Raw genomic sequence first — 133,169 nt, 5'->3', positions numbered from 1 at the left:
CACGGATCATCGTAAGGCATTCGTCATTAAGCCAAATTTCCATACCCTTTTCGATTTCTTTATATCTTTTATATTTAAAGGAGTTGTCATATGCTTCCTTAAAGGGACTCTAAAGCGGAACAATAAATCACTTTAGACTAATGAAGCATTGTTTGAGAACCCTGCAGGCAGTCATTAAAAACAAATAGTTTAATTAGATGAGAAAATCAAGGTCCAAGTATCAGTATTTGAACGTCGCGCAGAAACCCCAGCGCCGCTACGTCAGCGTGACGTTAGGGATTCCAAAGTATGTTGTCGAAGTTGGGCCTCGTTGGCTAAATAAAGGTTTCCGAAACTTGCCATGTTTAATATTTGGTTCCTTTAGAACACAATGTAGTCAATCTGTACCGCTATATATAATTAGTAGGCCCTAGAAGATGCCATCAAAATCCAAGACGTCACAGCCCCCAGGCGCGGAAACTTAAAGGGAAGCTGAAACACTTTTCGAAAAAAAAAAAAAGAGTTCTCTGCGGCAATCTACAGTTTTGAGTCCCCTGAATACGAATATCTGGTTCAAAAAGGGCGGAAACAAACGCAAGCGGCTGTTTTTCCAAGAAAACGCGCACCAGCGCCACAGGGCATCGCGCGAACGCCACTGTTGCCCGTGATTGGTCGGGGCCGCTGTGACGTCATTCGCGGCAGTCGCCGGTCGGCGTCGCCGTGGCCGCCGTTTCAGAGCCTAGCACGCTGTTCTGTTCTGCCTTCATAGCTGAGTCAAAGTTGTTCTTTATTCAATGGCTGAGTTGTAAACATTATGGAACGTTCTCGCTGTCTCGGACAGCTTGTTTTCGCCGTACATGTTCGAAACGACAGCCGATACGGAAAAGGATGGCGGCAACGACGATGTTGAGTGTGCCAACAGCGAGAGCGATGTGTGCACTTTCTCGCGCGTTGGGAATCTTAGCTGGTACGTATGTTTTTTTTTTTTCATGTAGCTGCACGTTCCAATGACGGGAGAAAAAATGCACTAAAGTGTCACTGGGAATTTGCTGCTGGAAGAATGCCGAAGCACTAACTTCTCATTAGATTGTAAACACGGGTGCATTTACGCGATGTCAAGCACCTTGCCGCTGCTTGTCTAAAGTTCCGTGGTTTTTTGCGTGTTGATACACGGTCGCGAACATAAGTGCCGCGTTTGGCTACTTCAAGCTCTTCAACATTATCTGCCCGTGTCACACTGGCTGCTTCAAACTCTTCGATTGGTGATGGTAGTGGAACAGGTTCATCAGGGGCTCGGTTCTCTAGGTGCTCTGCTAGAACCTGAAAAAGTGCAAGGCATGGATGTCATGAATTTCAGCATATCATGCATATCGGCAAACATGACAACAGTTGGATTACTTCCAGTAATTGAAATACTTTTTTCAGTTTTTTATGGGATGGATTAGTTGTCTAGTGATTTAGCAATGTGGATTATTTGGTGTCTGTAATTTCATGGCTGAAGCAATTTATTAATTGCGTTAAATATGCACCAGTAAGTTGTGTACGGTGCCAGAACGTTGGTAGTGTCGGAGGTGTCGTGGATGAACATTGGGGGGAGGGCATGAAATGTTGGCAAGTGTATGTTACCTTTGTAGCGTTCCTACTCAAAGGACACAGTAGACGTAAAGCATTGCTGTGGAACTGGCGTCCATCTTGTGTACATTTTATTCCCACTTCATTCTTCTCTTCTCCTGTTTTCCGGTTCTCGCGCTTCTTCATCTTCTATTCGAAGGCTCATACCGCTTCACCCTTCCAGGTTTCTTTTGCTAACCCCTCCTGGGGTAATACTTGAAGACGTTTCCAATCGAAGCACATTCAACTGCGCCCCGTTCACGAATGTACCACACAGTCTTCAATATTCCTTTCTGAGTGGCTGTCTTTCTCACAGAGTAAGGACCATAAAATTTGGCACTGGATTCTCTTACTCCTTTCCTAACTAGAATGAGGTCGGTGACTTGAATGTCTGGGATATCTAAGCAATGTCTCTTGTCAAAATTTTTTTTCATTCGTTTACGGTACCTCTCCTCCTGCGATTTTTGTTTCCTCTCCTCGACGATCTTGAGATTTTCTAACAGCCCCAATTCACGGTCCGCCTGAAGAATAGGGGTCTCTCCTGAAGAAGCGAAGTGCGGGCTACATCCCAAGCCACTGGTGTAGGAGCGATTGTGATGTCGTACAGCTGCTTCTAAAGAGCATTTCCAACCACCAGGGAAACTATCGTACATCCTGATGTATTGTTTTACATCTGGCATAGCACGCTCTGCAAGCCCATTCGCTGCGGGATGGTATGGCGCACAGAATTTGATTGATATATTGTGGTCTCGAGCCCATCTTGCTAGCTTTTCACTCTTGAACGCTGGACCGTTGTCACATACAATCGTCCTGGTTGTCCTAAACATTTCCCGTTCGAGAAGGGCGATGACACTATTCGCATCTTCTTTTCCTGCCCGTGCCGCGACCATCCTGGTGCATTCATCTATGGCCAGATGAAAAGCTTGCGTTTTTCGGACTCCTTCTCGTTTCTTATTTAGCTCGGCAAAATCAAGGTGTATAACTTCAAAAGGCATGTTTGAGTGGCAAGGTATTATCATGGCGTCCGTAGGCTGCTTATATTTCACTTTGTTGACTTGACAAAGGTGGCATGAACGAACGTATTGCTTGACGTCTTCTTTCATGTGAGGCCACGTAAATCTTTTGACTACCTTGTTGTAGGTGCGCCAAAATCCGTCGTGTCCTCCAGATTCTGGGTTATCGTGGTACAAATAAAGAACCCTTGAAATCAGCGTTGGCGGGACTTGATAGCGACCTTCCAGAAACATCAATTGTTCAGTGCCTTCCCACAATTTTACTTCATTGATTTCTTCAGATTGTTCTTTGTCGGCCTGTATCATCAGTCTAGACAATGCATCTGCATCAGTCAAAAGGAGTCCAGGTCTGTGGGAGATGGTGAAATCAAACTGCTGCAAATAGTTCACCCATCTGGCGATACGTCCCTTAGGTTAGGTCATATTCAAGAGATGAGTGAGGGCCTGGTGATCGGTGAACAAAGTAAACTTCGCACCTTCTAGGTACGTACGGAAGTACTGAATTGCTTTAAGGACTGCAAGAGCTTCCTTTTCAGTAGTGGTGCAGTTGACTTCAGGTGGCTTGAGGGTGTAGCTGTAGTAGCCTACTACGTGTCGCTTTTCTCGGCCGGATGCTTCTGGACATTTCTGGTACAAGACTGCACCTGTTCCATAATGTGAGGCGTCGGTATTCAGTTCAAAGGGTAAAGTGAAATCTGGTATGCGTAGAATAGGGTCAGCAGAGATTCTGTGCACCAGATCACGGTAGACTCTCACATTCCTCATCCCACTCAAATGGAAGTGCTTTCTGCGTTAGGCGCGTGAGGCATCTTGTTTTTATGGCAAAGTCTTTTATGAAAGGTCTGAAATGTCCTGCTAATCCCAAAAACACACGCAATGAGTGGACGTCATATAGTTTTACCAGTTGGGATATCCTCTCAACGGACTCTTGTTTCGTGCTTTTGGTAGTCCCATCAAAGACTCTTCCAAGAAACACAACTTTTCTTTGAAAGAACGCACTTTTCTTAAAATTAACCTTGAGGTGTGCCAAGCTCAAGGCATTTAATACCTGGGACAGGTGTTCCTGATGCTCTGCCTCTGTTTTGGAGAAGACGATAATATCGTCGATGTACACGTTACAAAAGACACCTAGGAAAGGCTTCAGGACTTCGTTCATAATCTTCTGGAACCATGCTGGTGAGTTTTTCCAGCCGAAAGAAAGCCGGTTATACTGGTACAGGTCGAAGGGCGTGATAAAAGCAGTGTACATTTTTGTTTCTTCGGTTAGCGGGATCTGCCAGAAACCTTTGCACAAGTCAATACGTGAAAAACATCGGCAACCACCTGTATCATCTATAATCGTGTCTATCTTCGGCATGGGAAATGGTATAAGCTCTGTCTGTCGGTTGAGAACCCTGTAATCTGTGCACAGTCTGAAAGTTCCATCTTCTTTCGGCGCAACAGTTATGGGAGAGGCGAAGGGTGACACCGAAGGCCGGATTATATTCGCGTCTAGCATCTCCTGCAATTCCTTCTTCAACCATATCTTGCGCTCTCTTGACATGTTATAAGGCGATTTTCGGATGACAGTCTTGTCGGTTAGTTCGAAAGGCACCTTGTGTGACGTCATCGCTGGTGGGTAGCTTCCTATGCATACCAGTTCAGGATAGGTTGTTGCAATATCCCCCGCGCACTTGACAACTCGCAGGTTATCTTTTCTATCAGGCTGTGTCTCTTGCCTTGATAGTCCTTCCACTAAAACAGCATCGTCCCAGTAAACGTTGATTTTTAGTTTCTTTATATCTGGTCTGGATAGCAGAAAGTCATACGTCACCCCCTCAATCACCAGTACTTCACTCTGTATTTGATGACCTTGGAACTCGATGTTTACTGAGGCCCATTGATTATGCATTGTCACTTTTCCGTCGTAGCCTTGCACCCGTAGTACTCTTCCACTATGCAGGTGACTTGCATCTACCAGCTTGGCATTTATTATAGACACAGAAGCACCGCTGTTAACCAAAGCCATCATATGTCTGTTTCCCACTTTGACAGGGATGTGAAGTAGGCTAGAGCAAGTTAAATAAACAGTCTCAGTTGTGGTCATCGGGTTGGACTGATCACCCTTGTTTATCAGTTTTTTTGTCGTCGGAGCCTCTTCAGCGTCCGAAAGCAGGGGAACAGGGTCGCTGTCGACGTTATGCACCCGACCTCTGGGAGCGCGCCAACCCAAGTTCTCTGTGCCGCCTGCAAGGCGGCGTGGTTCTCGCTGATTACGGCTTGACCAATCCGCGCCGGACCGTGTGAAGTGACCGATTGCGCTAGCGTTTATATTTTCTTCTGAAGTAAATGATATGTCGTGAAGGCACTCCAGGAGCCCGTCCATAGTTTTAGGTGACCGTATTTGCACTTGCTTCAGGAGTTGCGCGTGCAGTCCGTGCATTATTAGTGCTACTACGGCAGACGGAGGAAGCATAGGCTCGGCCAGCTTTAAAAGGCGGCATTTGTCAAACAAATACTCGATGAGGGAGCCTTGCTTGAATTTGAAATTAAGCGCGGCGTCCCACCTTTGCACTGGGTTGCTTCGGAATGTCGTCAAGAATTTTTCTTTCCACTGATTCCAAGAGTTGCCAGCCTCTTCAATAATGTGCAAATCGTACCACTTCCGTGCAACACCGCTTAAGTAACTACGCATGTTAGTAATCTTGTCCTCATTAGAGTGCCAGTTGTTCTTCCCAGCGGCATAGTCATAGAATTCAAGCCAACCTTCTTGACTTGATGACATGCCGTCGAATGCATCGGGTTCTACAAATTTAGTCACTGGCTTCTCAGCGTTTAAAGAGCTTATAAGCGATGTCACCAGCTGGTTTTGTTGCGAAATCTGTTCTTGTTGTAGCCGAAGTGCTTTCAAAACGAGGCTCACCTCTTCCGTCGACGACTGTGATCCAGAGTCCTGTCGACGCATCGGTTGAAGAACTAATTCGTCGAAGATCACCAGAGGCAAGTTCACGTTCACAGCACCCTTCCGACGTAGTTCATCAGGGTCCATGGAAGCCTTCTCTAAAACCAGGTTCATGAGTTCTGCCGAGTTGAGTTCGCGAGGTAGTTCCACCGCTGGTTCATCTTCAGCTTGGTATCTCGAAAAGATGATCTTGTCCGCGGAGGTCTCCTCAAGGAAAAATCTCACCCACATGTTGGAGATCCTGTCGGCTGCGCCAAAATAATGTAGCGTTCCTACTTAAAGGACACAGTAGACGTAAAGCATTGCTGTGGAACTGGCGTCCATCTTGTCTACATTTTATTCCCACTTCATTCTTCTCTTCTCCAGTTTCCCGGTTCTCGCGCTTCTTCATCTTCTATTCGAAGGCTCATACCGCTTCAACCTTGAAGAAAGGTTGGCGTCCCTTTAAACTTTCTTTTTGCTTCTTGTATGCATGAAAACTTTTGGAAGCAATAGTAAAGTAATAGCATTTTTGAAAGCGGTAATCGGTATTGTAATTCAAATCGATGATTGTAATAAGAAAGTAATTAGTAATGTAATATAATTACTTTCAAATAATAATTTTGTCATGCCTGATACACAGCTAGTTCTCTAGGTAGAAAGGTAAGAAAACATTTTTTGTGCAGCAGCGATGCCTGTATTCGGCTAGACGACGTCGAATGCTGGCAAGTTCAATACCTCGCAACGTTACTTCATTATTTGGGCCCGTTTGCCTTGCCACGGGCGCGGCTGTGCAGACGCTTGTTTTTGCGGCATTTCGCTGCTGGTAGCAAGCTGTGAGTGCGCAATCTACGGAATTAGGTTTTTACACGCCGAGTTCAACTACTGTATAGCGAGCATGAAAATATTACCGTAACGCCTCATGTCGTGCGATTTGAACACGAATGCTGAACAGCTAAACCTGCGGGCACCGCGTGGTAGGACGAATAGCAAATATCACGTAATACACAAGCGTACCCCCGGTCAGTTATTTCACCGCATCAAAACAGCACCGAACAAACAGCCGTAGTACAGTGTTCCGTGACACAGCGGAGGGGAAAAACAGGATGAAAACGGCAAGCTGTTTGCACGCATGTGCATATTCCCGGCTGTGCCTCCACCTCGCTTCGTCAAAGGTCGCTGTAAGGCCGTTTGTTCGACACTCAGGTGATCGTCTGTTTAAAACATTGCCCGTGTGCACATTAAAACCCTTACCTCACCCTTTCTCCTCTTGGCTAAGGCCGCTCTTGAAGGTGTCTTGTGGGAGAATATAGATGGAACAACACCGGGCTTCAGTCGCGCCGACTTAATTGGAATACCGATTGCCCGCATCGTTGTCAAGCTCCGATGATAACCACTGCCGCGGAAATGCTCCGAGCACAGCACAGTTGATTTCGTCGGCACGAAATGATCTCTCCTCATCGCACGGACCCACTGCGCTGCAAGTTTCCTGTCCTTCGGGAACATGTGAAATACCACATCGTCTCGGCCGCCTGCGTTCGCACAGCCGAATGTGCACAGAACTAGGGCAGGTTAGGTGCCCTTGGCTGTAGGCACTCACGCAGCACAGAAAGGAAGCACAGTTCACGAAATTCGCAAAAGAAAACAAACATCAGCGGCGGCATATCTTTCGTAGCGTCGTTTAGTAAAGCGCAGGACGGGAAGAAACATGCCAGCACGCCTGTCCGGCAGCACGGTCCCCGCGAGTGACATCACTCTCGCCGGTTCTCTCCTCTGGCAACCACCTCACCCGGCGCTCCGGGAAGCGATGGGGGCGTGTCCGCGGGGGGATTTAGAAAGCTATTTCTGCCCCTTATATTAACAAAACAACGAAAAAATTTCAGAACCGTAAATTAATAGGTCTGTTCTTCCTAACCCCAGCAATTCATGGAAATTGAAAACCGCTTCAGCTTCCCTTTAAGTAGGCGTCGCCACCCGTATTTAGTTCTTGCGCTTTTCTGGCTTACCAAACGTCTTATCGTTGTCAGAGTGGTGTCTTTGGTGTTGTAGAATGGTAATTTACTGATGCAGAAGAAATCATTTTTATGCGAAGCATATTACGAGGGCTCAACCCAGCTCCTCAGGCGCGGCGGTGACCATGAAATCACGTGACACCGTGACGTCACGACAGAGGAGAAGTGGCTTTGGCTCAACTCTTGCAAGACGGGCTGGGTGGGAATCGAACCAGGGTCTCCGGAGTGTGGGACGGAGACGCTACCACTGAGCCACGAGTACGATGCTTCAAAGCGGTACAAAAGCGCCTCTAGTGAATGCGGTGTTGCCTTAGAAACGAGCTGTTTCTAAGGCTCAGGCGTGCGACGCTTGCTCAGGCGCACATTTCGTTGCCGCGCCGAACGCTGCGTTGCTCGACGCTCACCGCGTCCAATGCGGGGCGCGTAGTCGCTGGCGGGTCGACGGGAACGCTGTCGCGTTCCACTCTTGAAGGCGAAGCAGGGTAACGCATGAGTTGTTTCTTCGTCTAGCCGAACCAAATATAGCCAAGGAACAGCAGTTCACCAGGCTAAACAGTGGTTCAACAACTAAAATAAAGGCTAGTATGCTTCGCATCCTGGGCTTAACCTTAGCTAAGCCACAGCCATTTTTTTTTCACTTTAGTGTCCCTTTAAGGGCGAGCATGACTATACTATATGCTTTTTCAGCGTACTTGAATAGAAGCTGATAAAGAATGATGGCGGCAAATGAGAAAACTTCACGCATATATTTATAGATCAGTTCTCGGCAACTCCGCAAAGTGGAAAAAGTTCCATGAAAGAGAAAATTTTAATCCGTTCGAGAATACCACGAAGCCTGCGAAAACACACACGGCTGCCTTATCTGAAAATGGGAACTAAAGAAAGCAAGAAAAGAAAACGATAATTATTCTCAAAGACAGTGTTAGCACCTTCGGTGTTAGGGAAAACGTCATTATTTACAGGAATGACCTAGAGGTCTACAGGAATTTGAAATGCTCTGGAATTCAGCTGAGCGTCATTTTACACAAACCTAATAACGGACACAGCAAGGACATGCATGCCACACATATGAGAAGCCGTGATGTGCAGGGACCCCACCACGTGACCCAATAACGTGACCCACCCAACCGCGGATTGCAAAGTATCCGGCGGGATCGGCCCGCTTAGCGAAAGAACGACCGATAATCATCATCATCATCATCATCATCATCATCATCATCATCGGCCTGATAAAGCCCACTGCAGGGCAAAGGCCTCTCCCATACTTCTGCAACTACCCCGGTCATGTACAAATTGTTGCCATGTTGTCCCTGCAAACTTCTTAATCTCATCCGCCCACCTAACTTTCTGCCGCCCTCCGCTACGCTTCCCTTCCCTTGGAATCCAGTCCGTAACCCTTCATGACCATCGGTTATCTTTCCTCCTCATTACATGTCCAGCCCATGCCCATTTCTTTTTCTTGATTTTAACTAAGATATCAGTAACTCGCCTTTGCTCCCTCACCCAATCTGCTCTTTTCTTACCTCTTAACGTTACACCCATCATTCTTCTTTCCATAGCTCGTTGCGTCGTCCTCAATTTAAGTAGAACCTTTTTCGTAAGCCTCCATGTTTCTGCCCCGTACGTGAGTACTGGTAAGACACAGCTGTTGTATACTTTTCTCTTGAGGGATAATGGCAACCTGCTGTTCATGATCTGAGAATGCCTGCCAAACGCACCCCAGCCCATTCTTATTCTTCTGATTATTTCAATCTCATGATCCGGATCCGCACGCACTACCTGTTCTAAGTAGATGTATTCCCTTACCACTTACAGTGCCTCACTACCTATCGTAAACTGCTGTTCTCTTCCGAGACTTAAACATTACTTGAGTTTTCTGCAGATTTAGACCCATTTCGACCCACCCTTCGGCTTTGCCTTTCCAGGTCAGTGAGCATGCATTGCAGTTGGTCTCCTGAGTTACTAAGCAAGGCAATATCATCAGCGAATCGCAAGTTACTAAGGTATTCTCCATTAACTCTTATCCTCAATTCTTCCCACTCCAGGTCTCTGAATACCTCCTGTAAACACGCTGTGAATAGCATTGGAGAGATCGTATCTCCCTGCCTGACGCCTTTCTTTATTGGGATTTTGTTGCTTTCCTTATAGAGGACTACGGTGGCTGTGGAGCCGCTATAGATATCGTTCAGTATTTTTCCATACGGCTCGTCTATACCTCGATTCCGCAATGCTTCCATGACTGCTGAGGTTTCGACTAAATCAAACGCTTTCTCGTAATCAATGGAAGCTATATATAAGGGTTGGTTATATTCCGCACATTTCTCTATCACCTGATTGATAGTGTGAATGTGGTCTATTGTTGAGTAGCCTTTACGGAATTCTGCCTGGTCCTTTGGCTGACGGAAGCCTAAGGTGTTCCTGATTCTATTTGCAATTACCTTCGTAAATACTTTGTAAGCAAAGGACAGTAAGCTGATCGGTATATTGTTTTTCAAGCCTTTGGCGTCCCCTTTTTTATGGATTAGGATTGTGTCAGCGTTTTTCCAAGATTCCGGTACGCTCGAAGTCATGAGGCATGGCGTATACAGGGTGGCCAGTTTCTCTAGAACATTCTGCCCACCAACCTCCTATATGAACACAACAATCAAACTACCGATCAGACGTGCCAAAATCCACGATAGAAGGTCAAGGAATCATAACTTTGGTAAATAAACTGTGCGCTTGAAGGTGCATATTTCTTTCTGCTGGTGATCCTTACGTACATTCTGTTGTTCCTTTGCGAACTTCCATAAAGAACAGAGCCAGCCACCGGCACATACTAGTACACATGAATATATAAGCCGTATCGTTATATGTGAACGGCATGACGTCTCCTAGCGTTCGTGACCAGATACCAACCAAGCACCCAGTGACATAAGGTTTGGATAGTCTCGAAGAACTTAACGCTTTAAAAAGAAGAAATGGTCGACAACGTGTGGACCAGAAGACAAAAGGTTAAAGAATACAAGGTTGACGTACATGGTTGTTGAATTTATTCGATGATTACATCTTTTGTTATAGGTCTTTACTCTGTTTTTCATACTTGTCACTCAATTATTTCGTATCTTAATCGTACCATATTTCATGCGCAATTACGCCGACACCCATCGGGTGCCCTTGGCCGCCCTGCAGTATAGGAGGCGCTCGACTGACTGACACTGACTGACTGGACTGGACTGGACTGGACCGACCGACCGACCGACCGACCGACCGACCGACCGACCGACCGACCGACCGACCGACCGACCGACCGACCGACCGACCACCTGACTGACAAGTCTATCACTTCTCGCTATAGCAATCAATCACACTAAAGGATTGAGGGTTGAACGAAATATTTTTATCTTCAGTTAACTTTTGCGACATACAATCTCGAATGTCTTCAGCCAGGTCCGGTGTCGAGTTGTAACCCTCTTTGAGCACGACCCCTTGCAACCAGAGACAGTGACCGCTGCGTCAGCTGTGGCGGTGCGCAGGAGCAGGCAATCCTCGATCTCGGCAGTGTCGGCATTGTGTCCGCAGCAAGTCAAGAACGTTGTGGTGGGCTTCTTGAGGAACAACCGGCTTGAAGCATTATAGTAGTTTACGTCATCTGCGTTATCAGTTCTTTAGCGTGATTCCAACGCCCTAATTCACTTCGATACGTAAACCCTCTCCGAATGCAATACACAGACCCAACCAAGCTCATACTTCTGGTGTGATCCTGTGGAGTCAATATGTTGCGTTGTTGGAAAGTGGGCTACTTGCTATTGTAGGTGACCGGAAAGGATATACGCATGGAATGCATTTCCATTTCCGGTGGGGCGTTCCTCGAGGTCGGTACCTGCTTTCTACAGTGCGCGATGATCACTTTGTAACCCGTACACAACGTGCTTTCTTACAGCGGAGCTGTATATGGCTAGTTTCCAGCGGATCGATGTCCGTAGACCAAACGCGTGGGCCCACCCAAAAGATAGTGCAATACCGGGCCAACTCGCGGTGGAGATGAAACAGGCTTGAAGCACTCTGCCAACTTGCAAAGATAAGTTTAATATCTCGGGTCCAAATACAACCCGTATCAGATATCAAACTGATAAGAACCGATACTACACTTTGACCCTCGTCGGCAGTGCCTACGTTTGCACCGCCCTCTCTTTGTCGGCGTTCCAAGCGCTTGCGTATCTTCTTTCTTCCCCTTCCGCTGTGCCGTGGTGGCGGTCCCGTCGAAATGTGACGCGTGTTTAGTTTCCCTCAGCTACTTGGAGCGGCGGTCCCATTGTCCACGCGAATGTATGTATAAATATAACCAAATGTATGCCTAAATATAACCAAATGTATATATAATTATAACCAAAGGCGGTAGTTTGGGGGGAACCAGTTTGATGTGGCCTGTCTCCTGTATGACCTTTTCTGGTTTTCGAGCGACCTTACAACCATTGCTGAACTGCGGGACGTTGACCAACGCACAATCGCCTTGGCTTCGGTGAAGCAGTGTGTGCCGTCGGAGTGCGGTGAGGTGCGCGTCTGTTCTACGTGCCAGGACTCGTTAGTAAAAGGCGTCGTGCCGCGTTATGCAACATTACATGGATATGTATACCTCCCCCCCCCCCCCCCCCATTGTGCCTCATCATCTTCCGAGGTTTATGTTTTCCTTCCGATTTCCTGACGTCAAATTTGCGCAACCGCGGACGCAAGCAGCGGGCGGTGACCCGCATGGTTGTCTCAACAGGCCAACCAAACGCTCTCCTCATTTATAGGCGGTCACTTTTGTTTGCTTTAAAAACGAAGAACATTGCCTACGGTGAGCGGCTTGCCTTATCTAATTGGTTGACAAGAGGCGAGGAGCACGCTCAAGTGGAGAGGGATTCGATAGGGTCGAGCCAGTACACTGAAATTCGATAACCGGATGGGGTGGGACCGCTTTCTCTTGCTTAGCTTGAGGTGGCTGGTCGAAAATCGCGGCGGCACGCGACGGAAGGTTAAGAATGCCGCTAAAACGGATCCTCAGCAAAGAAGAGTTGGCAGAACGAGGTCGTAAACGTGCCCCAAGTGCTCGAAAACTTTACACAGCCACGCACAACGTTTTATTGTATGCAAATAAACCCATGCTCTCCGGCATGTGCGAGTAGCCAGTGCCTGAGCAATCGGTGGCAGCCATTTTTATTCCTTTCGGAACCAGGCAGCCTGCGGCTGTCCAGAAAAAAATTCAGTTTTGTTCGGCATTTAATGCATCTTTAATGCGTACACGTCAGTTTGACGCGGGAGTTCTCGCGGTTTTGTGACGTCGCGTGACAAGCAGGTGAAGTGTGGGTAGCCCAAAAACTTTTGACCGATAGCCCAGGGCTAATGGCGAAAAGGCGTCGAATCAAAAATAAGAATTGTTCTTTTGTTCGGTGCAATGATGCATAATCAATGTGTACGGGTCATATCATATGGAGAGCCATCCCGGTTTTTGTGACGGCGCATAATAGACAGGCGAATTGGAGGTGCTCCAAAAAAGTTTTTGACCAATCCCGGAGGGCTGATTGCAGAATTAGGATAGAAAAATGGGAATAGCTTTACGTTATAGCGCCCCTGAATGAGTTAAAGGCAGTAGCTGCTGAGAAAACTAGCCAAAAATAGGCCTCTAATTACATGGGAGGTATAGGGCTTACCCTGTGTCTTTATTAAAAGAAACGTTTACACACCACAGCTGCCCGGCATCAAATTCATGCTTCTCCGGCAGTGTACAGAAAAGAACTGGGAGCCGCAATCTTTAATGTAGCATTAGTGCTTTTAAACTTGCAAGCAGTTTAATACCTTGCGCAAAGGTTGAGAATGGTGCATGGCGTCTCTCCTTGTACATTATTTGCTACAGTCAGCAATACTGCAACAGACGAAGACGACGTTGTGCGCACCACCACGAAGAATTTGTGTTTGAGAAGACCGCACCGCTATTTAAGCAGGAACCAAGATAGCGGTTCCCGTGGCGAGAGCCTGCTCGTAATCTAGTAATTTGAAAATAACTACTTTTACAACAAAGGAAAAAAATTGTGCTTAGAAAGTATTTGCAAATACTATAAAACTTAAATGAGTCTTTTCGAAGTTGACTTTTTTTTCCGGGAAGCGTTCATGCAATAATTCGTGCAAAACAAAAACAGAATGAAGGTGCTGGCTAGTGAACGGCTTGCAAAATTTCAAATTTCAAATTTGCCTCAGTTCAGTGCTAGGACGATTGCACGATCAGATGTATCAAAGAAGGTATTGAAAGTAACTAACCTATGGGGGCTAGAAGTATCGCCACATCCGTGACAACACGCGGGTTGAAACCGCGAAATAGTACGGAGTGGAGGAACATTCTAGAAGGCTCATCATGGCTCATCTTGCCGCTTTATTGAGTGCGGTGCAGTACGTGCCGATTGACAGCAGTGTGTGCCACCATTTCCGTGACCCAGACGATGGTTCAGCCCTCAAGTAAACTATTATTGGATTAATGCATGTACATATGGAATTGGAGAAATCCCCACAGTCACGGACCTGTCGCCACTTAGCCTGTGGACGCTTTCGGCAACTATAGAGCATGTATGGCATTTTTTCCTTGCAATAGCACCTTTTCTATCACCATTTTATGTTAATGTAAGAGTAAGCGTTACCTATGCAGCTTTTATCTAGATACATTAGAGAGGAGAAATTATTTTTTCATCATCGGCTGCACCGATTTCGTCGAGATTCGTCACATAAGAAAAGTAATATCTACCGCTCGTTAAAGATATTTTCGAAAATCACAAATGAAAGAAATACACCTGTAGGATGGATTTCACAACTAGACAATAAAAACTTCACAATTGAGTAATTTACACTTGTTGACCCGCCGCAAGCAAACAAATTTGATGTATTATACACCACTCTGAAACTCCATAGGAAATTTGGAAAACCCTCGAATAGATTTCAAGGACCTCACGTACAGTTTAAGCGGCTACAGATGATTTGTATGCTTCAAGAGTTCGGTTAGAAGCGGTTAACAAGACTGTGATATACGTTTTGATGCATATTTATGAATTTTGAAACATAGTGCTTAAAAATTTTCAACCACCAATATCTGGCAAACTTCTGTAAAACGTTTATCGTCAGAAATAAAAATTCGGCTTCCTACAGTCGGTAGCATTCAGGTTTGTTTCTTCAATGCAAGAAAATTCAAGTCCATTCCAAAGAAAGTCGGAGTTTGCCTTAACATAAAGATTTCGTACGATCCATTTCAAGAAAACAATGCCCGAGTGAAACATGCATGCAAGGCTGCATCATTTTGCAGCATAAAGGATCAGAACATAGGCACCAGTCAGGTTTTGGAAGTGCCCTCATGAAGATAGCTTATATTGATGACTCATTATTGCTGTCCATGTTGCAGCTGGGATAGTACAGATAGCGGGGTTACTGTGGAGTTTAAACTGGATGTCATGACTGCACCAAGATGTCCTATGTCGTGGTATGATTTAGCATCGTGGTTGGCAGAGAGATTGGCGCTTCGTGCGTGTACTCTTGTACAAATAATAATAATAATAATAATAATAATAATAATAATAATAATAATAATAATAATAATAATAATCCTGCCATCCGGTCATGTACAAATTGCGGCCACGTCGTCCCTGCAAACTTCTTAATCTCATCTGCTCACCTAACTTTCTGCCGCCCCCTGCTACGCTTCCGTTCCCTTGGAATCCAGTCCGTAACATTTAATGACTGTCGGTTATGTTCCCTCCTCATTACATGTCCTGCCCATGCCTATTCCTTTTCTTGATTTCAACTAAGATGTCATTTACTCGCGTTTTTTCCCTCACTCAATCTGCTCTTTTCTTATCCCTTAACGTTACACCCATCATTCTTCTTTCCATAGCTCGTTGCGTCGTCCTCAATTTAAGTAGAACCCTTTTCGTAAGCCTCCAGGTTTCTGCCCCGTACGTGAGTACTGGTAAGACACAGCTGTTATATACTTTTCTCTTGAGGGATAATGGCAACCTGCTGTTCATGATCTGAGAATGCCTGCCAAACGCACCCCTCCCCATTCTTACTCTTCTGATTATTTCAGTCTCATGATCCCGATCCGCACTCGCTACCTGTCCTAAGTAGATGTATTCCCTTACCACTTCCAGTGCCTCACTACCTATCGTAAACTGCTGTTCTCTTCCGAGACTTATACATTACTTGAGTTTTCTGCAGATTTAGACCCATTTAGACCCACCCTTCGGCTTTGCCTTTCCAGGTCAGTGAGCATGCATTGCAGTTTGTCCCCAGAGTTACTAAGCAGGGCAATATCATCAGCGAATCGCAAGTTACTAAGGTATTCTCCATTAACTCTTATCCCAAATTCTTCCCAATCCAGGTCTCTGAATACCTCCTGTAAACACGCTGTGAATAGCATCGGAGAGATCGTATCTCCCTGCCTGACGCCTTTCTTTATTGGGATTTTGTTGCTTTCTTTATGGAGGACTATGGTGGCTGTAGAGCCGCTATAGATATCATTCAGTATTTTTACATACGGCTCGTCTACACCCTGATTCCGTAATGCCTCCAGGACTGCTGAGGTTTCGACTGAATTAAACGCTTTCTCGTAATGAATGAAGGCTACATATAAGGGTCGGTTATATTCCGCACAAATATCTATTCGTAATTCGCCAATGGCATGGGAATATGCAGCAAGTTGCACAAGAAAGCAATCGTGAACTTTTACGACTACTGTTGATGATTAATGCCACTATTCTAGTGCACTAGCGTTGATTGGGTACCTCACAGATCTTTTCGGGGCTATCTATCTATCTATCTATCTATCTATCTATCTATCTATCTATCTATCTATCTATCTATCTATCTATCTATCTATCTATCTATCTATCTATCTATCTATCTATCTATCTATCTATCTATCTATCTATCTATCGTTTTTTCACCTACGCGGGTCACTGGCTAGTTAATGGTGCTGAGGTAAAAGGGTTTGGTGTCTACCAACGGATCACTCTGGGTCACTGAATGTGTGGCAATGTGTACATGCGCACCGCTCTTCAATGAACCTGTTACATGGTGCCATGGGTCACTGTGGACACAGGACTGGGTAGGTGCTTCTGTTCCAAGAATATCTTTGACACCAACTTGGAGCACTGAGTATGCGCCACTCGGTTTGTGCTGGTGTCGAACGAACCTCTTTGATGCCACCTGGTGTCACTAGGTATGTGCGAGGAGGACAATGCCGCTCTTCAGTGAACGTTTTGGTGCCAAGTTGGGAAACTAGGTATGTGCGACTGGGAATGTGTCGCCCTACAGTGACGAAACAGGTTCTTTAAATTTCTTAAATGATGAGCGGAATCGAACCCACGTCACAAGGGTTCGTCAACGACAGCAACCCGATGCATTAGCAGGCCGCGCCACAAGTTCACAGGGTACGTGCCTCTTTTCAATGAACGCCTTTCACGCCAACGCTTGATCGAGCAGCGCCCTGAATGCACTGGTTATATGTCTCTGCGATGAACGTGTCGCCAACATGCGGCACTCACTATGTGCCACTGAGTGCGTGACAATTGCCAGCGTTCGCAAGCACCGACGTGCCAGGCTTATGGTCTCAGAGACGACGCGCGGACGTCCCGCAGTGCCGCTTCATGGCGCAGTGTGAGGAGAAAGAAGCGCGCGAAAGCCCAATAGTCGCATGACGTGTTTCTTGGCGTTCGCGCGCACCGGCGCGCCATACTTCTTGGAGGTCACGCGCAAGCTTGGCGGCGGCGGCGCTAGGTGGCGCCGAGTATACTTAGGGAAGCGCGAAAGAAGAATTCCGCTGTAGTACATGCCTCGCACTTTTTCAAATAGCAAGCAGGCACATTTAACCTAACTCTAAACATTTCATAGACGCATGCGGTCTTGCACATAGACGAGGTCCCTTCGTACACCACACTTGTGGGGTGCAGATGTCAGATGAAGATGTCAGCAAAGTTAACAACTTTAAACTTAATCTTGGAGGCTTAAGTGGCCGGAATTTCTGAACGTACAAACTGCTTAAGCGGCGACATTTTCCACACGCCGCCATAGCATCGGGGCTATGGTGTAGCGATGCAAAACACGAGGTTGCCGGTTCGATCCAGGAGAGAGCGGCTGCATTTCGACGGGGCAAGAAAGGAAATATGTTCGCGTATTCAGATTTAAGCGCACCCTAAAGGACCCCTGGTGGTAAATGTTAGTCTGAAGTCCTCATCTACGGTGTGCGTCATAATCAAATTGTGCTTTTAGGACGCAAAATCCCAGAATGTAATTACTTTAATTATGTCTTGTAGCGAAAAATTGTGAGATTGAAAGAAGCAGAGAACGTTTGGTGGGCAAAAGTGTTGTCAGTGGCATAAAAAAATAACTGTGTCATTGTTCATAAAACACTTTAATTAGGAGCGTCAGGAAATAATAAACAATTCAGTTCATTGTGCGTTTAGAAATCGTGAATTAAAAAAAAGATATGTGCACTCAGTTAGAACTCTGAATCCTAGCACAAGTACTAAAGTCACCACCTTGAAAGTTCAGTGAGCGGAAGTATCATTCCGTGCATTTTTCTACAAGGCATCCCTTAAAGGACAAAGTATAACCCCTGTGAGCTTCGTTGCTCACTGTAGGAACAAACTCATGAGAATGCGAAACGAGCCGATGGCTTCTCTAAGTGCACCTGCCTTCAGCACTTCCCTTAAATGCAGACGCAATATGTGAAGTCAATAAACAAATCGCTTTTTTCCAGGAAATAATCGGATACTTGGAAATTATCGCATTGTCCTTGTGTCAACAGAAACCATTTCGCGTGGTGGAAGGTAAATGTCTTTTTGTTCATTAAATTCCCTAAATTAAACAAAAGAACTGAGTTGTTTTAGCATAAGCTGACGAGGACGTAGGCGAAAGCCTGCGTCCTCAATCAGTTTGGAACTCATTGAATTCATTCAGTTCCTGTAGATCTGCTTCAGTAGATGTCCAGGCAGCTTATACTAACGTTATTTATGCCAGGGAAGGTTGTAATGTTACAGGTCACTTAGATCTATTGCAGGTCACGCAGTAGCTCGATTTAGTTGAGGCACCCAGTGAAACAAAGGTTCGAATGCTATTACCAGCCAACTCTAAGTTTTCCTTTGAAAAAAGACGCAGCGCAAAAAAAGACAACGACACGAGAGAGCGAGGCGCGCACAGCGCTGTGTGCGGGTCGCTCTCTCATGGCCCTGTCTTTTTTTTTTTTGCGCTGTGTCCTTTTTCCAGTGAGTCACCAACAAGCCCAAGCTCCCACACTAAGCCTATGATTACCGCCGAGAACGTGACAGTTCGCGCGGCCGAAGCGCCAGCTGAGAGGCCCCACAACGGTTATGTCAAATGATATTCTACAGCACATGAACCTCTTTCACGTGATACTGAACCAACTGCGCCGCCATCAAACTTCCGGACCGAAATTCACTTGCCATTTCGTTAAGCGCTATCGAAATTACATGCAACGTTCCAGCTTAGGCAGCCTGAATAGCGGTGCCGTTATGTCAGGTGTTCCTGTTTACTCCTGTGCCGCAATGGGCTCTGATTGACGCGGTGTGTATCCGGCCATGGTAGACGTTGCTGCTCTATAACGGCTGGAGTTGTGACGCATGAAACTGTAGTAAAGCGAAGGATACTGCATTCATAAAATTAACGCCCCAGCATGTACGCGATACGATCCACCGTTGTTGTCGAGATCCCGGCCAGACGAAATCCTGCGCCACTAAATAGGCGTGCATTTGCTCACGTTCTGCGTCTCTGCACTTTCGCTTTGCGGGTGCTGGATGGCGCCTTGCCAAGTATGCTCCTACTTGAACCACTTAGAGTGCGCAACTGCATATGTACCAATAAGTGTATTTCAAAACAGAAAACTTGGACCACTGAGTATATACGAGAATAGAAAACTTGGGACACTGTATTTAGGCAACCGGGCACTTGCCACTGGGTATCTGAAAATTTTTCGTCAATCCCCCTTTGGGCATGTGCCACTGAGTAGCAGAGTCCGCAATATAAAATTATGTTTACAGTGGAGAAGCGAAGAAGTTGGTCACGTAAGCAGCCGAGAGCAAAGAAAGAAGATAACGAAATGGGACTAGAGCGGGCATTTAGAGAGGAGCCCTGAACTACATAATAGTCAATGGAAACGAGAATTGAAGTCAGACAGAGAAAGATATATTTCATAGCGACTCTTACTCCGACTCATCGCTGTTGGATTGCATCGGAATCCCTGCTTTCGATGATCCATTCATTTGTCTGGATCTGCAGGAGCGCTGAGCGCGTCCTGTAGGACCACAATAAAGTTTTTCAGTCCAGTTGATATGCGCGGCCAGCAGTGGCCATAGTGTAGGCCGCCGCTTTTGCGGTGGAGCGGTCCGCTTTCCCAGGTGCAGAGAAGGGAGAGAGCGATGCTCGAGCGAATGAATGGGTGTGAAAAAAAAAGTACTCGGGAGTATTTCCGCACTTTAGTAAACATCAGAAAACGCTTCTCTTATCATTTACTCACACATACAGGTGTGATCCGCCGACTTTTCTGTATTTATTTCACGCCATACAGAAATGTTTCCTAGTGGTGAGAATGAAAAAAAAAAAACTGCGTTCTGCAACTCGTAATCTTCCTCGCTCAAGCGAAGGCCCAGCTACATGTTAAATACATAAATACAATGCATACAATACATGTGAAACGCAGAAATGCTTTTCTAAGGTAACCCGTTGGCAGATACAAAGACGACTAGTGTATTTTAAAGGGAACGCTAAATTCTAGTGATTGTTGGAAATGAAATCTTCATTTAGGATCTCAAATTTTTTCAATTAAAGAAAGTGCGAGTTAAAAAAGACGGAAGCCCGAAGTTTACAAATTTTACTTCGTGCACTAAAATAAGTATCGCCGTTCTGTGAACTGCAACCGTGAGAAGACCCAAATTAGGTAAATTTGCTATATCAATTTATATCTTACGGGAATATGTTACAATGCTTAGAGGGCCAGGGAAAACACGGGGAAGGCGGGGGATGGAAATTCAAGATGATGAGCAAAAACACAATAAGGTGAGAGTAGAAGCCAACGTTCTGACAAGTGGACTTGTCTTTTTCAAGGCCTTTCTTATTACACTTGTCGGAACGTTGGCTTCTGCTTTCACCTTGTTCTCGTTACACTCAATACTTAGAAGGGTTTTGCAAAGTTCTACTTTCATACTTATGGTGCACGAAAGAGCCATGTCTAAATACCAATTTTGTCCGCTTTAGATGTGCTATGATATACAATAGACGCAACTGTCATATCTGTTTTCAATGTTTAGTTACAGAGTTTTAAACGTGACACTTTCTTTTTCAGAATATTTGCGATTTTCAACAATTTCTGATAAAAGATAGACCACCCCAGTAAAAAGATGCGCTGCCAATTGTCACGAGATTTTTAACAACAAACCTCATTAAATTCGGTGCAGTGGTTGCCGAGAGAAAGAAATTGTGTTTTCCGATGTATATTGACACATGTACAGTCGCGATCAATTTGAAGGTGATCGCTCGAGCGGCGACCGAAACTAGGAGCAGCGCCACGTTGCGTCATCATCGTCAGTCAATGGGAAAACATCAGATAGCTTCCCTCTCTCTCTTTTGCTGTTCGCTTAGCAGCTGTCAGTCCGTCTGGCAATTCGCAGCTTTTCGTCACCCTTCACGAGATAACCTGCGAATTCATTTCGACTGCCTTATCAGCTATTGCACAGAGGCGTCATTGTTAGCCAATGTATGCATGAGGCAGCCACGCACACACGTCATTGCCATGAAAGGGTAACAAGCACAAAAATGCGTTTTGGGGGTGACGGTTGCAGCCTGGACGAGCGTAAAAGGGGAAGAAGGCAGCGCAATTTTTATCTTCGCAGTTCAGAAATCGGCCGTTATGCTGCTTGGCAGGCCTTCTGGTTGCAGCTCGAGCGATCACCTTCAAATTGATCGAGAGTGTACTTATATTTATCGGGCGCCCATGTTTCGCCGCCTAACAAATCTTATCGCACAGCGCGGGACGCGCCTGCATGTATCCGAAGATTCTGGAAAGTTATCGATGCGTCTATCCGCTGTCTGTTGTCGCCGAACCTTGCGTTATCTGATTTCATCGCGTGACGCGAATGGTGTAGACTTTGTGGAAGGCATGCGGGTCCCAAAGATTAGTCTGGAGAATTCGATGACTTCTGTATAAAAGCCGACGCGCTGGACCCGCTGATAAGATTTTCGACGATCGCCGACCGTGTTCACCGCCATCGTTGTGCTATAAGTGTAGCCTGTTTCTGTGGGCACAGGTTCGCCCAATAAAGGTTAGTTTTGTCTTTCACAGTATTGCTACTGTGTTCTTCAACGTCACCATCGCGTGACATTATAGATAGGGGATATAGAGCTAAAGCTTCCTCTTAAGCTGAAAAATAAGAGGTAGTCGCGCCGAAACTGCAGGCACCGAGTTGAAGTGCACTATGCATTGTACTCACCGATCGCCTATCTGTGTGTGCGGTGTGCTCCGCCTTTGGGAACCGCATACAGCAGCCCTAAGCTGGCGCGACGAAGAGCGCCACTACTGGTATCACCCTCCGGCACCCGAAAGAGGTGTCACACCTCACCGATGCGATATATGAGACCGAAGGAAAGACCACCAGCGCTTGCGACTTGAAGTGCGCCGACCGTACCGCACTCTTGGTGTGGCGTGCGCGCACAAGTTCAGCAGAAACATTTCGGCGCACAATTCTCGTGCCAGCAGCTGGAAGCAGAACGCTGCCCTGGCTCTACTGCAGGGTCGGTTGAGCGTAGCAGGAAGGTGAGTCCACTTGGCGTCCTTTGTTTAATTCCCAGCCGAACACACGACGCGTCTCTCACATCATCGAAGACCTAGTTCTGCGTGTAAGGGCTGCACATGCGCGTCGATGTCGTTTTATTCCCTACCCCCTGTGCAGCGCGGTTGAGGTGTCCTCTGCTGAGAGACAGTTACTGCGCTGCACTTTACCCCAACCTTTCCTTCCCATCATCAAGAATCTCCTTCTCTCTCTCTCTCTCGTCGATGCCGCGTCGATGTCAACTGCGATGGCGTGAGTGCGCCTCGAACGTCCGTAGATTTCCTATAGCAATAAACGCAGCGTTTCCTGAGCCCTCCGCACGTGGTGGCGCTGGCATGTCAGCTGCGGAAGCAACGAGCTTACCGGAAAATAAAATAAATTCCAAGCGAAGTCTCTTGTCGATTACAAGAGACTTGCAGTCATGGTGTTTAGTCGACTAAACGTTTACTAGCCGCCAAGATATACCTCTACTGCTTAAAACGAAATTGTTATGTGCTGTCGCATTAAATGGTAGCTTTAAATGCTAATGCGTGTATAAATTCAGTAGCCAATGTCATAAACTGTATTGCAGAAAAAGGATAGCTGTTGCCCTCTCACAGCATGCGGTGCTGCTTTCGGAGATATTCGCAATACTAAACTGTATTTTTTTCGTCTTTCTTGCAGCCCTCTTGAATTATATGAGCACCTCCGGAGCGCTAACTATATTTTCAGTTCATCTGCATATTCGGTATAGCCCTGATGGAATCACAATAGTTCCCAGTGGCTAAAGGTTTTACGTATACTGCAAAAAACTGTATTACTACAAGTAAGCCTTCATCAGAGGTATTTTGATAAAGTTAGCTATATCTCTAAATTATATTCAAGTATGGCTGCTCCAAACCATATCCACTATGGCTAAATGTTGAAACTAGCCATCATAGCTTCCGTTAGAACCTTCTTCGGGAATTTGTAAATAAAAAAAATCATGATCATCATATATACCCTTTTGGAAAACAGTTATTACATTTCTTGTTTCTCAATGGCGAAACTCATTCGCACCGTCAGTTCCCATAGCTGGTGCGAACTTACGGGTGATCGCAACGAGGGTTGCAAAGCTCTAGCGCTGCGCCAATTCCACCTGAACGCGCGATGGTTTCGCTCGATGATCACCGAATATATGGAAATTAAACGACAACAGCGTGACTTGGTCGATCTGAGGTACTTAGAGTCCTTTTCCTAGTTACTAGAGCGCCAAGTTTATTTTCATAGCTGCTGGACAGAGGTTAGAGGTTAGAGGCACAGCCCCTATTTAGGACAAAACTCCGGCATGTGCTGTGCTTTACTCTCTAGCTGCGGAAGCCGCAGGTGCTCAAGATTGATGCAAACAACTGCCATGATTTTACCGCAGCAGAATGGCAATGTTGCTGCTGAAGTTGCGCTTACGTTGGACAGTGCATGGATTAATTACTGCGCTGCCCTCGACAAAGAAACGACGGCGCAGTTTCATAGTGCGCACGTACTTCCGCCATCACAGGAGACAGCCGCAGGTGGACATCAAATCGTGTGCGACTCTAAACTTTATTACAGTGCCAGCATCGGTTTAAAGATGGGACAAGCGCAGTGATTGCCACTTCGGCTGCGGCAGCCGCTGCTGGATCGCTCAGAACGAACAGGGTAGGTAAAATATTCCGTTGTCTTTCATTGATGTACTTACAGGTGCCGCGGTTGCCACTGATTTTGACAAGCGCGAACAGATGACGCTGAACTTATCCATGAATGTCGGCAGGAGTTTCGAGAGAGGCGCGCAACTATCGAACTGGAACACAAGGATAAGCACAAGGAAACGAAAGCCAGTGTAAAATTCTTCTAAAAGCCTTTTTTAAAGCTCGAGGTGGAAACTACGAACCCTCGTCGACTAACTGCGTGCTGCGGAAACTCTGCGACGTGTCACTGCGCTAGAAAATAATGAAAACAATAAAATTTCAATTAGGAATGTCCAAGTTGCTCCAAATGAAAGTTTTTCAGGATTCTGGAGAAACTGGAAGAAGCAATTCATGAGACAATCATTGAAAAGTATACGGTGGCATTTGCTATTTAATGTTTTCCGCCGAAAAAAGAAATGCACCCCCATAGTCGTGAAGTTTAGTGAGCGGTGAAAGCGTGAAGCTGTAATTAAAGAGGTACCTTATGTGCTTGATAACTTGACATATTGATTATTTTAAGACACCTTCTATCTACTTGATCGAGTATCTTCGCCCTTCGTGCAAGAAATCGCTCGGCATAGCAGTTGGAAAGGAGGTGGAGTAAAACTGTTCATTTGCATGGTGAAATTCTGGGATATTAATCCGAGCAAAAGTTAAATCTTTGAATTCACTCCTTGAATGTGACAAATTATTTAAATGAATAAGCTCGTATTACACCAAGCACTCTCAATTAATTAGAACTAGGAGAAAAAAAAATGGCTGTGGCTTAGCTAAGGTTAAGCCCAGGATGCGAAGCATACTAGCCTTTATTTTAGTTGTTGAACCACTGTTTAGCCTGGTGAACTGCTGTTGCTTGGCTATATTTGGTTCGGCTAGACGAAGAAACAACTCATGCAGGCGAGCGCGCGAGCTGAGACCCGGCTATGTAGCTACACGGCCGCAAGCGAGCGCACGAGTGGAGCCTCCGCTTTTGCAGCTGTTATGACGTCATATGGTAGCTACGCGGCCGCGCGAAGACGACGACGATCGTTCGAGCAGACGTGCGTTCGATGGGCTCCGTCGACTACGGCCGCTCGAGCACAAGTTGGATTCGACGGTCTTGGTTTCTCGCTGGATTCAAGGAGAAGAGAGGTCCGAACGCGGATTCACCGGAATTAACAAGATGGGACCGAATTCTCCAGCTTGCTGAGCTCACGAAGCCGCACCGTGCCGCGAAGGCCGCTAGGCCTAACGAGGCCTAGACGCGCTAGGGAGCAGAGGTAGAGGCTAGGCCTAACGGCCGTGCCCAGACGACCTCGTGCAACATGGAGGTTGTAGAAGGTACGGAAATTGATCCCGACGAGCTGAAGATTCCGGGACAGTGGTTTAAAACGAAGAGGAGCGGAAAAATAGCACCAGCGGAGTTGGAAGAAGGCGGCCACGTCGCCGGGAACCGAGGCATACGGGAGCGTGCTGCGGAGCGACGCGAGGGAAGAAGAAAGGCAGAGAAGTCGGTGGAAAGGCAACATACGAGAATTCCGCCCGACTACGAGAAGATAATTATGAGACCTCAAGGGGGACTAGAGAAATTACTCCAACTCGGAGGAGCTTTCGTGGCTGACGCAATCAGCGGGGCGGCCGAGACAAGTGACAGAGGTGTGGACGACATCATCACGTTCAACACGAAGCAACAATCGATCCTCATTGCTACAAAGGACAAAACGACGAGAAATAAGTATGCAGCGATCAGAGAACTGACGATAGGCAAAGAAAAGGTGAACGTCAACGCATACGTGGCGGCGCCAGAGAACAGCGGGAAAGGCGTCATATACGACGTACCTCTATTCTGGACTGAAGACGAAATCAAAGAAAGAATGGAGTACTTCAGTGCGAAGAACCCCCCAATCCTAGGAGTGCGAAGGCTGGGCAAGGGAACGAAGGCCGTACTTATCCTCTTCGAAGAAAGCACAGTTCCGAGGCAAGTGTACCTGTCGCTCACGCCAACGAGATGCGTCCTGTACAAGAAAAAGTACGAGGTATGCTATGCGTGCGGTCGATTGGGACACAGATCGGACGTGTGCCAAAACCCGGACAACAAAAAATGCCGAAGATGTGGGGAAGAAAACCCGCAGGAGGACCACCAATGCGAAGCCAAATGCCAGCTCTGCGGGAAAGAGCACCCACTCGGCGACAAGAGATGCAAAGAGCTGTACAGAACACCGTACGAAATCAAGAAAAAAAATCTGGAAGAAGAAGAAAGACAAGCAGGAGGAGCTGAAGACCCAACAACGGAAACCCCCTGCGGACGGAGCTGAGAAACTGCTCAAGGAGGACTTCCCCAAGCTGGAAGGAAACAACCAAGGAAACTTGCTGACCCCCGGTTGCCAGGAGACCAGGGGACGCAGGAGATCGAGATCCAGGGACCCAAAGGACCCATGGGGCAAGGGACGAAGCAGAAGCAGGGATCCAAGCAGAGAGCCCAAACAAGTAAGCTTTGTAGAAGGGTCCTCCCAGGCCAAAGATGATAAGGACAGAGAAATAGAACACTTAAAGAAAAAAGTAGAGGAGCTACAAGGGCTCATGAATAACCTTATGAAAGCGCAAAAAGAAAAAGAGAAGGCAACATCCCCCCCTCCCCGCACACAACCCGCACAACCCAAGCAGGTAGCCCAACAAACCACTCCCCCAACACCCAAGCAGCGGGAAATGGAAGGAGAGAAAATGGATGAATCAGAAACAGTCAGGAGACCCCCACTTAAACGGAAAGGAGATAACGAAACAGACATGTGAGCAGAACTAAAGAAGGAATGCGAGGCGAATAGGAACGCAATGAAAACGATACAGACAGAACAAAGAGACTTAATGGCACACGTCATGACTGCACTCAGCCAGATACAAAAAATATAAACCAAAGATTTGAAGGTATAACAGCAGAACTACAGGCACAGAGAACTGAACTACAAACACAAAGAACCGAGCTAGTTGCCCTTGTGGAGCGACAGAAAAACTTAGAGGACTCTATACCCAAATCCAATATGGCCAGAAACGCACGAATTAAGTCTATCATTTGGCAATGGAACTGCCGAGGGTTCCAACGCAAGCGAGCGCTACTGCAAAACTACGTAGATACACTAGGAGAAAAGCCGCTAGCAATAGCGCTGCAAGAAACCGGTAAATTAGCATCCCTCCCAGGATATCAGGCGTTTCACAGTGATAAGGGGGAAAAATCGAGGGTAACAACCCTGGTGAAAAGAAATGTAGCAACAATCGAACACGATATTCAATCCAGGGACACAGAAGGAGTCTTAGTGGAGATGCTTACGGGTAGAAAAGAAGAGCTCAGCCTATTTCTACTAAACATCAACTCAAGTCCTAGACAGAAAAAAGTCAGGTTTAGGGCCATCTTCCGCAAAGCCCTGAAGGCAGCAGGAAAGAACCCCCTATTCATAGTAGGAGACCTAAACGCGTTGCATGAGGAATGGGGATACAACAGAAGGGATGGCAAGGGAAGACAGCTGTGGGAGGACATACAGGAACTGAACCTCTCACTACACACCGACCCAGGAAACCCAACTAGAAAAGGAAACAGCGTCACCGCAGATACCACACCCGACCTAACACTCTCCAAAAACACCAGAACAGTAACGTGGGACAATACAGGACAAGACTTAGGCAGCGATCACTATATAATTGCTACCACATTAATGAAGGGAGTAAAGGAAAAACGACTAAAACAGCTAAAAGTTACAGAATGGGATAGATTTAGAAAGCGGCGAGAGGAATCTCCAACCACAATCATCACAGATCTAAGAGAATGGACAGACACACTTAAAAAACACGTCACCGAAGCAACGGTTACTTTAGAAGGCCAAGACGCTCCACTTATAGCAGACAACAAGCTATTGCACATGTGGGAAGCAAAGGGTAGTCTAGAAAGCCGGCTCAAAAAACAGAGATGGAACCGGAATCTAAAAAGAAGAATAGCCAGACTAAATCGAGAGATTGAAAAATACGCACTGCAGCTATGCGAGCAAAACTGGTGTAGCACATGTGATGACATGGAAGAAGGTATGAGTTTAGCTAAAACATAGAACATCCTAAGACACCTGCTAGACCCAACCCAATCAAAGTCGCAGACAAACATAAGGCTAGCCAAAACACGACATAAATACGACGGAACAGACGAGAGCTTCATGGAAGAGATCAAACAAACATACATATGAAACGTGACTTGCACCAACCTACCAGAGTATGGGGGACCCCTAAATGAGGAGCTAGATGCACCCATAATAGAGGCAGAAGTGAGAGCGGAAATAATCAGACTTAAAACGAAATCGGCCCCAGGCCCAGATGGGATAACAAACAAAATGCTGCGGAACCTAGACGATGAGCCAATCACCGCTATAACCAAATACATTCTACAGGTATGGGAGAAAGGCGAACTCCCGAAACAATGGAAAGTGGCTAGCATCATACCAATCCCCAAACCGGGCAAGCCCCCTAAGCTAGAGAATCTCAGGCCGATTTCCCTCACATCATGCGTAGGGAAATTAAAGGAACATGTAATCCAGACAAGGTTAACCCGATTCATGGAGGGAAATGAACTATGGCCGAATGAGATGGTTGGATTCCGACCGGGCTTAAGTACCCAGGACGTGATGCTGCGGCTTCAGCACGACATCATAAACTCAAGATCGAGAGATATAAAAGCAATCCTAGCTCTAGACCTCAAGAAAGCCTTTGACAATGTCAAACACGAGGCAATCCTGACAGAAATGCAAGAAATAGGTGTAGGATGCAGAACCTACAACTATATAAAGAACTTCCTGACAAACAGGACGGCAAAGATTAGATACCAGGATTTGGAATCGGAAGAAATAGAACTGGGAAACAGAGGTACCCCGCAAGGATCTGTACTCTCCCCACTCCTCTTCAATCTGGCTATGAGGGGCCTCCCGAATAAACTCAGGAAAATGGAAAATTTAAACTTCAGCATGTACGCAGACGATATAAATGTTTGGATACACAAAGGTAACGACGCGGAAATAGAAAACAAACTGCAAACAGCCGCGGACACAGTAATTGAGTATACAGCAACTAGGGGGCTTACTTGCTGACCAGAAAAGTCGGAACTGTTAATGTACAACCCCAAATCATTAAGGCTGAAAAGACACAGCGATCTCAACATCACGGTTGGGGGCAAACCAGTACCCAAAGTAGATAAGATAAGAATATTAGGACTTTTCATCCAAAGCAATGGATATAACGACGAAACCATAAGGAAACTGGAAGGTTATGCAGCACAAGTCACCGGGATATTCAGAAGAATAGCTCTCAAGGGGAGAGGGCTAAGAGAAAGAGGCCTAGTTAAGCTAGTACAAGCGTACGTCATCAGCAGACTTAGCTACGCCACACCATACCTTAACATCCGGGCTTCAGAAAGAGACAAATTAGACTCGATAATCAGAAGATGCTATAAACGAGCACTCAGACTACCCATAAGCACCTCTACTGAGAGACTCCTAACAATGGGAATTCACAATACTTGGCAAGAACCAGCCGAAGCAGTTAAAACCGCCCAACAGGAAAGACTCAGCCAAACATATACAGGCAGAGATATCCTTAACATGGTGGGGCCGCAGACAGACAGAGGCTTGCAAAAGAAACGTGACATCCCAAGAGAAATCAGAGAACAGCTAAGGATAGACCCACTTCCCAAAAACATGAACCCCACCTTCTACAAAGAAAGGAGAGAAAAGAGAGCCGAAGCACTGGTCAGACGCTTCAGCGAAATAGATAGGGAGATAGTGGCGTACATGGATGCGGCCAGCGGCAAACTGGGTGCGGCAGTAGCCTCAGTGGTAGATGGCCAAGGCGAAGCAGTCTCAGCAGCAACAATACGCAGCCGCAATCTGGAAGCAGCGGAAGAAGTAGCAATCGCGCTTGCTTGTGTCGGGACCAAAGCGAGCTACATAATAAGCGACAGCAAAACAGCCATCCACAATTACGGAAAAGGCAGAATCGCACCAGAAGCGATACGAATACTAACAGGAAAGAAAATTGACAGAAAAATCAGCCTCGTACGGGCACCAGCTCACACGTCGGTCCCAGGCAACGAGGCGGCACACTTCCTAACCCGAGATCTCTACTTCCGGGCAGGAACAGAGCCGCCCGCTTGCAAGAAACTAGACGAGAGACTATAGACCTACACAGAAATAATTGAAAACTATAAGCTTCAGCGTAGAACTGTCCCGCCTCCGGACAAGGAGCTCGGAAATAGAGAGGCGAGAGCCTGGCGCAGACTGCAAGCAGGAAACTACATAAATCCAGTATGGGCGTCACACGTACTGAAAGACGAAGATATAGACGATATAGACGATATATCGATATAGACGATATAGACGATGCGGGGAGAGGGGGACCCTCGACCATATAATCTGGCAATGCGTAGACTCCCCAGGTGTCAAGGAAGGAATAAATAGTAGAGAAGCCTGGGACACCCTTCTGCAAAGCGCGGACTCCGCCATGCAGAGGAGAGCCATCCATCTGGCGGCAGAGGCCGCGAAGAGTCAACAACTCTTTGACTGCATCTAGTCGCGGAGACCCCCGCCCCTGTATCTAGTCGCGGAGACCCCCGCCCCTGTCCCTAGGCCTGCGCGCCAGGGGCAGGGAGTAGGGGGTCTCCTTCTCTGATGGAAATAAATGTTTTTGGAACGGAACGGAACGCGGCCGCGCGCGGCGCAGCAAGGAAGAGCGTGGTTGTGCGGCTAGTATGCTTCGCATAAAAATATTTCCGCTGTTATTCCAAATCATCAGTCAGCCCTCAACAAAGGCATTGAAATGACAAGCCAGCTTCATAATATTTTGTGTGGTTTTCATGGGCCCTGTAACGTAAAACTATTCCAATCTCTTTTTATTCCAATCTACTGACATCAAATTTACATAACCACCGACGCAAGCATCGGGCAGTAACGCGCAGCGTTGTTTGAAAAGCCCAATTAAACACGCTCCTCGTTTATAGGAGGTAATTTTTTTTTGCTTTCAAAGCAAATAGCATTGCCGACATTCAGCAGATTTTCTGATCGAATAGGTTGACAGGAGGTGAGGAGTACGTTGAAGTGGAGAGCGATTCGATGGAGCCGAGCCAGCACAGTGAAATTAGATCCACGGGCTGAAGAGGGGGGTGCCGGCGTCTGTGATTGATCCGCTTCCTCTTGCTTAGCTTGCGGTGGCTGGTCGAAAATCACGGCAGCGTGCAACTGAACGTTTAAAATGCCGCCAGAAAGGATCCTCAGCAAAGAAAAGTTGGTAAAGTGGTGTCGCATACGTGCCGAAAGGGCTGGATAACGTTATAGTGCCACGGAATAATGCTTATTATACGTTCTCCCGTGTCCGCGAGTTCTGTAAGCACTGCCATGGGTATCGGCGAGTCTTCCTGAAATGTGGCAAGCTTTAAGCCTTGAGGCAGCACTGCCGCTTCAGTAGAACAATTTATCACCCACAGCCCTGTGCATCCATTCAGGACCGATACCATGTAATGCGGAACCAACACATTTTTCTTTAGGGTCCCAGTTCACATGTACAGGATCCATTTCAGCATCAAACGGCTTGCCAGTTGAGCATACAACAGAAACGCGGATCGCGGATAAAGTGGGCACAACTGTATCCTCGAAAACACAAAACACACCTTCTTGGCTTGGCGAGTCTTCCAAGATCACGGATGTAACACGCCCCCACTGAGTTAGCTCGTTCGGTAGTCAACATTGCAGTTGGCAGCACACAACTGGATCCCTAAAATGGATCCCTAAAATGGCGTCGTGAGTGGAACCAGGAAGGACAGTACACTCAGTGTTAAAAACTCGGCCGCTCAAGGACACATCCACATAGCAAACACCAACCGGGTATAATGAGTCACCACTACACTTATTCGGCGAAATCTAGTGCTCTGGTCCCAACGAAACATAACCGTGCGTCTCAGAAGGCGTTTAACAGCAGACTCATGACGGAAATAATTGCGCCCGTGTCGACTAAAACCATGGTGGAGACACCGTCAATGAGAGCACGAACCTTATTCATCAGCATAAAAATAGTTGCAGGTATATGAGTAGGCAGCGATGGTTTTCCACATACCTCAACTCCATCGGCCGCACTGGCTGGTGTTCCGGCGGGGGTGACGTGAAGCGGCGCCGAGGAGATGATGATGCGATGCGCCGTCGGGGAGATGATGGATGATCGGTACGCTCGGAAAGCTGGTGGGGGTGTCAGAGTGCGATCGGAAGCAGGCGAACGGTTGCGGGTTCTTTCTTCTTCAGAGTAGATTCCTAGGGTTGAATAACATGGCCTGCCTTCTCGAAAGTGGCCTCCTAGAGCGGAGGTCTCTGGCAGCTGTGTGTCCCAGATACGACTACTGTGCCACGTAGACGGCATCGATTTCCCATAGCCAGACGGTCGGTGTTGGTTACAATATCTGGGCATGTGACCTGGTGTGGCACAGCTGTTGCACACTGGCATAAGGCGAACTTTGGAATGCTGATGACAATGTTCTGCCGCGGCCATTCTGCCGTGGAGAGTAAGTCATAGGCAGTGGCCTGCTTATAAGTCATAGGCAGTGGCTGGTCGTCGAGAACGAACGAAACGTGGGCGCTGTTCAAGGCTGCGGTCAAAAGAATCGTTATAGAATTGTTCGCTCGGGTCATAATGAATTGTTCGCTCGGGTCTCTGTAGCTACCACCGTCCGCAGCGAAACGAACGGGCGTAACCTGGCTTGAGGACTAATTTTTCGAGACGCCGACACCGTGGCCGCGGACGCAGCAACCTGGCAGGAACCCCTCACACCTACGCTGTCACGAGATATCCTCGAAACGCAAAGACGCCCCAGACAGACAATGACGCCTCCCCACTGTAAACTCACAGGCATCCCAATAACACCCGTCCAAATACGACGACTACTGTCCTTGGTGCGGCGACAGCTAGATCAACCCTCGAACACATCCCCTGGCATTGCAAACAAAGACCAGCAGAGGGCAACCCGCCCCTCGTCGCGCGCAACGAATGTGAAACGTCGTGGGAGGCGCGACTCGCTCGGCAGGACCTAGGAAGCCAGCAGGCAACCTTGGACCTGGCCGAACGAGCCGCTAGAGCCAGTGGGGCCCTGGAATAGGGGCTCCACCCTCAAGAACCTCAGTCCGCTGTTTAAATAAAAATGTTGGTTCCTCCTCCTTATCCAGTGCTGCGAAGGAGTCGAGGGGGTTGCATAAACGGCGTCTCGGAAAGCGCAGGAGCTGTAATGGGGCGCCACACAACGTGCTTGTTCTTCGGGTCGAAGGATCTGCTCACGGAAAATCTGATGAATGGTGGACGATAAGTCTGTTGGAGAACTGGTGTCCACACTGGCCACACTCATCACGCTAGCTAGCCGTCCAAATTTCGGTGTAATTCGATGAGTCTTCAGTATATCGAAGGTACAACAGTACCGTATCACGTCTGATACGGTTTCGAAGATGTCTTTTCCAATTAGGGAGTTATATACGTCTTCAGTTATGTCCTTTAAAAGGTATCCCATCTTATCTTTTTCTAACATTCGAGGGTTTACAATCTTGCTCAATTTTAGAAATTCCTCGATGAAAGTGGTGCGTGTCTCTCCGGGGACCTGAGACCACTGAGCTAACGTTAGTTCCGCTCGTTTCTTCTTAGCATCCGAATCACAAAAACACTTCTTGATCTCCTCAACGAAACAGGCCTACTTAGGTAGTGCATCCGCATGGCTGGTATACTATATCATCGCCATGTCGGTCAAAAAAAAAAAGAATAACGTTCCTCAGTTGGGAGGCGTGTTCCAGTGATTGTGCTGGCTTACCCTCTCAATGTGTGAGCCACTCGTCGTTGTGTAATAAACGAGAAGAAAGGGTCTCGAATCCGGCAACCGTGATGCCTTCAGATAGCATGTGTGGGTTTGCTGACCGGTTGTCTTCACCCAAATAGATCACGTTCTTGTGACGTCTGCTGCAGAAAGGATGCTCCACATCCGCCGCCAAGGTTTGCGAGTGGTCACGCTGGCTAACACTCATAAATACCCAAGAAAGTAGATAAAAATGGTGCCGCGATTCCGCCACGATCGCTACATTCGTCTTATTGTGTCGAACCATTGACGAGTTGCGTAAGGAGCGCATGATTGCTCGCAAAGCCTTCACGACGCCCAACACACTATCGAGCTTGCCGCTATAGCCACCCGCCGTGCCGTTCAACATCCGCTGCTGACCAGAATGAAGGACTTTATCCGTGAAGCTAGCTTTCAGTACTACCTCTGACGCACGAACCTGCGCAGACTTTGGCTCCGAACCTTCAACACGTCATTCGGACCCAGTTGCTGCCACCTATGCCCCCACAACTACCCGTCACTGCGCCGCTTACCTATGCTTCCAATGCCAACCCAGGCCTCGCCAACTGCCGTGCATGCTGCGGCGCTCCCCTTTGCGAGGCCTTGGGCTCCGTTTTTAGGCCGCCCAGACGCGTGACGAACGCCGGACGATAGGCCCGTCTGCTTCGCCAGTGATGTCGCTGGACACGTCGCCCACCACTGTCGCCGTTGTCCACCTTCTCCAATTGACGTCGGGGGCAGGTCTGTTCCTTAATCGTCACGGACGGCACCGAAGTACACCCCTGATCATCAACCACCCTATGCCAACCACCGGTCACCATCCCAGCGACTACGCTCACTGTCATCCATGCACCACTTGCCTACTACAGAAGAGGGAAACTGATTGCTGCAGTTACGAAGGCCACAGCTGCATGCAAGTAGAACTACCCAAGGCCTGCATCTGTTTTGCCGCAAAAGTTTACCCACGTCGCTGTTGAAAGAACCACTGCACTAGCGTTTATCGACACAGGGGCGGTCGTTTCCGTTATCTGCGAGAACCTACGCTGCAAGATTAAAGAAGTGGCCATGTTGCTCCAGAAACTAATGTTTTGCACTGCTAGCTCACAGTATATTGCTTCTTCAGCTATGTGCACCGCACGTGTCGTTACTCAAAGTGAACTTTATGACAAACAGTTTTTCGTGCTGCCGTTATGGGCCCACGACATTATTCTCGGATGGGACTTCCTTTCGCGTCATCGCGTCATTATAGACCTTACTACACTGCAAACCTCTCTTTCAGTGGATCCTCTTCTCAATGCTCCTAAACTTATCGTTGCTACAGACACAGATATAGCCCAGAAAACGTCCAACCTCCTATCCCTGCCCTAATAGGCCACCTCAGATGGAAGTGTCCTGTTTGCCCCGTCAAAAGTACTTCGCCGCCGCGGCCTACGACTGCCATTTGCGGTACTTACCCGATGAATTGGGTGCTACAACCATATTCGTTTCCAACATGCTTACATTCTCGGTTACTTCACTTCATGGGGGATTTTTGGGGCACATACAAGATGTTGACCTCCTGCGCTCCTTAGCGTTTGCTGAGGGCCAACCCCATCTTTTAATGAATACAATGATATCACCTGTTCACAAACTTTCAGCTCCAGACAATTTCCATTCGTGTATTACCGCCGATCTATCTTCAACACATCGCAGCGAACTTCTGCTCCTTCTTTGAGACTCCCCCTCCTCCTTCGATTGCGCTCAACCATCTTTTGGTCATACAACGAACGTCGCACACCACAGCGACACTGGTTGGCATGCGCCCTTACTCCAACGACCATATGGAGTTTCAGTGGAAGAACAGCGTATTATCAATGGACAAGTGGACGGTATGCTTAAGCGTGGTGTCATTGAGCCGTACCACAGCACCTGGCCGTCTCCTGTTGTACTTGTGCGAAAAAGGATAGGTCTATCAGATTCTGTGCCGACTACAGCCTCAACAAGAGAACTCGGAGGAACATATACCCGTTGCCGCTCATGGATGATGCTCTCGATTGTTTACAAGGGGCAGAATATTTCTTGTCTTTGGATTTGCGCTCGGGTTATTGGCAAGTTCCAATTGCCAGACCTGACCAACAGTAGACGGCTTTCGTCACCCCTGACGAACTGCATGACTTTAACATCATGCCGTTCGGATTGTGCAATGCCCCAGCTACTTTCGAACGGATGATGGATGGCATCCTTCGTGGCTACAAATCTCTGTACCTGTCTCTCCTACCTTGACGACATCGTCGTTCTTTCTCGAGATTTTCCAACTCGTATGTCTTCGTGCCTTTCTCACGTGCCTCGCCTCTGCTGGCCTTCAACTTAGCATGAAGTGCCATTTTGCTGCGCGCCAGCTCACGATACTAGGTCACGTCATCTGCAAGGAGAGCGTTCTACCGGAACCTGCGAAGCTCCGTGCCGTCGCCGAATTTCCTAAGCCCAATTCCATGAAAACGCTTCGGAATTTCATTCGGCTTTGCTCATACCATCGTCGATTTGTGCGCGACTTTGCTTCCGTCATAGCGACTCTTACCCACCTTCTGACAGCATCCAACGGCCTTTATACTTGGTAACGAGCGTGCGACGAACCTTTTCTGACACTACAGTGCTTATAACGTGGTCACAAATCCTTCGTCACTTTGAACCTATTGTGCCTACGGAGGTACATACTGACACCAGTGGTGTTGGCCTTAGTGCAGTATTGGCTCAAAGAAAGCCAGGATACTAAGAATACGTCGTTGTTTACGCGAGTCGAACCTTCATGAAAGCCGAGTGTAATTATTCCATCACTGAGAAAGAGTGTCTAGCCATAATTTGGGCTTTGGCTAAATTTCGTCCGTACCTTTATGGCCGCCCTTTCGAAGTCGTCACACATCGTCAAGCTCTGAGCTGGCTCTCGTCGCTGAAAGATCCCTCGGGAAACCTCTGTCGTTGGGCGCTTCGCCTACAAGAATACGACATTCGTGTTGTGTACTGATCCGGTTGCAAGCACTCGGACGCCGACGCGGTATCCCGCTCACCGCTAGCGTATGGCACGGTTACTCCGTCAACTTCTTCGGCTTCCTTGTCGTTCATTGAGTTCACAGACATGTCGTCGGAGCAATTACAGGATGCGCGGATTTGTCAACTCCTTTACTTTTTAACTGATGCATGAGCTTATCCTGCCTCAGGAACCCTCCCTCACCAAGCCGCCCATTTCGCTTTTCGAAAAGATCTACTCTATCGGCGGAATTACGCGTCTGATGGCCCGCCACACGCGCACGGAAATCTTCGCTGCTTTTCACACCGATCAACAAAGTGTTCACGCCGAGGTTCTCAAGACCTATGGCCGCCTGCGTAAGCAATACTACTGGCGCTGGACATTTACTACTGGACATTTGTGTGCAAGTACACACGTGTTCCACTGACAGCCTGTAAGCGGCGCAAGGCTCCATCTCAACGCCCGGCCGGTACACTTCAGCCTCTTCCTTGCCCGACCCGTCGATTTGACCTCGTCGGTATCGACTTATATGACCCGCTTTCCTCGACCACCTCTGGGAATAGGCGGGTAAGTGCAGGCATGAACCACCTCAAGCGTTACGCCGAGACTGCAGCTTTGCCCACAGCCACAACGAGAGACGCTGCGTTTTAAAGCGAAAGCTTTACTGTCCCCGAACTTGCGGTTTCGCCGTGGCAGTACTCCGAGGAGGCACATGACTTCACAACGCGCGCCTCGCCGAGGATATATTTCTCTCTCTCTCGCTCGCCAGTCACTACTGCGCATGCATCATTAGTAGCACCGAGCCACAGGTGTTCCGCCGCTACGCAGCACTGCGCCTTTCCACGGCCGCCGTTTGGTATGACGTCACGGCGCGTTCCTCGTCGTTGCACTCGCCTGCTCTCGCTTCGCCAGCTGCGCCGCATGCCTGATAACATGTAGGAAGATTGAAAAGGAGAGCTCGCGTCCACCGCAACCACAGTTGAGGCGGCAGTATGCACGGCGACAATTCTGACAAGCAAGACGCCTAGATTCGACATCGGAACGAGATGACGAGGAAACGAATTGTCCAGGAAACAGACGAACAGCGCACGAACGACTGGCTAAACGCGGCAACATAGCTAGACAACCAGACTAACCTGGACTTGCTATCCGGATTAACCAAGGCTAACCATAGCCTTAGCTTTCACTACGTATATCCTGGCATGGCCGAGCTAAGCCACAGCCATTTTTTTTCATCTTACGCAACTTCGTCCTGCACCACGGTGCTCCCCGTGAACTTTTGAGCAACAGAGGGCGTGCTTTCCTCTTTGATGCTGCTCAAGTCTTTCTCGTTCAGTGCATAATCGCTCATCGCATGACTACTGCATAACATCCGCAAATGAGTGGTGCTAACTGAGCGATTTAATCACACTATCGGTGATGTGCTACACTGTAAACAAAAGTTAGCCGACATTGGGGTTTTTGCGGCTCATGAGCTTTGAAGACTACCTTGCACCAGAAAATTACTCTGGCATACGGCAGTAAAATGCGTTACATTACATCGTTTTACTACCATCTCTGAGAAACGTAGTAAAAGGATGTCATGAGCCCGCTTTACGACGTACGGAGTTTTAGATCACGTGACCAAAAACCATCTATTGAGAGTTTAAAACCACGTGATCTGGAACCAACCTGAAGATCACGTGATCAAATACTACCACTTTACTCCCCAAGGTTGCAAGCTCCGCCCAATCCAGTTAAGCCTACGCTCGGCGACAGGCACGGCCGCGGCAGGAATGGCAAAGATCGATGCCGTGGCGGTGCATCCACCAGCGGAACGGCAGAACGTTGGAAACTTGGAACGTATGTACTACATACGTCGCGTGAGAGGTGTCTCAAGTGGACGCGGCTTCCCGCCGGCGCGCCGTCCGTTGCACGACCGACGAGCCAATCGACTGCATTGCGTCAGTGCGAACTCATCGAAAAATAATGTTCCGATTCCGCTCTGCACGGCGAGCCGGCGTGGCCATGCTCGTATTCAGCGACAAAAATCGCCTCAAGAATCGTTCCTGGACCGATCCTCTCTACGGCAGGTAAATATCTTGCCGTTCGCGAGGGATACCGCCATCGGCCGGCAGCCTACAAACGGCGAGTTGTCGCGTCTGCTGCTCCGGCCGGAAGCAAGCGTGTCGGTCAAAGTTCATTGCCAAGCACAAGCCCACTTTTTCATGCTTCTACGAGCGAGAAAACGACTGTCTCTTGTCCACTTTGAAGCTGTGAACGGAATCGTCATGACCCACTGTAGCACAAAATAAACAAAACGTTGGTTAGTTGTAGTGACAGTCAATGGAAAGCCTCACGCACTAGAAATAGATGCGATCATGTCGAGCGGTCTCGCCAATTCAAGGTGAGGGCACATAATCTCGTAAACACCACAGCTAGCGCTGTAGGAAGCGTGTATACGAGCGGTGATCATGAATTTGTGCTCAGTAGGCGTCAAAGAAGCCCGTAGGCCATCCACCATTGCAAGCACACGGAGCTGCACAGACGGCGCGCTGATGGGCTCGTGTTCGCCAACTAAAGCGGGAGACACACGGTCCGATTCGGTGTCCGATCCGGCGGCCGACGCGCCTGAACGGCAGCCGGAATCGAGGTGTTTTGCCGTGCGCATGCCGAAGCGCCGGATCGGACGTCCGGCGTGCGACAAACCGGGCAAATTTTCATCGTCCGATGTGTCCGACAACCGCACTCTCCGCACCGTCGTTTGGCCGCAGCTAATGTGACGTTCTCTGACGTTCCCTCCACGGAGGCGGCGCTGGCAGGCCGGTTTCTCGCCGTCTTTTTTTCCCCCCTTGCCTGCTGCAGTTTATTGCCGACACGAAATAGTTACCAGTTCAATAAAGTTATCTCAAATATGTGTTTATATTGCAAAACAGCGCCTAGTACACTAGCACTAAGCTACCGTCGAAATAGGGAGCCGCGACGCGAGGGCCTTTCCTCGGACAAACAGCACACACCGATCTCTATGCACCGACCGTCCGAGCGAGGCTGCTCGCTTCGCTTGCACGTTTGCCCTTCGCAACGACTGCGTCGAGTAAACCAATTGTATTTGATTACGGGCTACCTAAGTGCACAGCGTTAACTGTTTTGGCAAAGTAAGCCCTCTTCATCGAGCTCGGGCTGAATCAAGCGCCGTCGGCCGCAGCGTCCGCCTAGCTATGCCTGCCGGCCGTATCGCTGACTGTTACCGGAGCCGTCAGTGGACAACGCGCCGTCGTGAAGTGTTCTGTCACTTGCAGGGGCATAATTTTATTGACAGTGTTCACGTAAAGCGAAGCAGTGTTGTGCCGAGTTTTTATATTGCGTTTCTCGACGTGAATCTGAACTCAAGCTGGGGGGGGGGGGGCGGCTGGATCTGGGCGGAGCTTACGCGCCGCTCGACCGTTCCGATACACGCACGTTGGATCGGACGCCGAATCGTACCGTGTGTCCCCTGCTTAAAGCTCGCTCATGGTTCGGCGTTAGTCCCTGTATATTCTTTATAAATAAGGAAGCCTACCTGGGCACTGTAAACCCAACAATTGGGGCCTAAATGCCTGCCCTCCTCCCAGCTACAGTTTCGTTTGAGCGACAAAGTCTGATTTCGAAGGCCGTGCTTTTGCAAACTGCATGCGACTGAAGCGGTTGCGAATCTTGAAGGCGACATCCGCTTCGTTTTTTTTATATATATAGTACATTTTCCTAAACTTCGTACAAAAAAGTGCATATTTATACAAAGTTAACACTTTTGGACTCAAGAAATTTGTTAAAGTGTCCCTACCGATTGTTGTTAGGAAAAAACACGTAATTTTCTCATTTACGACACATTTTTCTAAAAACCGCAGAGTGGCGCCACTGCAGTATTTGTTTGGTCGACATACCACGTTGGTTGTCGTAAAGTGCGGTATTTGAGTTATATTTTAGGAGAGCCTAGACAAAATGTGCTCCTTGTCATGTGCAGTAACCATCGCAAACCCTCCGGACTCGTGTAACGCCGTTAGTTCGCCGTGTGTTTCGTGCGATCTACCAGTGTCGACAGTGAGTGTCTTACTACAGCGCCCGTCCGAGCTGCCTTTGTTCTGGCGAGCTGCCTGCCCGCGCTCCCGTGAAAAGTCTGGTACTGGAGCTTCGAATCGTAGTGTATGGAAGGCTGTTGAAGGTTGTGCTTTTGTGGAGCTGGAGTTCATCGGAAGTTCTACAGTGCTTGCGCCGGAAAGACGTCGGTGCCTCGGTACCTTTGAGACGAAGGAGCGTTGGCCAAGTCTTTTTGAAAGGTAAGCAAGTTTGGCCCTTGCGCGCATTCTTGAACTTATGATTTACGTAATGAACGTTGTGTAACAAGCTAGAGCAAAGCGCTTTCTGATCGTAGGTTGGCCGTCTTGCTGTGCACATTTAGCAAGCAATTTCACGAAGGCTTCTTCTGATGTTACAGTAAGCGTGCTTGCATTCTGCTGTAAAATATATGCTACCCGCCTTGATTGCTATGCCTGAATGGGCACACAATTATGAAAACACTGAAAGTTGCTGTTCGTTCGGTAGTTTTCTGGCAAGAAGTTATTCGTTATATATGCATTCCCGCAAGTACAGTACATGTGTAATGTATCCGTCGATGTATCATGGGCTTCGCGCGTTGGCACACGATTCCTATGTTTGACGCTTAAGCGGATAGAAGCTTGTATGAAGATTTTTGTATGTATACAGTTTGGTTTGGAGGACCACGTCGCGAGAACCTGTGTATTGTTTATGTTCTTGAGTGTCTTCGCGTATTTGTCTTCTATGTTGCAAACCCGACATAGGCCGATAGTACAGTAACGAAGTTTATTTTTAATCGAGACATTTCAGACACCGGCCTTTAAGAAAGACATAGACCAACCAATTCTTACGAACGGGATGCCAGCTCTTGCAATCGTAGGTTATACGGCAGTGCGTAATAAAGTAAGGACTGCGATTTTGTAGCGATACTTACCCCTCGATTCTATACCACTCTTGTCGCCCACCGCAAACGGCCGGCTGTTCCAGTACGTAGCACGGGCCGGGGCGGCGGTCAGACCACTTACGAATAACGAAAAGGAATAGCATCGCTACAAAATCGTGATCTAGCTTTCAGAATGCTTTTCATGTGCTCAATATTTTTGTTTAATCCAATGCGCCACGTTTTACTGCTTATATGAGTTTTGTTTTTGATTGTCCTGGTAGCCTGTTGTTGCTGATTTCGTTCCTCCCTGAAACTTCTCTTGTTACAAAATATCAGTGTAACCTCCTTAGATATAACAAAGAGACATTTGTGCAACCAGGCGCAAATTCATGCAGCTGGCTGTGTGAGGTTCTCCTTGCAATTCCACATGGCACTGGTAAATCACAAATTCCCAGGTTCACAGCACAATAAATTAAACATTTCTTACTTTTGAAGGCTATGCGGATTCTGGAGGCATCCCTACATCGAGCAGGAACCTGCTGCACTGCTGGAAGCTGGACAGCACGACAATAAAGCACGTGATCTGCGTGCTTTCTCAAAGGTGCGTACAAAACTGGCGCTGCCTTTCGAGTTGTAGGATACATTTGTGTTATATGCAATCATTTTACTGTATTGCCATTTTCAGGATTTCTAGTGGCTGATCACGAATTTTATGTTTTGGTGGAGTGCCCTCAGTTTAATGAATTTACCTAAAGTAGCCTCCTCTGAGTTAAATATAATTGGGCGCTTGAGTAATTATGCCTTATATACTCCATATAGACTATATTAATCTAGCCAAAATGCCTTTTTAAGAACCATGAATTCAGGTTTCGTGCCTTGAATAATGTGCTCTAGAGTGTCTAGAAAAATGCGTTGTACCACCTAAAGACATAGTTTATGCAAAAGTGCCTTAAGCAATGCTTTCGCACAAAAGTTGTATCATCAAGAGTTTCAGAGAAGCCTGTGTGGTCGGTATGAAACATGACAAAGACAGACATAGACCAACCAAATACAACATTAAAAGCAATACATTTTGGCTTCCATATGGAAGCCTTGTTCACAATAAGGCTAAAAAAGTGGAAGTGCATATTTAATTAAGTAAGTTTTAGCATAAGATGGGCGTGGGCTCCTTGGTTTCAGATAAACGTGTGTCCTGTTGATTGCATCTCCAGGGAATCCGGGTACAGGCATGGCTTCCAATTTCTTTCCTGGCCGATTATGCTAGACACTATCCAGTCACTATTGTGTTTAGTCATTGCGGCATGCTCTGCCAAAGCATTTGATGCCACTCTTTTCTCATTCACATCGTTCTGATGTTGGCGTAGCCATTGCTTAAAGTTGCCCATTGCTCTAATGTAGATAGTATTCATATACACATGTTATGTTTCAAAGGTCAGAATTCATGTCAGTAAAATTTTTGATACGGTTTGTTACTGGGATGGCTACCTCGTTGGTTTAACATGGCTTGTCACTGGGATTGCTCTCTTGTTTGTTTAGCTTCTTGTCGGGTTCATATGGATTTAATTTTGTGCACAATGAGATGTTACACACACACACCTTGCATATACATGAAAAAAAGGTTTACAACAGAGATAACATATATGCATGGGCATATATATGTGTCAATAAAATACTCGAGCCTCATTTCTGCCTACAGAAAAAGAAGTTATTTCTCCTCGAGGGCATGACTGCTTGCAATAATGAACCTCCAAGAAAAGGTTCTCTCTAATCCGTATTTTTGATATCTAAATGCTTATGTGGCATGTACAAACTGCTTGCATCAATTTCTCATTGGGATGAGTGGTCTAAATTTTAAATTTGAGTAATAATTGCAATAAATAACTCATTTCACCTGTCTTCTAATGACTCTAAAATTCTATGCTACTACCTTGCCAAACCTTTTATGAAATTAGTTTGATGAGGCCCAATATACAGGGCTTTCTAAATTGAAGGTATCAGTACGTATTAAAGACTGTGCTAACTAAGAAAATGCTGCTTGTGTATGTGGTTTATTCATTTCTTAGACAAAAGCTTTACACCCAAGTGCAGTCAGTAAATCGAAAACAATTGCGTCTTGTTCAATAGTTCTCGAGCACTTGTGCGTCACTATAGTCGGATACAAATTTAGAAAAAAGGGGAGGCCCCGCCCAGATGAATGAAGCGCGACGTCCGATTGCCTCCGCGACTAAAATAATCCCGCTCAAAAAATCGTGCTTAGGAAACGCACAATTCTCAGTATAAATAAAGACTTTGATGACTGGTTTAGTAGAGCTCTCATGTGCTACAGCACATGCCGGATTGCGACAGAAAAATAACCCCGTGCCTTCCACAACGCTGCCCGTCGTCTGCTCTTTAGCTTCATTGCAAGCGGCAAAAGTAGAAAGAGCAACTCTGCATGGCATTTGTGCTTGTTTACATGTACACGGCACATTTACTACTCTTGTTCCGAGCTTCAAATGAATCAGTTGCTACTGAACAAGTACTTATATAAAACAATGCATTTATCGCAACCATTACAAACCCAAGATGCTCAGTGTCAGCGAAAGCACCGTGTTAAAGGTGAGGAGGGAGGTCAAAGCTTCGCATATTTCGGGTGGCAAACTATCGACGCCCTCGCGAAAACGCCCACAAAATGTGGAGAAAAGAAGCAGCAGCACGAAGTAGGACACGTGTGCGCTGAGCTCGTGTGCACGATTTCTTTCACCACAACGAGATACCGACGATCGAGAAGATCACTAACGAGTTCTCGAAGCATATATTGTGTTATGTTTGTGCCCTGGGATTTGCCTGACGGAAGGCCAGTGCTATGGTTTGTCGACTGTGGAGGCAGCATTGATCCCCGCATGGTGCCTGCCTGCTTCGGACACGACTACATGCACGGCTCGAGTTTCCTCGCGGCTGCACGGCGTCCACGACGGAAGCAGCCACCGGATCACGGACTGCTATTCGGCCCCTCCCCGTCCCGGCAGCAACGCACACCCCCCCCCATCGTTTGTCCGGCGGCGCCCGCACCACAAACGACTCCCGCTGTGTTTGGGACAGTTTCCAAAGGAGGGCTGTGTTTCGACCCAGTGCCTTGCAGTTGGTTCCCTTTGTCCTATGCGGGCCATAAAACTTGCCCGGCGCACCATTCTGACCGACCGCCAAATCGTCCTGACGCCGCAGCACGGTTCAAGGAAGCGCCGGCCACCGAGAGCGGCGTTAGGACCCCGGAGGCTGCCCAGACCCTCTCTCTCGCGACCTTGTTTCGTCTTTGGGGACTGTCTGGAAGATCTTTGGGCTGAGGGGTGTTATTTAAGCAGCTTGCAGCTGCTCTGTTGGTCTCTGTCCTGATAACGACGACAACATGTAAACATTGTATAAAGAATTATTCGCAGAGAAAACTCTCCTCGTCTCTGACTCTGCGTGAAGCGAGGTCCAGACCTCCTGCCAGCCACACATACCTCGGCAAACGCAACAATGGATATCCCATCACTGAAGCGGTGTACTGTGTGTCAAGCACAGCAGCCAAGCATTCTCCCGTGACCTCTCAAATAAATAAGCGGTTCACTTGATGACATATTCCTTCTAATGGAAGCCCAATTCTGAAAAAGCAACGTCCTGCACAGATGATGCTCAATATAAGCGTTGGCATGGAAACGTGCTGAAATGCCGGAAAATCTGAATGCAAATGCAGTTATTAACTCTGAATAACTATGTGGGGCCCGAAATGCTCATTCGGGCAGCCACTGTCCAGCTTCACGCGAAAAAGCAGTAGTCAACGTGAATGAAATTGACAGCCACTCTTAGCAGCTTGCACGCCAAAGCACATTGTGCTTTGCGTGCAGTTGTGCTGCCCCTACTGTTTTTTCCAGCCCGTTGAGATGAATAATGGCAATGTCAGATAGGCCCAAAATACTCTATTGGGCAGCCACCTATGAGCATGACGGGCCCTGTGATGAAATAACAGTCATCAGGGCACGCTTCAAAGGCACCTTTAGCAGCCTGCACGTCAAATCACAGTCATACCGCAGCCATTGTTGTATTTGTTTATCTGACCGGGCTAGTAACACCAATGTAAGCACAATTATTCACCCTGAATAGCTCTGCTAGCATTGTGCTAAAAAATGCTGAGTGAAGTTGAATGTGTTTTATTGAGGCAATTATTTAATTTACAAGCCATTGGCATGTCAATCAACGGCCAGGTTCAGACAATGTCATTTGTGAAGTAATAAATGGTGAAAGTTGCAAAAGCTCTCAGTGCACTGCTTTGCTGGGCTCCATTCACAGAAGAATGTCTTTGCAACGGCGAAAGCGTCAGACAGAAATCACACCCCACTGCACATTGTTATTCGTGCTGAAAATTTTCGCCATCATATGGGATAGGCAGCGAAACTGTTTGTTTACTAAGACTGAATGCATGAAAAATGCAACAGCATAGCAACGTGTTTCGCAATATGCAGCCTTTCATGTGCACTTCTGGCTAGCTGCCACATGCACTGGCACATAAACATGAACAGAGGTAAGAGGCAAAGTTACTGTGCAACCCACATGACGCTTTTAAGAAAATGTATCTCTCAACCTTTCTGTTTTGATAGGCGATCAAAATTTGTTTTGAGCAAGTTGGTTAATCACATTGCAGCAACAACACAAGAAACAAGGACAGAAAACGCAAGTAGGCAGATTGGAAGACGAGGTAGACCAGTGAGAAAGGTTTTAATGAGATGAAAGAGGCCAGCCCTGCAGTGTACAGGAGTTAGTGCTTTGAATGAGATTGGCTAATGAAAATGTGTAAGGACTTTGCTGAAAGAAAACTATCAAAAACAAGTGCTAATATAAAATAAAAGGACAAATATGAGTAAGTGCAAACACGCATGGAAGCAGGAACGCTGGCAACACAACTTATGCGTGACTGGACCACAGCACACATTCTACAGCTTGCGTGCGCGGTGAGCACTGGTGGAAAGAAATCAATCGACAGTGCTATACACAACGCTCGAACACCGCCGTTAGACGCTCGGCTATCTCACTGTTGACAACGATCACTCACGCTAAGTTGACGGCGACAAATCTTTGCATTGGAGGCTTCTTTGTCAAATATTTTCTGTTGAGACGCTCGTAGGTTTGTTTCACGCGCGCACGCTTTTCTAATTTCTCCTCAGAATGGTTTTGCTCCATCACTTTACCCCGTCCGACGAAAAATGCAGCGACACGGTACACGAACTCACCCGCCGCTGACAGCAGGCACCAGGCTTTGGCAAACTTTTCTTGTCCTAACTTCACTCAGGAGCGAAATAAAAAAGACATGAAACAAAGAGGCAGGATGTGTGTTTGCAGCAGTCACCGAGGCATCCTGTTTTCAGGCAAAGCGTAGCGCAGCATCAGCGATGCTCGCTGCAATGTTTATTCGCCGAATCACGGCTTAGAATAAACGCACGCGGCACAGATGCCGCATTGTAAGCTCGCAGTAATATTTCCGGCATGATAGACAATGACAAACCGTTTGGGAATTCGCTGTGACGAGGCATTGACACGCACAGCTGACGCGACTTGGCCCAGTTCGAAGCCCGGGCGGCCATCTTCTCCGACGGTGAGCCACCGGCCGTCCGGCGCATGACGTCAGTCCAGAGTGCGCACCCATTAGTGGATGCTCGTGTGCATCTGCCTCGGAGGAGTAAACGCCCCTGTTTTTCTAAAGTTGTATCTGACTATAATCGAGCACAGCTTGACCCTTGGCCTAATACTAAATCAGGCTTGAAGCTTTCAATGTGTGCTAATCGCTAGAACAGCACCAGATTTCATTCTGTGCCAAGGGGTGGAACGCATTTGCTTAGAGTTAGGCAGATGAATGTCTTTTTTTCGCATTGAAGTTCCCAATACTTTCTAGTCTTAGGTGAAAGTACACAGCTCAGCACAACGCATGTATGGTATACGTAATAGTACTTTGTTCTTTAAACCGTATCAACAAGAAGCAGCTACTTCCGTTTTCAAACCTTACCTTATTTCCTAACCTTTCCTTGATCAAAAGTGTAGAAAATTAATCTGTGCTTGTTCTGTTGTTTCACAGGTAGACATCGGCGACGGTGTATATGTTGAAAAGGGCCTGCTGAAGAGGCTGCGCCTGGATGCTAACAACTCGTGCTTTCAGTTCGCGGGGGGCCTCCTTAAGGCTCCTTTTACAAAAGTAGAGGTTGAAGGGAGGCGCTACACATGGATGCGCAGCAATTGTTTGTGACAGCGTCACTGCTGGCAGGCCTGGCCTGCCTTTTCGCTTCGTTCTGGGTCTTCCACGTTATTGGGTCTTCCACGTTATCTACTCGAAAAAGGCCCACAGGATTTTGACATTTATTGAGCACTGCTTTCTTGATTTTTACTACACAAAGCCGCAGGTGAAAGCATTGGATTTACTCAATTTTTACAAGACAAAACTATTGCTAGGCAAAAAAAATTTTAGATGCATATCCTCAAGAAAGTTTTTGTAAAAATTATTTTGCCTGACGAAAGCACTCGTGGGTTCTGTGGCTGGCAGGTTGCCCAAGGCATGTAGCACAGTGCTTGCTTTAAAGGGACACGAAAGAGAAAATTTATTTGAGCTTTATTAAATCATTCTTCTACCGCACTGAAAAAACAACTCCCACCATGAGAATTGGCTTGATAAGCCAGATAACTTGCAAAAATGAAAACTGGTGTCGCCACCACCACCTTATAGTTCCTGCACCAGCTCGCTGTGATATGGAATTTGACGGTGTCTGGTCGGGTCTAGCTAATGTTCTACTGGCCAATATTGATGAATTCTGTTGTAAAGGTGTCAAAGAATATACTTAGTTGAAGTATGACTCCACACTGATGTGCGAGCACTGCATAAAACTTGAAAAATGAAAGTTATATCTTCATTTTCTCATGTATTAATCCGCTTATTGCCACAATGTTCATGAATACAGTTCTGAAAGATTGTTTTATCAGTCTAAAATGATTTACTGTTTCTCTTTAGTATCTCTGTAATGGACCTTCAGCAACAAAATGTGTGTTAGTATGCCACAGGTATTCTCAGCAGAGGCAAAAGCACCAGCAGCATGCTGAATGATTCTGTACCAACTGATAACTTGAAGGATGTCCTGTGCCACTAGGGTTAGGCCAACGTGGCTCTGTGTTAATCACCACAAGTGTATTATGTAAAACTTAATGGCCCAGAAATTGGTAATTCAGGGGGGAGTTGAATTAGCTATTTTTATTTCTTTTTTTTTCTTTATGATGGACTTCTCACATTCACTTTAAAGTAACTGTGGAGAATAAGGTGGTTTGGTATTCAGACATGCCTTCTGTGTGTAAACAGTGTTAGATGAGCAATACAAAGATACACTTCAGATGCTGACTAGCAAAATGAATGGGTTTGAGGGCAGCTACAAGTATACATCCTTGTAGTCGTACCTGTAGCACTATGTTCAATTTGTCACACAAGCATATGGCATCCGTCACAACTGCATGCCTAGAAACAGACAAGGGCAACACACTCAATTCCCTTTTGGTCTATCTAAGAAGCACTACAATTTTTAGGCAACGAAATTGAAATCTGGCTTGTACCCATAAGTACTGCAATACAGTTGTGCAACATGTTCCTCTTGTGTGGAAAAAGGGCTGCATATGTTTTCTTTGAGCACAAGGGGGAGTGGTATCAGTTAGAGCCCCTCCATCCACGCGCCACTGCCGCTTTCTTAAGTAGCGACAACCTTTGTTGTGCGCCGCCTTTTCTCCTCACACCAAATCCTGTTCCAGCATTTCTGTTTTAAAAGTTTCCGGTTCCGGCGTTACCGCTTCCTGGAGTTGTGCTGCGGAAATTTCCGCTTTGACTGCCGATGGTCAGACGCCCACGCGTGCTTAGCAGAGCTGTGGGAGTCGCCATGAGAAGAATGCAAAGGCGACAAGCTGTTATATTCCGCTGAAGTAGTAATTCGTGGTCGCTGTTTTCTAAATGCACGAAAAACGGCAGTGGTCTCCAAGCGCCAGGCACTACATTCGACTGTACGTTGTCTCTCGTGGCACAACCCGTCACAGGTTGACGTGAAACAGCGAACACGATCAGATCACTGATTACAATAGGCGGTGGTACTTGGATGGAATCGCATTCACAGTTTAAACCGCAGCTGGTGCAATTAAAGCCTCTCCATCGACGCGAAAGTAAACAACGTTAAGAAAAACATAGCGTTACTTCCACTCGGAACAGGAAGCTGCAGCTACTGAAGTTCCGCTTGACACCGGAAGCTAAGGGGGTGAGTGGCAGAGGAGCGTGGAGGAAGAGGGTAGGTTGGCGGTACTTAACCTGGTCGGCGGAAACGTGTATGGAGGGGCTTTAGTATCAGTTAATGGCTGTTTTCCATATATGTTTTGTCGTGTGTATTAGCAATCACCACTTGCCTTATCTGAGTGAGGTCATTTTTTAGAAAGTTTGAAAGTTTATAGAACATGTTGCTCATGGTTGTTGCAGTTTTCTTCCTAACTATCCATTAATTGCACTGTGCACCCATGTCTTGGGCAACTAGCTGTTTGAAGGTCAGTATGCTATCGATGGGTCTAATGATAATCTCTAGTGCCCCTCATTTGCTTGTTGCAATACTGAAGAGTTAGATTTTGTATATTGTGTCACTTGTTTATTTTCACTGTACTTTAGTTTCATTACATCTTGAATGTGTTGTGATAGTTTTTCTTTTGCAATGAAAGATATGGTGGACAGTTGCCGACACTAATGTGATAGTATGAATGCTTGCTGTATTTATCACGATTGTTTCATTTCGCTGGGGCACTAATGGTCATTAGCAGCAGATGCTAGCTGCCCTTAAGTGCAATGTTTTTATGTTGCATAGTATTGTTCATGATCCATTTAATGCACTGCACGCGCATCTTGTGGACAACTTCCTGTTTGAAGAAATTGTCTGCATATTCAGTGGGTCTAATGTGAACATCTCTACTACTGACTTAGCTTCACTACATCTTGAATGTGTTGTGATAGTTTTTATTTTGCCGTGACAGATGTGGTGGGCAGTTGCCGGCACTAATGTGATAGTACGAATGCTTGCTGTATTTACCACATGGTTGTTTCATTTCGTCTGAGGCACTAGTGGCCGTTAGCAGCAGATGTCATTTGGCCTTATGTGCAATATTTTTATGTTGCATAGTTTCGTCCATAATCATCCATTGAATGCACTGCAGACCCATGTTCTGGACAACTGCCTGTTTGAAGGAATGATCTGCATATTCAGTGTGTCTAATGTGAACATCTCTAGTACTGCCTGTGTATTTGTGAGTTAGATTTTGTATTGTGTGTCATTTTGTTTTCACAGTGCTTTAGTTTCACTACATCGTGAATGCGTTGATAGTTTTCCTTTTGCAGTGAGAGATATGGTGGTCAGTGGCCGGCACTAATGTGATAGTACGAATGCTTGCTGTATTTACCACATGGTTGTTTCATTTTGTCTGGTGCAGTAATGGCCATTAGCAGCAGATGCCATTTGGCCTTAAGTGCAATATTTTTATGTTGCATAGTTATGTTCATACTAATCCATTGAATGCACTGCACACCCATGTTCTGGACAACTGCCTGTTCGAAGGAATGACCTGCATATTCAGTGGGTTTAATGTGAACGACTCTAGTACTGACTGTATATTTATCAGTTAGATTTTATATTGTATGTTGCTTGTTTTCACTGTACTTTAGTGGGATTGCACATTGAATGTGTTGTGATGTTTTTATTTTGCTATGAGAGATCTAATGGGCAGTTACCAGCCCCCAGTCTGTGTGTTAGTACAAATATTAATTATGCTTATCACAGCATTTTATAAGGCTATAGTTTTGTGATGATTAACTCATGCCTGACTTTTTTATGAGAAACATGTCAGAACTAATAAACAATCACTCATGCTTGGGATCCATGAAATCATCTTTGTAATCTTTCAATTGTCTTCGAAATATTTCCACATCAGGCCCAAGAAACTCCAGAACGGGCTTGAAAAATTACTCTCGGAAAGAACCGAGAAAGCCTGATAAACGAGGTAAAAAAAATACTCCGAGATCAGCTCCAACAAACCACAGAATGGGCTTGAAAAATTACTCTCAGGTAGAGCTACGAAACCTTGATAACGAGGTAAGAAAATACCCCGACATCAGTACCAACAAACTCGAGAATAGGCCTAAAAGTTACTCCCAGGAATAGCCTAGAAAACTGGATGAATGAGGTAAAAAAATACTCCCACATCAGACCCAAGAAACTCGCGAATGGGCTTGAAAAATAACTCTCAGGAATAGCCGCTAGAACTTCGTGATGGCAGTAAAAAATATAGTACCACTATCGTCCCTAAAAACCTTCCCACAGATTAAAAAATTACTCTCGTTTCTACATACAAAAACCTTGGTCAGCATGGTAGTAAATTTTTACCTCGACTGGTACGTAGTAAAAAAAACCCAGAAAGGGGAATGCGATACAGGACGAGCGGTTTACTCCCGTTTCGCGTTATTTTTGTTTAGTGTGTAGCAATGTATACCCTATTGGACTAGACCAATTGGGACACCGTCCTTCCATTTGTCACATTTGCGTACAACAATGCTATGCACGTGACCACAGGATTTTCGTCGTTCTTTTTCCTGTACGGACGCAAGCCATTATGCACGCTGGTCACTATGCTTCCCTACAAACCTGACTCATCTGAATACACTACAATTTCTCATTTTGCCAGGTTCGCCGAAGATTGTCAGCAATTGGCCTTTTTATTGACGATTGAGGACCAAGGTCACCAGCTGCTAATGCACGACACCGACCGACCTCTCGTGACTTTCACGACCGGAGCCCTGGTTTGACTTTGGATTCCACTGAGTACTCATGGGCTCTCGTATCAATTACAGTCCCGATATCAAGGGCCCTACCGCATCCTCCCTCGGACATCTCCAGTAAATGATGAGGTTGAGCTTTTGACACCGTTCCAAGACATATGTCGTCATGATATATATATATATATATATATATATATATATATATATATATATATATAGACGAAGTGCCTTCGTAGATAAAGGATGCTAAACGCAGGCGCCTGTTGAGTATGCCGCGTGCCAGTGCCTAGCGTTCTTGGTTGGTTTGTAAGATATTAATGACGGCAGTGGTACAGTGTACTAGAATGGGGGAGCAGGTCCAACGGACGCCTTGGCAATTAAGCCGCGGGTGATGCAAAAAAACGCTGAAGTTGCGGCGTTTGCCGTTGCCTTATACTGAAGCTCCAACTGTTCCGGCGGCAGCGCCCATTGCCTTAGGCGAGCTCATGGGCTGAGTAACTGTCATCTGCTCGACGTTGGCTGGACCCACCGTCGTTGTTGGTTTGTTTGCATAGTTTTCATCGCTCTTTCGCCATTTTATTGACTACAAGTGGGTGGTGAATGTAATCAGTTTCCACCACCAAGTGTCAGAACTAGATGCAGCAGAGACAAACGCATGTAAAGCTCCATGCAGATGCGGTATGGTGTCCGACGTGACAAGCGTCCGGCCGGCGCGTCGGGCCTCTCATTCAGGTGAAGGCGACAGTGTCACCACCAAATTTTCAATAAAAAAGCTATAGCGGGGAACCCGCGCTGGATCCACTTATCTGTTAGATCGATATTTTGTTATCGATATATCTGTTATATCTCTGTATATTCAGAGAGATGGTGCCTGTGCAGTGTCATGCTTGGCGCAGGCTTTGAGCGACTTGGCTTGAAAGGACAGAAAACTTCTGGAAGTCTTGCGAGACACGAGTATCGTTAGAAGTTTCCGTTTCGTGGATGATTTCCTTGTGATTTTCAACAAAGCAGGCTGCGTTGACCAAGAGGTGGATTGCCTTTATGAGTTGATCGTATCGGTCACCTCTGACCTTTTCATCAGGAGAGAGGCCCCCGAAAATAAAAAAATAAGATTTCTCAATTTAGAGACTTCACCTAGCTAGCGATAACGTGTGCTGGGCTTATGCCCTCCCCACCGTTCTCAGAAGGGTCTTCTATTTTTTTCATCTGCACATTCAAAGACAGTGAAGCAAAGAGTGGTAACGGCTCTTCTTAGGAACGCATTAAAAAGGTCATGTGCGCATGAAAAGGAAAGAAAGTTTCGTCACAAATTGGCCGGCTACGATCAGCGGGCTTCTCTGAATTTTCGCTGCGCAGCATTGCAGAGAAGCTTGTTCAAGAAATGCAAACTGGAAGAACAGGGAACTCTATCATCAATGATAAGCGGAAGACCATGATCATGCCGTACATTCATAAGATTTCAGATCACACCAAGAAAATTGCTGGAAGGGCCCGGGTGTGGGTTGTTTTCTCGGTGCCCAACAAACTAGAACGTGTATGCAGGCTGGTCAATCGAGACGTTGAGTCTACCGAAGAGTGTAAGAAGAAGCACGTGAAATTTGCGGATTGCCGCAGCGATGTTGTTTACAACGTTTCTCTGTCATGTGGTCACTCGTATATTGGACAGACGGGGCGTTGTCTTAATGACCACCTCAGAGAGCACTGATGCTTGCTCAGAACTGGCCAAGGAAGCAATCTGGCTTTGCACGTGTCGATGTGTAGCGATTGCAAAGCAGAGCTTGCGTGCAGCACTATATCGAAAACCTACAAGAATCACATCACGCGCGAAATATTTGAGGCGAACGCAATCCACAGAATTGACAAATGCGTCAGCGCACCATCAATTGATCTAACAGATAAGGAGCTTGACTACTTTGTATAGCAGGTAGACTCATACCCCGTATAACCACGTGGGCATTCGCGTCAGTATATATACCCTGTGCATTTTGAAATAAATTATATGTTGAGTGCGCTAGTGTTTGTTTCCTTTCTATTCCCGTCCTCGCGCCGTTCACCCAAAATGTAATATACACCAACAAGTCCAGCTGAAAACCCTTCTTCTAATTGTTGATTGAAGAGGGAAAGCATTGAATTAAAACACGTATTCTTTTTCTCGTTGCAGCTAGAGCTTCGAAACGCTGCGTTAAATTACACCGTATTCTGGATTGGCCCACATCCCGCAGTCTTTTTCTCGTAGCAACTACCGTTATGTATAAACCGTTATGTATAAACTTGAGGCAAACATCGCTGAAAACAGGACGTTGACGAGAGAAAACAAAGATGGCGCTGTAAGTTGTGTACGAACCAGACAAAGTCAACATGCTACTGCCAGATCGAACAGCTTTTACATTTCTTCACCGGACTACCCGTTCCCATCGTTGTATATCATAGACAATCCATATAAAATGAACATAGCTACACACGATTATGTACCACTAAGACGCAGATTACGCCATCATTCGTGTTTCTCCGGCTTACCTTCGTCCAGTGCCTATGTAGAACCCAAGAATCAGCATGTCGCAAGGTCCCTTCGAACGGTCTGATTGAAATCATGTCGTCGGTGTCATATGAGCGCAATCACCATCGTTGTCGTCTTGCTATTTTCCTCACGCACATGCTTGCGTAACATAGGGCCGTATAACATAAAACTATTCCAGTATGTTTTTATTCCAATCCCCTGACGTCAAATTTGTGTAACCGCCGACGCAAGCATCGGGCGGTCACCCGCAGGGTTGTCTGAACAAACCAATCAAATGCTCCCCTTGTTCATAGGAGGTCTCTTTTGTTTGCTTGAAAAACGAATAACATTGTCTGCAATGAGCGGCTTGTCTTATCGAATTGGCTCACAAGAGGCGAGGAGCATGCTCAAGTGGAGAGGTATTCGATGGGGCCGAGTCACTGCACTGAGTATCGATAACCAGATGAAGAGGGTGGTGCCGGCGTCTGCGATTGGTCCGATTTCTCTTGCTTAGCTTGGGGTGGCTCGTCGACAATCGCGGCGGCATGCAACGGAAGCTTAAGAATGATGCTAAAACGGATCCTCAGCAAAGAAGGGTTGGCAGAACGAGGTCGTAAACGTGCCGAAAGTTCTGGAAAACGTTACAGGGCCACGCAAAATTTTTTATTACACGCAAATAAACCCATTCTCTCCGGCAGGGGCGAGTAGCCAGTGCCGGAGCGATCGGCGGTAGCCATCTTTTATTCCTCTCGGAACAGGGCAGCCTGCACCTATTCAGTATAAAATTCAGTTTTGTTCGGCATATTAATGCATCTTTAACGCGTACGCGTCACTTTGATGCGGTAAGCTTTTGCGGTTTTGTGACGTCGTGTGAGAGGCAGGTGAAGTGGGCTCAGCCCGAAAACTTTTGTCCAATAGCCGAGGGCTAATGGCAAAAAGGTGTCGAATCAGAAATAAATATTTTCTTTTGTTAGGTCAAATTATGCATAATTAGTGTATACACGTCATATAAGATGGGCAGCTATCGCGGCTTTCGTGACGTCGCGTGACAGACAGGTGAAGTGGGGGTGGTCCAAAAAAGTTTTTGACCAATCGCGGTGGGCTGATTGCAGAATTGGAATAGAAAAGTTTGGAATAGTTTTACGTTATAGCGCCCATAGCAACATACACGAGTGTTTGGCCTACATAAATACGTTGGTTCACTATGGTGACTCTTCGACAAACCTCCAACGTTGCTATAGCCAGCTACCTCTAAAACGTTTCGCTAACATTGGTTCCTTACAGTGCATGGAGTATGCATTATTTTACTGTTAGTGCGATAGCAATTATATAAGCACTTCAGGTGTTTTTGCCGTCGGCGTCGCCATGAGGCTCCGTTTAAAGTCCAAGGGCTGTCGCGCTTCCTCACGGTAGCGTTTTGACAGCGAGTTTCCGCGGTCACCCAGCGAGATGTGTTCACGTTTTCTTGTGCGCGCGTAACGCTATACTTGTTAATTTAGTTAGTATGCCTATGTTTAGAAGTTTACACAGGCCGATAAAACTACTATCCTCATACACCGTGAAACTGCAGCGTGCGCGACAGTGTGCGCCCTGCAGTTTCATAATGCAAATAGCTACTAATGCGCACACCTTTCAGTATTTTTATTATGCTTACTTCGTATGGCTGTCCACCAATTTGCTATCGCAGTAGATGCTTCGCATTTCGGGTGGAACTGGGAGCTTTTATTGCGACAGCAATTATATTGACACTGCAGGCGCATGCTGCCGTCGACGTCATCGTCGTCGTGAGTTTCCATCTAAAGTCTACGGTAGATAAAATCGCCGCTGCGCGCCGCATGCTGTGTTTGCGAGTAAAAGCGGGCGAGGGTGAGTCGGCGATCACGGCTCAATCTCGTTCACGCAGCGGACGAAAGCGGAGAGGAAGCGCGCCGCCTTCCGTCGCGTGCAAGACATAGGGGGTGGGGGAGCAGACACGTGGGGGGGGGGGAGGCGTTTTGTTCCGGGCGGCTCGGGCGGCCGGGCCGCTTTATCTTGAAAGCCATCTGCGACGAGTACACAGTCCGCGCTGCGCTGTGCTTTCAAGGCGTAGTTCGCGTTGATACGAGCAGCTGCACGAAGGTCAATTCGCTCGCTGCTGCTACCGCGTTTCCTCACTGCAGCGTTTTGACGGCGAGTTCCCGCGGTCATCGGCTGAGGTTTCTTCATGTACGCTTGCTTACGCATGACACAATGCTTGTTAATTTAGTTATACTCGCGGACAAGTTTCTGTGGCTATGAAGGGAAAGCTGCGGAAGCAAAGCGTACATAGGTGAGAGCGCTTCGGAAAAGAGTACCGCCTTTTGACCCACGTGAGTTTAGGCTGGGGAAGAGAAAACATTAACGCCTTATTAGCAACAGTTCAATAAGACAGAACACACCACTGAGTGTAAAGGTTTACTTATTTAGCGGCTTTCCCCTTCCGCGTCGGGGGAAACGCGAAACCGTCGCACGTGGAAGCAGGGAGAGGGTATTTGGAAGAGTCCACCTAGTGGACTGTCCATTTCGACCACTGCTGAATGGATACAGCTGTACGAGAGAGGAGGAGACGAGCGGCCGTAGCCAATCAGCAGCGGTCGAAATGCACAGTCTGCTAGGTGGACTCTTACAGAATACCCCCTGCATAGAGTTTCTAAATAAATACCCTAGAAGGAAGTGTGGCGCTAGTGTCTACGGGGGTTCTCCTGAGCGTTGCCTCAACTTATATGGGAATGATGGGAAGTACAGGCTTCGCATTGACTCCGATCTTTAGACTAACGGCGTTTGCCTACGGCACAGTAAACGAAGCTACACTCAAATATTATTGCGTAAAATCTAACTTTATTTCTGCGGTGTCTTATACAATGCACAACACATTACAGAAACTTTGTATAACTTTGAAATTGAAGCACGGTTTACTATGGTTTACACCAGGACACACCAGGGTATGCATTCTTGTGCAATTCTGTTTCCGATTTAACGCCAGAGAATAATTATTTGTTTATTTTTACAACAGCAATAACAGCCGTGCATGCACTTATATAAAGATACTCTTCAAGTATTTATGGAAATAAAAAGTTTGTATTGTGAGAAAATGATGCGCACTTCAGAGGAAGGCTACAAGTGTCGTCTACTACGACGCCTGCTCGCTGCGAACGCGAGACTTTTCCCGCAGACGACATGCGAGTATGCTTCCTTTTATCTTATCTTGACGTACTGCTTCCGAAGCGTTACGGCGTGGCCTTGCACTCATCCAATCTGCGACACTAGACTAGAGACAGGAAACAGCAACCTTTCCTACCACAAGTAAGTTTGTGTTTCCAACTCCTAAAGCACGCATTCAATGAGCACCTAAATGAGCAATGCGTTATGAATCCCTCAATAATATTTGATTGTCAAGCCACTAGAAGTACAACTGTCTATGTCTTGTATCAGCAGTGCCTTCTTTTTCCTATTCTCAAGTTTCATAAAGCACGTAACGCTAAAGCACCTACCTAACACACTTAACAAACCAATGTCCAAACGGTTAAAACATGTTCTCTCGGCGTTTACGATGCCGTGGCTTTCTGCTCAGGACTTGGGCACCACACCGCGACACAAACATCGTCCCAGCCGTTGGCCCAGTGCGCTATCGCCACTTCGAGCAACAGAACAAAGGCATAGAGCTTTGCGCTGCTCTGTCCCACTGCAGGTTATAGCAATTGCGCTTGGAGCGAAGCCAAAACTGCCAAAAAATCCTTGTAGACTAGTTTGCCAGTCAACAGAATGCCAATCCGTAGCCTGTACTTCCCATCATTATTCCCATGACGGTTCAACGATCGCAGCGCCAGATTTCCCTCTAGTTATACTAATATGAAACTCTATGCCCCCCCCCCCCCCCCCTTGATTCAGCGTCTGTTCGGGGCAATCAAAAGCACTGTCAAACGTGGCTGGACTAAGAGCGGTAATACATGTGCGGCAGCGACGCGCCCGTAGTTTTCCCTTCATAACAACAGAAAGCTGTCCGCGAGTATAGCCCGCCTATGGTTTGCAAGTTTACACGGCTGATAAATCTACTACTCTTACTTTGTACAGCTGTCCACCAGTTTGCATGTAATTGATATTGACTTTTGTCGCGATATCAATTATATTGACACGCCAGGCGCATTTCTGCCATCGGCGCCGCCGTGTGGTTCCGAATAAAGTGTAAGGGCAATAAAGTTGTCGCCGCGCGCTGTACGCTGAATGTGTGAGTGAAAGCTTGCGAGGGTGAGCCGGTGATCGATCACTCTGACGTGGCCAAAGGACGAAATCGCTCCGCTTTCCGTCGGGCGCAACGCTTCAGGGGGGAGGGGGGAGGGGAAAGGGGGCCCGTTCTACTCCGGGCGGCCCGTGCTGCCGCCCGCGTCTGGACAGGCTCATCATCATCATCATCATCATCAGCCTGGTTACGCCCACTGCAGGGCAAAGGCCTCTCCCATATTTCTCCAACAACCCCGGTCATGTACTAATTGTGGCCATGCCGTCCCTGCAAACTTCTGAATCTCATCCGCCCACCTAACTTTCTGCCGCCCCCTGCTACGCTTCCCTTCCCTTGGAATCCAGTCCGTAACCCTTAATGAGCATCGGTTATCTTCCCTCCTCATTACATGTCCTGCCCATGCCCATTTCTTTTTCTTGATTTCAACTAAGATGTCATTAACTCGCGTTTGTTCCCTCACCCAATCTGCTCTTTTCTTATCCCTTAACGTTACACCTATCATTCTTCTTTCCATAGCTCGTTGCGTCGTCCTCAATTTGAGTAGAACCTATTTCGTAAGCCTCCAGGTTTCTGCCCCGTAGGTGAGTACTGGTAAGACAAAGCTATTATACACTTTTCTCTTGAGGGATAATGGCAACCTGCTCTTCATGATCTGAGAATGCCTGCCAAACGCACCCCAGCCCATTCTTATTCTTCTGATTATTTCCGTCTCATGATCCGGATCCGCAGTCACTATCTGCCCTAAGTAGATGTATTCCCTTACGACTTCCAGTGCCTCGCTGCCTATTGTAAACTGCTGTTTTCTTCCGAGACTGTTAAACATTACTTTAGTTTTCTGCAGATTAATTTTTAGAGCCACTCTTCTGCTTTGCCTCTCGAGGTCAGTGAGCATGCATTGCAGTTGGTCCCCTGAGTTACTAAGCAAGGCAATATCATCAGCGAATCGCAAGTTACTAAGGTATTCTCCATTACCTTTGTAACTTGCGATTCGCTGATGATTCGATTCGCTGAGCAGCCTGGACAGGCTGCTGTATCTTGAAAGCCACTTCCGACGGGTAGAGAGTCCGCGCTGCGCTGTGTTTTCGCGACTTGGTTGGCGTTGATGCGAGCGGCCGCAGGAAAGTCAATTCGCTCGCTGCTGCTACCGCGTTTCCTCACTGCAGCGTTTTGACAGCGAGTTCCCGCGGTCATCGAGAGAGATCTGTGTTTATGTTTGCTTGGGCGTGTTTGACGCCGTGCTTGTCATTTTAGTTAGTATGCCTATGTTTACACGTTTATATGGCTGATAAATCTACTATTGGTACTTCCTATAGCTAGCTGTCCGCTGTTTCCTATCGCAATCGATGCTTCACCTTTCGGTCAGAACTGCGATTTTTTTTTCTTATCGGCCTGTTGTGTTTGTCTGTCATTCTTTCTTGTGTGTTCGTGTCGGGCCGCTGCACAACACTTCCTCGTAGTTAAGTAGGAAGGCAGACAAGAAACATGTCTAGAGGTAAAATAGTTAAGTTTGAGGCGCGAAGGCTACATGCTCGCTGTAATGTGACTTCATCGCACGAGCCTGAAAAGCGGATTTTGAGGCCTTTGTAGAAACACAAGCGAATCGTAGCCTAATGTTTTTTTCTGCGCATAGAAACAGGTATTACAGTGACTGATTAGGAGAGACGAATACACAAAGGACAGAAATTATCGGTCATCGGTGTGATTGTGGTGCAGATACAGTTAACGCACTTAGTGACAAAGTACTTAGTACATGTCAGGGATTTTGGGTTCTTCCTTCATATTTTTGCTCATTTGTTTAAAAACACTGCCTATATTCAAAAGACATAATCTAAACTCGCCTAAGGTTTATAAGTATATGACGGCGCATTATTAGTTAATACGTTTTATTTATTAAAAACAAAGGTTAGCCTGCAAGGCAAGGAAGCAAAGCTATATCAGGTTTCAAAATGTTTTTCTTTTGATGTTTTATTGTTACACATCCTTAAATAAATAAACGCAGAAGTTTGACTTAGGAAAAAGAAAGCTTCTATTGAGGGAATGGCAGAACTTTCGAGGCATTCGATATATTGTGAGTTCCAAATTTAGCGCATATAACGGAATAATCTTTCCTCGTATTAAAGGTTAGTGTAATATGAAAAATAAAATGCCGGGTAGCCCTTTGGATGGTGTCTTTATATTATTTCTAAAGTTTTCAACAAGGACGCAATTTCGAAGTTGTTGCATGCAAATGTGAAATGTCAATAACGAAATACATGACGCATCACCAAAGGCTTAGGAAATCGGAGTAATATTGGTAAGTAATATGGAAATAGAATGAGCGCTTATTTGCTCGAACATACACCTAGAAAAATCAAAAGGAAACAATAACTAACTCCAAGATGAATAAAATTTATTGTCACAACACTTCAGCGGAGAAAAAAGGAAGGCACAGACAACGGCAATCTTTATGTAAATTGAAAATGTGACACATAGTTTCCCAATATCAAGGCTGAAAGCGAACACTCATTATCGAACGCCTTAAAAAAAGGATTTATACCTAGTGTTTTATGCATATTATTTCAGACTGTTCATTAAACAGAGCTACATTGGCCTCAACACTTGCGGTAATCGAAGAGCAGTGCGATGTGTCAATTTCTCCATGGTACATTTATGGAGCAGAACTTAGCATTGAGAATGCATCTTTTGTTGGTAATCAGTAAGCACAGAGTAGGCCTCGTAACAGATAAGCTAATAACAATGCTGGTGTCAATATTTACCTCGAATGGATCACTGGAGGTAGGTCGGGATTACGCATGTAAGTTCACCGCATTATGTTTTAGAATGAGTAGGTATTTGCAAACTGAGAGCAGTGGAGCTAGAACACTTCTTTTGTTTTAACATGCTGTTTCGCTATTAGGTGCGCTCAACTTCGATGTTTTAGAGGACCCTGCTCCTTCGTTTCAAGAAGGTTTTGTGAAGGTGCTTTCTCCAGGGCGATGACTTGATTGCCAGGGAAACGCTGTCTCTGCCTTTTTACTGCGTTCGGTGACTATGTGCTCCAGCAAATAAGAACCAAGAATTGTCGACACCGATAGATAAATCGACCTCTTCTCTTCGGGGCCATTTGATGTAGGCACAGCTTTTCGCTTTAAGATACAGGCTCTCCGGCATGTTTGCGTAGATAGCTGTATTTGCAGGACGGCCGGCCAGCAGCGACGGTTCCAGAGACACTGTCCTTCGTCGTGCAGCACTCTCCAACGCCGGTATCTGGAGTTGAGCGAGCTGCAGGTAAGCTTGGGAGGTAGTGCACTATGATACTGGCTAGCTATTTCATTATGAAGTGTTCATATTACTTGCAACGTCTAAAGATTCTCTGTTCATCCCGATACCAGTGGGCTGGTTTCGCATTCCTGATTTCGTTGCTTATTAGAACAAAGGATAGAAATAGCGGTTTTAGTTGTGTTATGAAAGTACCAATGGATCCAGCCCTGACTCAATGTCCAAGCTACCTTGCGCGGCTCTGATTTTGACAAAGCGGAAGGCGCCACCACTGGCTTAAGGGGGACGAGCAAATGGCAATGCCATTTCGAATATAGTCGGCTGTCAAAAAACTAGGCCATAGCCAGGGTCAGCCGAGGACGTCGGTTACAAAAGTAATAATTTATTTGGGAAACATGGTTATCTACGCGCGTTCTCTTAGTGGTTGCACGTACAACAGGACGACATGTTTTGTACAAGTACCACGTAGTTTCAGTCACTACAGTTGTCTACTGAGTTTGCTGACTGCGGATGTATACGGTTAATATTTCAAAATACCTGCAACATGTTGGCACATAGAATAGGTGGCAGATTAAAATGGTAACGCTGCTACAAACTCAGCACGTAGTACAGGCATACTGCATTGCGTAAAAGATGACAGTCGCGTTCATGGCCAAATCATGGGATCGTGTCCACAGTAGTGCATTGTGAGGCTTGCACTGAATTTTGTTGCTTCTTTCACTGTGCAGAGATATTACTCACTCCCTCGCAACAACACCTCTACAGCATTCTAACCACTACTTGTGGTTTTTCTGGGTCTTCATGATTATCAATTCAATGTAAGATAAACCCATGATGCTAATCACTCTCGCTATAGATTCTTCATTCATAAAAGAAGCAAAAGAAAAGCACAGTAACACTGTAACATCCCATATAAACTTCTAGTTTAAGCTTAATCGTAAGTACTCCCAAGCGTACGTTGTATCAGACAAATATTTCTGGTGCACTGAATTTTCTGAACCGTACGTACAATGAATTCGTTTTAAAGCTTGTCATTAAAATTCATGCATTGCCATTTTTGCGCATTATGGCCTGCACGGCTGCTCCGCAATAAAAATCCCAAGTCATCATCATCATCATCATCGTCAAAGCTTGCCATTAACCCAATACTTTAACTATCGCTTGTAATTATTGGTTTTTATGACTCAAAACTGAAGCCCCTTTTTGGAATGAGTTCCTGTACCTGGTAGTTTTGGCAAAAATGCAATGGCAACGAAGGTCTAGACATTTCTTGGCGTCATGATTACAAGAACGCGCCCTGATTTCTTACGATCATTATAATCGTTCAAATAAATGAATAGAAAAGTAGTGCGTGCTGCGGTCAAGTTGAGATGTTCTCTGTTTCGAAGTGTAATTTATTCGAATGAATTATTCAGGGCATGCATTCGCCTTTCTAACTCATATTCTGAGCTTAGACCCTACGCCACGTATATCTTACCTAACGTGCTTTATGCGGATTAACTGATGCTCCAAATGCGTCCTCGCAAGAGCTCTTGTGCGAGCGTGTTGGCAAGACTAAGCGATTGTCTCTGTGCTGAAGTGGACTTATAGCTAAGGGAAACTACCGTTGAGCTTTTAGGCATTTGATTCAAGGCTGCTGTGACTGCTGTTTCGAGGCCAACTTCTAACATAGGTGTCCTTGATGTGGAACGTTGCAAGCTTTTCTCTTCAGTTATCTCCTCAGGCCTCAGATAACAGTGTCTTGCCATTCCTAATGCACTGAGCAAGTACTACCTTACGCTTCACGATGCTCTCTGTTTGAATTGCGCTTGTCCTCACTGTCGAGAGTTCTTTTTGAAATGTGCCTCTGCTATCAGATAAGAGCAGTTGCTGCTACACTTAGCGATGATGTTCGGTCTCCGCGATTTTCTGCATTGAGAGCAGGCATCGTAAACTCGGTGCTAGCTGTAAATAATAGCTTCCGAAATGACAGCCTGCTAGGAAAACAGAGTATTATTATAGGGCAATGTTTCTGGCTACTCTCCTTGTAGGCTGACAGTTATGTTTTATAGGATAACCGTAACACCGACGCATAACCGATACTCAGGAGACAGATCAAGCACCTTTTATGAGCTGATAACAGCGGCTTCTTCAATTTTCTTCTACCGAAGGACATTTAATGAAGCCCTCCCATGTCATTTATTGTCCTCAGAATACCCACTAAAGCTCTGTCGTCACATTTGTCTTGCTTTTTCAACATACAGCGTGCGCGAAATTATACAAGAGATCTTAATGTTGAAACAACAGCATTTCTGGGTTATACCACTTTCTATCACCTTGGAAAAGAAAGATATAGAAGTCCTTAACTGTTCCTAAATGTTCTTTGTAATGTTCTCTACACCTGTTCGGAACTGACGTGTCACTGTGGTTCTTTTAGTGTTTGTGGTTTGTCACATTATATAGGTCACTTTTCATCTCCAATAAAGTTTCAGCTGTCAGACAACCATTTTCCTATCTTGCTGTGTCGGCGCGCACTCTGGGCTGCTGTCATGAATAAGTACTCTCAATTCCTACATAACGTCACTAGCTGCTACATTTGGAAAATTCATTATTCGCAAAGTTCCAATGAAATAGTGGTGAAAAAGAGTTCCTAGTAGCCCGAAACTAGCGAATTATCTTCTTCAGGGGACCTAAGAAACCAAAGGTCGCTACATCGATGCTCTGGAGAAAAATAAGACTTGATGCGCCATGTGGTAGCTTCTCCTTCCATAGGCAGATGATTGCGGAAGAGTGGGTGGCATAGCAACATAGCCAGGAAAATTATGTGGTCTCACGCGGGTAACGTTTGGTCTAAATAAAAAAAAAACACAAGAAACCGGCACTTCGATGTGAATACACCGTGAACCATGACGTCAGAGCTCTGGTTCGTTCGCTATACGCATTTTTTCTTTTGTAAGCAAGAGCCCATGAATCGGAAACATTTGTGTTAGCCACGCTGCGTTCACGTTAAATGCAGCATGTCAGTTTTCAAAGAAGTAATTTAGTTTTGGCTTGTTTCTCATCTTTCCAGTGTACTGACAAGTTCAAGAATATAGTCAAATTTCAAGTTCCGCAAGGTCGAGGACCAGGTTAAGTCTTTCTTGGACGGTGATGGTGTTCAGCGGAAGAATTGAATGGAAGAGAAGATTCTGTGCTGACTAAAATTAGGCTGGGTTTTTGAAAAATGCTTTGCCAGCATTAATAAGTCATAAACATTTTGATCAGGTTGTCAGAAGGTGGATGGGATCTTTGATACTTGTCGAAGCTTCCAAGTTTGAGAACATTAATTAGCACAGGCTTTTCAGTCCTAATACAAAGTTCAACGTGTTCGCAGAAAGTCAAGGGCATAACTTCTAAAGGGAAGTACGACTTGGAATACAATCAAATGTGAATAAATGCTGCTCATACCCGAAGAAGATTCTTACGGCGAGTCAAACATACGACGAAAAGGAAAGAAGGAAGATACAAGAAAACTACAGTGAAAGGAAGCAAATGTTTTCTGGAAGACAGCACACAACCTTTGGGAATATTACTAATAAGGCAAGCGGTGTTAGTTCCGAGTAACTCGCTGACGTAAGGCTGGTATTTGAAGCTGTCAACAGGAACATCGTCGCTTGAATACACAGAAACAATGGCCGTGAAAGCAATTTACAGAAAATGCTGCGCCAAGCTTTAAGATAGGCGCAAAGAAGTGGTCGTTGTTGATCCTGTGTGTTTTGAAATGACGTAAGCAAGTACAAGAAAAATAAGAGACACATTTAAAGACGAATCGCCTGTCCTGGAACTGAGAATTTGGTAGCAGAAAGTGCACACTTACTAAGCACGAGCATTTCGTCAGATTATAGACGCGAATGTACTGTTTCATTGGTCAGTAATCGCCGACACGCTTGGTGCGAGGATAACTAAAGCACATGCGACAGAACTTCCTTAATAAGAGGGATAGCTGCTCAAATTACTTCAACTAAGGTACCTGCGCAACAGTGCTTAAAAAAAAAGAAAGGGAGGGAGGAAGAAAAACAAGATGGTGGCGCACACCTTTGTGGCATTGGACTATGTGGTGCTCGTTTCCTTTCTCCTGCTGTCGACGGGAATTGGCGTGTTCTTCGCCTGGCACGACCGCCGTGGGAATTCCAACCGACGGTTCCTGACAGCCAACAAGCAGATGAACTGGCTGCCGGTGTCCCTCTCAATGATGGCCAGTTTCCTGTCGGCCGCTTCGGTCCTCGGTCTACCTTCAGAGGTGTTCGTGCGTGGTTCAACTTTTGGGCTTGGTGTCATATCTACCACTCTAGCGATCCTCATGGCTGCGTTTATCTTCATGCCGATGTACTACAAGATGGACATCACCAGCATTAACGAGGTACAGACACATATTTAGGTCTCCCATAATTGGTGTGTTATGGTGTAATTGCACTGCTTTTGTGACGCTGCTGGCAGCAAGTAGTTGTATAGGTATCTGCGGTATCAGATGCCCGGGTGTTTTGGTCGATCCACGAGAAATAAATGTAATCTGGTGATCTCGGGCTGTTTGTTAATGCTTCTTGATGCAGTGCTACGTTTATTTGAAAGTGTAACTGTACGTACATTACCCACTGCACGAAGGAGCACCTTTATTTCTGTAGATGACCTCTTAAGAAACCGGACTTATTTTGTTTAGACTGACTTGTTGGCTACAATACCAACGTCATGTTTGATAAAATGTGCTATTATGTACGGCGTGGCCTAAGGTAAAATCAATCATATCACATAGGCAGAGGAGTTTTACATGAGCTATGATACCTGTTGTGCGGATATAGAAAATTTGACTTTAGGCAAAGCGCAAAATAGCACGTAGCATAACAGAAGGGAACGAGGACGCAGCGTCAATGATCGTCAATGAGCGTTAAATGCACATACCTAAATGCTCGCTCAGGGGAACATTAGAACAATGTTAATAATCTGCTGAAAACTGGTCACCTAGGCGCACACTGCTTGCATTGTGGCTGTAAACCCTTGTTCGACAAACCACAAGTGATATCTGGAAGCCCAGATCAAGTGACTACGAAGATCATCGAGGCATTCCAAATGATTAGAGACGATAACTCTAAGTTGTCCATCTGTGTCGCAGTAAAAAAAAAAGAAAGCATGTTATATCACGGCAGTGGCCTATGATGGATGAGTTTAGCGAAAAGAAGTCTATGTTGGATGGTGGCCTTCTTTTTTTTCCCTGTTGTACTATGACATTTATGGGGTAACCATGTGCAATAAAAATTCAGTTGTTAGTAGCGCTTTCTGTTCATTCCCTTCTGTTGTCCTACGTGCTTTTTGCGCTTTGCCTAAAGTTATGCAGCACCAACTAGCCCATCAGTCGGTTATTTTGTGTATAATGTGACCTGAGTTTTATTTTTAGCTTTCCTCAGCAATGTGCTAATCTGCGCTAAAATCTACAATCCAGACGCTAGGAATGTTTCAATAAAGCTTGAAGTTTTCTGAACTGTTATCAATAATAATCTAGTCCTAAAGGTGTGGCTATCGCATTAACACTACGTTGACGCTTCGATACGCAGCGTAGAATGAAGTTTACCATGGAATGCTGTATATGAATCTAGTCTGTCTAGGGGGAAAATTGGCAAAGCACTTCAAATTTGACTCTACAATTAATTCGTGTTTCTTGCAGTATCTGGAGAAGAGGTTCACTTCACGGGTCATCAGGAAGATAGGGTCCATACTTTTCATCGTGCACACGGTGAGAAGAATTTGCTTTTGAGATGGAGCCAGAAATTATGCCTTTTCATGTGATTTTGCACGCGTGTTATTACTTTGTTTCATTTTAAAGCAAAGTGGTTCGTGCGGCTAGATGAACATTCAAACATGTCCTACGAGGAAGTGTGACACGATAAACGTCCGCTTGTAGAACTAGCGCCCTGTTTACAGATACGCTGTTTACATATGGACACTGCCGTGTGACAACAAAACAGAATATTTGTGCTATGTGTATTTGGCATGTTGTCCTCAAGCGGAGGGGATGCAGCTAATGCTTCGCTATTTCGCCAAGCTATCTCCATTGTTTTTTCTTCGAGTTTTGATATTTACCGCAGAAATGCACTTAATGGTACCTTCACTGTATTGAATGTCGACTACGAATGGCCTTAGTTGTGGAGTTGTGTGATCTAGATAATCTACCTTTGTTTGTGAATGGCAACAAAAGTCAACTGTCTGCAGACTTTCCGCGTTCTCGATACTCATTTGGGTATATCTCCTAAAGCTTTATTGGTGTAATTATTCTGTAAACTGCCAGCTTCTCGACTTGTGTTATTTCTTACTGCATCTGTTAGAGTTTTGTATCGTGGTTGGCCTTGCGATCTGCAGTGATAATACAATTTATCGTATTTGCTGGATCCACTCAACCTGCGCAACGTATAAAATAAAGAAAAATATTTAAGAGGAAACTGAAAATGTTAGTATATAGAAACCTGCGTGCATATCACTTTCGTATGTGGCACTCGAAAAAAAAAAATCAGCATTGTCTCTATATGTTGCAGCTGCTCTACCTGGGTGTTGCGTTATACGGTCCATCACTCGCCCTCGGGTCTGGTAAGCTCCTTCCAGGTTCCTGTTTATCGAAATATGTAGATGCATTTTCTGCAATTCCAAAGTATACGCTTTCTGAATAATATGGAAGTGCCAGCATGTGAGACTCAAGGAGCTAAGTGTACACATGCCCCTTTCGTCGTCGGTGTTTGCAGGACATAAACACGCAAGGATTTTGCAATGGACAAACTCTTTTCCAGCACAGCAGTGAATCATGTTTCTGTACACTCATCGCTACACTCTAAAAACAGTAGAACCCTTTGGTGTGTATATTTGCCACACAACAATGATCATCATCTGTCTTGTCCGCATTTCCTTTCTTTAACGCGGCGAGCCCGGTACTTTCCAGTAACGAACGGCATGCGCGTTATCAGCATAACATAGCATTCCGACAGGAAAGTAACGAGCGCAGCGTTTTCAACAAAGGAAATGCGGACACGACAAATGACGATTATTGTTGTGTGGCAAATATACACTCCAAAGGGTGTAAACGTTTCTTAGAGTGAAAATTTTAGAGCGAAATTACACGCTTTTGCCACACAACAATAATCGTAATCTGTCTTGTCCGCATTTCCTTTCTTTAACGCGGCGAGCCCGGTACTTCCAAGTCACGAACGGCATGCCCGTTATCAGAATGACAGCATTTTCGACAGGAAAGTAGCGAGCGCAGCGTTTTCAAGGAAGGAAATGCAAGCAAGAGAGATGACGATTACCGTTGTGTGACAAATATACACCCAAAGGGTGTACACTTGCTCACGATCTTACACTCTTAGAAAAATGTACACCCTTTGGGGTGTATCTTGTCCCACAACTATAATCGTGATCCGTGCTGGCCGCGTTTCCTTTCTTTAATGCTGCGAGCCCGGTACATTCCAGTCACGAACGGCATGCGCCTTATCAGTGTGACGCAGCATTCTCGACAGGAAAGTAGCGAGCGCCGAGTTTTCAGGAAAGGAAACGCAAGCAAGGCAGATGACGATTATTGTTGTGGGACAAATATACACCCCAAAGGGTGAAACCGTTTTAAGAGTGTAGCCGAAAAGTACACCCTTTGGGGTGTTTATCTGCCACATAAAAATAATCGTAATCTGCCTTGCTTGCGTTTCCTTTCTTGAAAACGCCGCGCCCGCTACTTTCCTGTCGGGAATGCTATGTCATGCTGATAACGCACATGCCGTTCGCTACTGGGAAGTACTGGGCTCGCCGTGTTAAAGCAAGAAAATCCGGACAAGACAGATGACGATTATCGTTGTGTGGCAAGATACGACCCAAAGGGCGTAATTTTGTTTTAGAGTGTAAGAGTGCAGTAGTTCAGTGGCTCTGGCGTTGCGGCACTTGGCTCGCGGCAGGGCGTTCGATCTCGGCCGTGGTGAGCCGCATTACGATGGGCGCTGAATACCAAAAATGCTCGCGTACTTATAATCAATTCGACTGGCCGATCTAGAGCGGTGGGCCGGAGTGACGAGAGAGCAACGAAACCCGGTACAGGGCGACGTAATCCAGATCGACCAGAAAAAAAAAAAAACATGCTCCGGCAGGAAGGGCAGTGGGAGGTTGGCCGAGCGTTTGCCGGCCATATCAGAGCGTGCCTCAAAAAGAGCTGAGAACAGCCGAGTCAATCGATCAGTTTGGAAGCTACTGCAACGCCTGCTCGTTTTCGTAATACCGGTGAAATCCGACTCTGCTTAGCGGATGAACAAGGAGCGCTCCGTCGCAGAGTGGGTTCATCCAGAAGGTTGACCAGTGCAAAACGCAACCTTGCGCTAGACTGACCAATGGAATTAGATTTCTCTACCTCAGAGTCGAGAAGAAAGTGTGTTGCAGTGGAATTTACCGTTAGAATTAGGTGCTCGTTAAATAACTCAGGGTGGTCGAAAATAGGCCTGATTTCCCCCTTACGGAGTGCCTCATAATAGGATAGTGGCTTCGGCATGTAAAAACCAAGATATGTTTCTATGTTCCTTTGTACACGCGTTCCAAAAGGCAACCGCAGCGAAATTTTTACTATTGAACCAGTTTTGGTAAAGCCACCAAGCTGATAATTGAATAGTTTTTTTTGTGTGTATGCTTAGCAGCCTTTAAACAGCATATAAGGCAGGTGATAGCTGCACCTGGTGGCATCACTATGGAGTAAGTCCTCGCACACCGCCTCCGAGGTTTTTGCAGCGCAGCGAGGGCACTTAAACTGGCTGACTTAGCCATGCCTGGAGAACCAGCGACCACTGCGAGTCCACAGTAGTGTGAAAGTATTCCTCTATTAAAGGCCTCATCGCGGCATTCCAGGGCTGCCGCAGTATGAACGTTATTCACCAGCGTGGCCTCCGATAGTGCCCAGGTTACGCCGTGGAGGCGCGCGTTAGGTCATGGCTCATTTCCTGATATCGGTATTGATGCTGTTTTTATTTTTAATTTCAGTATCAACAACGAAAATTCTGGCGAGCTTCTCGTGACATCCCCACTTGTCCTTCAACAGTAAAAGTTTGCACAGCACCTCCTCTGTATTTTAGTTATCCAATCCTGAGCTAGGCTTCTTACATGATTCGAAAATTCCTGCCAGTTTTTCTTTAAACGTAGCTTCCTCAGATATTCTTCACTGTCTGCGCGCTGCCGTCTTACGAAATAGCGCATACGTAGCACACCATTACCATCACTTTGATTTCGGGACAGCATCTGTGCTAAAATGTTTGAACCTTTCTTTTGTAGCTGTTGGTAGATGCTGAATTGCTTATTTTGCTGCATTTATTATTGCCGCACAGAAATTACAGGGACACCCAATGCGAAATTACCCCGTCGCCATCGCCATCGCCGTGAGTTTTCTTATAAAGGCAAGCGCGATAAGCTCCTCTAGCGCCCTTACTCCATATGCTGTAGGTGTTAGGGGAAGCTTGCGAAGGTGAGGATGAAGCATTCTAGTCTGAAACACGACCAATGGTGGAGGCAGGGACAAGAGGAGCTGAGCACGACTCTGCGCTTCTAGCCCGGTCGTGCGCTGTATCTTCGAGCTATTATAAAGTTTCAGCGAGTCCCGTACTCCGGTAAACGGGCGGAACACCGCGTGAGCCGGGCCGTCAACGCAAGCCATCTATGGAAGCAGAAATTAACCAGACAAACACATAGCTAATATTGCAGTTACCAAGTGCATTCTAATTCACTGATGACACAAATTTTCTGCAGTGGGGTAATTGTATGCCTATTTGCACTGAAAATTTACGCCAGCATTTTGCGAAATTCCGGAAACGCTAAAACTCTCAATTATCCAGCGAGCGCCACAGTTTGGCGAGCCGAGATCGCTCGTGGCTGGAAGCGCACTGCTTGCGCTCGCGTTTAGAGTTGCAGGTCGCGTAATGTGAAGTTTCAGAGACGCTTAGTGAGGAGAGACCACAGTGCCGTTCACTCTACTCTCTTGGCGCTCTTCGTCGCGCTAGCGTTGTGAGAGAGAGTAGTCGCGGTCATCGAGGGGGTCCCATGCATATTTTTCTGTGTGCGCGTGATAACATACATGCTTATTTTATTAGCAACTCAATGTTTACTGGCTGATCATACTACGAACCGTACTTCGTGGAGTTGTGTAATATTTTGCTATCGCTATCAGTGCTTTTTTTTCAGAGCAAACTCCAAAATGTTCTTGTGTTGCTGCTATTGTACGTAGTTCAATGTTGTACGTGAACGCATGTTATTGTGTATTGCTCTTTATATTGTTATTGTGTCTTTAGTCCCTCATATTGTGTTTAACTGTAACAAAGCAAAGTTTTGTCGGCTGATATACTTGTTGGGAAATACTTGTGTTCTTTCGCTGTTTCGTCGCGATATCTTTAAAATGCACATTATTGCGTCAGCTGATATAAGCAGTTTTGATATGTGTGATTTCAATTGTCACTAGTATAACATGCAGTTTATTGTGGTCGTTATTATGTATAAATCCTGACCTGTTTGGTCTGTCTGATTGGAGTCTACTGTAGACAAATGTATATTGGATTGATACTTCCGACATCTTGCTTAATTCATTGTCTTCATGATTTACGTGAGGCAGTTCAGAATGACGTCTCGGCAAGTGATGAACAACGTTTCACAATAAAATGCAGTGTGGCGATAGACCTTGCCAAAATATTGAAATATGCTAAGCTGATGTAATGGTCCACTTTGCTGTACCTGTAGCCTTAAGGAAGTTGCAATGTTAAGTGCCAAAGAGCGACTTGCCCAGAAAATAGTTTAGCATCGGCTTAATTCACATAGTGATCAGGACAAACAGAATTGTCATCCTATGAACGGTGTCTTCATGGCATGGGGAGTGCGTAGTTCTAAATGGAACTGCTTTTTATTTTCTTGAATACTTATCCTGCAGTGACCGGTTTCCCGGTGTGGTCTTCCATACTCTTGAATGGTGCCGTCTGCACATTCTACACGTCAATAGTAAGTGCCATACTCTCACCGTTATAACGATTGCGGCAACCAGATTACGGATTACTTTTACATGTCTTTTAACGCTTTCACATTTCGTGTCAATGTCGATAAGGGAAGTGTCAAATGCTATAGGGATGTTTAAGTGCAATGCCATGGAGGTGTTGACAATATTTTGTCATGATAATATTTTTAGAACCTATTCTTGTTGGCGGTAATCATCCTCTGTGTTTTAAACGCGGAGTGCGTGAATTACCTGTGCTCACTGAGCGATTGCGAAATTGCAAACCTTAAGCAACAATGTAAATAGGTAATTCAGACAAACCAGTACCGATAATGCACTCAATTCTTTATAGAAATGTTGTGACTAGCACCATTCTAATGAACGCTGTAAAGTGTGATATATTGTGTCAATTTCGTATATTTTTTCGAGAAGTTTGGTTAGTACACGCTACTGTAATTGCGCATATCTTGTTTGTTTATACAAATGCTTTTTAACCTCTATCTCTTTTTTTTAAAAATTATATATATGTGTATGCTTCCTCACTGTTTGCTGAAACTGCACCAGGAGAAATGTGGCAAGAATCCCGTGAAGCTGATTATCTAGTAACCTTTATTTGATGTCCTTGCGTGGTTTTCGATTTTTTTGTAATTTATCTCTTTTTTCGTCTCAGCATAATATCATTCGTTAAGGAAATTGTACTGTTGCATTACAGCATTGTACTCAGCAGTCATATTTCACTGAAAATGAATGCTAAGTAAGCCGACACTGATATAACGTGTGTCTCAACTAACATTTAGCTACGCTGTTCAAAGCAAAACAAAAAATGTCCCAGTGCAAGGTAGGATTATTAGACCTATGCCATTCGGCCGTTAGACTTCTGACGACCGAACGTTGTGGTTCTTATGATCGTACCTTGCGCCGTTTTTTTTTCAATCCTTCTTTTGTAAAAGCTTGGCTAATTCCTGCTGGAACAGCTTATATATGAGACTAACTACATCGGTGTTCTAGTTAACATTTTATGCACACACACACAAAAAAGTACGGTGCAGGCATTTATAATGCGGACCTAATTGCTTGTCAGTACGTTTAGATCCCAAATGTTGAGCATGACATTTAGCAGCTGGCAGGGAGATAATAGCAGCGCCGGCGAAACGATTGCAGGTGTCAAAAGAGCTTTTGAGGGCTGCGTGGCACTAACATCACCGAATGCTACGTGCTTTTTTTCCATCAACCAATTTACCGCGTATAAATAAGGTCAATTGAACGTTATGCCCTGCCCCATGGATGTTGATTTGCTTTATGATTTTAATGTCGTATCTCGTGCATGACGTTTGCTCTCTGGTCTCCTAGTTCGTTTAAAAAGCAGACTTGTTTCCCGATAGTACATCACCATATAGGAAGCTGTAGTCGTAAAAAAAAAGAAAAAAAGAAAAATGTATCTTTACGCGGAACCTTGTCTTTTACAGCGAAGCTGTTAAAGGCTAGTTCCCCCAGGATCGTGTCCATGTGTCGACACAAAACTATCGTAATCAGGATTGGCTACATCATCGTCGTCTTCTTCCACAGCTGGATCGTTGACGCACCTAGGTGCTACTGCGCGAACGCCCTCGTGACGCTGCTCCCGCGTTCGTCATCGTCATTAATTATTTATTAAATAGGAAACACAAAGACGTAACCAATTTTACAGCGAAGCTGTGAAGGGCTAGTTCCGCAGGATCGTGTCCGTGTGTAGACACAAAACTCCCCATACATGGTCCCCTCCTGAGGATAGTGCAATGTCTGGCCGACCTGCGGCGGAGATGCTGCTCGCCATTAGGGGCTCACATTATACAGCTTCGCTGTTCATCCTTCTTCACAGAGTGGAATGGCACTGAGTTTTCCCGTTGACTTTATCGCTCCGGGAACACTTCACGGAAAAACGGAAAGTTTTGACTAGCGCAGCCGAGTCAAAAGAAGCCGAACACGCATCCCCGCATTCTGAAGGACACTAACACTTTACTGCTGATCACTTACTAGGAACGGCACGCCGAGCGGCTAGTATACATGAAACAACTCAGCCATGGCAACGGGAACTCTATCCCGGGGACTGCACGCTAAAATTACTGACAAGGCACTTGCCTAAATGTTATCCGCGTAGTCAATATCACTGAAATCAATGACACCCTGATGTAAGACATCCATGCCCAGACACTTCGCATAGTTTTAGAACGACTCATGGGCAAAGCAGGCGCATGTCTAGTTACCTTTGAGACGATGAGCAAAACGTAAACAAGGCGAATGAAGAAGCCGGCGTTTCGACAAGCGGATTTGTCGAAACGTTCGCTCCTGTATTCACGTTGTTCACGTTTTGCTCATCGTCTTGAATTTCCATCTCCCGCATTCCCCGTCTTTTCCCTACTTACCTTTGAAGGAGACAAGGCACCTCGTGCAGTTACTTGGCGTCTCCGAATCAGCCCCGTAATGGCATACGAGATGCACTTTCTGGTGCTTCAAGACTTTCACTGGCCAAACCGTAAAAAGGACATGTCCACACCTCACGATTGAGTGAGGAATTAATCCAGAACAAGGGGAATGTACTAATATGGACATGCTTACCTATTTTCTTGAATATCTTTTGTGATTTTTTTTTAGTGGGATCAGAGTTTGTCTTGGCGACATTTGGAGCGAGGAAATTTGTATATTTCATGGCGTACCACAGGGGAGTGTTCTATCTGCTTTATTATTTAGCATCGCCATGACGAATCTCTCAAGAGCACTAAACCGTCGAACATCCGCGAAGATGTCTATACAGTGAAAGCTCGTTAATTCGAACTTCAATAATTCGAATTTATGGATAATTCGAACTGTACGATTTGGTCCGGCCAAGCTCCACAGAAGTCTATGTATAAAAAAGTCCGTTAATTCGAACGCGAGAAGGTTCCCTTACGGATAATTCGAACTACGCTCGCCTGGCACACGGCCAGAGAAACACGCCTACTGCCTGTACACACAAGGCTGTATTGCCTCCGAAACGGAGAGAACGGCGAGAGAAGGCAAAATCGGAAAAAAATCTAACCTGCGCGGGGTCAGTCAGAAGGCAGCGGTGGCTGCCGCCTCTCCGTTCTACGTAACCTCCGAGACTTCTTGCCCGTGGCGAATTCCGGAAGCTTTACAAATCTTGTACAGTTGCTAATGTTGTGCGCAGACGGCATGGCAAGCGGCAAAACACAGCGAATCAAGTACGTCGCAGCTGCGCTTGCAATCAAGAACCAACGAATCAGGGCCTTCGCCACCTTCACATGTTCAGCGTCTTTGTCTCGACAGTCTTCATCGGTTGAGCACCTCTGTTTTCAGATTAGGAGGTATCGGCCGTCGCGATTCATTGTGATGGTGTTAAGCCTCGGCTAACGTTCGTTTCGGTGGACATCGGTGGTGGGGCACAGTCGGGCCCAGAGCTTCGACTTGAAGATGGCGTGTGCCCGCGGCAAACGCCATAACTTTCTGACATGCCCTACTGCTTCCAAATCGCAGTGTACCGTTGCTCTCCTTCACTCTCGTTAGTTCGAACTTTCGTTAATTCGAACTGAAGCGGCTTACCCTTGCGGTTCGAATTAACGAGCTTTTACTATATGTCGATGATATCTGCACATGGGTCTCCGGCTACCAGCATCGTCATCTCGCACAAATAGCTCAGGCCATTCCAGGCTATTTGACAACGCTTGGATTATCACTATCAGAAGGGAAATCATCATTCATGCTATTTCCTGGAACTAAAAACAAATCTACAGACTTGAAAAACCTGAATTTTAACGGGTATCAGATTCGACAGGTCCCCAGTGCTTGATTTCTTTGCATTACCTTGGACCACGAGCTACACTGCGCTGCGCTGCTGACCACGTTGCGGCAGCATCGTCATAGAGGCTTCATGTGCTCATGCAAGTTACTAGCATACGCTGGGGCGACCACCCAATGACGATGCTACGGCTACTTACAGCGTTGGTTGCAAGTCGGATCCTATGCCAGCTAGCTCTGATGTCACTCACCCTCAGGTAACCAATACGACCGCTTAGAAACTTTACACAGAAAAGGTCTTCGGCTGTTCTTGGCAATCCCTCTGCCAGCATCTAACAAAAAAGTTCTCTACACAACTGAGTCACGACCTCTGCGACTTCAGGCTTCCCAGACTCTCATGGGCCAACTACTACGTCTGAGTGAGTCTTCGCGCGGCAGAGCCCTCTTAAGACGTGTAGGTAACAGGCCACGCTCAGACTTTTATGCAGACCTGAACACGCTTCGAGTCTTAGGATTAAGCTGCTTTGACATGCAACTTAAGTGTAATACGACTGCAGTCACAGAGCTTCATTCCAACTTCAGAAGTCAAGTCACTAATTCTGGAACACATGAACATGAGTTACTCGAATAACCTCCAAGTATACAAGGATGGCTGTGTCAAAATAGACGAAGATCACTGTGCAGCTGTATTCTACGTCCCCCTTTGAGATATGCGTGGTTTGGCCGTATGGACTGTATAGCTTCGTCGACAGTCGTTGAAGGCGTGGCAATAGCTGCTGCTCTGTGCAAACTAAACACATTGCCTCCCCAAAATGTGGTCCTCCTTGTGGACTCAAAGGCCGCGTTGCAGCAACACCACCGTGGCCTACCGTCCATCAAGTTCCCACGTAAATCACTAGCTCTCGAGAAAGAACATGGCAACAACGGCTTCACGGTGAAGTTTTAATGGATTACCTCCCACATTGGCATTGCTGGCCACGAAAAAATGCATGCTCTGGCATGCGCAGCGCTCCATCATCCTCCCTAAGTCAAGGGTCCAAAGAGCAATAAAGTTAAGAAATCTGACATTCGAAATCCCTTGGGGTCACTTTGGGTTCCACCACAAACGTCATGTGTAACCAAGATATTTCGTAGAGAGCAAGCCTCACTTCTACATCTAATAAGGACAGGACCGTTAGTACACCAGCATTGTTATTAAGAAGGGGGCGCAACAATTCTCCGAACTGTACCATATGCGACGAGACAGTTGACCTTGAACGCTTTCTGTGTTCGTGCCCAAAATTCCGAGACGAGAGGGCTGCTCTCCTGAAAAATCTGCAACAAGATGTCCTTCCCCATACGTGTCTGCAACACCTTGGGTTCCCCGAAGAACCATTTAGAGACCGCAAAGAAACTTGACCTCTCCTTATAGGATTCTTAGGAAAGGATGGTCTGATGGACGTGTGGTGAAACACGATAGTGATGTTATGAGAGATGCTCTGGCGGAACAATAGCCTACCTTAGTCACCAGGCTAAGCCTTCCTGTTGCTACACCCCACCCCCACCACCCCCACCACCGCCTTTTTCTGTTTAGTTCTGGCATATCGCTGGGTATTATCGAATATAATTATTATGCTTCAATGTTCTTGCCGCTACTAATTAAAGGTGGCTCTGGAGCAGGCCGTCGGATAAAAGCACAATCGAAACCTTTGTTTTAATCATTTCCCTATAAGCGTGATAATTGCCATGTTAAAAAGACCACGTAGTAACATACGGAAGATAGATACATTTACCCAGATCGCTTAACGTACATCGGCGAGCCCTTGCATAAGTGCAACATTGAGCTGTGGAGTGCCTGTTTGCAGAGAATGTGATGGGGCGTTTTCGTTGGCCGCCTATAGTATTTGTTCTATGCTGCATAAAAGAAAACATACTTAATGTTGCTATTTCATTGACATGGACACTCCAAGCGCATTTATGCCGTCGCCGTTGCCGTCGCCGTGAGGTTTTGTATATAGTTCAAGGACGATAACACCATCGCAGCGCGCCGTATGCTGTATGTGCGAGTGATGTCGTGCGACAGGAGCCGACGATCACCGCTGAATATCCCCCGCGCTAAAGAGAGGACAGTGGGCAGAAAGTGGACCATCTGCCGTCGTGCGCGAGACACCCAACGCTGCGAGGTACCCGGGGGAGGGGATAGACGGGAGGGGTCATTCTATTTCCGTTGCGACTGCATGTGTGGCGGCTGCGCACGTCGCCCGGCCGTTTCTTGAGAGTGATCTGGGTTGGGGGCAAAGTTACTGCATTGGCGGCCTGCATTGGCGGCTCGTAGTTTTGTGCGTACTGCGTGTTCTCGGCGCTCACTTTTCGTTGAAGCGGTAGACAGCACGAAAGTCACTTCGATCGCTGCTGCTGCCGCGTTTCCTCACGCCAGCGTTGTGACAGTGAGTTTCTGCGGTCATCGAGTCAGATGTGGTCATGTTTGCTCGTGCGCGCTTGACATCATGCTTGTTAATTAATATACCTATGTTTACAGGTATATACGGCCGATAAAACTACTATTATTACTTCGTATAGCTGTCCACTAATTTTCTATCGCAATCAATGCTTAGTCTTTCGGGTGAAAATGCGCCTATTCTTTTGCTAGCGGTATTCCATGTGTTTTATTCTGTCAACGCTGTCTACGTTATTCTTTTGTAAATTTTTATCTTATTTTCATACTCATGATTTCTTGCAGGGCGGTATTAAAGCAGTGGTGTGGACAGACGTCGTCCAAGTTGTCCTCATATATGTCGCCTACATCATGGTCATTGCAACTGTGAGTAGCACGCTGCACTTCAGATGGAAGTGAAAGCCCTCAATAGGCCTGCCTGCACACGCTTTGGTATACAGCAAAACGTTTTGTGTGCGCCATGAAATTTCTGTGGCTTTCTCATTCGGTTAATTGGCAATACTTGAAGTGCTTCATGCCAAATGTTTGCTTTGCTTCTTTGTCCGTAATAATATGATATTTCCAGCGGATATTTTGGTGTGCGTTGGATTGAGTTGTGTTCGGAAGAGGGACCAGCTTCACTTGTGCTCAGCGTACGTGCTGTTAAGACGGTGGCAAAGGATGTGCCAACTGTTCTTAGAGAGTTGTATTCATATAGGAGAAATACAACTCTCTGCGAACAACTGGCCACCATACTCTCAGAGAGTATGGGGGCGTATTGTTCCGCCTTTAGTGTGATCCGTGTGATTCATTGTTTAAGCCGGCGGTTGTGCCGCAGCCTCTGCCATCCTTCAGGTAAGGCTCTCCACGACTTACACAGAGTTAAAAAAAAACGCAATAAGGCCGATGTACCACAGGATGTCAAAGTGTACTTTAATCGAAACCTGAATCTCAGGGTAGACTCCGCGTGATAGGCCTTCACATGCAATACAATGACAAGGCCACACGTATCCTACACTCGCTGCGCCACCGATTTACACAAATAACACCTACGACAAAGCGCATTACAAACAGGTGTCAAGGACTCCAAGAAAAAGATGCATTCCAAATCGTACAAGCCGTCATAATCAGCAGAATAACGTACCATATCCCTCGACCATGAACTTAGTGGAATCGAGAGGAACCAGAAGAGCATCCTCTTCTGCAATGCACCAAAGGCAGCGCTGGGGCTACCCCACCACGCGTACAGGCAGCTCCTTCTGCGACTCGGGGTAAGCAACAATGTATCAGAGATCGGCACATACACACCCCTATAATAGTGCGCGCCTGCACGCTTTGTAATCGCGCATGCTCCGGCCGCATGGTCAGGTTATAAAATCACTAGTGCAGCCTTTTCAATAAACATTTATTCCTCTTCACACTATCAAGTGTCATGCTTTCCGTGCTTCCTAAAGATACAAACAGTGGCGACGAGGATGGGATTATGGTTGGGCGCACCTCGTCACTGAGACCGTAGGAATAGCGCGTCGACCTCCTGCTTTCGACGGCACTACAGGCACCTGGACCACTTATGGTGTCACGCGAGAAGCCTGCTTTGAAGGTAGCGGAACGACAGATGCTGGAAAACGTCATGCCGTGCTGGTTTCATCGCTGAGCGACCGGGCTGTCGTCCGGGTCTTGCAAAGACTCCAGCGAACAGGCTCCATCAACTCCCTGGCGTATGACGACGTTGTAAAATGCCTGGAGGAGCATTTAAACTCTAAGAAAAACGAAACAGCAGCAAGTTATTGCTTTCTTGTGCGAAGACAGGAAGAGCTGGAAAGCGTCTGGAACTACACTGCGTAACTAAGCAGACTGACCGTGACCTGTAACTTCGGGAGCACTCTGGACTGTATGCTGCTGTACCACGTTGTTTGCGATATCCGGGACAACGAAACGCACGGTGCTTACTCGCCCGTAAGAAATTCACCCGTGAGGAAGCTGAAGACTTCGCCATAGTTTCTGAGAAAGCGAATCAAGACGCTCGTGGCATGCGGGATTCTTACGCGCGGACTGAAGGTGTCGTCGTTAACATGGTACACCAACAGCTGCAATGAAGACACTGAAGGAAGAATTACTAATCATAGTCTTTTTGCGCAACAGATGCAAAGAGGCGCATGGAGCGGCATCGTGCCAACATAGCAGTTCCGTCCAGTGGCGTAGCCAGAAATTTCGTTCGGGGGGGGGGGGGGGGGGGCTCACATTGCAGCTCGGCCTCCTCCTAAGAGGGAAAATTAGGTTGGATGCTCCTATCTAAATACACGTAGAAGAAAAATTCGTTTTTCTCGGCAACCACTGCATCAAATTTGATTAGATTTGTTGCATTTAAATGAAAAACTTAAATTATAGTGCCTGTTTGTTTCGAATTTTCGATTTATGTCGTCAATATTTTATTGAAAAGTGGCACAAATCGAAAAGTTTTAGAAAGCGAAACAATGAAGTTTATAAATCTGTAAATCAGCAATGAAAATTGATATCACAATTCCGTGAATTGCACATAATAGTACGTCTACAGCGGACAAGATTGATATGTTACAAATGAGTCTCAAAAAATTAGGTATTATGGAAATACGGCTCTTGCAGAACCCATGTACATATCATAACGAATTCACGTAAGATACAAATTGACATATTGAATTTCCCCGCTTTGAATGGTGTAATGGATGCCATTTACAGAACCACGATATCGGTTCTTGATGCAGAGCTATTAATATTTAAACTTCGTGCTTCTATTTTTTTCGTACTTTCGAATTTTTCAAAATATATTAAACAAAGTTCAGGTCCTAAATCGAAATTCCGCTTCCAACAGACTCTATAATTTAACATGCTGTCTCAAATGCAAGAAATTTTATTAAAAGCGATTCAGGAGTTATCTCAGAAAACCGTTTCTGCGTTTTACATGTATCTGAATAGGCCGCGTCGGAGTTGGACCCGAGCTAAAGCTTCCTCTTAAACAATTTGCCTAGGGATCAAATACACGAATAATAACTGAATTGCCATTGCCAAATATGCTGCAAACGAATTGTTGAACGCTACGCACTGTCAATACAAGTAAAATATGTATTTTTTCATAAAAGAATGTACTCGTATGTGCCAAAAATTGTGCCCAACATCACTGATGTCAATGCTTCTATGTATTTTGTCTATTTAATAAGTAAGAAAAATATCACACGAACTTTAGAACTACATCAGTTCGAAGCCAGCAAAGCAGTGCATGCCGCTGATATGAAAAATGTAAAGGCCATGAAATGAACAAGTTGAGGACAAATATCTTAATGACACTTTATCATTCAAGATCCTTGTTTACATTCTTGTACCTATGCAACGGCCAGTGAAAAATCTCGATGACGCTGCCATTTGTTCCAATGTATTACGCAGCAGCAGATGTCACCGGTCGTGTATGGTGAGTAATTGCACCCAAATTATAGTCGCAACAGAGACCACGTATAGAAAGCAGGAGTTCTGCAGAATATACGAGGGCGAGTCAAATGAAAGTGAGCCAATGCAAATATATGAAAAACGGGGCACTTTATTTAAAGTAGCCTCCATGAGCATTTAGACATTTAAACATTTGTTTCATTGACTAACGAGTCGCGTAATTCCCGTCTCATAAGGCTCCTTGGGTTGTTGCTTCAAAAGGTCTGCAACTGACTTTCACGTCATCGTCCGAGACGAATCTGGTTCCCATGAGCTGTTTTTTCGGTTGCCCGAAAATGTGGAAGTCGCAAGGCGACAGATCTGAGTTGTGCGGTGCATATTGCAGCATTTCCCACTTGAACTTCGCCAGTTTTATATTAACCACATAGCGACTTGGAGATGGACATTGTCGTGGAACAAGATGAACCCATTCGTCAATTTTTCACGTAGTTTGTTCTTGATTGCGACACGCAGCCGATCCGGCGTTTCAGTAAATTCTACCAGTGATGGCCCCTGACGGTCGAAAAATAAAAGCCAACAACACCTTCCCGGCGGAAATGATGGCCTTTGCTTTCTTTGGGGGGTGGTGAATTCAAGTGTTTCCATTGTAAGCTTTGCCGTCGTGTTTCAGGCTCATAGTAGTAGCACCATGGTTCGTCCTCGATCACACTTGCAGAAAAGAAATCGTCACCCTTATTGTAATACCAGATCAGATGAGTAAAGGCAGCGCCGAACTTCTCCGTATTCTGGCGGAGATTCAAAATCTTGGGCATCCATTGCGCACACAAGAGCCGATAACCGAGATGTTCATGAATTACGGCGTGAACGGTGATGGCGAACCCAACCGTGACTGATGTTCACACGCTCTGCCAGTTCATCGATGCTTATCCTCCGTTCTTGTGTCATCAGCTCATCAACCTTTGAAATTTTGTTAGGGGTGATTGCACGATGGCTTTGTCCCAGTCTGGGATCGTCTTTGCAACTTTCACGTCTTTCTTTGAACCGTTTGTTCTAACGCTTCACAGTGGCCAATGCAATGCAATGTTCAATCTACACGGCAGCCATACGATGAGTAATTTCTTTTCGGGAAACACCTTCAGCTGTCAAAAAGTTCACGGCACCACGCTGCTCAACCTCTGGAGCGTCCATTACGTCACGCAACCATGTTCAACCAAGTGTATGAGCGCATTAAAGAACATTTATGCTCACACCTGCGTGCCACTTTTGTAAATTAGAGATGCCTGCGTGCTACGCCCAAGCCTTGCAGCTAATGAACAGAACCATCATTGCGCGGGGTGGGTAGGCTCACTTTCATTTGACTCGCCCTCGTACGTTAGAAATGCGAAGATACAATGGAATATACAAATGCTAAGATACAGCTTGATAAAGGGCGAAAAATTGCCACTGGAAACAAAGTTAACTGCACGTATACACAAAACCTCGCAACAAGATATCTAAACATACGTATACGTATAAGTCTCCAATAAATCTACGTACCTAAGAAAAAGTCATGGTATACAATGGGTCAAACAAGGCAAATAAACATGTTGCGCAATCACAGATTCACAGAATCCTAGATCTCGCCCCAATTCCATGCACTCCCTCCGATGTATCACGCGCGACGGAAGGCGCGGCGCGCTTGCTACCCGCTTTTATCCTTTGCGCACACAAGACTGAGTCACCATCAATCGGCTCAACCATTCCCCCCCCCCCCTTCACACACACACACGCTTTCACTCGCACATACAGCATGCGGCGCGAGGTCACGATGTTATCGCCCTTAGACTTTATGCGGAACATGAGGGCGACGGCGACGGCAGGAATGCGCCTAGAGTCTCCATATAATTGCTATCGCAATAATATAATGAACATCCGGCAGCTGAAGCGTCCAATGGTTAATTACTTTCCGCAAAATAAGTTACAAAATAGAACTTTCACCATGCGACGATTCGCTGCGCCGCAATATTTTTTTTTTCCTTTTGTGGGGCAGGGGAACCGTAATGAAAAAAAATACGCGAAGGAAAGTATTGAATGCCTACTTTGGGTAACTAATGTGGCTATTAAAGGAATATCGAAAAAAACACGAGACGCTTGGTCCACCAAGAACCATGTGAATACTGCTCGGTATCCTACACTGGCGAGACAAGACTTTCTGGAGAGGTTGCGCCCAAGCGAACACGGTGCAATCCGTCGAGTCCCCACATTGATGGCGGCGAGCGACCATTGTTTCGTTTTCTCGTCTGCTAGCTAGAAAGCGCCCAAAACTCTGCCAGGCGAAAATGCACTCGGTCAGAGAAAACCGAAGGCGCACCGAAGTGCGCCGCGCGGTTGTCGGGGCAACACGAGGAAAAGCGCATGCGCTTTGGCTGGCTCTGGCAGCCCCCGGGTAGGGGAGCGAGAACAAAAAAATTGAAGAGGCTCAACGTGTCCTCGTGATTAAAAGTAATAGCAGAAAAAATAAATAAAAACGTAGTTACCTTGGCTGGCTTTAGTGTCTTCACTGGATGTTTCGGCGCAGGTTAAAAAAAATATTGATATTTTTTATGTGACACGACGGCACGAATGAACCACCACAACGCTTCGTCTCATCGGGCCTCGCTGCGGGCTTTGTCAACTTGTCTGATAGTGTGTTGATTTGGCAAGTCTCCTTGTATGGCCCGATGTGCGACTTTGGAAAAGTTAATGCACCTTTGGCGTCAAATATTTACGGGAACATTAAACTTACAAAGTTCCGAAATTGAAAATTTAAAGCACACATTTGGAAATGTCAATGCACCTTTCACATCAAAAGTTTATGAGAACTTCATACCCTTAATGTTTCGGAATTGACATCCACGCGCTCCGTAGATTCCATGATAAGAGTGTAGATTCCGCGGCCTCCGCGAGATACCGCGGCGAGCCCGTTCGCCGTCAAAACGTCCTTGAAACTTAGTGTTCGAATGGGGCTGCTTGCGTTATGTGACTACCGGTGCATGGGCGTTGCCGTGAAATCCTGCCCGAGTTCGCAATTTTTGCGGTGAAATGGCTTTTCGAGCGTGAAAAATACGTTCTAGACAAAATCCAGAATGATTATCTGCGCCGGGGGTTGCTTTGGTCGGCGGTGCATGGACAGCGCGAAAGCATTTCGGGGGGGGGGGGGGGGCTGAAGCCCCATAAGCCCCCCCCCCCCTGGCTACGCCCCTGGTTCCGTCTGCCATATCAATGTGGCAAAAAAGAGCATGAAGGGTTTGCAAAGGATCTCCCGTCCACACACCAGGAACGTTCGCTGTCGAAGGGACGGAATGCGAAAGCGAAGAGGTGTTGTATGCTCTCGTCGCGCACAGTTCACCCAAAAAGAACATGCTGCAGCCAATTGAGCACGTCTTACCGTAGGAGTGTCGTAGGCTGCGAACGATTGTCGATACGGAGTCGCCGGTAAGCGGAATCTCCAAGGCTCTGTATAAGAAGGACCACAGGTGGTGGCTGGCTGTACAAAAAACCTCACTGCGCGTTTACTTCTTCCTGGGACCATTGCCGGTCTTTGGTAAACTGCATATGAAGGCACAGTCTGAATCAGCAACTGTGAGCAGAACGTGGTGATCGAAGCAAGTTTGGGAAAGTTTTATGTATAGGAAATTTATTAGCGGGTGTGACAACGTGGGTTCGTTGTAATACTGCTGGTACAGTATGCACAGGAAGGAGACGACGGTGGGGCCTTACTTTGTATTTTAGTTCTGAACTCGACTGTCATTAGGGCAAGGCAGTGCAGGAATGCGCATCAGTGCTGCGTAGCTTATGGTATTTACAAGTCTCCTTTATCCAAACTTATTCTAAACGTCCCACCATTTTTGTTTCAGGGTCTGCATCACTTAGGAGGCTTCGGCGCTATGTGGCAGATCGCAAGTGATGGAGGCCGCCTAATATTCAATAAGTGAGTCAATGTGGATGTGATGATTGAAATACGGGGCTTGAATTATTGATATGATGCTCACAGATATTTTGACCATAGATGATCTATGAATGTTGCAGCACTAGATGCGTTGGTAGAGAACTGGCTCGGCTACTGTACCGTAGTGGAATAACCTTTCTTCAAAGAATTTTTCTGAGACACCTCACGAACATGTGAAAAACAATATTTAACTATCAGCTACTCCTCAATATCACTAATCAAATGTTGCTTCTTCGCCATCTGCCCGGCCTTTGATTCCTCTACGCTGTTCCCACGGCGCTTCAAGTAAAGCCGCCTTTTGATGCTCTTAGATATATTCTATGGCGGATAATACGTCATCGAGGCTGTCTGTCGTGCATTGAAGGCGAAAAACTGAACCTCTGTCTCATCTGTGAAGTCGGCAGGCCTTCAGCAGATCCTGCGCAAGTGGCGATTCCTTGCTTGCCGTGTCCCGGGTGATGAGTACTGTATTGCAGGTCACATGTCACGCACAGCCGTGAAGCAGCGATATGTATATACACTCGCCGTAATGTATGTTAAAGCAACGTATGTGCCTGTCGGCGAAAATCCTTGCCATACGATGGCTCTTACATGAAGGCTTAGATTTTACCTGTACGTCCTTTGTTGGCAGTTAATGATGTAGAGCCGAATAAATATACCTGCTAGGTCTCTAGAGAGCACATCCACCAAATATTCGAGAACTTTAAAGCCATACATTCCGAGATAACGACAAAATTTGGATGAATAAACGAATTTTAGAACAGCGAAATTCTGGAGCTAGCACTCGGCACCATAAAGCTCTTTTATGCGAATACTCGTGTCGTTGCTTCCGGACCGAGTCATCACTTGTTATATTTGGTGCGAAGTTTTTAACATTGTCCTCTATTGCCGAAAAACGCTCTCTTAGCGGTAACTGCCGTCTACCATCTACCATCGCATCTGGCATTTCATTCATTCACAAAACTTTATTAGTGTCCCGAAGCCCGGTCTTTTCAGGCCGAGGCGGGCCGCGTCCACGTCGGACGGCCCGTTGTAGATCAAGCTGCGAAAACAGCAGTTACCAATTTATTGGTTGTTGCTAGGGAAGAAAAAAAAAATGAGGCGTGGTGTCTGAGCCTGGATGATTTCTATCATACATCATGACTCCTCTTTTACAGCTTCAGCGTAAGCCCATACGAGACCTACACGGTGTGGACCATGGTTTTTGGCTGGACCATCACCTGGATGGGCATGTACTGCGCCAATCAGACGCAGGCTCAGCGCTACTCGAGCATAGGATCACTGAAGGGTGCCCGCAAGTGAGCTTTTTCCTGCTTTAGTATATTTTTACCTACGTGGCTAAATCATTAATTTAGCGTTATTGCTCTGCATCGTTGAATTATAATATTTCCGCTTATTAGGAATAAGTAGCCGCAACCGGTAAGTTTTGCAGCCGCCTCAGCCGCAAAAGACTACGACACAAATTTACCATGCCTCCACACGCGGCTCCTTATCACGTATCATCAACAGATCAGTCACTCGTACGTTCGCAAGACAACGGAAATTGTGTTTCATAGCAGTGCTCAAAAGAGGACACACGGCGAAAACTTAGAATCACTGCCTGGCAATGCTGCCTTCCACATTTTCATAATTTTAGAAAAGTCTCTTCACTCACTATACCGGTACCGAATCTAGAGCTCTCCTAGAATGCACAATTAAAGAGCGTAAGGAAAAAAAAGAAAAAGAACAGAAAACTTGAAAATTGTTTGACGGCATGGGATCTTGATGACTTGAGAACAAATGTTTTTATCCCCGCAGGGGCGTCTGCGTAAGCAGGCGTTTGGTGTGTTGCGACACCACGTACCCGAGCACACGAGGGTTGGACCCTCCCGCGTGTAGCCGTGCGCGGCTTAGCCGTGTCCGGGGAAAAGGGGATCCTGGGGGTTGAGCCATTGCCGGGTGTTTGGACCTTTACGGCCCCTCGGCGGCGGCAACACACCCCTTTGGCCTCGGCTTCACGTAGACGGCACCCCCGGACTGACCCACCCGGGGGAAATCGGCAGTCGCCTTTTCCTGTCCTCCTCTCCAATCTTCGTCTTTCTCTCTCGCCTTTTTCATCTTTCCTGTCTTCTCATCACTTCTCCTCACTTCCTAGTTTCCCGGCGGCAAGGGTTAACCTTGTGTAGCTAGCCAGCCTTGGTTATGCTGTATTTGGTTATAGCAGCGATGTACGGCTGGCGTTGGCAGGGTTTCTCCAGCAGGAACTTCTGTCACGTCCCCCTGTTGGGCTCCATGGTGGGTGGTCGGCATCGCGGCAGAAAACCCAACATTACTGATGGAACATGCTTTTCCTAAACTACCTAAACGAGGGCGCACCGAAGAAGTTTTTCAGTTTTTCGGACGCCAAGTCCACAATTTTCCCCGTTTTCATGTGATCCACGCAGAAAAACCAGCTAAACAAGTGCGAACAATCTCCCCGTTCCTTGTATCTAAGTCTCTTACCGAAGTTTTTGGTCCAGGATATAAGGTGTCGAGGATGGCTAGCGGTGACCTCCTCTTGGAGCTCCGCGATCAAAAGCAATTTGAGAAACTGCCTCAGCTAGTATCATTTGGGGAGACCCAAGTAGTAGTAACCCCGCACCGCACGACGAATACCTCACGCGGCGTTGTCTCGGACGATGATTTGCTGGAGCTCACTGAGGCTGAGCTCTTGGAGGGCTTCAGCGAAGAGAATGTTATAAATGTCAAAAGAATTAAGATGAGGCGAGATGGAAAAGAAATCCAAACATTACACCTGATACTCACTTTCGGCTCAAGTGTCCTCCCCGAGTCCATCGAGGCCGGTTATATCAAACTTCGTGTTAGGCCATACGTGCCCAATCCTCTCAGATGCTTTAAGTGCCAAAGGTTCGGCCGCAGTTCACAGAACTGTCGAGGCCGGCTGACATGTGCCAAGTGTAGTGACACTGAACATTCCTCCGAAACATGCCAGAACACTCCACATTGTGTCAACTGTGATGGCGAGCATGCCGCATACTCGCGGTCCTGCCCGTCATGGAAAAAAAAAGGAGATTATGACAATCAAAGTCAAAGAAAACGTATCTTTCAAAGAGGCACGTAGGCGGGTGTCATACCTGTCTAAGAGCAGCTTTGCCGATGTGGCGCGTAAGGGGGCAGCGTCACAACGGCCTCCGGCGGCTGTCCGACCTACAACCAGCGAGTCGGCAGTCACGCCATCTGCCCTCGCGGCGGTTGCAGCTAGCGCTGCTCCGTCAACCCACCAGACGGGGCCACCGACCCCGAACGTGAGCGCAGCCGAGGCTGCCCCAACCTCCGCGGCCCCTTCCAGCGCTGGCAACAGCCGGCGCAGCCAAATCCCCCAGGGAGCCCCATCGACCTCCGGGCTGGTGGGTGCAGGGGTCTTGCCCTCTAAGGCAGGGCCCTCGCTGGTAAATTCTCGCTCGCAAGAGCACGTGTCCGGCGCCTCACAAGAGGCAATGGACACTGCACCTATCCTCTAGGCGCACCAAGCGCCTAAGGAGCGGCGAGGCTCGCTCGAACGCTCCAGAAAGAGCAGAACCCCCGTTACAGGGCCTCGAAAGAGCTCTGTAACTTAAGGCATCACCTCCCTTTCCATACACACAGCACTTATTTACTTTCAAAATGGCGACACAAATTATTCACTGGAACGTCAGAGGTCTTTTTAGGAACCTTGATGACGTGCAAGAGCTTATCCAAAAACACAACCCAAAAGTGCTGTGTCTACAGGAAACACATCTAAAACGACAACACACAGACTTTCTCCGACAGTATGTCAAGTTCCGCAAAGATCGCGATGATGCTGTCGTATCATCAGGCGGTGTTGCCATTTTTATTCATAAAAATATTTCCTGTCAGCGTTTACAGCTACAAACGCCCCTTGAAGCAGTGGCGGTTCGAGCTGCTCTTTTAAATAAACTCGTCACCATTTGTTCGATTTATGTACCCCCACACTACAAACTAAGCAAACATGAATTTCAGTCCTTCATAGATGAATTGCCAGAACCTTACGTTGTACTTGGGGATTTCAATGTGCACAACAGCCTGTGGGGCGACTCTCGTATAGATGCGCGAGGTTGTCTTGTTGAAGAGTCCCTCTTCTCTTCTGGTGCATACCTGCTGAATAAGAAGGCACCCACATATTATTCTCTCGCCAACAGAACATTTTCATCAATTGACCTCAGCCTAGTCTCCCCGTGTATACTGCCTGAACTCGAATGGGAAGTTATGAACAATCCTTACGGGAGCGACCACTTCCCCATACTGATAAGAACATCTAAAGAAAACGAATATCCTCCACAAGCTCCTAGGTGGAAGATAGACAAAGCTGACTGGCAGAAATTTCTAACTCTCTCTAGCATCTCATGGGCTGACCTGTCTTCTTTAGAAATTGATGCTGCTGTGGATTATCTTACAGCATTCATAATAGATGCCGCATCAAAATGCATATCCGAAGTAAGTGGTTTGGCATGCAAACCACGTGTACGGTGGTGGAACAGCGAATGTCGGACCGCCCGTAAGAATCAGAACAAGGCGTGGGGGTTGCTGCGAGCTTCTCCCACCGCTGAGAATCTTGTCAACTTAAAAAAAATAAAATCCCAAGGTAGGAGAACGCGCCGGCAGGCCAGAAGAGAAAGTTGGCACAAGTTTTTATCGAGTATTAACTCGTTTAGAGATGAGGCCAAAGCCTGGAACAGGGTTAATAGGATTAGAGGGCAGCAAACATATTCACTCCCTCTAGTAAATACACAGGGCGATACACTGAAAGATCAGGCCGACTCACTTGGGGAGCACTTTGAGAGTGTATCAAGCTCAAATCATTATTCGCAATCATTCCTGAAATATAAACAAATACAAGAATGCAAGCCACTCATCAATAAATGCCGACAGAATGAACCGTACAATTGCCCTTTTAGTGCTGCCGAGTTGAAAGCGGCCTTGAGCGCATGCAAGAGTTCCGCACCAGGATCTGATAGAATCATGTATGAAATGCTCAAAAACTTACACAATGACACGCAACTTACACTACTCACACTTTTCAACACCGTCTGGGATGCAGGACACCTTCCAACCGCGTGGAAGGAAGCCATTGTGGTCCCTGTTTTGAAACAAGGCAAAGACCCTTCCTCAGTGGCAAGTTACCGCCCGATAGCCCTCACAAGTTGCATTTGTAGGGTGTTTGAAAAATTATAAATCGGCGACTCATTCATTTCCTTGAACAGAGCAAAACGCTTGATCTTTATCAATGCGGCTTCCGAGAAGGGCGCTCCACAACCGATCATCTCGTACGTGTTGAAGGGAATATCCGGTACGCATTTGTACATAGACAGTTCTTCCTATCGATATTTCTCGATATGGAAAAGGCGTATCACACAACGTGGCGTTACGGAATCTTAAGAGACCTATCATAAATGGGCATCCACAGTAATATGTTTAATATAATAGAAAGCTATCTGTCAAATCGTACCTTCCGGGTAAAAGTTGGAAATGCACTCTCACGTCCTTTTACGCAAGAAACGGGTGTACCCCAAGGAGGCGTGCTCAGCTGCACGCTCTTTATCGTGAAGATGAACACGCTTCGTGCTTCACTACCACCCGCCATCGTTTACTCTGCCTACGTAGACGACATTCAAATAGCTTTCAAATCTTGTAACGTCGGAGTCTGCGAGAGACAGGTACAGCATGGCCTGAACAAAGTGTCAACCTGGGCAGAGAGGAATAAATTTAGGATCAATCCTAACAAAAGCTCTGGTGTTCTTTTCACAAGAAAGAGAGGACTTATCCCAGATCCTTGCATAGAACTGCGTGGACAACAGATACCTGTAAACAAAGAACACAAATTTCTAGGTGTCATACTTGACCACAGACTCACTTTCGTCCCCCACATTAAATATCTTAAAGAAAAATGTCTGAAAACAATGAACATTATCAAACTTCTATCCCCGACTACATGGGGTAGTGACAGAAAGTGTTTAATGAATATCTATAAGAGCCTCATTCGATCACGACTAGACTATGGTGCCCTGATCTATCATTCTGCAGCCCCGAGCGCGCTAAAGATGCTAGATCCGGTCCACCATCTAGGAATCCGACTGGCCACTGGCGCTTTCAGAACGAGTCCCATACAAAGTTTATATGTAGAATAAAATGAGTGGTCACTTCATCTGCAGAGAACATACATCAGCCAAACATATTTTCTTAATGTCCACTCAAATCCACAACATCCCTGTTTTAATACCATTAATGACATGACATATGTTACACTCTTTCGCAATCGTCCCTCCGTAAGACAGCCTTTCTCGCTGCGTGTGAGGGAGCTTAGTGAAGAAATGCACGTTCCACTCCTCGAGCTTCCCCTAATGCATCCAGCCAAGCTGCTACCTCCTTGGGAGTGGCAGCTCATACAATGTGATATATCTTTCGTGGAAGTCACAAAGCATGTTCCAGAGATTGAAATCCAAATGCATATCCGGGAACTCCAGTAGAAATACTCCCGCATTGAGTTCTACACAGATGCATCGAAATCACGCGACGGGGTGTCCTATGCAGCCATCGGTCCATCCTTCTCGGAATCCGATTTACTGCATCCGGAAACTAGTGTCTTCACGGCTGAGGCCTACGCAATACTCTCGACCGTGAAGCATATACGGAAATCAAAACTCAAAAAATCAATTATATAGACGGACTCCCTAAGTGTTGTGAAGTCTTTGATATCGTTCTGTAAGCACAAAAATCCTATATTCATTGAACTCTATTCCGTCCTAAGTAAAGCATTTGTATCTAACCAGCATGTGATAATATGCTGGGTGCCTGGACATAGGGGCATCCAGGGTAACGTTTTAGCGGACCAAATGGCCACATCAATTGCATCACACACTGTTAATTCTACCGCTACAGTCCCCGTCGCAGACCTGAAGCCTTTCTTAAGAAGGAAACTGCGAAACTACTGGCAACGCTTGTGGGACCTGGAAACAAATAATAAGCTGCATGTAATAAAGCCACAATTAGGTTTCTGGCCTCCTGTAACAAAATCACGCCGGAGAGATGTCCTATTCTGTCGTCTAAGAATAGGACACACTTTTGGCACGCATAACGTTTTACTTACTGGAAATGAGCCCCCAACATGTGGGAGATGCGGGGCCTTCATCCTGTAGTGTTACTCGGCCCAGAACCACTCTTTGACACTAACGCAGTCCTAGACTTCCTGAAAGATGTTGTACGTGTTACATGTAATTAGCCCTATACGTTCATAGCGTCTCCTCTCTCCAGAGGATGCCGCTGTGATAGCTATTTTGTATAGCACATGCCTCTCGGCCCTTGCGTTTCAAGGGCTCTGGCGAGGCAGTAGTGCTCTTAGACAATTTTAGTCTCTCGCATATTTTATATAATGCATCATTCTTTTTAATGTATTTTAGTGATCATAGTACATGTTTTTATACATTGCCATAATTTTATTACGGGTAATTTTTGTGCAATTTACACAAACTCTTTTAGGCCCCTCTACAGCCAAGTCACATTAAATTCACAGAGCCCATCAGAACACGACATATTCATTACCACTAGCATGGCGCTTAAGCCTTAAGCATCATCATCATCAAATATTTTTATTCATTGAAGAAGTGCATCTTACTCGTAAAAAGAAAACTATGGCATTCCCAACGAGTAAGTACATCTGACCGACACCTACTTTAAGCAAAATGCGATGCTGTGCGTAACTGTTGATCGAAAACCGAACCAACAAAGTTACCCTTGTGAATTTCTAGTTTACATTTTTCTATATAGTAAATGAGGGCTAGGTTTGCCGAACATCCTTGTCTAAAGAAAAATTGGTTCGGATGAGATAGGTTCAATTTTGTTAGGTAGTTAGACAGGTGAACATGGATTAGTTGTTCAATTACTTAGCTAAAAAAAGCGCAGAAATATCAGATAATTTTAGAGTCCTTCCCACAAAGCGCAACGGACTAACTAGCATTCAAAACTTAGGCCTCGATTTGAGCCAGTTTCAAAGAATTGGCGATTCGTTCTTTCTTTGTTTTGTTCTTTATTGACACCGTCAACTAAACGGAACGATGAATATTTGTGACAGCACCTTGACGGAACACTTAATAAATGTGCTTTGTTTACCTATTATTGATGTATTGAACGTTTACCACTGTAATGGTAACCCTCTATGGTTGCACATATTGACAAAATGTATGAAAAATTTATTGCTGGCTCATTACGCTTACTAAAGCATTTGTAAAGAATTGTACAAGAATTAATATTTTTCTTTCAGAAATAACCGAGCAATTGGCATGTTACCGTTCGACAGGATCGCAGCGTAATGTACAGCAAATATATGCTCGTCACTGTCACTAGGTGTGTGCTGAACGAGTTCCGATGAAGGTTTGTAGGAAACTCCGGCATTCAACTATAAAAAAAAATTATGAAGAAGCATTTCCGGCTGCTATCGAAGAATGCGGTTTAGCATGTTTTCATGGGTGTTTATTTCAAGATGTGTTGTGGGTGGTGCTATGGGTTTCACAGATGGAGTATGATGGGTATATTATTTATTCATTTAGTGTGCAGATGCTGCATGGTGTTCTAAAGCGGTCCTTGAGGAAGTGGCGCTCGAGGTTGTGCCGGTTGTCTCCTGCGTATGGGTTTGGTTAGACTTTGCGTTATACTGCGCTATTTCCAGGGTCGGCACACGAGAATGGTTAGGCAATGGCTGGAAATTGGGGTAACTTTCCAGAGAATGCTGAACGCATGAAAAATGATATCTGAACTGCATTGTTTTAGAGTAGAGTGAGCCAAATCAGAATATTTGAGGAAAAGTTTGAACGTTAAAACCGCCATGCGGTCACAAACGTAAATGTGAGTGCCTTGTTTTCTTCTAAGAAGTTACTCTTAAAAAAAATATCTTCACGCCTGCATTTCTGGTCGCTGCCATCTCGTACAAGATAACAGAGCGTGTGGAGTTACGAGACAGTTAGAAATGCAAAGCAGCAAACTTAAGATCTTTGACAAACAAAGGCAGAATGTTACGCACTATCGCGCCATGATTGCCATAGGGTCAGCAGAACAAGTTCTAATGATTCACGTGCATAAAGGATTCCAAAGGATTGAAATGATGATCATGCGTCCATTTTCTTATTGCTTCTCTTCTACGTATTTTTGGTGACAGGCACAAAAATAGTTGCCAAAAGCAAGCTTGAACAGAAAACGGTGAGAGCGCGAGCTACCGACTTCATGGAAAACTTTCAGGCACGGTTCCCTGAACGAGAAACCCTGAACTAGCAACATGGAGAAATAAGTACGTTAACAAACGGCCGCTGGGAGCGTTACTAAAAAAGATACCCGCCTGTAGGTCTTGGAGGTTGCGTACAGCATGGCAGGTTACCAAACGGTCACGTGACCCCATAGAAGGTTAACATATCCAAAAAGCAGTGCCCATCACGTATCGTTTACACAACATGCTGCGCTACAAACCACAAAAAGAAAAACAAAAAAAAACTGAAAGGGCTTCGTTTCTGACGTAGAAAGTTTCACGTGCATAGAATATGGATTATCGTGCTAACCACTATTCACGAAATAATAGGGTGCCCCTGAGTAAACATTGCCTCCTGTGCGAAGGCGTATGCACTATTATTAACGGAATAACACAGCAAAACATTAAAAATTACAAGAGAATATTATTTCTATATGTAGTGAAACTTACGTACATTTGTGTTTCGCAAGGGCTATAGCTGTTTGGCGTACTCATCGTCCAACAGCATAGGTATGTGCCTCATTTAAACCACTTCCCGTCAGTTTCCTTTAAATTTGTGCAACCACCCCCAATAAGCAATAAAAATAACATTGCGCATTTTCAGTTGCTGACCGACGAGAATATGGATGCATCAGTATCAATATCCATTTCGAAGTGGTATCAATAACTCAGTGTTACGTGTAGTAAAACACCGTAGCTCGGTTGAGAGTTAATTTTATGGCTACTTACAGTGGACGCTGTAGAGTTTACAATTTTTTTCCAGGGCTCTCATGCTAAACATTCCGGGCATGGCACTCAACGTAACGATGGCCGTGTTGTCGGGGCTGACCCTGTATGCCGTGTACGGCAGCTGCGATCCCAGGCTCACGGGTGACATCCGCAAGGCAGACCAGGTAAACCACGATGCTTCATTCAAATAGGCAGTCGAACCTTTGTGCTTCACAGAAATGACTTCATACTCTTTGGAGACCACGATGGTGGAAAAATTGGTGGAAGATTGAAATAAATTTTTTAGCTCTCCCCTTCCCCGGGGAAAAAAGCAAGCACTCCACAATCGTCTTTTAATTGGCTATTGTGTTTTGCGGACATTAATTAGAATGGATATTAAATATAAAAAACTGCTTCATAATAAATATTCTACTGTCTGAGAAGTCAGCACAAGGCATCTCAGAGTAAATTGAACTGTTATCCTACAAGTGCAAAAATATTGATTAAGAGTCACTACATACGCAAGGACATCTAGATCGTGCTCGATAATATATTTAAAGAAGCTATGCAGAGGGAACAGTCTAACTACCGCCCAGAAACGCAATTTTCATTCCCCATTTGAAGATCGTAACTATTGTTCGTGCATATTTATGCCAGAAAATGTAGCTATGATGACGTGTGTTCCAACATGCATCAGTTTAAATTTTCGTCTCTATTGCACCAGGAAAGCGTTTGCATTGCATGATAGATAACAATATTTGTGCTATTTCTCTATGTGATAATATGTGTGTAATACCAGAAATGTCACTTATTTCTTCTAGTTTCTCAGAATAAATAGTAGTTATAACTATGATGCACATGGAATATACATTATTTATTAAAAATTTGACCCAGGGTAATTCTAAGTGATGCACATATAGTTTTTAACATTTTATCTCTCTCTTATTTAGATGTTTGATTTTGTTACAGTATCTATGTGTAATGCATCCTCCTACTACATTTAGAGAATTTAAAATGTGAATGGAACAAGACATTCTGCAAAAGTATGTACACATTCGTCGATTAGACCTGTTCAGTAGTGTAGCTTACTATTCTGATTCTAAAGGGCTTGGAGGTTAAGTACTTTATATGGTCATCGCATGCCACATGATCAGTGAGAAGCACTCCTAACATTTTAAAAGATAGTACGATTTGTGATTAGTAAGTCAATAAACGTAATGTCGTGTGTCATACGCACTTTCATTTCTCTGACAGAAAAAAATAGCAACAATCTTTATTTTAATAATGTGCAATCTTTGTTCATTGACCCAAAACTCTGCGTACCTTTCTCTAGCATGTTATAGAAAGCTACATTTTGAGTTCGCACTGCGTCGTGAGGCCTGTCGTGTGTCATGTGCGCCTCCGCAAATGAAGGGCATGAAGGCATGCACTAAAATTACGGAAGCAGCCACTGGTATTAGCAGAGGGCATGCTAGAAGACGTCACAATATGGCGCTGCTGCAAACGCAGATACTATTTTTTATATTTGATTTTACCTGCACAGTCATCAGCCGGCTTACGTCCACTGCATGACAACAGTCTCTCTCAAAGGTCACCAATTGCGCATATCTTTCGCCACTCGACCCCTCTTTATAGATGCAAATTTATTTAAATTAGTCACATCAACGTGTCCGCTGCTGTCCTCGACTGCGCTTGTTTTCTTTTGGCACCCAAATTGTAACTCTATTAGACCAGTGGCTATCAGCCCAACGCTATGCAAAGTTAACTCCAGTTCATTTCTTCTTCGTAATGCTAACTAGATATCGACTACACCCATTTGCTTTCACTTTCTGCATGTCTTGTAACGTTACCCCTAACATTTTCCGGTATTTTACTTACAATATACTAAACAAGAAGGCGCGTATGCCTGCGCCTCGTTAACCGAACTTCGTTAGTGTGTACCTGAACCAACGGCTGATGAGCAAGTTGGATTATTGTCCGCTCTATCGTATGGAAGAAAAATATGAAATTGATATCACATGTTCTTTTAGCCGCGGTCTTATGTGACCCTTAAAAGCCCGAGCTATAAATGTACAATAAATGTTCCCGTGTAACGCAGAAGTGAGAAAGAAGGCTATAGCGTACTGTCTAGTGGCCTTTGAACTGCGCGGTTTTTCTTCACTCTGGTTCAATTACCACAATATCCTTAAGAGCTCAGTGACTTAAATAACAATACAAAGAGACCAGCACTTCTCTGAGAGTTCCCTTTAAACAATAATGTGATAGCCTGATTAGCTAAGTCAGCTGCATTAAATGGAGGCTATAAAATAAACCACTAAAACATTCTTCGAAGAGAAAATGGAAGCACAAAGGTGGTGTGAGGTTTCCAGTGGAGACCTCTCTGTCAGCCGCCGCCTGTTACGAGATGAGAGTGCTTGCCTAAACACATAAGCTACTTTTGTAGAACTGTTTGGTTAAAATACGTTATCGGGATAGTTTGTTTGAATCCATGATAGAGTGTATAAGCACAATTGAACGAGGACGTAGAAACAGATACACATAGCATTATCTCTGTGTATCTGTTTATTTCTGCGTTCTCGTTCAGTCGTGCTTACACACTCTGTCATAGAACCGTTTCAGTGTTTTGCTACATAACAAATGTGATATCAACCACGTGCTCGTTTAGTGTACACGTTTAGTGTACACAGTGTACACGGAATATGTTTGCATTCCGTCACTGTGGTTTCCAGCTCGTGCCGTACATAGTACAAGACAAGCTCCACGAGTACCCCGGCCTGAGCGGTTTGTTGGCTGCTGCTGTCTACAGCAGCTCTCTCAGGTAAGATATCGAGTTAGTCCCAGCCTTTCGTTTCGAAGGAGAGGGAAATTTTTAGGCGCTTCAGTCGAGGCATGAAATTCGGTATGCGAAATGTCTTTGCATGATACAATGCTGCAAAACTTGTTTGCCTTTGAAGGAATGGAGAGTGGACTGGTTAAAATTGCTGCCTAAACAATTTCACCGCAGTATGCTGCTAGTGAATCAAAAGTAATTTGATTAAGGCATTGTTTCCTGAAATTTGTGTAAAGCTGCAAATCAAAAGCGTGCATTACCCCCCCCCCCCAAAAAAAAAAAATTATTCACAGATAGTTCCAGAGCGAGTCACCTAGGTGCGAGCTTTCGTAGCAAGCACCAACGGCGATTTCATGTTTGTTTACTCTGTAGCAGCAAGTGAGAAAGAATGGTAGCTCATCAATTTTTCGGCCTGCGTCAAATAACATGTGAAGATGCGTGCGTGCAATGCAATTAACTGGAAAATAAATAAATAAATAAATTTAATACCAGCAAACCTAAGCACGTCTGATGAGTTGTGAATGCGCCAACATTAATGGCCAATTGAACGCCGCTGAGCGGTCTTTCGAGTTGTGAACTCGCGAGCAAGCGAGCGCGTTCACATGCTTGGCGCGTTTGATTTCGCGTGAAGGTACTACGTCGCCACTAGCGGCAATAACGCGCGCGACACGCCGAGCGCGGCGAGCGTCTGCGCCGCAGACGCGCACAGGCAAGTTCGCAATCGTATAATGCGGGACGTGCGAGCGGCGCTTGGCGCCCCGAGTTATCTCGTTCCATTCGATGCTTCTCGTGAAAACGCGCGTTCTGTTAAGCCGATTTAGTCCTTCCTCGAAGGCGTCTGTGTTTCTTTTCGTCACTGCCGGTCGCACTCAGGCATGTCGGATGCGGAAGAGGAGCTACCGGTGACTGAACCAGCGCCTCCTCAACTTTTTAGAGCGCAGCTCTTTGGCGTCCGTTCCTGGGTTTCGCGTCGGCGTTGTCGTCGGCCTCGTAACCAGCTCCGCCCCCCTTTCATCCCCCCAGCGCTAGCAGCGACCGACTGATACCGCTGGATGCCGCTGACGCCGCTAGAGAGTCAAGATAACGTGACTGCATAGAACACCGTCGCCGCCATGCAGAAAGAGGAGGAAAGGGTCCCCCCCCCCCCCCCCCCCCTGGTTCTTAGCGCTGCGGAAGCGAGGGTATCATATTGTTTGTGTCGGCATCGGCGGCGTTGTCCCTGAAACCAACTCCGCAGCTGGGGTTGACTCACTATCGGCGTCAGCGGCATCAGTCAGTCGCTGCTATCTCTTCCCTCCTCCCTTTATCGTGTTGTCCGCTTGCTGCACGCGCTTCTGCCCCCATCGTTTGCCGCTGGGTGTACACGCCGCCCCCCTCCCACCCCTTCCTGCGAGTCTCCGGTTGTCAAAGCGCCGGCTCGAACTTTGAAGTTGGCGAACTGTGCGCCGCAAAGTTGCCCAACGGCTTGCTGGTAGTAGCTGCCTACTTCGCCCCTACCGCACTCACGAAAGACGTCGTGCACTTCCTGCAACTCGCATTAACCGTCCATCGATCCACACCGATGTTAGTAGTGGGGGACTTTAATGTTGACATAAAGACAAACAGCAATTTCCTAACACTTATGCGGGAGAACATCCCGTTCCTCTCGCTCGTAACGCGTCCCACGGCTGTGACAACCTCGCGAGGCACTTGTATAGATCTCGTCTTTGAGAATCAAGCATTGGTGTACCAAGTCGAACATATATCAGTCTATTTCTCCGACCACAAAGCTTCCTTCATGACTGTCAAGAACTGTTAGTGGAGTCTTTGTTAAAGGAATACGTGTGAAAAATAAAAAAAAAATTCTGTGATAGCGCATACATGTGTTGCTCGATTTCTTTGCCTCAATCTATCGAAAAGGTGAAACAGCTTATTTGCTGCGCTCAAATTTCGCATTAGGAAGTAACGTAATCGTCGGTAATTTTTTTTTAAGTGCCAGCCATATGCGGCCGATCTGAGCGTTCACCACCGACCCATATCGTCCTTTCCTACTCTCCCCCGTCGGCTAGCGTTAGCTGCTGCTATACGGTCGTGCGGAGAGTACCATCTTCATGGCGACTCACGACGGAAGTCGTAGGAAGACTGACAGACAGTGGCGTAGCTAGGTCGTCTGGCACCCGGAGCCCATAGGGCTTCTGTCACCGCCCCCCCCCCCCCCCCTCCCTCCTCGGGTGTAGTCGAGGAAGGCGAGGATATCAACAATATGCGGGTGTCTTCAGACATATATTACACCCCAGTGGCCCCTTGCACCCGGGACCCATGGCCCCCGGCCCCCCTCGTTGTTACGCCACTGCTGACAGAAGCATGATAACACGGCAGACGCAGGGACCGCTTCCATACCGTCTACCGCTTCTCCACCGGTACGCTAGCGATGCGCGCTCAGACACACGGGTGACGCAAGCAGCCGTACCTATAGGGTCCCTGTATATGCTCCGGCAGGGAGCAGAGTTGCGCATGGGTCCGCTTTATGTTCCAGCTGTGCAGCGAAGCCACTCCTCGGCCGCGCAGGAGGCAAAGCTGCGCGGTGTTCCACTTGCTTTTTGTCTGCTGGTCGCGAGCTGCATGCGGCAATTGTTCAGAAGCGCTGAGCAAGATGACACCATTTAATAAAGGCTGCGCTCGAACCATTGGTGTACCCGAAAGGGGGGTAGGGTGCCAACTCCTGAAATGTTTAGTTTGTATGCGCATATACAAACACACGCACGAACGTACATATAGGGAATAGGACTCCCCTCAATAGCCCGAAATAAAATCCTCACTTCGCCTGTGGCTTGAACAGCTTAAAAGTTCGTGTGCAAACGTGCACCATCGTTTCCTTGCAACAAAAAGCGGCGCAATATATTTCAGCATACATATGAAATTTTCTCGCCGAGGACGGAAGGCAAGAAATGTTTTAAAGGGTGTTTAAAAAAACTTCACAGACGTACGGCGGACAATTATGTGAGTGCATTCAGACTTGCGAAACCGGACGATTAATGCTCGTCGCCAAGAGAACTATCCTGCCTGCAGTTATGTCACGGGTCGTTAACAGGAGGTAATTTATCACTTACCGACGTTCACAGCAGCTGCGCGTTTTCGATATATGCGGTGCAGACACGTGGATTTAAACGCATTTCAAATGTCTACACGCGCACATTTCATGCAAAGGTTATATTTATGATTCACTCATATAGCAATATAAACAGCTGCTTCGTAGAAGAAAATCTGCACGCGGAAAAAGGTTCAAGATGCAGGAGCTCCTACATCAAATGTATTTCTTACTAGGCAATGGATGAGCAATGGCTGGTGGCAGCAGTGGAACAGTGCTGATCCTTCAAGCCTTAGGGGGCAGAATTCAAAGCCACTGGGAAGGCAACAATCTATTAAGGGTAACAATAGACTATATTTTTTTCCGCTATTGTCACAAGATGGCAAACATGCAAAGTAATCATTCAAACATTGCAAACTCTAATACGACAACACATTTTTCTTTATCTCTTCATGCTACTGAGGTTAATTTACTATAGCAAAGCGCCTATCAAACATACAAAAACAATTTTCCATTCCTCACGTCGACTAAGACTGATCGAACAAGCAAGATGTTGTGGGCGGTAAATACTCAAGCTAAACCATGAGCGCACGATATTTTCGCTTACTGCAAGGCAATGAGCACTAGCACCTCAAACAACTTTACATGAAAAATCAGAATGCCGACAAAAAATTAAAAAAAAACATAGGAGAGAAAAACTAGGGTGCTGCGGGCAAATTCTATCCGCTAGTACATGCTCTGTTTTTAACACACTGTTCTAGACCCGCATAGTCAGAAAAATTTTACAAACAACACACTGAATTGGGTGAGCTGTTAAATTAACATTCTTGGCGTTTATGTGTAGCGCCACCCAGACATGTCGTTCACTGTTTGTCCCGCGTCTGTGTCGCGCTGCACATTTACACCATCAACGTTCAAGTGAAAAACCTTTCATGCCAGGCGTACGCATTTCAGCGTGTAGAGGGGTTTTGCTCCAGATAAATGATGCTTTAGTGTAAGCAAGGCGAACGCACCTCGCATATCCTGGTCTCTTTCGGAGCCGGTCGGTATCGGTTCAAACGCAGTAGCCATAGCGGTCTCCGGCGCACGTCTGTTGGTCCTTAAAGCACCGCGTAAAAAACTTTGTCATCTTCCGTGCGGTTTGTGCAGTTTGGTGCGCTGCAACCCGTCATACTGGAAATACAGGTGTCAGCATGATGTGTTAGTATCATTTCACCAAAGTCCTTAGCTTAATATCGTCGAATACCGTACGTAAAACGCAGAGCCGATGAATTCAACGACACGGTCACCGGTCCGCTAATTGCAATGTCTGTGGCACTGACGAAAACGAGTCGGCGTCGCGCCCGTAAAGCCGGCTTCGTAGCTGCGCAGTTGAACATTTGACGTCATTTTGCCCCACGTGATAGCGCTCGACGAATAGCGGTGGGAGCGGCGCCGGAAACGTTATGCGCAACTCTGCTCCCTGCGGGAGCATATGCAGGAACACTAGTCGTACCATCTGGGCAGCGTCGCATCGCGGCAACTCAATGAACTAAGGCCCACCAATGGCTCCCATTGGGGAGCGAGCGATCGCACTGGCATTGACAAAATAGAGGAGGCGATGCTGTGAACACCAGAATAGTAACTTGTTCTTCGCTTTTGCGACACCGACGTGCCAGAGAGCGGACCAGAAGGTTTTAGGTGCGCCCGCTCTGGCGGTACAGGGACACTGAGGGCCCAGGCACACATCTCTGCTTCCCCGCCTGCGTGCAACTCTTAGTCCTTGAAATCGATGTTGGATTTGTCATACAAACAGGCATAGGCGCGGTCTGTCTCAAAAAAGGCTTCAATTGCAAAGCCACTTCTTTCTCGGCGTGTCGACAGCAGTGTGGGAAGGCTTAACGAAGACGGGCTTATTGGCTGCACTCTGAGATTTTACGGCGTGAGTGTCACTGCTCGTTCTCAGAGGCCACATATTATGATTCTTTGCTTGTGAGACAGGTGGAGCCACAACCGCGCGGCTCGCTTCTGATTGGTTCTAGTTTTGTGGTTGCCGCGAAAAATGAGTCTCGCACCCATTCGAGCAGTTGCCGCCGCCTTTCGTGAACCTTGTCGTTCGCGGCAGTATCGCTCTCCGCGCACGGCGTGTCGCGCGCGTTTTTGTCGCTAGTGCATAGTACGGACCTTTACCGATGCCCAGTTATAACGCAGGCGAGAGCTTACGCGTACAAAGATCGCGCGTGCAAAGATCGCGAGAGCGAGAGGGACGTGGCGTCGCGGCGATGCAGTGACCCGTGACGCAACAGCTAGCGCGCTACCAGAGCAGCAGGCGTTCCCTTTAGCACGCTCTGCTCCATCGAGGCGCCGTCGTGAACTGGCGTCGCAGCCAATGGGAATTTAGGTGCCGTTTGGCTGCTACAGGCGAAAGACGCCGGCTTCTTCGCTCAGTGCGCACTTGATGCTTTCGATTATGAAGGCTAAGGAGCACGAAAGACAACGAGATTGGGAAGACATAACGCTTGCTGGCAGTCACTTATTGGTTGGAAAATATTTAGACAGAGCCTCATAACTTTAATAGGAGATGAAGAGCACGGAAGCTTGGGCTAGTTTTTTTTAGATTGGAAGTGCTAAAGCGAGGCGGAAACATTGGAGGGAGGGAAAGCGTAACAGCGCAAGCTGCTACGTCTTCCCTTCGTCCATGTCCTTGCCGATGTTTTCCATCGCTTATATGTATTTTCGTTAAACATGCAAACATGCAGGAATTGCAGGTGGCATTGTTGGCCATGTTGGGGAGAAATGGAAGATATTACAGCCAGCCATACGCGATGCATTAACTTTATTACGTGAAGTCCTTTTTCCTCCTTCGTACATCTAGCAACGTTTGATACCACCTTTAAATAAATTGCCACGGATATTACTATAGGTTGAAGGCCAACGGCATGGTTCTTCGTGAATACACAAAAGCCGGGGCTAGCCAAGAAAAAAATACATATGCTAGAAGTTCATGGCATAGGGCAATAAAAATAAATAAATAGAACGTGTAGACCTCTATATTCCTTGATCGTTTATGAGACATGAAGAGTATCTTGTTGAATCCGATGACTTTCAGAAACGACACCATCTTGAGGCAACATCAGTTCTCTTCTTTCAGCACGCTCTCATCCGGATACAACTCTCTAGCGGCTGTGACGTGGGAGGACTTCCTGCGCCCTTCGATAAAAACTTCTGAAGCATCTGCTTTGCGGATAACAAAATTGACGGGTAGGTCACTGCTCAACATATTCAATTGAATGCAGGAGAACATCACAATATCGGTAACGTGTTTTTTTCGCCCAGCTGCTACCTACGGACTTCTTTCGATATCAATTGCATTCCTCGTTGGAACTATGGGATCCATTGTGCAGGTAAGCACACACCTATATGAGTTTTTCTTCTTGCAACAAAAACCAGCTGCAGAGTCACTTCCATGACGCAAATGTTTGAGCATTTGATCACGCTGTGTTCAGACATAAATATGTGTTCGCTACTGTTAGGCAACCTTGAACGCTGTCGTTCGTTCAGTATCGGGCAATAGGTATGTGTTTAAATGAATATGTCGCATAAATATTGCGAACATGTTTCTGTATTGCTTACAGCTTCTGCGCCTCGGAATACAATTTAACCTCTGACATTTTCGCACCAAAAGGCGTCGAGCTGTGACGAGTAAATGGTGTCGGGTTCAATATCTGTTATAATAAGCTGGGATATGGGGAAAGAATTAGTCATATACTATGAAATGAGCGCCACTAGCTCAATTCCTGTCGGTTTAGTCGTTCTTAGCATTTACTTCCCGGAGCCGCTTCCATTTGTAAAATAAAGTTCATTGACTCGAGATGTAAAAAAAAAAGAAAAACGTATAGAGTGAAGAGAGGAAGCAAACAAGTGGGTGCTCTTATTTGCGAACGCAGGCTGCCTCATCCCTGTCAGGTGCGCTGTGTGGTCCAATGGTGGCCGTTTTCGTCTTGGGCTTCTTTTTTCCCTGTTGCAGGAAAAAGGTAGGTGAAAGTCAATGCGCCAAGTAACATTCATAGAGTTCTGTGAAAAAGTGTGCTCATCTGCACTATGCGTATGCATCAAACAAAGCTGTGAGATATCGCTGTCACAGAAGTGAAACTTATTTGCCCAGATCAATTTTTTTTCACCTGAGCCAAAATCGGCGTGCTATAAAGTATAGAATATTTTTCTTTTCATTGCAAAGAAAAAAAATATTCACGTGACAGGGTGCGAAGGTCAGTTCATCATCATGGATTTCGGTCACGTGAAGAATCCTCGAAATGATAGTTTTTCTTGTGTCATCTAACATAAGAACGCCTATTCGGCTTAGGTTCTGCCCTCGAAAAAAACCATCACAGAGGTGGAATCCCTGCAATCATAATTTTTTTCTTAATGACCTCGCTGTAGGCAGGAGCCAGGATTAATATTTACAAAGAAGTACATGGATACTTCAAAACAGCTATATAACTTTGGCTTCGGGTGGTTCGCGGCAACAAAGAGCGCTTGGTAATTTAGCGCTCATGGCAACGTCACCTATTCACTATTACTTCATCGTTTATTTTGAAGATGTACGCAGTTATTCACAAAAAAATTATTGTGCTACAACAGTTCACGATAGACGCCATGTGCCTATTGTAACGGAGTCCATAATAGCAACGGCTAGCAGTTATTACAAGCTTATCAATGTACTATCTTGACATCAGGGCTATTCGTCGGCGCTTCCGTGTAAACGTGATGTAAAATAAGAATCAGAACAGTAATAGTATTAGACCCGCAAGCTTTGGCGCCTACGTATGTGTATAACACAGCCGACTGGTCATTTAAAAGTGAATGGGGCAACAAAGCTATCTTTATCTTATCAGTGCCTGAGATCTACTACTTGAAAGCGTTATCTTATTTCACTTATTGGTTTGAATTTACGTATCTAATTTTAAATTCGGTTCACCACCGCTTGAGAGTTAAAGTTGAACCTGTTTATTTTCCTTTAAACCTTTTTAATGTTTAAATTCTGTTAGCTGAAATAAATGCCGGATTTGGAAGATAAATTCCGTCAGGTATGTTTAGTACGCACTGGCGAAAGTAAGTTTCGTAATTTTGATTCATATAACTAAATAAAGACGTTTTGACAATGGGTCTGCTTCATTGTAGTTGAATAACCTGAATTAAACATTACTGCTACCACTTTGCGTGCTCGGTAAAAAAAAAAGTAATATACTGTCAATTCTATGCTGCATCTTCGTGGTTGGAACGGAGCAACGTAAAACCATGCAGGGTGCCATAGCTGGAACGGTGGTGGCGATAATAATCTCTGGTTGGATGTCGCTTGGATCTATTGTATACCCGCGGAAACCGTATACTCTGCCCACGACCACAACGGGCTGCGCGGATTTTAACGAGACCATCATATCCGGATCATACGAACCACCGCCACATCCAAGGTCAGTCCGTTTGCCAGCATTCACATTCACCTACTTTTGTGCTGCCCACAAAATATTGTGTCGTTCTAGCCCGCACAACGCCATATAGCGATAAATATATTGATTGTGGCTTTACACTGCACTATCCACTCCCGTAAAACCTTAGAAAACAAAATCGCGTATTTACATTTCATTTCACACACAAAAATTTACCTTCTAGTTTTTGGTCTTGTTGACTTTTAAACGTAGTCACTACATATAAGGGGTGTTCGGCTATGAATCACCGTAGAAACGGCACGATATGAGTTATTCTTACTGCTAACTTAATGGAAGATAGTAACAGTTAGTGGTGCATACATGATTTATTCTACAGCCAAGCTGTTGAGAGGAAGCTTTAGCTGAGGCCCAACTCCTGGACGCGGCCTATTCAAATACATGTAAATTGGAAAAACTTTTTTTCTGAGATAATCACTGCACCGATTCTAAGAAAATTTGTTGCACTTGAGAGATAACGTTAGGTTCTACTGGCTGTTGGAAGCGGAATTTATATTTAGGGCCTGAATTTTGCTAAAAGAATATTGAAGTGTTCGAAAGTTCGAAAAACAAACAGAAGCACGAAGTTTCAAATTAAGAGCTCTGCATCGAAAACAGGTATGGCGGTTCTGTAAATGACATTTATTAGATCATTGATAGCCGACAAACTCTGTATGTCAATTTATATCTTACGTGAATTTGTTACGTTGCGTACAAGGGTTATGCAAAAGCTGTATTTCCATATTATTTAACTTTTTCAGATTAATCTGTAACCTATCAGTTTTGTCTGCTTTAGATGTACTATTAGATGCGGTTTACATAATTTCGATATCATTTTTCAATACTGAGTTACAGAGTTGTAAACTTGCTAGTTTCATTTCCTGAAAATTTTCGATTTTTGTCACTTCTTCATACAGAATTGACGACCTAAATAAAAAATTCGAGACTAACCGTCACTAGATTCTAACTTTTTTTTCAATGCAAGAAATATCGCCAAATTTAGTGTAGTGGTTGCCGAGAAAAATGAATTTTTCTTTTGCATGTATTTGGATGGCTGCACCCGAGCTAAAGCTTCCTTTAAAGGGCTACCTCAAGATCGTGCGTGCGCGCGCGCGTTTGTGTGTGTGTGTGTTTGTGTGTGTGTGTGTGTGTGTGTGTGTGTGTGTGTGTGTGTGTGTGTGTGTGTGTGTGTGTGTGTGTGTGTGTGTGTGTGTGTGTGTGTGTGTGTGTGTGTGTGTGTGTGTGTGTGTGTGTGTGTGTGTGTGTGTGTGTGTGTGTGTGTGTGTGTGTAGACACGTACGTGGGCCGATCCCCAAGTAACTGCAATACCGGGCCGACCCGCGGCGGAAATGAAGCAGGCACCCCATACGTGGGCCGATCCCGAAGATAGTGAAATACCGGGTTGACCTGCGGCGGAGGTGAAGCAGGCGTTAAGCACTCCCCATACGTAGGTCCATACCGAAAATGGTGCATTACCGAGACAACCCACAGCGGAGATAAAGCAGGCGTTAAGCACTACCCATACGTGGGCTGAACCAGAAGATGCCGGGTCGAGCTGCAGCGGAGGTGAAGCAGGCGATAAGCACGGCCCATACGTGGACTGATCCCGCAGATAGTGCAATGCCGGGCTGGTCCGCGGCAGAGGTGAAGCAGGGATTAAGCACTCCCCATGTGTGGGCCCATCCCAAAGATAGTGCATTACCCGGGACGACCCACAGCGGAGATAAAGCAGGCATTAAGCACTATCCATACCTGGGTGGATCCCGAACATGCCGGGCCGACCTGGGGCGGAGGTAAAGCAGGCGATAAGCACTGTTCATACATGCACCGATCCCGAAGATAGTGCAATGCGGGGCCGACCCGCAGTGGAGGTGCAGTTCTCCATTAAGAGGCCCACATATACAGCTTCGCTGGTCACTCCCTCTTCACAGAGTGGAAGGACACCGAGTTTTTTCTTTGCGTTTAACGGTTTTTCAAAGCTCGCCTTTAGAAACAGGTCTGGTCAGGCAGACTTATATAAGAGGTGGAAACTGATTTTATATTAAATCGCACTATTTTCATAGCTAATTAGAACTTTCGAAGGATAGGCTTGTCACAACGGGATGTATACGACTGTTGAAGTTGTCTTAATGAAGACGAATAATAGTAGTAAAGACAGGCATGACTACTATTTAATGCCATGATTCAATGTATGCTGACGACGCATAACTTCACTAGTGCTCGGTTTCCAATAGCAGAATTTCGACACATATTTAAATCAAAATGTGTAGGTATTTAATCTTTGTGATCCTGTGTAGTAGCTTCTTGGACGAAAATACTCATTTTCGTGCGAGGACCCACCTATTCATACAGTGCACCTGAAAAATGCCAATTTTCCCTATACGACCCATGCAACTAAAATAAACGAGGAAACGTGCACACAAAGGAAAACATAATATTTACCGAATTCGTGCAGCAACGCAAGGGCAGTTTCCTGAAAGGCTTTTCTTGGAATATTGTAGTAGCGTTTGGAAATACTGCAAAATGTAAAATGATTGGCAGATTACGCACTGCTATCTTGGCATGGAAAAAGACAATGTGATGACCAACGTCCTTAAATACAGAAACGCAGCTCTACTGCGAACACGCTGAGTGTGCGGTTCTTGGTGGAGCCAAATCTTGCTCCCTCCTTTACGCAGCGGGATCTACCAGTTTTACCACATATCTTTCATGTGGGTCGCCTTCGTTGGATTTGTCGTCCACGTGGTAGTCTCATTGGCCGTAAGCCTAGCCTTCGGTAAGTACCCTCACCAATGCAGAAATAAAATATATGTCAATGGTTCGGGGCCAGTAAGTGTGCCTTGATTACACACAAACACACAGTACACACACACAAACTGCTATCAAACACGATTATATTTGCACTGTTTCACAGCAACTACTGTCTTATAAGAAAAAAAGTAAAGGCGACAATTCCTATTTTTATTTTTGTCTAAAGAAATGTCACTTTCTCGGATGACTGCCAATGCTGGAGTCTCTAAAGGGAGAGGATAGCGTTTTTAGCGTGACCGCATAAAGGGCCCCGCGTCGCAAAAAACTCGATGTCGGCATCGGGTGGCGCTTGAACAAAAATCATTCCGGACCACAACCACCCAGGCCCTCCGGGTGGCGCAGAGACGATAATGAACTCACTGAATTCCTCAAAGTAACTTGCGTCAGGAAAATCCCAATTTACAACCTAAACGCAACCCACAGACAGGATAGTGTCGTGTTGTAATTTGACAATACCAGGAAACATAATTCCGTAATGCGGAAACGGAAAAACAAACCCCTTTTCTAGCATTTCTACCATTCATAGAGCAGCTATGGCCACCGAGACTTGCGCGCTACCGCGTGCAAATATTTCAGAGGTCATAGACCGGTGTGCCCTGTTCCTTTGCAAACACCTCTAAATGGCGCTCGCCTCCGCTGCATCGTGGTTTGGGCGTCGTTGCCACGTCCACATGATACAAAGGTGTGACCACATCATCATCATCACGTTGAGACAATGCTACAGAACACAAAAGAGATGAGCTGTCAGGTAATGTAAAAAAGACACATGATTGATTGATTGGCATTAGGTACAAAGAAAAACTAAACCCGGGACATTTGGCCGTCTTGACTGGGCCGGGTGGACACTCAAAACATTTATTTATGAGGCGTGAGTGTTTCGCTAAATTCCAGACCACTGGCCACCCTGGTTGATGCTTGCGCTGTGGCTTGAAGGACAGGATTGTCGCAGATCGGTGAACACTTCTTTCTTTTTTTCCCCCGCAGAATGGAATGAGTCGGAGTATGTAGATCCAACATACGTATGCCCTCTCGTCCGGAAGTATATGCGGAAGAACCTGAGCCAGCGAAATACGAGAGGCGACAATGTCAAGGAGGTCGTGCCAGCAGTAAGTGCAGAAAAATGCCTTAGCCAATCATACAGATAGAAAGCCCAGAAATTATCAAACTTATTTTTAACAGATGACGATGTGTCAGCACGTTGATGGCTTGGTGCTCCCAGTCAACTTATAAGCTAGTTTGTGCATTCACTGTTCTGAACATGCGGTATTATAATTTGCGAGTGCCAGAAACGGAACAGTGGCTGTATGTCACGAAGTTTACACCATCTCACATTGGCAGAGAACTCGTGGAGCGGTTCAACTGCACGTGGTGCAAACAGCTGCGGGAAAATCACAGATAATCACCGCAAAGTGCGTTGATTTGCGAGTTCTCTGCAGAAAACTGCATTCTTAACGCAGCAAAGCCTCCTGTAGTGTAAGACGAATTGCAAGAATACAGAAACTTGAACCATAAGATGATAGATTTTCAGTCGTGCACGCAAGCGAAAGCTCCCAAGCAATTAGGAATTTAGCCTGATAGCGAAAAAGCAACACAAACGCTGGAGCGATATTATAATGTCAGTGGCTGCAGCTGCATACGCGGTCAATGTCAAGGAGGCCCTGCCAGCGCTAAGTGCAGACAAGTGCCTGAGCCAATGATACAGATGCGAAGCGCAGAAATCGTCAAAAGTACTTCAACAGACGACCCGAATGTACAATGACAATGACATTTAAAATGACATATGCTCAGTCGTGCACGCATGAGATAGTTCCCAAGCAATAACGAATTGACCTCACTTAAAGAAAAAAACGCACCCCAAATTGTATAGGCATTTGATCTATATCAATCGCCTAATGATGTATTTCCCGCTCCGTTGAATTATGCGATGGGTCTGCTAAAATATGGGAGCTGCAAAAGTGTGACCTGTGAATTATACTGCTAGTACTGCAAGTCCATAAACAAACAAACAAAACAAGCATATAGAATCTGAGTGCTAAGTTACATAGTCTTGATGCCACTTCATGGCTTTCATTTTTTCATTGGAAGTCCCGAAGTTCATTATATACAAGCAACGTTCTTTAAAAAAAAGTCATGCATACGTGTTTCTAGCCAGCGGCACCAGATTATTATTCAACAGCTAAGGAATATACACCTATTCCAATGATTTTTTTTTCCTTTTAGCAATTATCCTGCTGCCAAAGCCATCAACGATGATGACATGCTGAACGGCAGGTTTATGCATGACTTATTGACAGAGGTTAATATTTTTTACATGTTTACTTCTTCCACAGGATCCAGTGGCAGCGACGGAAATTAAAGCCTTGATCTTGGAGCACCAGGAACGTGCTTAACCACACTGCAGAGGAGAGTTTACCATGAAAAGACACATATCCTCTCTATTAATGGCGACAAGCAGGATAGACAGGACGCTGACTTCTAGTCAAAAGGAATTTATATCAACAATAGCCTGCAATGCTTCTCGTGCTCTGCTTTGATTATTCAAGAACCATAGGCCGAATTTTCCACTGTGTAGGAACACATATGAAGGAAAAATACGCCGTCTACCTTGGCGTAGCTGCAGGAAAACATTTGTAAGTTGATGAAAGACAATGAGAACTACGGAGTTAAATAATGGCCCAGTCCACGGCATCGAATGATGAAGATCAGACATTTTATGCTTGTCACGCTGCGAAATGCGCCCGTTAGAAGACCAGGAAAAGCATGGATCACATCACATATTTGTAAACTGTAAGTGCTCGGAATGTTTAAAACGAAGGAGTTTGGGAAATTCATGAAGGTGGGGAAAAAGGGGGAAACGGAATGATGAGATCCTCACGGCATCGAATGATGAAGATCAGATATTTCATGCTTGTCATGCTAACAAATGCGCCCGTTAAAAGACTAGGAAAAGCATGGATCACATCACATACTTGTAAACTGTAAGTGCTCGGAATTTTTAAAAGGAAGGAGTTTGGGAAATTCAGGAAGGTGGGGAAAAAAGAGGGAAACGGAACGATGAGATCCTCACGGGAACAACATGTAGTCATATCGTAAGTTGGTTAAGGCTACGAAAAAAAAACGATGACTAACTGATACACGGGCAAAACAGCTTTTGTACGCGGCAGAAAATCTTTTTTCTCCGTTATCTTTATCTACAAACGATGGCATCTTTCGCGGCTGCTGGTGGGGTAGTGAGAGGAACACAGGGAAACACGTGTACTGGATAGTCATTTTCTTTGATTTAACGGATGCATTTGACTCTGAAGCAAGATGTATTTCAATATGTTGCTCTACTATATTTTTACCAGGTGTTTCAAGTTAGTTTATTAAAATTTATTTCTATTGTCGCGGTACAACGCGGACAGAACACAGGGATACGTTCTTCACGAACAACAGGACAATCTGTTCAAAAACAAACACAGCAGAGACACGTCTTCTTCGTCATCATCCAATCTCACTCAGACCCACTAGGCGAAGTGCACGATACGTGCACTTCGCCTAGTATCGTGCACACAAACTATCGTGCACACAAAGGAAGTGCACGATACTTCCTTTTGTGCTTCGTCCGGTTTTGCGCTGCCCATCCGTAGGAATATGCTCAGTCACCAACTCGACCAGCTTGCTGCGTTAACTTGAAAGGAGCTTGATGATGTGAATTTCAGTGCACACATATGGAATGCAGCGATTATATAACTTTATCAAGGTGATACGTGTTTTCTTAATGAGAAGAACCACGGACAATGTTTAGCTCTAAAATTGTTGGATAAAAGATTAGCAAATTTCCATCAAAGTAGATTAGTGTAGCGTATGAGTCATTGTGATTAGAAATCACAGAGGCAGGCAACCCCTCCTCCGCAACAACCAATTAGACAGATGACCCCCCCAGCGGCACGTCAACAGCCGCAAGGAGAGGATAAGATGGTCACAGAGGCGTCCCTCCCGCCACTAACGAAACGCAAAATTCAAGATGCCGACCCTATTCAGGCTATAGAGAAAAGGGTCGAAAATTTGGAAAGATTAGAGGCCAAGATAAATGAATTTTTGAACCATATCAACATCCAAATTCAAGCTGTCCTCGGGGCAGTTCAGAAACAGGCCGAGGAATGCCAAAGGCTAAGGAATGAGATGGTCGCCATGAACGGGTGGCAACAGAATATGGAGCAGATCGTCACGCAACTGCAAAATGGCCAGGCGCGCAAATGAAAATCAAATCTGGCAGTGGAACTCTCGCGGCTTCCGGCGCAAGCGGTCGATTCTGCAACAGTACCTTCCGCTATTAGATGAGACTCCTTTGGCTATTGCCCTCCAGGAAACTGGAGGACCCGCAAAACTGTCAGGTTATCAGGCATTTCATAGTGGCAGGGGGGAGAAATCCTCGGTCACAACGCTCGTGAAAAGAAATATCGCGGCCATTGAACATGATCTAGAGTCGAGACAGATCGAGAACGTGTTTGTCGAAATTCTAACCGGAAAACAGAAGGACCCTAGTTTATTCCTTTTAAATTTAAACAGCTCACCCAGGCAAAGGAAGGTGAGGTTCAGGGCTCTGCTTCGCAAGGCCCTCAAAATTTCAAGCAACCAGCCACTGTTGATAGTGGGGGACTTTAATGCACATCACCAGGAATGGGGGTACCCGCACCAAAGCCCGAAAGGCAGACAGCTGTGGGAAGATACGCATGACATAGGGCTCACTCTGCACACGGACCCTGAGAGTCCAACGAGGGTGGGCAACCGCGTTAATAAGGATACATCTCCAGATCTGACATTCTCGAAAAACATTAAAGATCTAGAATGGCATAATTCGGATCAAAATTTTGGCAGCGACCACTACATAATTGTTTCCATACTGAAAGAGGGCTTTCAAACGCGCAGGGCTCGCGCGCCGGCCGTCGTTGAATGGGATAAGTTTAGAGACATCAGGAGAGTGCAGGAACTGGGGCCCATCAGAAACATCGAGGAATGGACGACGGCGCTCAAATTGGACGTTAGAGAGACGACAAAAATGCTCGAAGGGGATAACGCCCCGGAGATAGCGGACAGCCGTCTTCTGCACATGTGGGAAGCTAAGCAAAGCATGGAGCGTCGTCTCAAAAATCAGAAATGGAACCGCAACCTCAGAAGAAGGATTGCTAGGCATAATAAGGAAATCGAAGATTATACTTTTACTCTATGCGAACAAAATTGGGCCAACAAGTGTGACGAAATGGAGGGGAGCATGAACCTCTCCAAGACGTGGAACATCCTCCGGCACTTGTTGGACCCCGCAAGCTCGAAAACTCAATCCGGTATAAGATTGGCAAAAGCTAGGCACGCGTTCGTAGGGAACGATGATTATTTCATGAAGAAATTAATTGAGACGTTCGTGGGGGAAACATCGCGAACTCCACTACCCGACTATGGTGGAGCGCGTAACGAGGCGTTGGACGCCCCCATCACAGAAGCGGAAGTGCGAGCAGAGATTGTAAGACTCAGAACGAAGTCGGCTCCGGGCCCTGACGGGGTAACGAACAAAATGCTCAGAAACTTAGACGATGATTCCATTAGTTATCTAACGAAGTACATGCAGGAATGTTGGGAAAAAGGCGAGCTCCCACAACAGTGGAAGACGGCAAGCATTATTTTAATACCAAAACCCGGGAAGCCTCCGCAATTGGAAAACTTACGGCCAATTTCATTAACTTCATGCGTGGGGAAATTGATGGAGCACGTCGTCCAGACCAGACTGATGGGCTTTATGGAGCAGGGCGATCTGTGGCCACATGAGATGGTCGGGTTCCGACCTCACTTGTGTACGCAGGACGTCATGCTCCAAATCAAACATGATATAATAGACTCAAGGTCTAAAGATGCAAAAGTAATTCTGGGACTGCACCTCACGAAGGCTTTTGATAACGTAAAGCATGAGGCGGTCCTGGAAGGGCTGAACAAGATTAATGTAGGTACCAGGACATATCGATACATCAGGGACTTCCTGACGGGAAGAACTGCTTGCATGAGGTTCCAAACGCTGGAATCCCCCACAATTGAGCTAGGGAGTAAGGGTACGCCCCAAGGATCGGTGCTGCCTCCCCTACTCTTCAACATGGCTATGAGAGAACTCCCCGAGCAATTGGCAAAGCTCGAGGGATTAAAATTTAGTATATATGCGGATGATATCACCCTCTGGGTCAACGGGGGAAGTGATTCAGCCGTCGAAAGCCTGCTCCAGGCCGCCACCGACATCATAGTCGATTACGCGGCCGAGAGAGGCCTAGCATGCTCGCCGCAGAAATCGGAATTGTTTATATACAATCCGAAACACTTAAGGTGCAAGGCACCATCGGAGATCAAAATTAAAGTGCCGGGTAGAGAGGTACCAACAGTCGAGCAAATTAGAATCTTGGGCCTGATTCTCCAGTCACACGGCCACAATGGCGAGACCGTCAAGAGGCTGCAGAATCACGCAATACAGACCCTGAGCCTAATTAGGCGGGTGGCCAGCAAAGGCCGAGGGCTAAAGGAAAAAAAATTAAACTAATACAGGCGTACATATTCAGCCGGGTGAGCTATGCAACGCCATATCTCGATTTGAAAGTGGTGGAAAGAGAAAAGATTGATTCTCTAATGAGAAAATGCGTAAAACGAGCGCTGGGACTGCCCATGTGTACATCAACAGAGAGACTGATGGCTCTAGGAGTGCACAACACATGGGCAGAACTGGCGGAAGCGGTGCGAACCTCTCAAATTGAGAGACTTAGCACCACGAGGACAGGAAGAGCCATATTGGCCAAAGTTGGAATAAATCCGGACAGAGACCCCACCCAAAAGGTGGAAGTAGATAGGGAAGTTAGACAAAATCTGATTATCCCCCCCCCCTGCCAAAAAATGGCTGTGGCTTAGGTAAGGTTAAGCCCAGGATGCGAAGCATACTAGCCTTTATTTTAGTTGTTGAACCACTGTTTAGCTTGGTGAACTGCTGTTGCTTGGCTATATTTGGTTCGGCTAGACGAAGAAACAACTCATGCGTTACTCTGCTTCGCCTTGGACGCCCCGCATTGGACGCGGTGAGCGTCGAGCAACGCAGCGTTCGGCGCGACAACGAAATGTGCGCCTGAGCAAGCGACGCACGCCTGAGCCTTAGAAACAGCTCGTTTCTAAGGCAACACCGCATTCACTAGAGGCGCTTTTGTACCGCTTTGAAGCATCGTACTCGTGGCTCAGTGGTAGCGTCTCCGTCTCACACTACGGAGACCCTGGTTCGATTCCCACCCAGCCCATCTTGCAAGAGTTGAGCCAAAGCCACTTCTCCTCTGTCGTGACGTCACGGTGTCACGTGGTATTCAAGGCGACACCGCCGCGCCTGAGGAGCTGGGTTGAGCTCTCGTAATATGCTTCGCATGAAAACATGCACCCGGAACATAGCAAAGACAGGAGGCATAAACGAGCCGAAGCATTAAAAATTAGATTCGGTAATATCCCGGAACATGAGGTGGCCTATGTAGACGCGGCGGGAGGTAGCGGCAGTTTTACGGTGGCAACTGCCGTCAGCGGCCGGGGTATTCCCATGACCGCTGTCACTCCGCGCGGGCGCAACATAGAAGTTGCCGAGGAAATTGCGATCGCATTAGCTTGCGCTGGAACGGACGCGAAATTTGTGATCAGTGACAGCAAAACTGCCATACAAAATTTTAGCAAGGGAAGGATCTCGCCCTTAGCGGCCAGAATCCTAGGCCAGAGAAAGCTAGATAGAAAAATTCAAATAATTTGGACTCCGGCGCACGAAGCCGTCCCCGGCAACGAGGCGGCCCACGAGCTGGCTCGAGATCTCTACCGCCGAGCCGCTACGGGGCCCCTCGATGACCGAGGGAGCGGAGAGCGCATGCTAAAATATGGGGAGATCACGCAGCATTATAGATTGGCTCGTAGACTGGTATCCCCGCCAGACCCGAAATTAAACAACAGACAAGCAGTCGCGTGGAGACGACTACAAACTTATACATATCCGCACCCGGTTATGGCGAACCACATGTTCCCCGAGGCCAGGAGCGATAAATGTAATCTTTGTGGGGCGAGAGGGACCCTCGACCACATAATATGGGAATGTCCGTACTCTCCCGGGGGAACGCACAAAATAGATAGTAGAGACACCTGGGAGACCCTGCTGCGCAGCTCGGACTCTGAGCTCCAGCTCCGGCTCGTCCAACTGGCTGAAGAGGCTGCTGGGACCCAAGACCTCCCAGCCTGCATCTGAGGCGGCGGCACTCGCCCCCTGACCTGCGTGTCGGGGGGTGGGTAGATCGCCTTTTCTGTTGGCCATTAAAGTTTATTCTATCTGCCTATTGTGATTAACATTGTTTGCCTAATTTTCTGTTTAGGGCCTGTCAGCCAGCATGCCCACCTGCCTGCCTGCCTGCCTGCCTGCCTGCCTGCCTGCCTGCCTGCCTGCCTATCTATCTATCTATCTATCTATCTATCTATCTATCTATCTATCTATCTATCTATCTATCTATCTATCTATCTATCTATCTATCTATCTATCTATCTATCTATCTATCTATCTATCTATCTATCTATCTATCTATCTATCTATCTATCTATCTATCTATCTATCTATCTATCTATCTATCTATCTATCTATCTATCTATCTATCTATCTATCTATCTATCTATCTATCTGTCTGTCTGTCTGTCTGTCTGTCTGTCTGTCTGTCTGTCTGTCTGTCTGTCTATCTATCTATCTATCTATCTATCTATCTATCTATCTATCTATCTATCTATCTATCTATCTATCTATCTATCTATCTATCTATCTATCTATCTATCTATCTATCTATCTATCTATCTATCTATCTATCTATCGCACGTGCAATGCGAAGACGTGGGGTCATTACCCACCTGTGGCCAGTAGTATTTTCGTTCACTTTCATTTCATTAGGTTATAATTTCTTTAATTCATTTAGTAAGTTCAATTAATTTCCGATATGGTGCCCTCGGTATCTGTTTCCTGGCTCCTTATGATATGATTAATATAATCGGGCCCCCCTTGATTCCCTTTCTTCTCGTATATATATGTATTTACCGCTTTTCGCACTAAGAAAATCCTAAAGCAAACGCAATAAAATAACTCGGAGTACCGGTGGTGTCATTTAGACCACGCGGCAGCAGGGTGGTATTGGCAGTGTTCTCGCATTCTTGTCTCGTGAAAGATGGCGTTCAGAGACGCTGTCGTTAGGACGCTACGCCTGTGGTCGAAGACGCAGCTGCTGCTGCTGGAGGCGCCGCGAGTCGCTGGTCTCAGACCAGATCGAGTCGGCCGCTGGCGCTGTTGGTGTTCTGGATTGCTCGTCATGTACCGGTTGGCTCCCGCGTACGGATACGTAGGTTGCTAATTGGACTGACACCATAAGAAACAGTGCAACGTAATGCCGCAAATAACAACCTCCCGAAGCTTCTAAATGTGTTTTTAAGCAGCAACCAGGATTGGTTCTTGACAAACTTTTTTTTCTGTTCGAATTCCGACAAGTTGCCACCGGCGCAATGTGACCACACTCGCCAACTTTATGTGGAAGTCTCAAATATTGTGCGTGGACATAATTTGTTTTTAGAATGGGCCGGCGAGTATCTCTATACATAGGCAACGCATTTTATAAGAGTGTTATTGTCAGGCTAACGCCGCCATAATCTGATCGAATGCATTCTATGCGATGTACCGCCTGCGGTGCAATGACGAATGTAAGAGGTTCTTTCCAATGATTTGAAATCAGCAGCCTTACTAGCAATCCTCGTGGCTAATGTCCCTTATTTGTGAGGATACTCGTGATACAATGCCTACCCGAATAAGGAAGATATTCTTTAAGTGCACGATTGGTGAACACCACCAATAGAAACTATACTCGCAGGCACATTGATAGAATCGTCCTCGGTGCTATATGCTCGGTCCACGGTAACATTTCAAGCAACGTGTGAGCCGTTAAAGTTTCGAAAATATAATGCTTTGAAGCAGTGCAATCATAATGCACAGATTTTCATAAACGAGCATCATAGATTTAGTACAATCCCTGTTTGTAAACGCACCGGCATTCAAACGCATCGAGTAAAAGCAAGGAAGCAATGCTCACTTTTATTCATTCCTCTTCAACATTGGTCAGCAATTTTTCCCGAGCAACTTCGAAAAGATAGGCCACGTGTATTATTCTTTCCTTCCAAACATGTTAGTGCTACGTATACATTGTAGGATTTCTTTTGGGGCATTGAATGAGGTGTCACACCATCTGAGACAACCATAAAACTATGGGCTTTGGAACAGTGGGCGTATGACCATCACGTAACCATGTGTGCGCCAACAAGGTGATCAGCAGCTTAGTTCCCTTCCTCCTCACTTTCTCTTTTCGCTTTCGGGTCGGGAAGAATTGGCGGTACGCAAATTAGCTCAGAGAACATGACGCCTTCACTCGTGTTTAATCAACGATTATGCGAAACATCCATAGAAATGATAGTTTTATTAATAATTTGCGGTATATCACTCTTACATATCCAAAGACTTTGCTTCAAAGCTTTTTTTTATCACTTCATGGAGTTGCCGCAATCGTCTGTACCGCTTAAGTCGTTGCCTTCTCAGCGTAACTCTCTGGCTCTGAGCGCTGTTTCTTCGTGCGTTTCTTTCTACGTCCTCGTTCAGTTGCGCTGACGCATTCTATTATGAATTCAAACCAACTAACCCGCCAACGTGTTTTGATTAGATTAACAAGCACGGTGTAACGCACGGTGTTCATGAACACGAACACATCTTGCTCGATGAGCGGGGCAACCCGCTGTCAAAATACTGGAGTGAGGAATCGCGGCAGCAGCGGCGATAGAATTGACCTTCGTTCATCTCCGCTTCAGCGTAAAGCAAACGTCGAAAACACAGCGCATGCGAAAGTACTGCCCCCCCCCCCCCCCCCACTACGCGCATTCTGTAAACATCGCAGATCGCTCTGAAAATGAGGCCCGCGCTGCGCGCACTTTGGCCACGTCACAAATGCCGTTAAAAACAAGGCACCCGCAAGGCCGCGCCGTAAGCAGCAGCCGGCGGAGAACTCTCCCCCCCCCTCCCTCGCCTCACTCCCGTGCTTAGCGCGCGACAGGAGAGGGCGCGCTTCCGGCGCGCCTTCCTCGCTCGCGCATGCGAGATCGCGCACTCTCACGTGCTTTCACTCGCACCCACAGCATGCGACATGCGGCGACGGTTTTATCGCCCTTGGACTTTATGCGGAACCTCACGGCGATGGCGACGGCAGAAATGCACTTGGAGTGGTTAGAGCATCGCATGCATAATGCGAAGACGTGGGATCGTTCCCAACCCTCGGCCAGTGGTTTTTTCATCCACTTTCATTTTTTTTCATCCACTTTCATAATTTCTTCAGTTCAATTAGTAGGTAGAAGTAATTTCCCTTACTTGTGCTTGGTGTCTGTTTTTGGCTTTCCGTGATATGCTTGGAGCGTTCATTAAATTGCCATTGCAATAGTAAGCGCAGACTCGCCATGGCGACTCAATGGCTATGGCGGTTCATTGCTGAGTTCGATGTCGTGAGTTTTGTTACGCGCCGTGGTGGCCACTTTCGATGAGGATGGAATGCCAAAGCACCCGCGCGCCGTGCCTTGGATGCAATGAAAAAAATTCAGGCAGGTCCAAATAAACTTGAGTCATCCACTATGACGTCGCTCATATTCGAACGTCCAGTTTAGACCTGGTAAAATTACTGCGTTTTAGCGGTGAATTTTGAAAAGTGTGCAGCTTTCTTCAGAAAGTTACCGGATCTCTGTACGGCCCTCCTTTGCAATCGTAGTACCAGTGTGGAATTGACTAAGCTGCGCTGTTCGTGCGCAATTTCTTAGCCAAAAAGTTCCTACGCTAAGAAAAAGGTGCAACCGAAGTGGCAGCGCACTTAACTGAAGGCGTCGTATGAGAATGAGGAGGAAGCAAATGCAGGAGTAAACGAGAAGAAACGAAATAAGTGGTAAACTGATAACGTGATTGCACTTCATGTATGCGTAATTGAGGCTATATCTTACGGCAAATTACTGCACACCCCTGCACACCCCTGCACGACAGCTTAGTTTTCCGGGCCTCTGCTACAGAGCGCACAAACGCAACCGCGCTCGCCCGTTCACCGCACCGCCACCAAAAGAATTGCAGTGGAGGCGTTACGCTTTCTTATATTTTGGCGCAGAAAGAGACGCTCAGCCGGAGCAGTTGCTGGCCAGGTCTGCCAGGCTAGCCCCGCCTCTATACATCACCACCACCGCGACCGTATTAGAAAGTGACTCAATGTCTTTACTTCGATACTAATTACGGAAATGAAAACAAAAAGCTCCATAATATATAGTATGTATAGCCTCAAAGCTGGGTGCCCGGCACCGATACGTTCACCGGTACGGTATGGGATCGCACTGCACACGGTTGCAGGTGCGATTCTAATGCCGCGCATAGGGTAAAAAATGCACGAAACCCTAGCCATATAGAGCTTTGCTGTAAAATCATGAGACATTACACTCTGTGAAAGAAGTTCACCAGCGAAACTGTTTAGACACGGAGCTGATTGGACTGGGAAACTTAATTATGGTCCTGCAGGATGCGCTTAGCGCGTAGCGGGCGTCTCCCACGTAGGGACGCATAATTTTGAACAAAGGTACGAACTTATTTATTGTATTGATGGGTGGTCATCGTGCCGAAAGGTGCGCACACTCATTTATTGTCTTGACCGGTGGTGAGTATTTCACTCGCAACTGCAATCACATTCTTTGATAATGTCGAATCGATGCACGTGGTCGATTGGGCCGTACCGGTGTGGCATCGCGATGGATATGTCTGCAACACGGAATGCATAAACCGCTCCTTTTTCGGCACCGACATATCAGCATTGAAATCACCGACAATTACAACAGGGGTAGTGTCATCACAGCTGATTCACGCAAAGTGAGTAGCCATGAACCTTACGAACTATGAGTCATTGCATTTTTTGTTTGCTTACGGGGGCATGAGGCATTGCTCAGGGGGCTATGAGTCATTGATGTCGACAGTATTCAACATGCTGTTCTGTATGTCGTATGCGTGATTGGAAAGAATTTAGGCACTGTTCGCTACACTTTGCTGAGTGCTTGTGGCCCCTGCCTTACGGGGCTATGAGCCATTGCATTTTTTGCTTGATTACGGGAGCATGAATGCTTACGGACGGCATTCTGGAATGAGGGCGCCTCTCCAAAGCTTCATTCACCAAATAAAAATGTTTATTCTCTCTCTCTCTCTCTCTCTGCGGTGGTATGAGCCATTGATAGTTGTTTTCACGGATAACAAAAATGGAGGGAACCCATGCCATATACAGCTTCGCTCTAACATCAGCAGCTGGCAGCTTTCGAGGTGCTGGTCCAGGATGTCATCGACCGCCACCCGATAAAGAAAAGCGCGCTCACTTCGCATAGTATCACTGTCAAGCGCACGGAGAGCGCTGACAGTGATAAATCGCGCTGAATAAATGCGGCCCTGAAGAAAGAAATGCAGAAGGAAGCCGTGGCTATTTGCACACCCAATTTATGACAGAAAACTTCACTACGTCACATCCACACCTGCAACGCTAACTGCCTGTAGCAGTTTGACATCGCATCGCTTCTTCTTGGCTTCTGCTATGCTGAGAAAACTATGATGCCTCGCTTCAAAACAAGACATAATTTTTGCATGTTCAGGTGGCCGCATTCCAACAGAGGCGAAATGCACAAATGCCCGTACACATAAATTTTGGAGGCCGGTAATAAATCATAGGTTGGTGATGTCAGGACCTGGAGCCCCTAACTACGTTGTCTATCATAGCCCAAGTGGCACTTCATCGCAGGCTAATCAGTCAACATGCTCAAGATGCTCAACGCCAACGTTGCCATAGATTTGCCAGCCGCATAAGAACACACGCTTAAGTGCACGTCAGAATGCTGCATATCACCGTATAGGAAGCACATAGCGGTTCAACATTTAGCTGGTTTGGGATCAAATCGGTTGAAGTCGCCGATCTTGCTACACTGACGCACTTTGTTCAGAGCAATGAGCAAAACAGTAACAATGTAAAAGCGGCAGCCAAAGTCTTGACAAGTGGGCTGTTCTTTTTCAGGCAATATATGCTTTTCTCGGCACAGTATACACGGTGTCCCAGGTAACTTTAGTCAGAGCTTAATAATATGCAAATGCCACGTAGCTGGACAGAAGAAAGGTAATGTTTGCCGTCGCTTGGAGATGCTCAAACTATTTGTTCTCATCGTCATCATCATCATCATCATCAGCGTGGTTGCGCCCACTGCACGGAAAAGGCCTCTTCCATACTTCTTCAACTACCCCGGTCATGCACTAATTGTGGCCATGTTGTCCCTGCAAACTTCTTAATCTCATCCGCCCACCTAACTTTCTGCCGCCCCCTGCTACGCTTCCCTTCCCTTGGAATCCAGTCCGTAACCCAAAGGAGGAAAAATCTGAATTTATCTATGACATAGTACCATTTCTGTGTAACCACAATGTCTTTTGATACGACAGAAGTTTTTATTGTTATTGAAAACTATAAGTTTTTACAGAACTGAGCCCTCCCACCCTAAAAACTCACCTTAACCGCTGTAGTCTTTTCTAAATTTGCGTAGCTAGTGAACGCGAATATTCGGGAATGAAGCAGGTACCGAAACAAAGCAAACAAATATGCTGGTATGTATTGTTGTTGAATGCTGCTGTCTCTGCAAACGAGGTCACATGCGAAGGAATCACCGAAATCATCTGTCGTTTTCCTTAAAAAGCTGTGAGGTCATTTCGCGACAACATTCACAACTTCTGCATCGAGAGATTTTTGATAAGGTGAAATTCGTTATATTTGGGAAAATTAACCTTAATAACAATGATTGGTAACACACTGAATATTACTGATTAGCCTCAACAACGTTCGTCAACATAGACAGAACCGGCGGAAGGCTCTCCGTTAGTTTCATTTCCGGGACGCTTAGTTCGGACATGAGATACATTAAAGTCAGAATTTTTGTGAGTCGGTTGATAGAAACCGGCAGTGCTCTCAACATTGTCTATAAATTAATATGCGCTCTGGTTTTCTCCTACATAGAACAAGTTAAAAAAGTATGTAACCTTTACGGCCGTGTAAGACCCCGGGTTTTTATATTTTTATGCTAAAAACCTGCGGTAATTCTCAGTATGCAGAAGTAATGCGCTGATTTTTCTTAAGAGCTTCTACTTTAGCATTTTATTTGAATGCAAGAAGGCGCTGTGTGGTTCCAAAAATAATAAAATATAATTTTAATAACTACATATAAGGCCGACACAACTCCAGCAGACATACACGTAACGCGAAACCGTCATGGTTTGCAAGAGTATGGTTCTTCTCAATCATATGTCTGTTCTGCAGCAAGTATTTACTGCTTTTCTGACGTGTTGCGAACTGATGGGGAAAGCACAGCATGGGGCGCGTTGCTGTACGACGTCATCGACTTCATTATCTTCTGGCCGGGCCAATTGCTTTTTGGAAGGTTACAATTAAATGCGCGAAAAAACGAGGACAAGAGAAAGGCTCACACAAAACACCATGAGCGAAGACTGTTTTCTGCACAAGTGTGAATGACGATGCGATAACGTGCCTGGGCTCTTGTTTGAACTAGCCTATGATTTGACGACCAGGAATAAACTGTGTCAGCCTGCGCTTGTGGTGCATTGTGTGTCCTCGTTTTTTTCGCGCAGTTTTGACTTTCCTTCAAGTGTGAGCCTACTAGGCAGCAAGAACGTCCCACAAACAATTGCGTTAGATTGCACTATCTTCGGGCTTCATAATCTCTAGTACGCCGGATGGTGCGTCACGCTGATGGCAGTTCATCCTTAGCAGTAACAAGCTCGGTGGCAACCTGGCGCAGACTGCTGCACTGCCACTAAGCCAGACACCAAATGCAAGGGTTGAGCAGAGCGAATAGCGTGTGTGCGTGTGTGCGTGCTCGCCCTGCTGCTGTTTTTTTAGCCTGCAGTAGAACTCACTTGTTGGCTGAGAGAGCTCCAAGACGAGTAGGCCTACGCGTGATGCGGCGGAACTTGCGCAGACTCAATCCGCGGCCTGGTTGGACCGCTCAAGAAGCTGGCGTCGGAGAGGTTCATTAAAGATCAACACATACCCAAAGGTACATATTCGTGTGAACGGCATGAATTGGCATTACTGGGTATATACGCATTGGCGCATAACATAAGGTACGGCCTACATTAACCAGGGACCCACGTTTGCGTCAAGGAAGCTCACTGAAGAGTGCCACATACGCAGTGTTACATACCGAGTGGCCACAACTGCACATGAGCAGAGCCCTTAGGGATCGTTCCACATTATTATACGGCACTATATTGCAGATTTGCTCACAATAATGGCCAGAACGTTGTCAGACGTTGATCATATAGTTGTTATCTAGGTAGAACTCACCAAGAATTACATGGTGCCGAATTTGTGGAATATTCAATTAGGCTAGGTCCTCCCATCACAGATCTTCAAATTTCCTGTGTCGCACTTCTGTGATGTGTCTTGAGCCGCTAGCTTGGACAAATTGCGATTCGGCATCACAGGTTTTCCTGACCAGTGCCTTATTAAAAACATCTTTTGTTGCATCTCACATGTTCCACCTGAGAGCAGCAGTAGGAAAAATGTTCATCAATATCAGTTTTTTCTCGTAACATATATTCACCCGACCCTATTTTGCACAGTTGTTTCCGCTAAGATATAGTTGCCTCCTCTGTCCATGTACAGGCGCCTATATTTAGTTTAAATAGGCTGCTCTCTTACTTCATGTGTCACTTGACAATTGAGAAAAGCGACGAAGTCATGCCAAGACCAGCGCTGGCGTGTGTATGCGTTTACTAACTGCTGGAAAGAAAGCTGACACCATTGGCTTGCCACATCTCCATAAGTATGCCTGTTGTGCACCATTGTGGGAACAAGGTTTCCATGTATCCTCGTAATTATGGCTTGCTAAGCGGCTCGCTTGATACCAATAATGACAGTGAGTCATCAAGAGCATATTAAGCTTGAAGTCTCAAACTACATTTTTATGCTTTTCTTTTCGCCACGCAAAAAACTATCGAACCAATTAGGTATGTTCCTGTTTCGTGAGATGTTAACCTCGACCGGCTGACGTAAAGAATGATTCAAATGCACCTAGCAAGTGCGGAAACACCAATCATATAATATAACGAGGGGGTTGGCACTTTTTAATTGCAAGTTCCACGGCCGTCATTACAATACACGCATGAATAACGAGTCGTATATTCGCTGTGCTGGCCCCATATAACAAGGACACTCTTTTTTCAACTGCAGAATTGCAGAAAATTTTGGAGTGAGAGCCTTCTTTGCAAAAACGATGCCCTCATTTGTGTGCCGTTTATGTGTAGAGCAAAAAAAATGAGCGATGTATTCCTAATTGTTATCATTTAGTAGAACAAAATGATCTCCATCTTCAAGTGCTAACAAGTGTTTTATCGGAAAGCCTGTCGTCAATGCTTAAGATATAAACTTTATTACTATAGCTTTCTTGAATTTTTTGCTACGACCTATGTCATCGCAACTATGGAAGGTACATATGTATTTGGATAAACTCATGGGCAGGTCCTTTCAAATGTACATGTAGGGTAAAATGTTTAGCGGATGAGGGGTGCTTCAATATAGCAATATTAGCCCAGTTTTTGCTTGCAGTCCTTAGAATAGCGTAGCAATAGTTCGGTCATATACACTAGTACACGGAGCATGCTTTAAAGCGAGGATGCCTGCCTTCGTTAAAAAAATATTATGTGGTTTCTCGGATACCAAATTTTCTAAGCTTCTGCTCTGCTCGTAATTACCATAGAGGTGACATTTAATTAAACGTCTAGAGAGATACGGCTTGTTGTGTGAAGTACGTTCAGGACGTCGGAGTGCATGAGACCCTAAATGCCATTTAAAATTACATGCTCATAACTCGCGGATAGTCATCAGCTTCTGACTCATCAATTAGAACTTAATAACCTCATTGGAGTTTTACCTTCTGATCTTAGCGTCCTGCGTGCGTGGAAGAGAGAAGATTTAAGCTGGAAGGCAATCGGCGATGGTGTGCCTCAATAAGTGCCGCTGTGAAAGTCGCACGATGGTTTTTCGCGATTGTTATCATAGAATGATGCACTGCATTTTCGTCGTTTTCTTAATTGGACATGCTACAGGAACCTTTGACTACAGCGGCAGAGCCACGTTGGAGGAAGTCAGGGCTGTGAGCAACTATTCTGTACACTGCTTATCGCAATATTACTTGCTCTGAAAAAAGTTTATGAAACACATTTCGTATATTTCGGGCATAGCTTTATTTGTTGTAATCTGCACAACTCACACTCTCCGTAGGTAACTTGAGGTTGTAGAAATTTGGCAATCGGCACCTAAATCCCAGAGTATCTGGTCCAGTGAAGAAGTAAGATATTTGCGAGCAGTATAATGCGTGTGTGAAACTGTTTCAAAAAGTATCGCCCCTCTGTGATGTAGTCCTGATGTATTTCATTAGCGCAATTCTAGTAATCGCGATTGTCTTGCAGCACTCCAGTAAAATGGACGACATAAAAAACCCTCTGCTTTCAGTAATTAAGGCGCAGACCTTGGCGTTAGCTGTTCTTGCAGCAAGCCCGTGCAGAATGCAACTAGTTCTACGTCATTCACCGCAGAAGGAGTCCTGCACTATGTCTGCTGCCTACACCTTTCACCAAAGTTTGAAACCGGTGACGGTGACCGGCTATGCACAGAGGCTGAATGACTATGATTGCTTGTTTGCTGAGCTGGAAGTCGCGCATTTAGATGTCGATGAGAACAGCCCCATATCGATGTGGGAAAAATGCGCAAAACGTTATTGCACGGCATTCTTTTGTAACATGTTCGAGAATCTCTTGCGGTGAAAATACTGCGAAGCATTTCACTACAGGGTGTCCATGCTACCATAAGGCCGTAAACTTTATCCGTAAATGATCATGGGGATTTTTCTATATAGAAAACTTCTTACTAAGCTACAACTAACCGACTGAAATTAAACTTTCACGAATCCAGGTTAGGGCAGTCTTCAAACCTGAAGGTCGAACATTAGAGCTTACGCCTAATATAATTACAACTATTCACATAGCATACCTGTTTTAGGAAATCTGACCACATTTCACTTTTGACCCACAACCTTAAGGCACTTCTATGAATACTGAAACCTTGCGATAGGCTTATAATTTGGCTAAAGACAGTTTTCGGGAATTGCAGCTTAAGGAAGGTCCCATATACAGAATTTTTTATTTTTAATAGGTCCACAAGATTTGCCAGAATTACGTTACCACAAGTGAATTATCTGTCCAAGCGCGCATCGTCCGCAAGAAAATAAAAGTCATTAATTGACTAATTCAGCTATTTGCAATAATTCATTTTTAGGTTCGAATGGTGCGGCATTTGTTTATGCTGCAAAGCTCAATGGTAGCGTAGTAAAATTCTAGAACGTGTTTTTACACTTGCAATTGTTACTCCCCCCTCTCTCCTCATGTAGACCTAAAAAACTTATCTCAGGTCATTCATTCGATTTACCTGACAACGCACGCGACACCACGTGATACGGCTCTCGGCCAAACCTCCCTGTGACGTAGAAGTTTGGTGTAAGATGAAACTGCCATCACAGGCCCCTGTTCACAAGAGATTATTCCCATTGGCGCTTTGCTTAACTCCCGATTGGACGAACATCAGTTGCTGTAACTGTGGTGAGTCAGACTGCTTTATTGTGCAATATGGCGAAGCTTAATTTCACGCCGCCCTTCTACGTCACAGAGGGCTCTCACGGTAAGGCAGGTTTCGTGGTGCTGTGGGTGTAATATTGGACAGATAACTTGACTTTATGGTTTGTCGGTTTACACCGCCATATTCAAGTGTAGAAACATATAACGAGATTTTAACGACGCGTCCCTCTAGCTTCCCGATGAAAACATATATCGTAAATGTTTATACCTAAGAAGTGAGTAATAAAATATTCAGTGTGTGAATCATTGCAATGGATTTTTCTTAAAGATGATGTTTATCTAGGCAAGTAATTCATCTGGTGTGGCGCGGCTCTGTTAACTATTGTAGGCTAAGCAGAATAGGAATAGCATTCTTCATACTGATGAGGTGCAGAAGAAAAATATTTGGCAGTGACAACACTACATATCTCCAAAAGGGGGCACCACCTCATAATGCCAGATAAATATACAAGAAAGACAGCAGACTTAAGCGAACTTCCAGACTCCCTAATCTAGCTTCCTTCAAAGCTGTTTCTGTTGCGCAGTTACATTGAGAATTCGCTTCCTGAAAGTAAACCACATACGTTGTAACATAACGTTGTTAGCATATTACTCGCCCATTTGAAATCCCACTTGCATATCAAGTTTTCAGGCACTTTCTGTAAAAAAATTACTAAACACTGCATTTGATCCATGCGCCTTTGACATTGAAAACAAATTTCCTGTGGCGTTCTCACCATTTCTGGCCAAATATAACCTTGCTTGCTTCCATAGTTTTTTTTCAGAAGAGCAGTCACTCATAGTAACACACAAATTTAACGTTAGTGTTCGCTAGCGTATGTAACTTACTTTTGCGTCTGCGAAGAACAATTAGAGCTTAAGCCTTCAATTTCAACAATGAATTACTCATAACATGCCTTTAACGTTAAGAAATATACGCAAGATATCTTGTTAAGCTCACTAAAGACACCTAGAATACCTTTTGCGAACTTCGTATAAGGCATGAAAACGGGGCAAAATTGGGTGTTGAGTGATTATTTCTAAATAACTTAATTAAGCCAGGCATATCATAGACTCGCTGCATACAAATACATGAGATTCTCTCTATTTTCGGCAAATATGTACTTGGTGTAATAGAATTCACTAGGAGTATTGGGAAACAGCGTACAACGACCGTATAGTGCTTTCGAGCAGTCATTAAAGAATTGCTTTATTGCGATAGCGATTATATGGACATAACCGGTGTATTTCCGCCATCACCACACGCCGGATGATGTATGTGCTAGTGAAAGCGTGTGAGAGCAAGCCCACGATGGTAGCTGAATCTCGCGCGTTGAAGGGAGAAAAACGGGGAGGAAACACGTCGTATTCCGTCGCCACAAGGCTCCGGGGGGAACGGAGGGAAGGAGGGGGGCGTTCTACTTTGGTGGCCATTTGCGCCCTACCTTGAAGTCTATCTGCGGTTAGTACAGAGTCTACGTTCACCTAAGTCTAATAGCTTTGTGCGCGCTCTCGCCGCTTAGATACCGTTGAATTGAGAGGAAGCATGAAGATCAATCCGATTGTCGCTGCTGCCACGCTTTCTCACTCGAGCGTTTTCGCAGCTAGTGTGCGCGGTCACCGAGTGAGATGTGTTCTCAGATGATTGTACCGAAGGACTGTGTCAATTGTGTGCGACTGGCGCCGGTGGTACAATAAGAAAAAGGGTGAAAAGCCAGTGGTGCTGTGAGTGGCGATATTGTAGGTGTAGGTTGCGAAGGGCAGAATAGCATCCCAATTTGCGTGGTCGGAGGCCACGTACATTACGAACATGTCGCCAAGCGTACGGTTAAAGCGTTCTGTGAGGTGAGTGGTCTGCGTATGGTAAGCAGTAGTTGTGCAGTGCACAACGTGGCACTCTTTGATGATGGCTTCGACGACTTCTGACAAGAAGACAAGTTCTCGATCACTGAGCAACT

General features: G+C 46.0%; 1 protein-coding gene and 1 non-coding gene across 2 annotated transcripts; one reads left to right on the top strand and one right to left on the bottom strand.

The window, feature by feature from the left end:
* Window positions 1–11,504: 11,504 nt before the first annotated feature.
* Window positions 11,505–11,687, bottom strand: LOC139060633 (U2 spliceosomal RNA). The gene has a single exon (XR_011514985.1). It is a non-coding gene; the product is annotated as a U2 spliceosomal RNA (small nuclear RNA).
* A 12,319-nt stretch (window positions 11,688–24,006) lies between these two features.
* Window positions 24,007–119,761, top strand: LOC139059951 (sodium-coupled monocarboxylate transporter 1-like). Its single transcript, XM_070538597.1, has 18 exons — window positions 24,007–24,025; window positions 62,613–62,703; window positions 65,744–67,072; window positions 68,369–68,437; window positions 69,234–69,285; window positions 73,625–73,692; window positions 80,175–80,255; window positions 87,161–87,234; window positions 88,410–88,550; window positions 97,284–97,413; window positions 99,958–100,046; window positions 106,256–106,365; window positions 106,441–106,508; window positions 107,052–107,138; window positions 108,409–108,575; window positions 111,266–111,363; window positions 112,383–112,504; window positions 113,729–119,761. The coding sequence occupies exons 3-18, from the start codon at window positions 66,734–66,736 to the stop codon at window positions 113,786–113,788; spliced, it is 1,755 nt and encodes a 584-aa protein (XP_070394698.1). The 5' UTR covers window positions 24,007–24,025; window positions 62,613–62,703; window positions 65,744–66,733; the 3' UTR covers window positions 113,789–119,761.
* Window positions 119,762–133,169: the final 13,408 nt, after the last annotated feature.

Source organism: Dermacentor albipictus, chromosome 5 (genome assembly GCF_038994185.2).
Source record: "Dermacentor albipictus isolate Rhodes 1998 colony chromosome 5, USDA_Dalb.pri_finalv2, whole genome shotgun sequence".
NCBI lineage: Eukaryota > Metazoa > Arthropoda > Arachnida > Ixodida > Ixodidae > Dermacentor > Dermacentor albipictus.
Note: the sequence above shows the minus strand (reverse complement) of the source record. Positions and strands in the feature narration are given on the sequence as shown.

Coding starts and splice junctions, on each gene's coding strand:
- LOC139059951 (XM_070538597.1), top strand. CDS start 66,734: ATGGTGGCGCACACCTTTGTGGCATTGGACTATGTGGTGCTCGTTTCC. Junction 68,438..69,233: donor TACTTTTCATCGTGCACACG/GTGAGAAGAATT, acceptor TATATGTTGCAG/CTGCTCTACCTGGGTGTTGC. Junction 107,139..108,408: donor TTCCCTGTTGCAGGAAAAAG/GTAGGTGAAAGT, acceptor AAAACCATGCAG/GGTGCCATAGCTGGAACGGT.